Source organism: Oncorhynchus masou, chromosome 5, assembly GCF_036934945.1.
Source record: "Oncorhynchus masou masou isolate Uvic2021 chromosome 5, UVic_Omas_1.1, whole genome shotgun sequence".
NCBI classification, from domain to species: Eukaryota; Metazoa; Chordata; class Actinopteri; order Salmoniformes; family Salmonidae; genus Oncorhynchus; species Oncorhynchus masou.
The window spans coordinates 57,700,824-57,823,327 of NC_088216.1; the positions used below are offsets into that span (position 1 = coordinate 57,700,824).

General features: G+C 43.6%; 2 protein-coding genes and 1 long non-coding RNA gene across 6 annotated transcripts; all 3 read left to right on the forward strand.

Annotated features, from left to right (window-relative positions):
* Positions 1 to 3,178: 3,178 nt before the first annotated feature.
* LOC135539942 (RNA-binding protein 5-like) lies at positions 3,179 to 15,741 on the forward strand. Of its 3 annotated transcripts, none has more exons than XM_064966210.1 (25): positions 3,179 to 3,615; positions 3,940 to 3,990; positions 6,629 to 6,797; positions 6,961 to 7,113; positions 7,306 to 7,375; positions 8,631 to 8,704; positions 9,685 to 9,768; positions 9,943 to 10,003; positions 10,180 to 10,251; positions 10,339 to 10,499; positions 10,609 to 10,706; positions 10,858 to 10,945; positions 11,052 to 11,120; positions 11,271 to 11,346; positions 11,465 to 11,568; positions 11,694 to 11,829; positions 11,933 to 12,024; positions 12,919 to 13,119; positions 13,223 to 13,375; positions 13,711 to 13,791; positions 14,004 to 14,198; positions 14,442 to 14,516; positions 14,631 to 14,734; positions 14,898 to 15,027; positions 15,257 to 15,741. In XM_064966210.1, exons 2-25 carry the CDS (start codon positions 3,974 to 3,976, stop codon positions 15,380 to 15,382), a joined length of 2,589 nt encoding a protein of 862 aa, XP_064822282.1. In that variant the 5' UTR covers positions 3,179 to 3,615; positions 3,940 to 3,973; the 3' UTR covers positions 15,383 to 15,741. The 3 variants fall into 3 exon arrangements, with proteins under 3 accessions (XP_064822282.1, XP_064822284.1, XP_064822285.1); XM_064966212.1 differs by lacking the exon at positions 3,179 to 3,615 and adding an exon at positions 6,232 to 6,347 and having other exon boundaries at positions 3,971 to 3,990; XM_064966213.1 differs by lacking the exons at positions 3,179 to 3,615; positions 3,940 to 3,990; positions 6,629 to 6,797; positions 6,961 to 7,113; positions 8,631 to 8,704 and having other exon boundaries at positions 7,357 to 7,375.
* A 16,853-nt stretch (positions 15,742 to 32,594) lies between these two features.
* LOC135527481 (uncharacterized) lies at positions 32,595 to 55,430 on the forward strand. Its single transcript, XR_010453437.1, has 2 exons — positions 32,595 to 32,868; positions 55,303 to 55,430. It is a non-coding gene; the product is annotated as an uncharacterized LOC135527481 (long non-coding RNA).
* A 132-nt stretch (positions 55,431 to 55,562) lies between these two features.
* LOC135539943 (sodium-coupled neutral amino acid transporter 3-like) lies at positions 55,563 to 109,509 on the forward strand. 2 transcript variants are annotated; one of them, XM_064966214.1, is made up of 16 exons: positions 55,563 to 55,737; positions 56,516 to 56,548; positions 56,780 to 56,864; positions 57,019 to 57,134; positions 70,197 to 70,270; positions 70,555 to 70,647; positions 74,839 to 74,920; positions 82,247 to 82,329; positions 83,471 to 83,529; positions 84,002 to 84,139; positions 95,539 to 95,618; positions 96,008 to 96,108; positions 96,600 to 96,724; positions 96,959 to 97,103; positions 97,896 to 97,999; positions 106,037 to 109,509. In XM_064966214.1, exons 1-16 carry the CDS (start codon positions 55,649 to 55,651, stop codon positions 106,139 to 106,141), a joined length of 1,512 nt encoding a protein of 503 aa, XP_064822286.1. In that variant the 5' UTR covers positions 55,563 to 55,648; the 3' UTR covers positions 106,142 to 109,509. The 2 variants fall into 2 exon arrangements, with proteins under 2 accessions (XP_064822286.1, XP_064822287.1); XM_064966215.1 differs by lacking the exon at positions 56,516 to 56,548.
* Positions 109,510 to 122,504: the final 12,995 nt, after the last annotated feature.

The window sequence follows — 122,504 nt, forward strand, 5'->3', positions numbered from 1 at the left end:
CTGAGTAAAGGGTCTGAATACTTATGCTAAGTTTTGTGTTTTTTTTTATACATTTCAAAAACTTGTTTTTGCTTTAAATTTCAAAAACTTGTTTTTGCTTTGTCATTATGGGTGTGCGTAATTTTTTAAATTTTAGAATAAGGCTGTAACAAAATGTGTAAAGGGGTCTGAATACTTCCTGAATGCACTACATCAGATAAGACAAGCTGATCATGGCCCCTAGGCAAATAAATACTATTGGAGCATAAACACTGGAGACTGGGACAGGGGGAGCGAGAGAATGTGGCCCCATCCAACGCCACCGGAGTGCAACAAGCCAGGGACTGGGTCCCCATAATAGTCAGTGGTATGGAATCCCAGTTGAGAGTGGGAATTAGCATCCTGTCCAGGAGTACAGGCTACTTGTACTTCAAGCTGCCTTATGTGACAGAAACAGGAGATTGGCTTCTGCCCATATGGGCCATTCATGGTCAGACAAGGATTATTAGTCCAATGCTTGGCTACGTAACGTTACTTTAATTTACAAGACTGAAACCAAGTCTGATTCTTCCACATAAAAGAGGAGCTCTGTAGGAGACAGCCCTGTAGCCATCTGTTTTCTTAAATATTGGGGAAACAAGGAGTCCTGCATCTAGTGGTTCTCTTCTGTTGTCCCTTTCTAACACATAACTCAAAGAAAGAAAATGAAACTCATTTTATCCTCTATCTTTTACACCACGATATACATTTGCTCTTATTCCAGAAAGCACACCACATATACCCTGACATAATGTGGCTAAGTGATGAGGAGAAATGTGACGTTTTTTTGTCCATTGTGTATTTCCGTTTGTGGAAAATTTAGTTAAAGACTGGAATATCTATTTTTTATTTATTTAGCTTCTATGTGGTAAATGGCATGTGTGTACATAAACTAAGCAAAAAAAGAAACGTCCTCACTGTCAACTGTGTTTATTTTCAGCAAACTTAACATCTGTAAATATTTGTATGAACATAAGATTCAACAACTGAGACATAAACTGAACAAGTTCCACAGACATGTAACTAACAGAAGTGGAATAATGTGTCCCTGAACAAAGGGGGGCCAACATCAAAAGTATCAGTCGGTATCTGGTGTGGCCACCAGCTGCAATAAGTACTGCAGTGCATCTCCCCCTCATGAACCGCACCAGATTTGCCAGTTCTTGCTGTGAGATGTTACCCCACTCTTCCACCAAGGCACTTGCAAGTTCCTGGACATTTCTGGGGGGGAATGGCCCTCGCCCTCACCCTCCGATCTATCAGGTCCCAGACGCGCTCAATGGGATTGAGATCCGGGCTCTTCGCTGGCTATGGCAGAACACTGACATTCCTGTCTTGCAGGAAATCACCCACAGAATGAGCAGTATGGCTGGTGGCATTGTCATGCTGGAAGGTCATGTCAGGATGAAGGGTACCACATGCAGGAAGGTACCACATGAGGGAGGAGGATGTCTTCCCTGTAACGCAGTGTTGAGATTGACTGCAATGACAACAAGATCAGTCCGATCATGCTGTGACACACCGCCCCAGACCATGACGGACCCTCCACCTCCAAATCGATCCCGCTCCAGCATACAGGCCTCGGCATAACGCTCATTCCTTCGACGATAAACAAGAATCCGACCATCATCCCTGGTGAGACAAAACCGTGACTCGTCAGTGAAGAGCACTTTTTGCCAGTCCTGTCTGGTCCAGCGACGAAGGGTTTGTGCCCATAGGCGACGTTGTTGCCTGTGATGTCTGGTGAGGAACTGCCTTACAACAGGCCTACAATCCCTCAGTCCAGCCTCTCTCAGCCTATTGCGGACAGTCTGAGCACTGATGGAGGGATTGTGCGTTCCCGGTGTAACTTGGGCAGTTGTTGTTGCCATCCTGTATCTGTAACGCAGGTGTGATGTTCGGATGTACCGATCCTGTGCAGGTGTTGTTACACGTGGTCTGCCACTGCGAGGACGATCAGCTGTCCATCCTGTCTCCCTGTAGCGCTGTCTTAGGCATCTCACAGTACGGACATTGCAATTTATTGCCCTGGCCACATCTGTAGTCCTCATGCCTCCTTGCAGCATGCCTAAGGCACGTTCACGTAGATGAGCAGGGACCCTGGGCATCTTTCTTTTGGTGTTTTTCAGTCAATAGAAATGCCTCTTTAGTGTCCTAAGTTTTCATAACTGTGACCTTAATTGCCCGTCTGTAAGTTGTTAGTGTCTTAACGACCGTTCCACAGGTGCATGTTCATTGTTTATGGTTAATTGAACAAACATGGGAAACCCTTTACAATGAACATCTGTGAAGTTATTTGATTTTTACTAATTATCTTTGAAAGACAGGGTCCTGAAAAATTGACATTTCATATTTTGATGAGTTTAGGATTGTGTATAGGCTTGTCTCCCATATGAATCTTCTCTTTGTGCCAGACTGGGTTCGATTGCCTTCTGTTTCTTTTTTTCAGTATTTATTTTTTATGTTGTATGTATGTGTATATACACTGTATGTATATTATTTTACTGCTCCAGTGATATAATTATTGTTTGGATAACCTTATTTACTATTGTGTATTGATTTTTACCTTCATTTTTTTCACTCTTTATGCGATGCGCAATGCAGAGAATACCGTAAGAATAATTATCATTTCATTACCATCGTTAATTATTGTAATGTTTGTGTCAATTAATCCCAAAAGGAATGGGTTGCCAATTGACGATTTGACACGAAAATAACATTTCATTCATACACTTCTCAAACTCTCACCTTCTCTTATCTCTCCTTTCCTGACAGGCATTCCCTCCTCCCAATATCAGTCAATCATAATCATCTTCATTGTGCATCGTTGTAAACATTAGATTAATTACCGTTTGTTTCCCTCTTATCACTCGCATGTTTATCCTTGCCCTTGTCTCGTGGCTTTATAAATACATTTGATTTGACAGGCGTTGGGTTCCATCATAGGGAACATACTCGAGTTCCCAGTGCACATTTTTTTCACGATGCGAGATTTTATAAATTAAACAAATTGGAATAGTAGTTAATCTCTATAGCCGGATAATCTAAAATCGATTAATAACACACACGTATGCCTACTTCACTAACGTTAGCTAGCTATCTAACGCGTTAGTCAACGCAAAGGCGTTAGTTAGCTAGTTTACTAATGACCAAGATTAATATCTCTCCTTGATTAAATTCGAACTCTACATTCTGTCCAGACGCTTTATACTTTTTGTTTACAACCAATGTGTTCCTTTTCTCCTGTTTATAAATATGATACTATTCCTGATTTCAGGCAACGCAACTCTAGCTACATCGCGCGAGTCGAGCAGATGGTACTATGACGTCACTATGACAAATTCGATATCCTTTCTAGCCATGACCGAATGAACGTAGTAGGTTAGGATAATTCGTTTAGATGAGGAAAAGGATTTTTGACAAACTGTATCCCATCTAACCATTACCCATTCCTTTGGATTTACAACAGTAGCTAGCTAGCTAACGTTAGCTGTATGCTGGCACAAAACTAAAGAAGGAATCAGAGGGAAATACATTTTTCTTTGTAATGTTATAAAACAGGCCACGAAAGCCAGGCCTTGATACTTTATTTAACTGGTAAGTATTCAATTTACCATTTTTACATTGCTATCAACTGCTAGCAAATCTGTTCTAGCAAGATAATCCTTGACTGTTCAATCATCTCACCTAGCTAACGTTTATTTTAATCTGTGTACTTGGCAAAGGCCTAGCTAGCTAAAATAGCAGTTAGTTAGGTAAGTACTAGCCGAGACTTGTGTCACTTGCTACATCCTTAGATAGCTAGCTAGTAGCTAGCATTGTTTTTAAGCAATAACGTTAAAGTAAATTAGTGTTTAACTATTTGTTTTGCATTTCAACAAGTTTAGTAATTGATGCAACATTCATTTTGCATCCCTACAGTTCATTTGTAAACCTGGCTGTTCAGCAGTGAAACATGGGGGCTGACAAGAGGTGAGAATTTCTCCGACCTTTATGCCTGACTCAGGAGTAAAGATTGCCAGAAGATAGACACTACCATTGCGTTTGTTTACACTGAGCTGCACTGGGGTCGGAACGCAGTCATAGTTACATTAAGGCACAGGGCGAGATATGGATCGAAAACGTACCTCAATGCCGGGATTGGATATGATACTGTACTCGGTTGTACCTTTATCCACACTGCTCCATTGAGAAGATTGAAATACTGCCAGTTTTAACTGTACAATTAGGAGTACTGTGGCATGTTCCGTCCCTGCATTGAGGTAAATTTTCCGACCCATATCTCACGGCGGCTCCATAGTTTCTTAATGTAATTATAGCTCATGGTTACATGCACACAATCATGTGATTATTGTGGATAGTCAGGTTAATACACTGAACTGCAACATGTAAAGTGTTGGTTTCATGAGTTGAAACAAAAGATCCCATTTCTCCTTTGCCAAGATTATCCATCCACCGGACAGGTGTGCCATATCAAGAAGCTGATTAAACAACATGATCATTACACAGGTGTGCCTTGTGCTGGGGACAATAAAAGGCCACTCTAAAATGTGCAGTTTTGTCACACAACACTATGCCACAACACAGTGCCACCGATATCTCAAGTTTTGAGGGAGCATGCAATTGGCAATTTAATGTTAATTTCTCTACCATAAGTTGCCTCCAATGTTGTTTCGGAGAATTTGGCAGTATGTTCAACCGGCCTCACAACCCGCAGACCACGTCTATGGCATAGTGTGGGCGAGCGGTTTGCTGATGTTAACGATGTTAACGGAGTGCCCCGTGGTGGTGGGGTTATGGTATGGGCAGGCAGGCGTAGGCTACGGACAGCAAACACAATTGCATTTTATCAATGGCAATTTGAATGTACAGAAATACTGTGATGAGATCCAGAGGCCCCTTTTTTGTTTTTTTGTTATCTTTGACCAACAGATTCATATCTCTATTCAGTCATGTAAAATTCATAGATTAGGACCTAATGAATTTATTTCTATTGACTGATTTCTTCATATGAACTGTAGCATGTTGCATTTATATTTTTGTTCAGTATATCATTTGTCATTTAAAACATTTACATACAGTGCCAGAAGAATGATTTCCCTAATAATCCTGTTTACATGGACACATCTGAAGTCAGGCTACTGATGGGACTTTTGATAAATGCAGAAAATCCGCAAACAAAATACATTTTCTACTATGGTGACTGTTATTTTTGCAAAGACAATTTGATTCTGAGTTCGGACATATAAAGTTTGTATGTGTAAACTATATATAAGATGCATATTTAACTCTCGCATAAGAGTGAGGCTTGCGCTACCCGGTGCTGGCACGTGCTTAGATCAAATACACCGCTTGAACACCGATTTAAGCTGTTTACATTTCCTAATAATTTGAAAGATTGCTCAGAAAACCAGGTGTTTTAATCAGCGTATTCTTACTTTGATTATGATCTTACGCCGATTTAAGATAAACAAAGTACAGTGTTTACGTGAATAATGCCATACTCTGTAGTGTGCATGTAAACGTGCGCTATGATTGTGTTCCGGCCCCAGTGCAGCTCATTGTAAACAAGTGTATAGGTAGGGTTGTTATCTCTGAATGCAATGCACTCTTCTGACAAACATGGTATTTACTAGGAATGCCCCATTCATAGATGCAAAGTACCTTTAGCGCCTATTGACAATAGTGTCTTCTGTCCGGGGGTGATTTGTTAAAGGTGCAATATGCAGAAAGGCTCTGCCATTTTCTGGTTGCTAAAATTAGATTAGTTTGCCTAATTTCAGTTTGTGACAAAACAAGCAATGTATAATAATTGTACAATCTAAACCGCTGTGAAATATCTTTAAAATAACCAAAAATATTGTATTTTCAGCTGGTGTACAAAACCGAAAGTAAAAGATGCAAAAACTAAACATAAGAACCGGAAGCATAGAAATAGCGCTCACAGAACATATCTATCGCTTCTTAGACTTGCTTTCAATGAGAATGACATATCTATAACTCATTGTGAATTTGGTCGGGTCGCCCTAAATGTTACATATTGCAGCTTTAAGAGGCCTGACGCTAGTTCTGTACATTAAAACGAATCGCTTGCAGTATGGTTTTGGAAACATAAGGAAAGTATCTTTCATATCAGCAAGAAATCAAAGATTAAATTGCCACATACATTTTATAGGGTGAGGGTTCCCACACGGCCATATTTCCATGTTACAGGGCTTGTAAACGGATGGAAGACAGAGGCGCACCTGTGCTAATTAGCTATCTGCGTCTACGAACACCTGTTTGTCACTGGAAAAATAGCGTCTGCAATTGTATTAAAACAGTGAACAGTAAGTGAATATTTAGCATTTGTCAAATTATTTTGATATGAAAGTACAGGGCTTTATGTTGCTAGAACTGTACTGCAATTGAGAATCGATTCACGTTTAGTTGGATTATTTGGCTGTTTTGGCTTCCAGAGCCAATTCACCTCTAAACAGAACATGTAAAGTCCTTGGACTATAAGGAGTAACGTTTGGCTCCTTTAGTCCATTATTGAGCAACCATTGGAGGAATGTATTAGCTGAATATGTCATGTGAATAATGTTACCTTGTGTGCTTATGTTCTGAGGTTTGGCCGAAGTGAGCGTAGTGGGAGGTATGCGTCAGACCGGGGGCGAGATGATCCAGAGTGGCGTGAAAGACGGGACAGAGAGCAAGATAGGGATTATGACCAGCGCTGGAGTGACGAGAGACACACTGACCGTTTTGATGAGCGCAGAGACCGAGACGGCCCTGAGGTGAGACTCGAGGAATCAAGTTACGGTCATGGGGATCTCATTGACCTTGGACATGTATTAATCAAAAACATGTTCTGTGCTGGGCTGTTTGCCATGAAGAGCTGTTGTTCTCAGATGTAATGTTGCTTGCCCTCTTCAGTTAACAAATGTTTTCTTCTTGCAGAGAAGGCGAAAGCGCCACAACAGTGACAGGTCTGAAGATGGCTATCAGTCTGATGGCGATTATCAAGAGCAGGATTATAAGATGGAGCTGGGCCAGGAGGAGAGCAAGACCATCATGCTCCGGGGCCTGTCCCTCTATGTCACAGAGGAAGCTGTAGGTCCTCTTTATTCCTAACCGCACGTTGATATAACTACTGATAATATATGCTTCACAGAGCTGCCGTATAGAGGCTAGCATGCCATATGCAGTATTGATGTGTATAATAGGAAACATACATTGTGGATTGTGACCTCTCTTGAATATAGTGAACCGTGGCCCACTGAATGTTCCCCTCCTGTGTTTCAGATCCAGGCTGCTCTTGAGCAGCTGCAGGGACCCCAGCCTGTGGACATCCGGCTGATGAAGAAGAGGACAGGTGAGAGTTGTTGTCTGGAGCCTCAGGTTGATTTGGCTCCACACACACTACCACCCCACACACGCCACCTTGCCTCCAATATCAATCATATTTGCCATAGCAAAGGAACCTTCACCACACCTACACCAGTGGGTCTTTTCTTTTGTGGATTGTTTTTATTTGTAGATGAGATTGAGACCATAAGGGTATCCTACGAAGCAAGCTAGATGTACTCAGGGTTTTTATAAAGCTGACCAGTCTCAGTTTGCTTCACATTCCAGCTCAGTCTTTGTCCGTACTACAACAGTGGATATTGCTTGTCCGTCTGATGCTAACTCTAGCAGGCTTGTAACTGTGTGTGCATGTCGCACATGGCTACAAACTTTTCATTGAGACAATGCTGAAACATCAATCCATGGGTGAGTCAGTGCCACATTTTCATTTGTGCCGAACTCAAAATGAAAAAAGTTATCTTGCAAATTCAGCAGGCTATGGTGTAAAATATACTTTTAGAAGTGCCATCTTTATTTTATTACTTATTATTAATGCTGTCTTTGGTGTGCTTATCAATGCACAAGCACCCTTTTTCCTCACTCATATTGATATTTTTTATTTATTAAGTCATACAAATGTTTTACATTGCATGAAGTTTAAAATGCATTCTGTCATTAAAAAAAACGTGTAATGTGATATTTTAACACAAAAAAAACTCCGTCGTCTTCCTAATGAAGGGGATGATGAATCAATCTTTGCAAGAGGGAATCTGATTTCACTGGTCCTCAACTCTCTGCTCTGTCATTTCATTCAGGGTAAGTGGAGTTAGCCCTGCGTTAGCCTGCCCTGGAGCAGGTTAGTTCTGAAGGATTCGTTGCCATAGTAATTTACCTGTCTAAAAGGTGAGCCATTTTCGTGTGACTGGTTATCCCAAGTTGAACTCTGAGTTGACCAAAGTTACCTCGCTAACTCCTCAAATGTGCTTCGTAGGATACCCCTTTGGTAAGTGGGTGTACTTGTCTCTTTTTTTTCCTCTTTTTTTTTAAACACTTCACATTTTATCGTATCATCTTTGCGTGGCAATCAGTCAAGTGTGGTCCAAGCACTGTCATCTGAAGGCTTTCATGCTATGGCAAAGGTTACCCCTCCCTTACCCTCTTCAAAGTAAATCCCACTGTTTCACTTGTAATGGGTTGTGAAGCAGACTGTGACAGAGTTTGAATGTTGTGCCAAAGCACTCTGACTAACACAACTCCCGTCTATATTTGAATGCTGTCTCTAGGTATAAGCAGAGGTTTCGCCTTCGTGGAGTTTTATCACTTGCAAGATGCTACCCGATGGATGGAGACCAATCAGGTTGCTTCAACAATCGCCAAGTCTAGATTTTGTCTTGGAGATCCGAGCCCAAAATAACAAACAGATGTCTTGAGAGACTGACCTTTGAGAAATTTGCTGTATAAGTGACCATTTGCTGAGAGCTGAGGGTCCTACATAGACAAAGGACAGCACCAACGCTTTTGTTATATGAATCTGATTTCTTTCTTTAAGTTGTCTTTATAATATCATGAACTAGATGGATTATTCTAACATAGATTCTAGTTTAAACAGGTTAGACAGAAAAAAATTGTCTATACAATAAAAATGTGCAAGATTAGCATTGGACCCTCTGAAGCTCACCATACAAAGTGTCAACTTATACATTTTTAACATTTGGAATGAAGACTGGATTTAAGCAATCAAAAGAGGAGGTAGCTCATTTTGTGTGTGCTGTTGTATAGCTAAATAAGTGTGTATTTTAAGAAAATAAGGATTTTACTTTGAGAGTTTAGGCACTCTTTGGTTCTGGGTGTCTCACATAACCATGTTTTGATATGGCTGCCCCAAGGGCAGGGTTCCACATAGCACACTTTGCTCCAGCTCAGTCTCTTGGCCCATTACACATCCTCCACCTTTCAAACCGAAGAAGAGGGAATGGGCCAAGGACGGGCTGGTAGCACTCCGGTCCGACACACTGCTAGAATCCTACCCAGCACATGCACTCCCCTTTCTCTATCTATCTATCTATCTCTCTCACTCTCTCTCTCTCTCTAGCTCTCTATCTCTACATCCCCTTGTAGCTATCTCGTAGCTCTCTCTGTCTCTCTCTCTCTGTGTCTCTGTCTGATCTACTCACCCCTGTGTTCTCTGAGGGGTTGTACCTAAGCGAGTGTGAACCTAGCAACTCTTTCCCTTCCCGGCTGTGCTCGCTCATGGGGTGTGATAGTATGAGAATCTCACCTGACTGTGTGGCTAGGAGTTGAGGAAGCAAAAATAACTGGTGGCTTTTGATCTTACAGAATAAGCTGATGATCCAGGGAAAGTGTGTGGCTATGCACTACAGCAACCGGAGACACACATTTGAAAACTGGCTCTGCAATGCTGTAAGTATCCCCTCTTCTCCACCTCCATGTTTCCTACTCCACAGACCAAATCCCTTCTCTGTTTTGTGTTGCCAAATGGTTTCACTCATAGTTTCATCAATGTTTCTAGATACACTATTTTGTCGTTAAAGTTTAATTAAACTGAGTGAAAACAATGTAACTGGTTGCTTGCAGTGCGGTCTGTACAATTTCCGGAAGAGACTGAGGTGCTTCAGATGTGGAGCAGTCAAAGTAGGTAAGTAGCCCGGTGTTAATACATACCCAATGTAGATGGCTCAGCAAAAGAGACCAGTGATTATCAAGTATCACATTCTAGACCCTTGATGTGAAAGTCCAGTGGCCAATCCCAGGTGATATCATAGTTGCTGGGTGGGCCTTGATAGAACTACTTTGCTATTGTGTTTTAAACAGAGGGGTCAGAGTCTGCTGGCCCCAGTGACTGGAACTTAGAGCCTAAGCAAGCTGGAGACTACTGTGGTGACAGTGAGTACCATCTTCTAACCATTCTGTGTGCCTTTGTGTGTGGTTATTGATAGGAAGAGTAGGAACATTCTCTGATTTTCTTGACAGCGATCATCTTGAGAAACATCGCTCCCCTCTCCAGCGTTGAGGCCATCATGACGACCCTGGCTCCCTACGCCATCCTGTCTCCGGGCAACATCCGTCTGATCAAGGACAAACAGACAGGACAGAACAGAGGCTTCGCCTTTGTACAGCTCTCCTCTCCACTGGTATGCGTGTTGTCATCAGAATGATGCACATTGTCATTGTAATATGATTGGCTAAGTTAGGTCTCATGTTGACAGTATGTCTGCAATCCTTATTCTTATTCCTGTGTAGGAGGCTTCCCAGCTCCTGACAATCCTCCAGGGCCTGCAGCCTCCTCTGAAGCTGGATGGGAAGACTATTGGGGTGGATTATGCGAAGAGTGCCAGGAAGTGAGTCATGACTCTGTCTCCCTTTACCAAACAACACACCACATACTCACTCCGTACACATCTATAGGAAAGCACCATAGGAACAAGAAGATTAAACATGCATCCTCCCACACCAAAATCCAGATCTCATTTCTTTGTGTTTCCCCAACAGAGACCTGCTGATGCCAGATGGAAACAGAGTCAGTGCCTTCTCCGTTGCCAGCACAGCCATTGCTGCTGCTCAGTGGTCCTCCAGCCAGGTATCACTATGACTACTCCCTCTGCACCTCATGTCACTTTATCTAAATCATGTAGTTGTGGTCCCACCACTCTGTTCTCATGCCTTGGTCTCTTTCCGTCTTTCAGCCAAAGCAGGCCCTGGGTGCTACCACAGACTATGGTTCCCTGCAGGAGGGCTGTGCACAGCACACACAGGTCAGTACTCTTTGGAGGCCAACTCAACTCATCGTTCCACACCAAGTGGGGGATGCTCTTTAAACCTGAAGCTGTGCATCAGGGACAGATAGCCAGTAAATTGAACTTTAAAGATAGTTTTAAGCAACATGTATAATATTTGTCTTTCAGTATGGGCAGGATTATCTGTCGTGGCCTCAGCAGCCTGCTGTGTTGGATCCTGCTCCTGGAGACGGAATATTAGGAGGTGAGAATCCAAATAGACAGACGTCTACTTCACAGTGCGTCTTAACACTACAACTAGTGACTCAGACTGTCTGGTTTATGTTATGACTTTAATCATGGTTCATGTATTTTAATGGCAGCTGCACCAGTAGTGAAGGCCCTGGTCCCTACAGCAGCAGGTGTGGTTGTTTCCCAGACCACACAGATCTACCAACATCACCTCCTCAGCCAGCCTACCATACAGGTAGCGCTTAAGGGCTCACATCAACATTTATGATGCTTGTTACACACATGCTGCTCCATCGGGTGTTGTCAATACGGATGAGTGCAGCAGTTGAACATGTGGTGCTGTTGTTTTCCCACCCACAGGCGCACCAACTAGTTGGGCAGATTGATGTGCAACCACAGGCTACCAGTTCCAGAGTTGCCACCTCTTCACTGAGAACAGCAGCAGCTGCTTTGGCAGCCTCCCCTGGAGCTGCCACTTTCTCTGACAGCACATCTGGTAAGAAGGGATTTCCATTCTTCATTTAGTTTGAATGTAATTGCCATAGATTGAATACCTGAAGGTCATTCAATACAATGCATCTGCTGTTTCTTTTAACCAGTTGTTCCTGACACCTCTGCTTACCAATATGATGAGTCATCTGGGTACTACTACGATCCACAGACTGGTCTGTACTACGACCCTAACAGCCAGGTATGTATAGTGCCTTCGGAAAGTATTCATATCTTTTGACTTATTCCACATTTCGTGTTACAGCCTGAATTCAAAATGGATTTAAAAAAATATACAAATGCTCAACCATCAACAAACAATACCCCGTAATGTCCAAGTGAAAACAACATGATTTTAGAAAGGTTTTCAAATGTAAATACAGAAAGTATTCACAACCCTGAGGCAATACATGTTAGAATCACCTTTAGCAGCGATCTTTCTGGGTAAGTCTCAAAGAGCTTTTTCATGGTGAAATCCCTGGGATGGTTTCTTTACTCTCAGGCAACTGACTTAAGAAGGACTTCTGTATCTTTGTAGTGATGGGTGTATTTATAGTGTAATAAAAAAATATAATTATAGTGTAATTAATCATTTCACTATGCTCGAAAGGACATTCAATGTCTGCTTTTTTAAACGTTTAGCCATCTACCAATAGGTGCCCTTTGCGAGGCATTGGAAAACCTTCCTGGTCTTTGTGGTTGAATCTGTGTTTGAATTTCACTACTCAACTGAGGGACTTTACAGATAATTGTATGTGTCGGGTACATAGATGAGGTAGTCGTTCAAAAATCATGTTAAACGCTATTATTGCACACAGAGTGAGTCCATGCAACTTATTATGTGACTTATTAAGTACATTTTTACTTCTGAACTTATTTAGGCTTGCCATAATAAAGGGGTTGAATACTTATTGACTGAAGACATATCAGCTTTTCATTTCTTTTGAATTTGTAAACATTTCTGAAAACTTAATTCCACTTTGAATACTTTCTGAAGACTGTGTAACTACTCTCTCACCCCTATAGACTTCCTCCTTATCAGGGAAATGATCATGATTGATGTCATTATTATTATGTATTTTAAATCTCTGTGTAGTACTACTTCAACTCCCAGACCCAGCAGTACCTGTACTGGAACAGTGAGACACAGACCTACATCCCTGCACCAGCAGCAGCAGAAACAATAACAGCAGCAGCAGACTCAAGCTCCGAACAGGCTTCCGCCTCCTCAACAGCCTCATCCAGCACAGAGTCCAAGGAGAAGAAGGACAAGCCCAAAAGCAAGTCTGCCCAGCAGGTAACAGGCAGACAAGCACCTCTTGCAAGCATGGGAAGTCTCATACTGAAGCACTAATACATGTTGTGAGATATGTTAGTAACTCTGTTGTCTCCCATTTCAGATAGCCAAAGACATGGAGCGATGGGCCAAGAGCCTAAACAAGCAGAAGGAGAGCATCAAGAGCAGCTTGCAGGGCCTGGGGCAGGGCAGGGATGAGGACCGGAGAGAGGCTGCCGCTGCCGATGCAGGCTTCTCTACCCTTTTTGAGAAAAAGGTACTCATGATTATAACCCTCTGAGTCAATATACTGTAGCTGGCTCTTAAATCATGTCACAGCTGTGGTACTGGGAAACTTATCTCAGTTAAAGGATTATGAACTGTTTGGTGTCATGTCAATGGGTGGCAGGTAGCCTAGCGGTTAGAGTGTAGGGCCAGTAACCCAAAAGGTCGCTGGTTCGAATCCCTGAGCCGACAAGGTGAAAAATCTTTCAGTGCCTTTGAGCAAGGAACTTAACCCTAATTACTCCTGTAAATCACTCGGAATAAGAGTGTCTGCTAAATGACTAAAATGTAAATGCAAGTGTCTGATTTTGTATTTTGCTCCTCCAGCATGGTGCAGGGTTTGAGACCCAGCCGTTGGTGATGAATGAGCTGCTAAAGAATGGAGAACCAGAAACCCCAGTAGCCAAGGTAAGGATGTAGCTGAGATGGCACTGTGAAACACTACTGTTAGACTACAGAGAAAGATAATAGCAGCTTGGATTATTAGTGGTTTTGGGCCATCTGGTGGTGAGATGTGAAATCACTTTATCTATCCCTATTGGAAAGCCCAGTCCTCACTTCTCCAGTGGCTTGTGGGGCATGGTTCTCACTTCATAGTTAAAGGTTTGTGTGTGTTGCAGAGTGGCCTGGTGGCAGCCTACATTGGTGGGGACAGTGACTCAGAGGAGGCAGCCAACCCAGAGAGTGGAGGTGTGGGTGATGAGGGGTCAGACAAGCTGACAGACTGGAAGAAGATGGCCTGCTTGCTCTGTCTCAGGCAGTTCCCCGGCAAAGATGCCTTGCTGCGTCACCAGCAGCTCTCAGACCTGCACAAGGTAGGATGGCAAGCAGCAGAATGGCACTTTAATCTCTTAGTCTGGGTGGAGGGAAATATTTTGGGATATTTTTGGCCCTGCCATCTGCTGAGGGTGTGCAGTTGCTTTTTAGCATAAACAAGGTGAGAACACACATTCTTTTGAACTGTCATACCAAGACTAGTCGTGGTATTTAAATGTGTGAATTGCATAGTTCCCGGGGAGTATTAACCCCTTCTTTTTTTTGTTGCTTTATTGTCTTAGCAAAACTTGGAAATTCACAGAAGATCCAAACTATCTGAGGCCCAGCTGGAAGAGTTGGAGAGAAAAGAGATGGAGGTAGGCTTTACTCTTTGAAGATTTTTGACATTCACAGGAACATTTTTAGAAAGCCGAGATCATCAATGACACCAATGATTATAATTAGTGTTATGTTGACCTGATTCTGTGTAGCTGAAGTACAGAGACAGAGCTGCTGAAAGAAGGGATAAGTATGGTGTTCCTGAACCACCAGCACCCAAGAAGAAGAAATTCTATCAGCCTCCTGCCCCCACAGTGTAAGGGCTTCAACCAATCCTATCTCAAAAGCAGGGGGTCTCACGTTACGAGACTTTTATTGTCCAACTACATCCTTGATCAATTCAAGTAACCAGAAATAAATGAATTACATTTTATTAATACTGTTTGATTAATTCACCTCTCATCAACCACCTGACACAGGAATTACGAGCAGCCCACCAAAGACGGTCTGACCAGTGACAACATTGGGAACAAGATGCTGCAGGCCATGGGCTGGCAGGAGGGCAAGGGCCTGGGCCGCAACCAGCAGGGCATCACTGCACCCATCTCTGTGAGTTATGCAGCCAAAATGAGAAATTAGAGGCCTTTTTCATCTGCAGTGAGTTAGTGCTTAAATGGCCTGTAATTTCTTGTCACTGGGCTATTTTCTGACAGGTCAGGTTGGTGCATGGCAGTGTGTTGAGTTTGTATATGTTTGGCCAATTAGCAGGTGTACCTAAGGGGGTACCTGAGCCCAATCTGTCTGTTTTGATAAGCGTCTTCTTGCCCTCTCCCCACAGGCCTCATTACGAACCAAGGGCACAGGCCTGGGCATCAAGGGAAGCAACTACGAACTCTCCGCATCAGACACCTACAAGGACGCCGTGCGCAAAGCCATGTTTGCACGCTTCACTGAGATTGAGTGAACAAATACTACAGCCATCCACTCCATCCTCAATCCCTGTTACCTGCCTATTATCCTCACCACTGTGAAAATGACAAGAACAAGAGGAACAATGTGTTATTTATGACCTCTGTGGCCTTGTACAACAGCTATAAATAATGAAGATATTGGGCATTTCACAGGCCAAGCTAGTTCTATTTAATGTATTTTTTTATTTAGTCAAAAAAGCTTTCTTTATTGCCTTTTTCTTCCATATAAAATGCTGTCAATAGCATTCTGTACAGTTTGTAATTTTGTATGGAATACAAATGTGGCTGTGCTAAGCTCCTCTGTGGTTGTTTGTCTGAGAGAGAGATCAGAATTAAACTTGACTTTTGTGTTTACGTGCCTCCATCTGCTTTTTTTCAATTTTAGAATACTTTTACATGGACAAGGATTCACAGAATCAGATCATGTGCTTCAAGTTACAGTATTGTTGCCATAGTCTCAATCCTTTGCATATGTGCTGAAGTTTTCAATTGTTCACTCAGTGTAGCCACAGAGGCACTTTGATTTGATAAGGAAGTTTTTGTTTTTAGGAGTATTGTGATGAGGGCTGCCCCTCCCCACAGCCTGTCTAACTCACTGGACATTGCTGAACTGCTCCTCCTGGGACAGTTCGCTGGATCCTTGAACCCCAATGCTTCCCTTCAATACTACTTCTCGCCTGGCTTGAGTGTATCCACCAGAACAGGTATGATTCCAGCATCAACTCTATTGGGTTTTGACAAATTGTGCTTTATGGTAATGTTTTGACTAAAGGTAAACTCTTGCAAGGAATATTTGATATTACTGTAACCAGTTTAGAGTTAGAAGTATCTGATTTTGTGGTTTTGGACTACCAGATATAGAGGTACCATTGAACAGGTGTGGAATGCACATGATTATGAAGTCTATGGAGAGTAGTGGAAGAGCAACGCTGGTCCTTAAGCATACAATTTAGCCCTTTTTCCAACAGGCTCCCGATGTCAGAGGAGACAGATGTTCTATATATATATACGTATGTTTGTGATCTCACATGGCTTCCTCTTGATAGATTAACAGCATTCTATCCAAATGAAATGGATCGTCTCAGACGTATCTGTGTTATGCACCAGGTTGATCATGGATTTAACCATCACAGAGTAACAGATCAGTGTAATGAAGTTATCTCATTAGATAAATAGCCGAAGTGGCTGGAATGTGTGGTGAATCCAATAGAGACTTCTGTCCTGTCAACTTAAGCCAAGTCATGAGACCTTAATGACGGCTAACTTGATTAAGGAGACAAGCTGTGATGTGACTGTTGTCTGTTTTGCATCAAGCCATCCCTTGATTTGGTCTTTCTAAGGGAGTTTCGGAGGACTTATGGTCGATTTTATTCACTGATTGTCCTGTTATTACTTTGATCCATATGGGTCTGAGCTGGACGCAATGCTGGAAAGAGGAGTTCAAGGAGGAGTTTTCCCTGACCAAACTCCACCTTTCGCTCTCTAGATCGGAGCTCCTGCTGCAGCCACAGGTATTTATGGATGGACAGACAGATGTCAGTCATGCTGATCTACTGAGATTAATTTTCACTGACACGGAACCACCAGGCTCCTCTTTTTGCAGGCTTGGGGATTCTGAGCTTGTCCAAGGGCAACAGGTGTAGTCTTTGTATTTCAAATTAGACTCCTGACTCTGTCCTCTTGTCCCTATCTCCCAAAGTGGGGCATAGCCCCTTGGGTCTGTTTGCTGTACAGGGTCTTCATGTTGCTCTACACCCTGATTTGGTGTATGTACTCTGGCCTGCTGTTCTCCAATCTCAAGTGGCTTCTTCAGCCACCTGACCTACTGCCTGATGGTCATCTACCACCTGGTTGCTTCCTGTAACCTGGCCTGTGCCACAGTCCTAGTCAGGTGCCACTGCAAGGACCAAAGAAAGACCTGCTCTGGAGGTAGGATGCTCACAGACAGAAATGTGATGACTCCCCATGCTGCTTTTTGTTTTAAGTTAAAGTTGAATTTCTTGATTGAATTGGTCTTTATCGAAACTAATGAATTGACTGATATCTGCTCTTCATTCTTAGGGGACCAAACTAGAGAGCGTGGAATCAGAGCAGAGCCCTTGGGTCCTTTCCCTCTCCCCTCTCTCCTCTTCATCTCCCCGAGACTGCAGTGGTTCCTCCACAGCCTGATGTGTGCCTTCTGCCTCGCTGTGTCCTTCCCCTACTGGAGCCTTGACTACCCCATGGAGCACCACCCTCTGTCCCCATTCAACCTCAACATGCACGTGGGAAATTTTGCCCAGGCCCTGCTGGACCTTCTCCTATCAGCAATGCCCATCTACCTGGCCCACTACCTATATCAGCTCCTCATTGGCTGCCTTTACATCCTGTTTGCTGTGGTCTACTGGCTGGCAGGCCAAACCAACCTCAGTGGAAAGCCTTACATTTACAAGGTACTGGACTTTGGAGGGTGCCCCTTGGTGGCCACTCTGTGTGTGCTTTGCTTTGTTCTGGTCTGCTTTCCCCTCTGTCACTTCCTGGTGTGGAATGTGCAACTGCTGAAGAGGCAGCTGGCGGGAAGGTTAAGGGGAGAGAGGCTGGGACTGTGCAGAGAGGCTTGGTGGTGGGGGGAGCGGGCGGCCCGTGCCGGTCTCCCTCTTGGACCCATTCTCCTCAGTGTTAACCCCCAGGAGAAGGGGAGAGGTCTGCGGTGATGGGGCCACTCAGTCCCTACTCTCATCCACCACCAGTCATTTATACAGTGCTGTCACTGTCTACCTCTGAGGTCCAGTCTGAACTAACATAGAGCTTGATGCCATGTTGTTTTACATGTTCTGCATAATGTCATCCATCTGTGTTGTCCGGTCCCTGTCAGGCCAAACAATACGATGCTTAACAGATCTTCACTTTGTAGTGTGTGGTGTTATAGTTGCCTGATCCAAGAGGTAACATCACAGTGGCCAAACTATGTTAGTCTTTGTATCACCAGGGGGCAGTAACAGTATTCGTTGCTTTGATCACCGTGTTCAGCCTTGGTCATTTCACATAGTGGGTCAATAAATTAGCCAGCTTACATGATTAACACTGAGATTCTAGAGTAGGCTCAAGTTGGGAGTGGGACTAACAAATTAGTAATAACATGCTGGTTTTAGGGTTGTTGTTTTTCTGAATATTGTACAAGTTTGTTAAATTGCATATTTTATCGAAACTACAAAACTGTGGATGGATCCTACTTGCAGAATACACAGGCCACTGTTGTCCTGTCCATCCTCACACAAAGCAAATAACACAGCTGCACATGAAGTCTAAAATATGAATGAGGCTTATGTGAGCAGACTGGTGTGCCAATAAGAGCAATGAAGAAAATATATGGTAATTTGACGTTAAGAAAATTGTGGGACTTGCTCTACCTGTTTAAAATAATTGTTGTGGTAGTTGAAGAAGTTCTTAAAGTTTTTTACTTAAACAAAACAAACAAAGCAGTTAAAATATAGTGAAAGTTAAATGTAAAATAATTGGTCTGATTACTTTGATATACTACTATATCAACCTTATTACTTTGGATAGAGGGGAAAGTTAGATCACACTTTTCATCAGAAATAACTACACTCGGACTACTACATTTTTTATACTCTCCTACTAAAATACCACAGTATATGACAACGTAATAATAGAGCACAGAAGACAATGAGGCATTGTTGAAGTTTTAAACAAGTCAAATATTTTATTTTTTACAACTTATTTTGATGACAGGGCGATCAGTGGGAAGAGGGCCGGAGAGGGGGAACCCCTTCCCTCAGAGCATCTCTGCTTCCAGGGGGGACAATCAAATTAACTGAGCATAGCATATAAAGGGTCCGTTGTAGTTTTTTGTCATTTTCTCCGTTTCTCCAGGTTTTGTTTTTTCCCAGGTTTTTTCAGGTTCTCTCTCAAAACGACACTTTTAATAGAAAAACAACAATACTTAAACTACATCAGGAGACCACTTTTGAGGTCTGGAAATGTTTTATTAAATGTAGATTTTTGGGTGTAGTTACCCTGGGTGCAGCTGAGCACCAGCAAGAGACCATTGTTTAGCGATGTTTCTGTAGCGCTCATGTGATTGCAGAGTTTGCTAAACAATTGGCCACTGTATTGATGCAAATAATCATGATATTATTCTGCTAGGTAGGCATGGTCTACTTTGTAGTTAACATTTAATTGAGGAGGTTTTGGGAAAGCCTTTCCATCTACCAGAAGAAGGTTTTCGTTAGCATCATCGCCAACGGCGACATAAAGTGTAGACGTACAGTACGCGCGCGCGCGCACACACACAAGTTCAGTACATTTAGTATTGGAAATGAGTTGCGCTATGAAGACAACTCCCTCCAAGGCATGTGTTGCTAGGCAACCCCCCTGCAATTACCTGGGCAGTCCTGCTCCCTCGATGGCTAAAACCAGTGTGAGAAACGTGCTAATTTAGCAGACACTCTTATCCAGGGTTAAGTGCCTTGCTCAAGGGGCACATCAACAGATTTTTCACCTAGTTGGCTCAGAGATTCAAATCGGTCACATTTCAGTTAGTGGCCGAAAGCTCTTAACCGCTAAGCTACCTGCTGCCTAACAAACGTTTGTGGTAGTGTTGTTAGACAAAGCAAAGAAAGTGAACTTCAAAACATGATGTAGTTTTATTGGAATCTGCAGCTGTTGTTGGTAACTAATGAATCTACTAGCTTCTGACATGACTTACTGCATCTTTAATGACAGCAGTTGATAGATTACTACAACGGCTCTACCTCTTGAATAGTAGAAGCTATTCCTCTTCTGAGAATTAAAGGACGATTCCATGCGTTCAAAGTTTTTGGTAAAGTGGTCAAAGTAGCTGATTTGTGTCAAAAGTTACATTGTTTACAGTAAATAGAATATAATGTTGGGAGTCATGTCGTCACAATGGACCTTTAGAATTCAAAGGAATCCCATGAAAGTCGATGGAGGACAAAAATAAGTTTAAAAAAAGCTTAATAGTTTTTTTTTAAGTATAAAAGATATCAAAACGTTGTATACAAGCATACTATTTCAGAACAATCTGCACGTTTTAAAGTTTGAATGACGTTTCTAGCTTAAACAGTGTAGGAGGAGTAGTGTTCCAAAGAAAAATAATATGAAGTATGATGAAGATTTAGAATGGGACATTTGCTTCGCAAGTCCCATTAATTACAGGCAACCACCCCCCAATTCCTTATCCGTTTGTCACATAAAGTACTGACACATTACATTATAGCCAAAATGTACCATACTCATATTAGTATACCATCAGTTGGAGGTAAGAGCACTACAACACACCTTTCTATCCCCCAGCACTTGGGGACTGGTAGTACTGGTAGTAGCCCAGTCTCCCCCCTGAATTGGGTGGATTAGTGTAAAGTGGTGGCAAGTCATGACATCCCAAGTTCTTCACTGTAACTCGGCTTTTAAGGGGCAGCACAAATAATGTTTTTTTCGAGCCGGTTTCATTTACTTATCAAAGATGAGGATAATTAGCTCAGGGAAATTCCTGCTGCTTTCATACAATCACATCAGGTGGTGTGTGACCGGATTGGCCTGCAGCCCAAGCTGGCCCCAAGTCTCCTCTCTGATTGACAGCGTGACAGCCAGGCCTCAGCAGATTAAGTGACATTAAGGCAGTACAGTGACAGCCAGCTTTCATCTCCTTGTTGATTAACACCACAGCGACAAAATGAGAGAGGTCTATTCCATCTGCAGACGGTAAATGGGAACATTTTGGCAGTTGTCATCTTAGTACAACTGATTGGGGACTTGCTGGAATGCATCATATCACTTTTCAAGGAGTTTTATTTAACACAATAGCCACAGATGCACAGTCATGGGTGTAGATTTGAAGTCTGAAGAAAGGGTTAAATGTGATGCTATCTTTACTGGCATTTTGCCTTAGTACATATTCCTCGATTTTTCCCAGATTTCCAGATCATGATCTGTGATCTCTCCCGACAGAGGGTTTTGACCATTATAAATGGAGGTCTATCTTATTCTGCCACCAGACTGGAGAAACAGCAACTTCCACACAACTGTCACCTCGTGTCAGGGTCCGGTCACACTCCACAAGCTCAAGCGCCCGTCATCCCAGCTGTCCCACTGAATACCATGCTGTGTAGTAGGTGAGTCGTGACTTGCATATTGTAGTGGGCCAGGCTATGAATGGACATATTTCAGTCACCCTGCTGTATTTCCATAACAACCACTACAAGGGGCCAGAGTGTTTTAGAGGGGATTACATAGACAAATTTCTAATGGCCATTTTTCTAATGACTTCTGATCCTATAGCAGATTTGTACTATAGTGAAGGTTGTCAAGGCAGATAGCAACCATTGGCAGTGTCTCTCAGAAAAGCACTCCTTGACTAATATACAGTATGCATTTATACAGTTTAGTTCCTAAACACTGAGCCAACTATCTTGAATAAAACTCATTCTCTGTCATTCAAATTTACATTCAAAGTTCTGCATGAAAGGATTTCTCCAGTTGGCTATTCTTGGATCTGTAATTGTAATGTGGGGATGTGCACTAGAAGAGTGAAAGCGTAGGTTTGTTTTAGGGCATGAGGGTCTGCATTAAAATCACATCAGTGTTACAGTTTAAATTAAGGTTAGCACAAAGAACGTCACCTTGTGATACTAAATCAACCTTCCAGACTACCCATGACTCCATTCCCGCAACATGAACATGTAAGAAGCGTATTTGATACAGTTCACCTGCAGTAATAACCTTCCAGTCATGTCACCTAATTAACCCTTAGTAATTGCAAGGACTTCTTGATTTGTTGAGAATGTTGACAAATCAGACAGGCGTTATCCCGTGTCCTCTGGCGACCCTGCTGAGTGTCTTGGTGAGACTCCTCTGGGTCCTCTGGCCCTGTTTCCACTTGGACAACATGAGGCCCAGCTATGGAGGGGCTCTGGGATTTGTGGTAAAGGGCAGGGTGCCACTGCTGGTCAGTGGAACTTTCCCATCTTTGTCTTATGGTCAATATAACTGTGTCGTCTTTCAGCAGCTTGATAGAGAATAGTTTTTCCTCAATATTTTAGAGAAATGTGTCATTTCTCCCCAGTATTTACTTCCTCTATTACTATTCCTCTATTAAGACATATTTTCCACAATGCCGATTACCAATTACAAGCTGGTCTTTTGTGAACATTTTACCATTTAAATATGTATTCTGGCTAGTACAGTACCATCAGTGTCATATATCAGAAGTAAAGTAACGGCAAAGTAAATACATGAACAAGATGTCCTTCTCTGATTGTGGTAAACCTGTTAAGTAAAGTTCACCTTTCAGGATATACTGTAGTTCTCGTCCTCATTTTACTGGAGACATTTTGAAACCCATTTTCTTCCCTCCCAACAAAAAGCCATGGCATTTTCTCAACTTCGTATCTGAGATTACTTTAATGATCTCTAAGACAACTAAGACCACATTTCAGTTAGAATTACAGTTGACTCCTGTGAGGTGATCATTGGATAAGTGCAAAGATAAATGAGAAAAAAACTCAATGTAATTAGATTAGTCTTTAATGCTTCCCACAGTATATCACTTTATCACTGAAATAGCCATGCATGATTCAGCGGGTGAGCCTTTAATAAGTGTAATTGAGAGATTATGTGAGGCATGTTCTCATTACACTACTATTTATTATCAAATTATACCCTATTATGAATCGTAATAAAACTGGACTTTTTGTGATTAAATGAGAGTGCCATGGGCTACTCTACTGCAGCATGTTATGTACTGATTGGCCTATGTTGACTGTAACAGTCTTCATAGCCACTATTGTTCCTTTTAACATCAGCGCACTATTTCCACTATTGTCTCTGATTGTTTACGAACAACAGTCCCATTAACGGTGGCGGTCCACACCAAACTAAATCAAAGACTCTCTTTGTGCAATGACAGATCCATTTCCAAGCCATTACAGTATGTGGACTGAATGACCAGGTTTACAGTTAAAATGAGTTTGACGTAGTTGGAGATTGCAGCTTGTGTGTCTGTCATTCATGGCCAGCCCGAGGATTGCGCTGTGTCCCGTAGTTTCCCAGCAGTCCCGCTGCTGCCCCCGTCGGTTGTGTTTGGCAAGGATGAGATGAGCATGCAGTCTGCAGAAATTCTAATATGGTGTAATTGCAGACTGCAGTTCTGGGCGTTTCTTGATGTGGGTGTTCCCTGGTATCAGGAAATGGCCAATGATGCATGACATTGGTCAGTTCCAGTGTTAGGAAACGGATTGTTTCTCGACACAGATGATTTGTTTCCATAGTAGATTACCAGGATGACATGCCTGAGAGGGAATTTTAAATCCATGGGGCACACTAGCATTGCTTTAGATCCCAAATAAAACAAAGTAGATTGGTCCTACTACTGTTCAGATGTACAAAAATGTATCTGAAATGTAGCCGTACACATCAACAACTGTCGTTTTATAGAATAACACAGGAAAGATATGCACCCCACCATGACATACAAGTGTATTCGAAATGCATCCGTAGCTGCCGTAGGCCGACGCAGAATTTGTACCTATCAACACGCATGAATCAGCTTGGCAGAATGAGCACCACTAGGCTATCAAAGATTCTTACAGGCTTCATCGCTTTAACTTCAATCCTTTGAACTGTAGGCTACATTGCTTTCGAATTTGTGACACTACGCAATGAGTGTAACCAAGCCGCCACTTTCTGTGTGGCACACACACACACACACACACACACACACACACACACACACACACACACACACACACACACACACACACACACACACACACACACACACACACACACACACTATCGCAAGTATGACTTTTACAGTAGCAACTAATGTGTATGTCAAATAACAGAGTGAACGTTTGTCTACTTCTTTTAGTAGGTTACACATGGTATTGGTCCTACTACTGCGACATTCAAAATGTAAAAAAATCTAGGCCTTTCTGAAGTGAAGCTATATACACAACAAATGTAATTTTGCACACAAGAAAGCACACGGTGTTGAAGAGAAGCCCCACAAAGACTGGTAGCCCAAGATGCGCTCATTAAAATAGCACATACCATAACCATTGATTCAGGACCATGCACAGAAGGCTACCACCAGTCAGCATGATGAAAGGGTAATGTTAAATGCTCTGTCAATTTCAGCACCACCAAAGTGGACAGCCAGGACAACAGGAGCACTGTGCCAATAAGCTACATTGGTCATTGGTCCCTGTACCCATCAAATAACACATCTGTATATCTATCAATTGCAATTAGACCCGCAAAAGCAAGTAATGACATTAAGAATCACAGATCAATATTAAAGATGCATTGAAGTAAAAAGCAAAGGCCTAAACTTTACATGACATAAATAATTTAGCCAAACAACCAGTAGGCTCCCAGGAGGGAAAACCAATGAATTAATCATTTTGGAACAACGGCGAGTGCTATAAAGGTTGTGGCTTGAAATTTAGAAGAGTTGCAGCCTCCTTGATGCTGTGTTGAAGTTTCTGATTCCCTTCCTTTTCCTGGCGAAATGTACTTGTCAGGTCCCTCTCAAATACCAGCTGGAAAAGTTGGGTTTTTCGTTGTAACATAGTCTTTGTTCAGAGTTTATGTTCACTGAATATGTTCTTCATGGTGGAGAACACATTTTTGCACATTGCTGTAGATGCCCCAAGTTTTTGTTGCATGTTTCAGTTCCAATAGCATAGTCGGCATTACTGACAACGGCTGTATCTTTGAAGAACACTGAGTGAGGATCATTTGTTGTTGATATGGTTGCGATTTCACTTCCCAAGAATATGCGAGCCACAATAAACTCTGCTTCCACTGGTTCAGTTTTGGTTAGATTCAACCAGTTGTCAGGTGCTAGTGGCTGAGGTAACGGAGGTGCAGGTGCTTGTTGTGATGTTACTCTCCTGCTGCTGGTCCTAGGCCCCGGCTCTTCTCCATCTTGTTGGTCAGAAGGTGGCGTGGGGGATGGGCTGGTATTACATTTGATGATAGGCTACTCAACCTTGGGGATTTGGCCTGCAGGCTGGTCGGTGAGCTTGGCATCACTCTCAACATGGTGCTCCTCAGTTTTTTGTCTCTTGGCAGTGCCCAGACATGTTTGGATATCAATGCTGATTAAAGCGTAGCCAACTAGCTATATTTATTCAGCGTGCTGCTACCAAAACTTAACAAAGCTACTAGCTAGACTGTTATTAGCTGTAGGCCTAGCTGTCTGTAAAAGTGAAACACATTTTCCACTCTCTGTGAGAGACAAAAAACGGCTCTGGGATCCAATGAGCTTCCTAGGCAAGGTAATGAAGGCGGTACCTTATTACATTGCATGGCTAGGTGCCCAATTAGAATGGATTTTTGGATTTGAACTACTATATATTACATTATTACATCCCCCTCTTCCTCACCCTTCCTCTGATCATGAGCGCACACACGGCATATAGCCTCTGTCCTGGTCTGTGCTACTGGCAGGCCCGGAAGTGCTACATTGGCAAAACCGGGCAGGGTAATTCATAAGCCATTTGTATGTTTATGGGGAATCAAAAGAGCCGGCCCTGCAGGTTAGGATAATTACCGTGCAAGGTGAATTAGCGTCGCAAGTTAGGAGACTAAGGTTAAGTAAACGGTTAGTGTCAGGCTTAGCTACAATACTACAGTTGAAACAACTGTTGTCCCCGACAGGAAAGAAACGGCCAGGGACCAATGGTGAGCTTCAATTGGTGTAATTTGACATAAAGAAACACCGATATCACAAAATGCCCCTAATTACGGTCTGCAATTACCCTTCTCAAAAATTCCACTCGTATGGCCCACACTGCACAAAAAAAGTTGACCTTACCAAGATATCTCTTCCCATTAGAATGCATTGACTTGACGTCTTACCAAGATCAATTATCACTGGCAGATAATTTTGCTCTCTTTAACATAAAGGAGGCTTGAAACAAGTCAGAATCCCTTAAAACAATACAAATGATCTTGATGCATTTTCTGGGTGATCGAGATCAACTCAAAACAAATAAATGTAACAAATAAATATAACTTCATTGTCTCAATACCATCCTTAAAATTGTAGGTAAGATTCACATATTTTGCAGTGCACTGTGCTCCAACCCGTTCATCAGAATGTGAGGAACTCACTGAGAGAAGCTCCAGCATAGTGGGATCAGTGAAGGCTTACCATAGGGAGGTCAGTGAGTTCTGCAGTCCACTTGTCTAGGGACAGATCCCTGCATTTGCTAGTACAAGATAGATAGCTTGAGGTCTTCATCATATACTTCAGAAGACTTCTACTGCATCAACACAAACATACTTCAGATGACCATCCTGAACAGGATATAAGATTCTTCACATCAAAGCCTGATCTAATAGAAATATCTTGAGGATTTGTGAGATTGTGGTGTCTGGTATGTCTTTGAGCCTTGATCTCTTTCAAACATCGATGTTTAATTTCAGTTCCACCCCACCTTCCTCTCTCTTGGAGCCTCATCCCTCTGTGTCTGGGGCTCTCATGGAGAGGCACCTGGTGTCTCCCTTCGCGGAATTCCTCCTGCAGAGAGGAACAATGCTCAGGGGTTCTTTGTTGCCAGCAGAGCGTCTGTGCACCACGGCACAGGTTCTCTAATGGGGGGGGGGCTGGTGTGTGGTTATGTGTGTGTGTTTGTGTGCGAGAGGGGGTGCTCTGTGAAGTTGTCCTGTGAACTTTCGCTGTCGCTTGAAGTCTTGAGGAAATAACAAACAACACTTCAGTGGTATGACAGATGTCTCCTGTTGATGAACACTTCAGAGACTCGCTGATTACACCGGCTGGCTGTACAGCAGCATTATGTAACAGCCACAAATGCTGCATGTCAATTTAAACTGCTGCTGTCTATTGGTGCCACTCCAATAGATCTCCTGGATGATTCAGTTGCCCATGCTAGTATAACAGTTATTTTACCAGAAATGAGCCCAGCTGACTTTTTGGCTGAGATCTCAGACACTGTAGTGAATCAGGTAGTTGGGGGTTTTGAGGGCATCTGACTAAACTAAAATCTCCCAGTAATCACTGCCTGTGTGTGTCTCTGTGTTTGTGTTTGATTGTCACCGCCACAGAGTTCGAAAGTTCACACCATATCAACCTCTGGATGATGACACAGCCTTCACTGATCTCGCACTGATGATGTCAGTCATGCCACTGCTGCAAATACACACAGGCAATATGTGTGTTTGTTTGTGAGAAGACATGCACGAAGCACAGTGAACATTTGAGGACACTTGCTCTAAAGTGGTCCTCCAAAATACAAAACCACCATTCACAGTCGGCAACATAGTGCTGTGGAAACACCCTGTGGATATTCTTGAAATGCACAACTATTACAGCTGTGCTCCAGTTTTATTCTTGATGACTCAGATGACTTTACATTCCCACACTGATTGCTCAATTGTCGGGCATGAAAATGATGTGAGATCTTATCTCGACATGCTTCGTTTTAATCTCTATTCCTAGAACAAATCAAAGTGCTAGTCAGGAGGGAGTTTACCTAGAGCAACTCATGTTAGATGTTCTACATACTGCAGTCTCACTGAGCTCCTTTGAGACCAAATTTGGCTTGATTATTAAAATCACTAAGACGATGGAAATTAAATGGGAATCCAGCCAGTGCTGCAATGGAATTTAGTGAGGGATTTACGCAAGGCTGCCTCACTTGAGGAAAACAGGAGACCTTGACGAGCAGATCAGAACCAGATGGGGCCTCCGATACAGTAGACTCTTCATGGTGTATGCTTCTATGCCAACTGGGAATATCAGAAGCTTTAGAGTGGTTTGTCAATCATATTTATAGTTGATAGTGGTCATATACTGTCCATCATAAATGTACTTTGCCTCTTAGGGTCACCATATTACACCCCCCATGCCACCAGATTAAGAGAGATCACTAACTGGTCTTCATGGACCAACAGGGCAACCAACCACAGTGGGTCATTGACAGTTAAGGGATGACTGAGTCTGTAAAGGCACCATCGCGGAGATGTAATCACAGAATGTCATGAAACAGAATAAACACAAAGGTTTGACTTTCATCATTTGATTTCTAAGTAGAAAAGATTTTTGATTATTCCATGTAATGACCCTGGCCAACAGAGTCAGCATTCGAGGTACTTTCTTCAGACACCTATATGACTCACATCCTCATTCCCGCAGGCAGTGTGTCAAGTGTCATCAGTGTTAGCGCCTCTGATATCCAGCACCTGTCACAAGCCTTTGGTGATTCACTGGAACAACTGCTGACTCTTTATAGCATTACACATTTTTCTTATATCATGATCTACTCCCTCATTTCAGTAAAGAAATACATTTGCACACTCATTTCTAAAATATTCCCTCTGTTATTTGTGAGGTGCCTACTAAACAGGAAGAAGTGCTGATGTTTCACTGTGTAGTGACATCAAACATTACTCACAATATGGGGAGTCTCTCTCATTCATATGGCCTGTTGTTTATGAAAACAAAGTGAATGGCAATCATCCCCCGACAGACAAAACCAGGGGGGCCTGAAACATTGACCTTAATTGGGTTTGATCGTAACATTTCCCAACATAACTCAGCCAATTGATTGGGTGTAGTGATCTGTGAGGGCATCCTTTTCTTTCTCTGGCCCCATTATGTGCTGAAGGTAGAGGGTTTCTAGGCCCTGTGTTCATGTCCATCTCCATAGGCCACAGACACACAGGCTTGACTGGACATGCAGACGCAGCCCAAACAGACTAAGGGCCGTTTTGACGTTGTCATTGCACAAGACAGCCTGCCAAAGGTCTCTTCTTGAGGTATTTGCCCATTCAAATCCTAAACAATGGACCGTCGCTGTCATATGAGCTTTTCAGTAAAGAGTGCTATCATGGGAACATCTGATATGCAATTGAGCTACTCTAATTAGGTAAACAGGAATAGTATACCTCGTTTGGCCAAATTGGCTATCATTTAAAATGTCACTATCTGGTACAATTATTTTGTAAACATTAGACTTGGACCAATCCAGTTAGGGAAATTCAATGGTGGTTCAATGGTGGTTTGAATATGGTTTGAATAATCTCATCCACCAGCTAGCTAAATTAACCCAGCACATCCAATAGCTCTCGGTCTCTCTCTGTCTCTCTCTGTCTATCTGTCTAGTAGCGATTGAGCCTCGGGATGAGGTTATGGCTTGGAAAGCGATTAATACATTGGCCATGGATATAGTAGCCCCTCAAAATGGTATACATCAGGGATTTTTCATAATGATGTAAACCCTATCTTTTGTGCTTTTAGAGTCTCTCTGCAGTAGTATCACCTTGTGAAGGAGACAGCTGTGAAGTCACGCACAGCAGGAGAAACCAGGAGAGCAGGCACGTACGCATGTACACACACACTTGGATGATTCTGCTGGAAGGAAATACAGTGCCTTGCGAAAGTATTCGGCCCCCTTGAACTTTGCAACCTTTTGCCACATTTCAGGCTTCAAACATAAAGATATAAAACTGTATTTTTTGTGAAGAATCAACAACAAGTGGGACACAATCATAAAGTGGAATGACATTTATTGGATATTTCAAACTTTTTTAACAAATCAAAAACTGAAAAATTGGGCGTGCAAAATTATTCAGCCCCTTTACTTTCAGTGCAGCAAACTCTCTCCAGAAGTTCAGTGAGGATCTCTGAATGATCCAATGTTGACCTAAATGACTAATGATGATAAATACAATCCACCTGTGTGCAATCAAGTCTCCGTATAAATGCACCTGCACTGTGATAGTCTCAGAGGTCCGTTAAAAGCACAGAGAGCATCATGAAGAACAAGGAACACACCAGGCAGGTCCGAGATACTGTTGTGAAGACGTTTAAAGCCGGATTTGGATACAAAAAGATTTCCCAAGCTTTAAACATCCCAAGGAGCACTGTGCAAGCGATAATATTGAAATGGAAGGAGTATCAGACCACTGCAAATGTACCAAGACCTGGCCGTCCCTCTAAACTTTCAGCTCATGCAAGGAGAATACTGATCAGAGATGCAGCCAAGAGGCCCATGATCACTCTGGATGAACTGCAGAGATCTACAGCTGAGGTGGGAGACTGTCCATAGGACAACAATCGGTCGTATATTGCACAAATCTGGCCTTTATGGAAGAGTGGCAAGAAGAAAGCCATTTCTTAAAGATATCCATAAAAAGTTGTTTAAAGTTTGGCACAAGCCACCTGGGAGACACACCAAACATGTGGAAGAAGGTGCTCTGGTCAGATGAAACCAAAATTGAACTTTTTGGCAACAATGCAAAACATTATGTTTGGCGTAAAAGCAACACAGCTCATCACCGTGAACACACCATCCCCACTGTCAAACATGGTGGTGGCAGCATCATGGTTTGGGCCTGCTTTTCTTCAGCAGGGACAGGGAAGATGGTTAAAATTGATGGGAAGATGGATGGAGCCAAATACAGGACCATTCTGGAAGAACCTGATGGAGTCTGCAAAAGACCTGAGACTGGGACGGAGATTTGTCTTCCAACAAGACAATGATCCAAAACATAAAGCAAAATCTACAATGGAATGGTTCAAAAATAAACATATCCAGGTGTTAGAATGGCCAAGTCAAAGTCCAGACCTGAATCCAATCGAGAATCTGTGGAAAGAACTGAAAACTGCTGTTCACAAATGCTCTCCATCCAACCTCACTGAGCTCGAGCTGTTTTGCAAGGAGGAATGGGAAAACATTTCAGTCTCTTGATGTGCAAAACTGATAGACATACCCCAAGCGACTTACAGCTGTAATCGCAGCAAAAGGTGGCGCTACAAAGTATTAACGTAAGGGGGCTGAATAATTTTGCACGCCCAATTTTTCAGTTTTTGATTTGTTAAAAAAGTTTGAAATATCCAATAAATGTCGTTCCACTTCATGATTGTGTCCCACTTGTTGTTGATCCTTCACAAAAAACTACAGTTTTACATCTTTATGTTTGAAGCCTGAAATGTGGCAAAAGGTCGCAAAGTTCAAGGGGGCCGAATACTTTCGCAAGGCACTGTATCCACACCTTCAAGGACCAGTTACCAGGTGTCCCCTTCATTGTTCCTGTCTGATTTATCTTTCTTCATTTCCTGATAAGACAATTAAAAGTGACAACCAGTGTATCTATTGTGTGAGTATGTTTCAAGTGTCCAAATGTAGGCTAAAGGTCGAACAGTTCCCAATGGATACAACATCTCTCTAATGAGAGACAGAACTGTGTCACAGTGTACATCTGCTCTGGTTCTCCGCTGACCTTTGAGCTGTGCATGCTGCCTGCGCCTCCATGGCCCTTCCTCACTAGGTAATCAATCCCCACCGGGCCCCCTTGGAACAGCTGCTAGGCTTCTAGATTCCAGAGGTGAAATGTCTCCTGCACTCCACACTAGGCCTGCAGTCCTCTGATGACTTCAAAGGTGATGGAGTGGCCCATCCATATAGAAGAGACACCACAGGAATAAAGCTTGTTTGAGCAGGGTATTTGTAGGCTATGTGTAGTGCACGAGCGAGGAAAATATCGCATCTGTAATTCTGGTGTCCATAGAGTCATGTGTCCCTACTCCAATTAATCATTCACACACTGAATGTATCCTGTACCCGCAATGATGAGTCTGTGAACCTTTGTAGATAAATGCCAGATCATCACAATCCTCATCCTGTTCATGAGCTGACAGTCAATGACTCAGAAATGGTGTGTGTGTAAAAAAAAAAAGAGAAACTTGAAACCTGCTTCTGCATGGCATCACTGTGGAAGCTGCTTCAAAGCAGGTCACTGCAAGTGGCGACTCATTTCGCCTTGAACTGGAATGAAAGGGCCAAATAAACGACAATACTTTAAAGAAAACGCTGTCTATTTTGTGTGATATGCTCCCTTCCATATTATTGGGTAAATTGTCTATGCTCTATGATAGTTATTTAATCATGCATATTTTGTCTTAAGTCTACACGTTGAGAAAATATAAATGTTTGTTTAATACCAAACAAGCATAAATAATATGGTTCTACATGCAACAGGCAATCATGGATATAATGATTTCTGCATAGTTTATTCAACGTAAAATTAAAGTGAAGAACGAAGAAATGTAAGCTGCAATGTAACAGACTAGTACATGTAATTTTGTTGCGCTCCAAGAGAGCGCGTGCCGCGTGAAAAAACGCTCCACGCGCGCTCTGGAACCGCACAATAGAACCAATTGATTGGAGGTTGCATGCAGTAGGCGGAACCTGGACACGCTCAACATCCCACATTCAATAGATTATGAGCTACATTTTTATAGTGAACACATTACATTTACACAGCAATTGAGAAGGAGCGCACACGGATCTCATAATATATTGTTTGCCGTATAACAGGTAACGGAGTGAAGAGCCACAAGACAGAAAAAACAGCAAAGAAGCAGATGCAAGATTCGTGTGGAGATATTCGGACTGAGTTCACATTGGCACACTAGTTATTTCTGGTAAGAGCATTATTTACCGTCAATATTCAGTGCAATGTCTTTACATAGTCGGCTATTCATCCCTTCATTCCCTTTGTGGTCGACTGAAACCATATCCAATATGGCTATCAGACAGTTTTATAGAATAGTGTTGCCATCAAGAGTCATGGCATGCATTGTAGCTCGAATAAAAATAAGACTGTGAATTTATTTCGGAAATTTAAGACAGCCTATCTTCTCGAGTTAATTTCTCATAAAGAATACTGTTACATTATAGTTACGTTGTTACATTATTGTTAAATTGGTGTTATATATGACTGAAGTAACGGGTCTCAGTGAGCGCTGATCCAGTTGATAACTTGAACCGCACTCTGGTCTGGTCATACCATGGTCATCTACAATTTCACAAAGTAATTTAAGTAAAAAAATGTTACTGGTCCTCTAGAGTAGGCTAGACTATACTCACCGTCAGTTTGTTACTATCCAGCATGCGGTGTATTTGCCACAGTTCTTCAACATCTCTATAGATTCTCGGGCATTCTTATTAATATGTTATCCTCCTTTTCGCTTAACACTTAAACGTGGCATATATACTACACTGAACAAAAATATAAACATAACATGTAAAGTGTTGGTCCCATGTTTCGTGAGCTGAAATAAAATATCCCAGAAATGTTTCATGTGCACAAAAAGCGTATTTCTCTCACATTTTCTGCACAAATTTGTTTTCATCCCTGTTTGTGAGCATTTCTTCTTTGCCAAGATAATCCACCCACCTGACAAGTGTGGCATATCAGAAGCTGATTAAACAGCATGATCAGTACACAGGTGCACCTTGTTCTGGGGTTAATAACATTGTGCAGTTTTGTCACACAACACAATGCACAGATCAAGTTTTGAGGGATTGTGCAATTGGCATGCTGACTGCAGGAATGCCCACCAGAGCTGTTGTCAGATAAATTTATGTTAATTTCTCTACCATAAGCTGACTCCAATGTTGTTTTAGGCATTTGGCAGTACGTCCAACTGGCCTCACAACCGCAAATCTTGTGTATGGCATTGTGTGGGTGAGTGGTTTGCTGATGTCAACGTTGTAAACAGTCTGCCCCATGGTGGAGGTGGGGTTATGGTATGGGCAGGCATAAGCAATGGACAACGAACACAATTGCATTTTATTGAAGGCAATTTAAATGCACAGAGATACACTGACGAGATCCTGAGCCCCATTGTTGTGCCGTTCATCTGCCGTAATCACCTCATGTTTCAGTATGATCATATCATGCACAACCCCATGTCGCAAGGATCTGTACACAACTCCTGAAAGCTGAACATTTCTATAGTCCTTCATGGCCTGCATACTCACCAGACATGTCACCCATTGAGCCTGTTTGGGATGCTCTGGATCGACGTGTACGACAGTGTGTTCCAGTTCCCACTAAAATATCCAGCAACTTCGCACAGCCATTGAAGATGAGTGGGACAACATTCCACAGGCCCAACAGCCTGATCAACTGAATGTGAAGGAGATGTGTCGCGCTGCATGAGGCAAATGGTGGTCACACCAGATACTGACTGGTTTTCTGATCCAATAGATGCATATTTGCATTCCCAGTCATGTGAAATCCATATATTAGGGCCTAATGAATTTATTTCAATTGACACATTTCCTTATATGAACTGTAACTCAGTAAAATCTTTGAAATTGTTGCATATTGCGTTTATATTTTTGTTCAGTAAATCATAGGCCTAACTGTATTATCATATAGGCTCGTCCAATACTGTTTTCATTTGCCCTTTGAAAATCAGGCCCCTTTAGTTCCAAATGCCTCAAGTGACAAAGGCTATAGTGCATTTAGAAGCAAGTTTTTATCTAGTATGTTGAGTTGTTGTATGTAGGCCTACACCCCCACGCACTAACTCTGTGTCACTCTGCACTAGACAGGTAACAAGCATTCCTAGAGACACCTGGGTTGCTGAGAATCTGCAGAGTGCAGAGCCCCTTCTGTGGGCTATTTGTAGGGAGGGCAGCAGTTGAGACTATTATGTCTGCTGGAGCTGACAGGAGGGAGCAGGTGAGATTTCCTGTTCTGTCAGCCTGTCAGGACTGTACTGTTGATATATTGAATGAGCGCTGGCCTGTCAGTGAGTCGTGCTCTGGCTCACTCTCTCCCTTCAAGCCTCCACCCCCACTCCAGAGCACTGGTTCACAGTTAGATTGGACTGATGCTCCAGCCGGAGCTGTGTGCTCTGAACTGCAGAATCACACAAGTGTGTTTTATGGAAGGTATTTTTTGAGTGAGTGTAACTTAGCATATATTTTTATCGTAGACTTATGGGTTGAGGTTTGATTTATCCTTTGAGTGTCTTGTCTGACTGAACATGACTCTGTGTATCTCAGCAATACAGGCAGCAGTCAGTGGGTTTGTTCAGAGCTAGTGAGAGAGATATAAGTGTAATCGTTTTCTCATTGAGCCATTATCCATGTGAAATTACTCTTGGCCGACGAGTTCTTTTCATCTTATTTGATATACAGTATCAGGCAAAAGTTTGGATACACCTACTCATTCCAGAGTTTTTATTTATTTCTACTATTTTCTGCATTCTACATCAAAACCATGAAATAACACAACCAAAAAGTGTTAAACAAATCAAAAAATATTTTATATTTGAGATTCTTCAAAGTAGCCACCCTTTGCCTTGATGACAACTTTGCACACTCTTGGCATTCTCTCAGCCACCTTCATGAGGTAGTCACCTGGAATACATTTCAATTAACAGGTGTGCCTTGTTAATTTGTGGAATTGTTTTCCTTAATGCAATTGAACCAATCAGTTGTGTTGTGACAAGGTAGGGGTGGTCTACAGTCGATAGCCCTATTTGGTCAGTCAATGTGGACAATTAAGAACTTTGAAAGATTCTTCAAGTGCAGTCGCAAACAAACATCAAGCGCTATGATGAAACTTGCTCTCATGAGGAACACCACAGGAAAGGAAGACCCAGAGTTACCTCTGCTGCAGAGGATAAGTTCATTAGATTTAACTGCACCTCAGAAATTGTAACCCAAATAAATGCTTCACAGACTTCAAGTAACAGACATCTCAACATCATCTGTTCAGAGAAGACAGCGTGACTCAGGCCTTCATGGTTGAATTGCTGAAAACAAACTACTAAAGGATATCAATAAAAAGAGACTTGGTTGGTCCAAGAAAAACGAGCAATGGACATTAGACCGGTGGTCTGATGAGTCCAAATGAGATATTTGGTTCCAACCACCGTGTCTTTGTGAGACGCAGAGTAGGTGAACGGGTGATCTCTGCATGTGTGGTTCCCACCGTGAAGTATAGTGGTGGTGTGATGGTGCTTTGCTGGTGACACTGATTTATTTAGAATTCAAGGAACACTTAACCAGCATGGCTACCACAGCATTCTGCAGCAATACACCATCCCATCTGGTTTGTGCTTAGTGGGACTATCATGTTTTTCAAACAGGACAATGACCCAACACTAAGGGCTATTTGAACAAGGAGAGTGACGGAGTGCTGCATCAGATGACATGGCCTCCACAATTCCCCAACCCAATTGAGATGGTTTGGGATGAGATGGACGGCAGTGTGAAGGAAAAGCAGCCGAGTGCTCAGCATATGTGGGAACTCCTTCAAGACTGTTGGAAAAGCATTCCAGGTGAAGCTGGTTAAGAGAATGCCAAGTGTACAAAGCTTTCATTAAGGTTAAGTGTGACTACTTTGAAGAATCCCAAATATATTTTGATTTGTTTAACACTTTTTTTGGTTACTACATGAGTCCATGTGTTATTTCATAGTTTTGATGTATTCACAACTATTCTACAATGTAGAAAATAGTAAAACAAAAATAAGAAAAACTCTGGAATGAGTAAGTGTCCAAAAGTTTGACTGGTACTGTATGTGAAAACATTAAAAAAAATTACATTTTAAAAACAGTGATTTTCAAAAAGATTCGCAGTGACATGGCAAGCAAGAAAATACCCTCCCCATGGCTAGAAACATGATGCAAGTTAAAAATCACAGTTTCTTACTTTTAATCCTACCCTGTGATGTCAGAAGGATTTATTTAGTACCCTTATGTTTAATAAGATAGAAACACACTGTTTTCACATGTAAACACTGGTATGGTGCTGGAGATAATGAATTAGAAGTTGAAAAGTGGCATAATTGCCCTGTAGAAAAGGAGGACTGTATTAAGGAGGGTTTGACTATTTCAGAGTTTGAAGTGCCACATTGGCGCAGCGAGAAGAATGCAGATGAAAGGAGATGAAGCAGGAATCCAAATAGTAGAGTTTTATTGCACACAAACACAGAAGCACATGGGGAAAGGTGGTTAGATGTGGTTTAGGAGGGAAATACAAGTGGGAGATAAACACATGTTAACACACACGCATGACTGACATGCAAAAGGGATAAATAAATTAATTCCACATGCTGGACTGACAGGAAATTGTACTAAGTAATTTGGCAGCGGAATATAAACGTTAACATCAACTAAAAATGATCTGAATGTTAACAGTTATACATATTCTTTAATAATGAAAGGTACTCACTTCTCAGTCATGAGCACACACACACAACATAGAAAAGAAAACAAGCTGGCTGCCCCATGTATCCATCAACAGGAATAAGAACGACTGGAGGGAGGAACTGCTGCTTAAATGGTCAAGGGTGTTAATGAGCAGAGTGGAGTCAGGTGAGATGAGTGGCAAAGGAGGTGCATGGCCAGAGTAGAGTTAAAACCTGGTTTCTGTCTTGAGCCTTTGTAACATGCCCTTTAAGTCCATTTGGTTTGTGCTGTTCATGTAATCATGTAATCCGATCATTTAGTAATACGTTAAAACGTATATAGTTAAACATTTGACATTAACTTACAATATTAGGAGCAGTCTCAAAGTACTGAGCGACTGTATTGTGCATATCGATTTGCATAACTTCCAAAGTTCCAATGCATTCCCATAGCATAGCCAACTGGTACTATTTTATTTTCTTTACAAAAAACGAATCTGATTTCAGTCACATTTTCTTTTCCACTTCTATAATGGTAATCTTGACAGTTCAATGCAGGAGGGTGGGAGGATAGCTCGCTTTAAGGGGTGAATTGGAACAAAAACACAGACCTAAGGCACATTTCGGGGGTAAAAGGAGCCTCGATGGGCACTACATTAGCCTCTTGAAAGCTCCTTGTATAATCTTCTCTATGGTGTGTGAGAGTCAATGGCCTGGTAAGTAGGTAGAGGGGTTCATTTTATTCCTACATTATTGGATCAAAGAATATTATCCATTTGTAATATATAACCCTCCTGCCTACAGGTATTGCTTTACCTCGGCTGGAATGACAAGTCAACGTGAAGTGAATTAGATTTTACATTTTTGAACTCACAATGCAGTGAGGGAAGACTAAGCTCCCCTGCAGAGATTTGAGCCCCAGAGACTTTTTGATGCTGTGATTTGCTGTCACTCTGAAATAATGAAATTATGGGACATCAACTTCAACAACTTGTTTACTTGTAGCTAAGTCAGAAATGTGTGTTTGAAATTACATTGAACAGCTTTACGATTGATGTGGTTATTACATGTCTTGTAACATTATTCACTTTTGTTTCCCCACATAGCTGAATCCAGCCACTGCTTACTATGTGCTCCTGTTCAACATAATTTCATAGTATATCAGAATGATAAGGAACACCTCAGGGCAATAACCTAGTATGTATGATCAGACACAGTAGTCCAGATGAATTGGAGAAATCCTCAGGCATGAAAGCCAAACTGTTTTTGAAGTACTGTTTGTACATCGAAGTACTTTGTAAAACCGTAGACTGGGAGGGAAAAATGACCTGTAGTCTCTTAAATTGTCTAAACTACCAAGGCTAATGAGTTAGGAAGGCAGTTGGAAAATACTTTTTGGCTGACCAGTTTGAAGCAGGTGAACTGATCTTTTTTTCTGGAAATGTTCATGACATCCGTGTGGATTTGTAAGAGCATAGACTCAAAGATCTTTGGCCATCTTTGAACAGTTTTAAAACAGGGCTTAAAACTCATTATTTCACTAAGTCTTAGAATACCCGGCACTCACACACTTTTAGATTGGCTGGAGAGAAAGTGATGAAAAGTGAGAATGCCTCCAGGTCCACCACAAAATTCCATAATTTCTATTTCATAAAATTATTTAATATTCTTCTGTTGGACTTCTACACCACTGCATCGGTAAAGCTCATGTGTCTGTCTCATGTGTCTGTCACAAGTTAAGTCACAATTTAACATCCATGAGCTCAGTGTTTGCGGGCTCGTGGAAGATATCTCAGAGGAAGTGCTTAAGGGAGAGCATTGATGGAGGACACCCAGAGTCACGCTCCATAACTCAGCATTGATCAGGGTGTCATTAGGCACGGGATGCAGGGCTATAACTAGAAGTAGGCCAGACTCCGAGACATGCCCTTACCCCTCTACTATCTCAATGGCTTCACTGTGACATCAGCAGCAGGGGTGAGGAGAGGTACTAATCTATTTAGAACAGCTGCTTGGGAACACAGCCCTCACATTGGACAGGATTCACTTCCTGGAATGTCAGGAATCAGGATGTGACTTTAAACGTTTTGAATGTGTTACCCTCAGCAGAGCCATATCCCTCTATTTCTGTTTCCAAATAGAAAGGTCTGAGCCGAGCCAGAGCTTTGTTTTGGGTTTTAAGTTAGAGGTATGGCACACATCTCTCATTTTGTGAAGTCCTGGTAGTTATCTCAGCTGTTTTGTGGAACTATAAATGATTTTGAAATAATTGAACCTAAAACCATTGGCAACATGTGCTCACAAGTTCTATGACAGCGGGGTTAGCCTAGCCCTAGACCCATTTGGTACGATGGCATGTGATGTAGTCGGGTCCTCGTCGCTGAACCATGGTGGAGGCCCATCGCTGGGAGTTGTATTTCCAGCTGGATGGTTTCCCCAGTGATGATCTCTCTCCTCATCCATGTGATGAAGAGAAGAGAGAGGGAGAGAAGAGAAGATAGGGCTGGGGAGCCAGGAGAGGATGCTGTCTTTGTCTGGGACCACATGTCTATGATTTGGATGGCTGGACAATTTTTAGGCTTTAGCAATTTTTAGGGCCTTCCTCTGACACCGCCTGGTATAAAGGTCCTGGATGGCAGGGAGCTTCTGTCTCAGTGATGTACTGGGCCATACACACTACCCTCTGTAGCGCCTTGTGGACGGATTCCAAAGCAAAATGTCGACACCTGCTCGTCAAACATCTCATTCCAAAATCATGGGCATTAATATATTGGTCCTCCAGTTGCTGCTATAACAGCCTCCACTCTTCTGGGAAGGCTTTCCACTAGATGTTGGAACATTGCTGCATGGATTTGCTTCTATTCAGCCACAAGCATTAGTGAGGTCGGGCGCTGATGTTCGGCGATTAGGCCTGGCTCGCAGTCAACATTCCATTTCATCCCAAAGGTGTTCAATCAAATTAAATCAAATCAAATTTATTTATATAGCCCTTCGTTCATCAGCTGATATCTCAAAGTGCTGTACAGAAACCCAGCCTAAAACCCCAAACAGCAAGCAATGCAGGTATAGAAGCACGGTGGTTAGGAAAAACTCCCTAGAAAGGCCAAAACCTAGGAAGAAACCTAGAGAGGAACCAGGCTATGTGGGGTGGCCAGTCCTCTTCTGGCTGTGCCAGGTAGAGATTATAACAGAACATGGCCAAGATGTTCAAATGTTCATAAATGACCAGCATGGTCGAATAATAATAAGGCAGAACAGTTGAAACTGGAGCAGCAGCACGGCCAGGTGGACTGGGGACAGCAAGGAGTCATCATGTCAGGTAGTCCTGGGGCATGGTCCTAGGGCTCAGGTCCTCCGAGAGAGAGAAAGAAAGAGAATTAGAGAGAGCATATGTGGGTTGGCCAGTCCTCTTCCGGCTGTGCCGGGTGGAGATTATAACAGAACATGGCCAAGATGTTCAAATGTTCATAAATGACCAGCATGGTCGAATAATAATAAGGTAGAACAGTTGAAACTGGAGCAGCAGCACGGCCAGGTGGACTGGGGACAGCAAGGAGTCATCATGTCAGGTAGTCCTGGGGCATGGTCCTAGGGCTCAGGTCCTCCGAGAGAGAGAAGGAGAGAATTAGAGAATGCACACTTAGATTCACACAGGACACCGAATTGGACAGGAGAAGTACTCCAGATATAACAAACTGACCCCAGCCCCCGACACATAAACTACTGCAGCATAAATACTGGAGGCTGAGACAGGAGGGGTCAGGAGACACTGTGGCCCCATCCGAGGACACCCCCGGACAGGGCCAAACAGGAAGGATATAACCCCACCCACTTTGCCAAAGCACAGCCCCCACACCACTAGAGGGATATCTTCAACCACCAACTTACCATCCTGAGACAAAGCTGAGTATAGCCCGCAAAGATCTCCGCCATGGCACAACCCAAGGGGGGGTGCCAACCCAGACATGATGACCACATCAGTGAATCAACCCACTCAGGTGACGCACCCCGTCCAGGAACGGCATGAGAGAGCCCCAGTAAGCCAGTGACTCAGCCCCTGTAATAGGGTTAGAGGCAGAGAATCCCAGTGGAAAGAGGGGAACCGGCCAGGCAGAGACAGCAAGGGTGGTTCGTTGCTCCAGAGCCTTTCCGTTCACCTTCCCACTCCTGGGCCAGACTACACTCAATCATTTGACCCACTGAAGAGATGAGTCTTCAGTAAAAACTTAAAGGTTGAGACCGAGTTTGCGTCTCTGACATGGGTAGGCAGACCGTTCCATAAAAATGGAGCTCTATAGGAGAAAGCCCTGCCTCCAGCTGTTTGCTTAGAAATTCTAGGGACAATTAGGAGGCCTGCGTCTTGTGACCGTAGCGTACGTGTAGGTATGTACGGCAGGACCAAATCAGAGAGATAGGTAGGAGCAAGCCCATGTAATGCTTTGTAGGTTAGCAGTAAAACCTTGAAGTCAGCCCTTGCTTTGACAGGAAGCCAGTGTAGGGAGGCTAGCACTGGAGTAATATGATCAAATTTTTTGGTTCTAGTCAGGATTCTAGCAGCCGTATTTAGCACTAACTGAAGTTTATTTAGTGCTTTATCCGGGTAGCCGGAAAGTAGAGCTTTGCAGTAGTCTAACCTAGAAGTGACAAAAGCATGGATTAATTTTTCTGCATCATTTCTGGACAGAAAGTTTCTGATTTTTGCAATGTTACGTAGATGGAAAAAAGCTGTCCTTGAAATGGTCTTGATATGTTCTTCAAAAGAGAGATCAGTGTCCAGAGTAACGCCAAGGTCCTTCACAGTTTTATTTGAGACGACTGTACAACCATTAAGATTAATTGTCAGATTCAACAGAAGATCTCTTTGTTTCTTGGGACCTAGAACAAGCATCTCTGTTTTGTCCGAGTTTAAAAGTAGAAAGTTTGCAGCCATCCACTTCCTTATGTCTGAAACACATGCTTCTAGAAAGGGCAATTTTGGGGCTTCACCATGTTTCATTGAAATGTACAGCTGTGTGTCATCCGCATAGCAGTGAAAGTTAACATTATGTTTTCGAATAACATCCCCAAGAGGTAAAATATATAGTGAAAACAATAGTGGTCCTAAAACGGAACCTTGAGGAACGCCGAAATTTACAGTTGATTTGTCAGAGGACAAACCATTCACAGAGACGAACTGATATCTTTCCGACAGATAAGATCTAAACCAGGCCAGAACTTGTCCGTGTAGACCAATTTGGGTTTCCAATCTCTCCAAAAGAATGTGGTGATCGATGGTATCAAAAGCAGCACTAAGGTCTAGGAGCACGAGGACAGATGCAGAGCCTCGGTCCGATGCCATTAAAATGTCATTTACCACCTTCACAAGTGCCGTCTCAGTGCTATGATGGGGTCTAAAACCAGACTGAAGCATTTCGTATACATTGTTTGTCTTCAGGAAGGCAGTGAGTTGCTGCGCAACAGCCTTTTCTAAGATTTTTGAGAGGAATGGAAGATTCGATATAGGCCGATAGTTTTTTATATTTTCTGGGTCAAGGTTTGGCTTTTTCAAGAGAGGCTTTATTACTGCCACTTTTAGTGAGTTTGGTACACATCCGGTGGATAGAGAGCCGTTTATTATGTTCAACATAGGAGGGCCAAGCACAGGAAGCAGCTCTTTCAGTAGTTTAGTTGGAATAGGGTCCAGTATGCAGCTTGAAGGTTTAGAGGCCATGATTATTTTCATCATTGTGTCAAGAGATATAGTACTAAAACACTTGAGCGTCTCTCTTGATCCTAGGTCCAGGCAGAGTTGTGCAGACTCAGGACAACTGAGCTTTGAAGGAATACGCAGATTTAAAGAGGAGTCTGTAATTTGCTTTCAAATAATCATATTTTTTTCCTCAAAGAAGTTCATGAATTTATCACTGCTAAAGTGAAAGTCATCCTCTCTTGGGGAATGCTGCTGTTTAGTTAGCTTTGCGACAGTATCAAAAAGGAATTTCGGATTGTTCTTATTTTCCTCAATTAAGTTAGAAAAATAGGATGATCGAGCAGCAGTAAGGGCTCTTCGGTATTGCACGGTACTGTCTTTCCAAGCTAGACGGAAGACTTCCAGTTTGGTGTGGCGCCATTTCCGTTCCAATTTTCTGGAAGCTTGCTTCAGAGCTCGGGTATTTTCTGTGTACCAAGGAGCTAGTTTCTTATGAGAAATGTTTTTAGTTTTTAGGGGTGCAACTGCATCTAGGGTATTGCGCAAGGTTAAATTGGGTTCCTCAGTTAGGTGGTTAACTGATTTTTGTTCTCTGGTGTCATTGGGTAGACAGAGGGAATCTGGAAGGACATCAAGGAATCTTTGTGTTGTCTGTGAATTTATAGCACGACTTTTGATGTTCCTTGGTTGGGGTCTGAGCAGATTATTTGTTGCAATTGCAAACGTAATAAAATGGTGGTCCGATAGTCCAGGATTATGAGGAAAAACATTAAGATCCACAACATGGGGTCCTCAATGGGGTTGAGGGTCCTCAATCCTCAATGGGGTTGAGGTTAGGGCTCTGTGCAGGCCAGTCAAGTTCTTCCACATCGATCTCGACAAACCATTTCTTTATGGACCTTGCTTTGTGCACGGGGACATTGTCATGCTGGAACAAGAAAGGGCCTTCCCCAAACTGTTGCCACAAATTGGAAGCACATAATCGTCTAGAATGTCATTGTATGCTGTAGTGTTGCGATTTCCCTTCACTGGGTCAGCCTGAACCATGAAAAACAGCCCCAGACCATTATTCCTCCTCCACCAAATTTTACAGTTGGCACTATGCATTCGGGCAGGTAGCGTTCTCCTGAAATCGTTTGAAACCCAGATTCGTCCTTCGGACTGCCAGATGGTGAAGCATTTCCACTGCTCCAGAGTCCAATGGCGGCAAGCTTTTTACACCACTCCAGCCGACGTTTAGCATTGTGCATGGTGATCTTAGGCATAAGTGCGGCTGATCTGCCATGGAAACCCATTTCATGAAGCTCCCGAAGAACAGTTATTGTGCTGACGTTGCTTCCAGAGGCAGTTTGGAACTCTGTAGTGAGTGCTGCAACCGAAGACACATGATTTTTACACGTTACGTGCTCCAGCACTGGATGGTCCTGTTTTGTGAACTTGTGTGGCCTACCACTTCGCGGCTGAGCCATTGCTGCTCCGAGACTTTTCCACTTCACAATAACAGTACTTAGACTTGACCGGAGCAGCTCTAGCAGGGCAGAAATTTGATGAACTGATTTATTGGAAAGGTGGCATCCTTTGCAGGTGCCACGTTGAAATTCACTGAGATCTTCAGTAAGGCCATTTTACTGCCAATGTTTGTCTATGGAGATTGCATGGCAGTGTGCTAGATTTTATACACCTGTCAGCAACTGGTGTGGCTGAAATAGCCAAATCCACTAATAGTTTACCAAGCGATGAAGAAGCCAGTCAAGATGCATACAATGGTATAACTGTATAACTTTTTGAGGATCTGAAGGCCCATGCCTAATCTTTTTAGCCTCCTGAGGGAGAAGAGGCATTGTCATGCCTTCTTCACGATTGTGTTGGTGTGCGTGGACCATGTTATTTAGTGATGTGGCACAAAGGAATTTGAAGCTCTCGACCTGCTCAATTACAGCCCCATCGATATGGATCCGTTTCCTGTAGTCCGCGATCAGCTCCTTTGTCTTGCTGATGGGTGAAATCCTTGAAATGGTCCAGCGTCTCCTTCTCCCCACACAGAGGGTTAAATATACAACAAATAATGAGGGAAATGGAAACCAGGTTTGTAGGAAAACAAGACCAGACAAATGGAAAATGAAAAGTGGATCGACAATGCCTAGAAGACCGGTGACGCCGACCGCCGAAAGCCACCTGAACAAGGAGAGGAAACGACTTCGGTGGAAGTCGTGACACATGTTCTCAGAATATATGATATTAATGTTCTAGACATGTTTCATGGGAACTTTGCAAAAACAATGACGTATAAAACATGACGTATAAAACATAGAATGTTCTGTCATGGTCCCCTGGAGTTTTTTGTGTAGTTCCCAGCTTGTTCCGGGGACGTCCCTTAAAACATTTTTAGGGCGTTGCCTGATGGTCTCAAAGAAACATTCTCCCCACCCCTCAAAAAAACATGTTACTTTACAAACCACCACTTGTTACTGTTGCAGAGCCCATCAAGGTCCTGATTGGTGAACTACTAATATATTTACAGCTTTTTGTCTGTTGGCAGGAATAGGGACACCAACACACACACAGTGCTTTTAATGTACAACATTTCAACTTAAATATTTGCCACACATGATTACATTGTGCATATATATTTATACAGTAAATACTATTCAACATGTCCTCACTTGGGATTTGAATTCACAGCCTCTTGGTTAACAGCATTCGATCATCCTGCTACACCACTATGCCTGTGTCCATTATCAGTTAATCTGACTATTCTCTCATCATTAATTTGATTTACTTGTTTCAACCATTTGAGGGTTTACTGTCTGGCTGTCTAATGTTGGTGGGGGCATATTACTTAGTTTTAATGTTACTCCTTAATCACTATGATAGAGTGAGTGTGATTTTAACAGAGCCGAGATGTACTTTGAAGTGCAAAGTGTAGCAATGCAGGTGAAATCAGTCATTGACACAGACTGGTGTAATGGGAAGATTGGAATGCCATGAACCAAGAGTTTGTGAGTTCAAATCCCAGGTGAGGACATGTTGAGTAATAATGACTGAATAAATGAATAATGTAATCATATGTGTAAATTGAAAGCTTTGTTTGTGTGAGTGTTTCTAACCATACCAACAGGGAAAGTACTTCATTGGCTTGGCAACAGTAACAATGTGTGATGAAGCAAGTTTTTTTGGACCATCAGGCGACGCCCTAACAACATCTTTAGTAACGTCCAAGGAACAAGACGGGAAGTAGACAACAATCTCAAAGGGACCATGACAGAATGTCTTATGTTTTAAACGTTATTGGGCACAGGTAACCTTGTTTTGTGTATGTTGGGTGTGACGTTGATGGAATATTCTCCTAACCATCAGAAAACGGGACACATGAATGTTCTTGCAATGTTGCCATAAACTGTGTCTAGAACATTAATATCTTATAGTCTGAGAACATGGTAACCATGTTCTGGGTAAGTTCTGTTTGACATTAAGGGAATGTTCTCCGAACTATAACGCCAAAACATGCTAAATAAGTTCTCAGGAAGTTTTTGCTAACATACATAGAATGTTCCTGTAACTAACAGAAAACTGGACCCTCAAATGGCAAAGGTTCTCTTTCCCTAGAATTGTTAGCTGGGAAGTGCCTTGCTCAAGGGCACATTGACACCTTGCCAGCTCAGGCATTAGAACGACCAACATTTCAGTTACTGGCCCAACACGCTAACTGCTAGGCTACCTGCCACCCATCTTGGGAGCAAGAGAGAGAAGAGGGTAGGAGTGTGAGGAAGAAGGGATAGAGTGAATTAGAGCAGGGGAGGGCAGTGAGTTCTTGGGGAATTGGCGATGAAAAAGAGTTCCGCCTGGGCATCAGAACAGATGTGTCTGACTTTGAGGCTCTCTCTGATAGTGTCTCAGCAACCTCACTTGCCATTCAATTAATTGGTCTGTGACTGACTGGAACTACTTGAAACAAAGAGAAATCAACGGCACGTAGATATAAAGTAGAGCTGAAGGGTCCCATGTGTTGATTGATTCAGTTGTTTAAGCACTTAATTTAGCAGTCCAGTCAATGTTATGCTGCTGAAAGAACGCCAAGTAGTATGCTGAATGGAAGCTGATAGTTATAGCTGGTGCCAGTGCATCCCCCTCACACTGAAGTATTTGTGGAATGAAATGAAAATAGCAATGTGGATAAATGTGAAGCACACCCTTGTCTGATTGCTGTGTGTGTAGAACCAGAATAGATAGATGACAGTTCAGCCCATCCATAATGTTTACTAAGACTAGTGTTTCACAACTTTACCAGGCAGGTTTATTTCAGGTGTCCACTGCATCCATCCGTCCATCCATCCATCCATCCATCCATCCATCCATCCATCCATCTGTCCATCCATATTCACACGTGCTGGTGCCAACACGCCTCTGTTTGTGACATGAGGCTATTTTTAGCAGCATAGTGAGTTTGTGTGTGTGTGACACACATGGGAGGTTAAATCCCGATTTCCCACCTGAGTGAGAGTGGCTCTAGTATAATCCAGTCATCCTAGGGAAAGACAGAGACAGGCTGTCAGAAGCACCCAGACTCTCTTCTCCACTGTTTGCTCTTAAACACAGGGAGACACACGTCTATTTTTAGCTCATCAGAGAAATTATGTGGAAAAGTGTAATCTCTTAATCTGTTGGAAATCTCTCCACACTGAACGTTCAGCCCACTAGAGAGAGATGAGATGTTTTCTTGTCAGACAGTTGTCACTCAGAGCCCTGGGGATTTCAATTTGACAGCCAGCAAGACAGAAAAAAACGAAATACCTCAGTGGCACATCATGAGATTTTCTCATGGTAGCCGAATTGCGTTTCTATTTGACTGTAATGCTTAAACCCTCATCTTGCTGAGGTAAGGTCTACCACAGATCATTTTCCCAGTATCTATTCTAGTGGTTAATCAAAATACAATACAGATTGGTGGGTTGTAAGGAAAACATGTATATGGAATCAAACCTCTGTAGCCACAGGGGTTTGGGAAAGTCAAAGGGCTTTGCTGATTGGATATGGAGCAGAGGCACTTTTTCTCTGCCTGAGGAGAGTACCAAAACTGCATAAAAAATCCCTTATTATTTAATGATAGTCCAAAGCCTCTTCAACAGATTAAGCTCAAATGAAATTACAGTGGACTAATGAAGCACAGAGCCTTGACAGTGTTGAAGGAGGGGTGCCCGATAATTCCTCGAGCAGACTACTCACACACACACCCACCTACAGACACTCACACCCACACCCACGGGCAATATAAGTAATCAGTGTTGGTAGATGTGGTGTGCGGGTCAGGGTCCTGCTTTGGAGTTGTTCTGGGTTCGCGGTAAACACTAATCTTTTGGTCCACACACACACACACACACACACACACACACACACACACACACACACACACACACACACACACACACACACACACACACACACACACACACACACACACACACACACACACACACACACACACACACGGGGGCAATATAAGTAATCAGTGTTGGTAGATGTGGTGTGCTGGTCAGGCTCCTGCTTTGGAGTGGTTCTGGGTTCGCGGTAAACACTTCTCTACTGGTCCTCATACATCTTCCTCCGGGATGACGTCTCTTAGCCATGTTGCCTACGTCAGAGTAGCCTAGCCCCAGCAGCACAGACTGAGGGTGAGAATTTGCGGAGGGTTTTTTGAGATCAGGGCTCTTCAAGGCTTGGATAAACAAGCAAGCCTCTGACAGATTAGACAGGGAAGGAGGACATTGATTTTCTCCCACACAAAGCCTAACAATGTGACATTTGCTCTTGCGTAATTATGCCCCTATTTCCATCCCTCCACCCCCCACCCCCACCCTTACCGAACAAGCTCCTTTCCTCTGGGGACATGGCCTTCTGTCTACACAAAGCAGACACCCAACAACAACACCCATGAAACCCTGCAAGAACAGAACACAACAGTGGTTTATAAAATCACTGCATCCACAACATCCACTGTCTTAGGGAGCAATATAGGGATCATTGCCAATAGTCATTCTGTCAGCCTTTCCATGTGTATCTTAATGCTGCATGCAGAGCAGTAGCAGATAAACCCCATCTATTAATAGTTGTTTATAGAGAGACCTTTAAAAATAACAGCATGTTGAAAATAATTAAACTCTCGATGTAATTACCTGACGCCACATGTGCACCTCCCTCGAGGTGGTGAGTAAGCTTGCATGACGTTCTCCCAACAAACTACTTCCTGTCAAACTACACACACACACACACACACACACACACACACACACACACACACACACACACACACACACACACACACACACACACACACACACACACACACACACACACACACACACACACACACACACACACACACACACACTTTTAGGTAGCTAATCTGGGAAAGTGAGGTGTTTGAGATTTAAGTGATGATGGCTGGGCAGGCAGGCAGGCTTTGTTAATTGTGTATGAAGGATATGTGATGATGGTGGCATCATGCTGTACAAATCATTGGCGATTGGTGCCGATTAAGATGAGGGAGGACTGTTTTTTGGTTTAATGAGCATGGTCTTATTTCTATTACAGCATATTGGATGACTCATTCATATTCCATTCACCCAGCTCAAACATTAATTAACGTTTGGGCTACTACATGATGCTCTAATTTCCCTATATCCATCATGAGGTTGCTACAACGTAGCCTATGAATGAAAGTTTACAACGTAGGTGCACAGGTCAAGATCTTTTTGTTGACAGACCGTAGCACATTCAATACCACCTTGCACACTCTTTCTTGCTTGCATCTAGCTGATCTAGATTGTAATAATTAGTCCAACAGTTGCAAACTATATTTTCTGTTGTACAAATGCAGGTATGTTTATCTCCATTTCGTTCCGTTTGCTTCCGTTTAAGAAAACCTTTTCAACAGAATTCGCTGAATGAATACACCCTGATCAAACGCAAACACAGAACTAGCAGCCACATACAAACAACATGATCACACTCTCTCCTCCTCTCACATTTTCCCTTTTCAGTGAACAATACAACAGCTGTCTGTGACCAGGTGACAAAACCTTTCCAAACCAGACCTTCATATCATATATTAATTTGTATTTATTTCACCTTTATTTACCCAGGTAGGCCAGTTGACAACAAGTTCTCATTTACAACTGCAACCTGGCCAAGATAAAGCAAAGCAGTGCAACAAAAACAACAACACAGAGTTACACATGGAGAAAAACAAACATACAGTCAATAATACAGTTGAAAAATAAGTCTGTATACAATGTGAGCAAATGAGGTGAGATAAGGGAGGTAAATGCAAAAAAAGGCCATGGTGGCGAAGTAAATACAATATAGCAAGTAAAACACTGGAATGGTAGATTTGCAGTGGAAGAATGTGCAAAGTAGAAATAGAAATAATGGGGTGCAAAGGAGCAAAATAAATAAATACAGTAGGGGAAGAGGTAGTTGTTTTGGCTAAATTATAGATGGGCTATGTACCGGTGCAGTAATCTGTGAGCTGCTCTGACAGCTGGTGCTTAAAGCTAGTGAGGGAGATAGGTGTTTTGTAGTTCGTTCCAGTCATTGGCAGCAAAGAACTGGAAGGAGAGGTCGGCCAAAGGAAGAATTGGCTTTGGGGTTGGCCAGAGAGATATACCTGCTGGAGCGCGTGCTACAGGTGGGTGCTGCTATGGTGACCAGCGAGCTGAGATAAGGGGGACTTTTCCTAGCAGTGTCTTGTAGATGACCTGGAGCAGGTGGGTTTGGCGACGAGTTTGAAGCGAGGGCCAGCCAACGAGAGCATACAGGTCACAGTGGTGGGTAGTATGTATGGCTTTGGTGACAAATCGGATGGCACTGTGATAGACTGCATCCAATTTATTGAGTAGGGTATTGGAGGCTATTTTGTAAATGACATCGCCGAAGTCGAGGATCGGTAGGATGGTCAGTTTTACGAGGGTAAGTTTGGCAGCATGAGTGAAGGAGGCTTTGTTATCATAACCACTAACCGCTACACACAGCCTACATCGTTGTCACCATATTAGCTAAAGTAAAAGTAGCTACTAGAACTAACGCATTACTAAACCCACTGCAATCATGCAGTACAGTGGACAGCAAGCAGTTTAGCAGTTACGCTGGCTGGCCCCAGTGGCAATACATGAATAAAACCAAAAGCTTACCATGACTTGGAAGAATTCCAGTGTTGAATAGCTATAGCCAGCTAGCTAACATAGCATCACTCTCTGTTTGAGCTGGGTGTTTGATTAGGCTAAACTCCCTAGTTGCATTCGCTAGCTAAGTAAGTGAAAGTTTAACTTCTTAAGGTATAGGGGGCAGCATTTTCACTTTTGGATAAATAGCTTGCCCAATTTCAACTTCCTGCTACTCATGCCAAGAATATAAGATAGGAATATTGTTAGTATATTTGGATAGAAAACACTCTGAAGTTTCTAAAACGGTTTGAATCATGTCTGTGAGTATAACAGAACTTATGTAACAGGCAAAACCCCGAGGACTAACCGTTCAAAATTTTATTTTTGAGATCTCTGTCTGTTCACTGATTTCTCATCGGCAAACGATATTTCTTAGGAACTTGTTTTCAGTTCCCAGTGCTTCCACTGGATGTCACCAGTCTTTGGAATTTGGTTGAGGTTATTCCTTTGTGCAATGAAGAAGTAGGCCAACTAGGAACTGCGTAACACTGTTGAGAGTTGCGCAAGACTTGAAAAGTAGCTTGGTTTGTTGTCTTCCTGTATTGAACACAGATAGACCCGTCTTCAATTTGATCGATTATTAATGTTTAAAAATACCTAAAGTTGTATTACAAAAGTAGTTTGAAATATTTTGGCAAAGTTTATAGGCAACTTTTGAAATATTTTGTAGTGACGTTGCGCATTTTGGAAGCTGTTTTTTCTGGATGAAATGCGCCAAATTAATTGACATTTTGGATATATATGGACGGAATTAATCGAACAAAAGGACCAATTGTGAAGTTTATGGGACATTTTGGAGTGCCAACAAAAGAAGCTCGTCAAAGTTAAGGCATGTTTTATATTTTATTTCTGCGTTTTGTGTAGCGCCTGTAGGGTTGAAATATGCTACCCTCTTTGTTTACTGTTGTGCTATCATCAGATAACAGCTTCTTATGCCTTCGCCGAAAAGCCTTTTTAAAAATCTGACATGTTGGCTAGATTCACAACGAGTGTAGCTTTAATTGAGTATCTTACATGTGTGATTTAATGAAAGTTAGATTTTTACATCAATTTATTTGATTTTGCCGCACTGCATTTTCCCTGGTTTTATACCATAAGAAGTTAAACAAATTCCAAAAATATAGCTCTCTCTCTCTTTTGCTTCTCCTTCATTTTTAAAGAAATTAATTTGTTCAAAACTGTTCAACTATTCAACTTTCTCTGTCTTTCAGTCAACTACTCTGTCTTTCAGTCAACTAGAACACATTTGATGCACTGCAGCACTAGCTAGCTCTAGTTTATGCTTTAAGTACTAGATTTATTCTCTGATCCTTTGATTGAGTGGACAACATGTCAGTTCATGCTGTAAGAGCTCTGATAGGTTGGAGGACGTCCCCCGGAAGATGTCATAATTACTGTGTAAGTCGATGGAAGTTGGTGAGAACCATGAGCATCCTAGGTTTTAAACAATTTTTCTTTTTATGAATTTCACTGAGGAGGATGGTCCTCCCCTTTTTCTTCTGAGGAGCCTCCGCTAGTACAAAGATGCTATCTTAATTTAACCAGTTTCTCTCAGCGTGAAAATGATCATGTAGCAACAGAAAATGTGAATTATTATGTGCATGATAATTAATGGTCATTTTTGTAGGAGTTGATAAAAAAAATGTTAGGATAAATCAAGTCTGACATTTTAAACCGGAAATGACAAACTTTATAAGCCTTTTTAAACCTCGAATTCACTACAATTTGCATTTCCTACGGCGCAGGAAACTTCTCTGTGACAAAAGAGTGATCAAATTGAGATAGAACATCTGTATGTTATTCAGGATGTGATCTCATCGCTACTGTGATTTGACCTAGATAGACCTCTTCTCATCAACACACAACCTCCTTTTCTCTTATGTTTCATACTGTAATATACTGTATGTAAACTGTAGGTGTAGTATTCTGGTTTTGTTCTATGTGTGATATCCTGGTGAGATGTCTCCAAGTCCTTAACATGGAGATCTGTGTGTCCTTGCTGCTTACACCGCACAGTGACTGTCCTACATTTGTCATTGTAAATGTTATCTTCTTCATCGCCACACATTCTCTTTCATCTTCAGTGACTCACTCTCTCAGGGGCTTAGTGGAACAATAAATTAAGTCTTCAAACATACTGTATTCATACCGTATTCCCTGTGTCTGTGACTAGAGATCTGCCAGGCATTCTGGCTGAATGAAAACACATTGGGTTTGTGTTTTCACACCCAGCTAGCTGAAGGAAGTCACATGTTGCTTTAGTTAATTGATCCAATGGTTATTGAAGATGTGATTCTGCCCAATCAGCTTTGACGTGGAGAAGCTCCACCCTGTGAGTTCATCCCAGAGATCCCCCTGTGGTTCAGCCAGCCAATCACACATCCTTTCCACTTCAGATCCTCCTCTGAGCGTTCTCTCCAGACTGTCTAAGATTCGTGAGCTCTTTGAGTGACAGAGAGACTCCTCACTGGCGATGGGCTCCAAGTGTGTGTGGCACCGCCTACCGCCCTTCCCCTGCCACACATGTGCGTGAGCGCGGGACACCGGTAGCTGCGGAATTCAAGGTGGCGTCTTTTCAATTAGGGCACAATGAATTACCTTTTCAGCCCCTCGAGTGGCCTGGCAAGCTGCAGCAAAGGGGGCCCCGGCAGTATAATGATGCTTGGCACAATAGCATCACTGTTCTCCGGCCCGTTCCCAGGAAACCACACAACATGCGCCATTGTGTGCCGTGTTTTGCTGGCTGACCACGTTGCCCGGCTTTAGCCAGAGAGACAGAGGAGCCTGGCTGTGCAATAAGGCTCACATCACAACGTGGTTGGTGGAGGCCAGTAACACAGTGACACAGGCCATGAGGGGCTGCTGCTCGATGGAGACTAATATTTATTCACCTCCCTCAGTCTTTGACGTGCTAAAATCATTTTACAAAAAGCTACATTTAAAAGGCGGGCAGGGGAGGGGAGGTGGTGGTTGTAGGGGTGGTGGGAAGCAGGAACAGGGGGCTGCTGAGGGGACCAGGCCCAATGAAGGGGGCTGAAGCACTGAGAGAGAGCACTGTCACTACGCTAAGCTCTTCCTAATTAAATTTAAAAAATGGCGAGCTAAAACAAAAAAATTGGGAACAAGGATGCCCAAAACTGGTTCTAAGCTAGTCGTAGCTGGTTCTACTGCCTTTCATCTCCTTCTTCTGTGGGTCCCGCTATGTGTGTGCCACCTTCTCTAACACCCCTTCGCCCCCAACTCTCTATACCCCCCTACTCCATCCGCACTTTACCCCTGTTTACGCTGCATAGCTAATGGAGAAATTAGTGGTGGTGGCTTTCAGCGACAGCCAGAGAGGGAACCGAGGTAGACAGGAACCAGGAGATGTATGTCACAGGAGTCTTTCAGGGGCCTTCCAGGGTCCCGCACACCAGCAGCTCTGCTTAGACACCACTGCAGGGGACCTAGGACACATGGGCCCCGAATAGAGGGGCCCAAACCATCCCTCACAAAGCCTAGAGTGTCACAGCTAACTGGGACCTTTTCTCTTCCGAGGAAAGAGAGAGGAAAATACCTGTCAGCTGACAACTAAATAATGCCAGAGATTCTCCCCGGAATCAAAGGTTGTTTATCAACTTAGCTTTCCGACTTCAGTGGTGGTGGCTGGTGTTTTTATCTTATGTGCGACAAACTGAAAATAGAAAGTGTTTGTGTTGTCTGCTCCTCTAGCGTTCTTAGAAAGCACTTTATAACTCAGGCACGTTTAACAGGGGCCTACCAGGAAGACACAGACAGACTCATTATATCTGCCAAGAGCAGGCCTCTTTCAACATGCCTCTTATAGTCGCCAGCAACTCATTTGTACTCAAGTTGTACAATTTGTATCCCAATTCTGGATCTAGATGGCTGTGTAAGATGTGTAAGATATGAGAGCTTATCTGCATTTAAATAACTGTCTGTAATATTCCAGTGATTGTGAACATAATTAAATCATCAGCTGTAGTCTAACTGCCGCTTGTCTATTATTTCCTAGACTCCTGAAGGAAAAGAAGAAAAGAAAAGAGGACATCAGACACACACACACACACACACACACACACACACACACACACACACACACACACACACACACACACACACACACACACACACACACACACACACACACACACACACACACACATCCATCAGCACAAAGACAGTGACACATCCATCAGCACAAAGATGAGTGACCTGATAAACCATCTCCAGCACCAGCAGCAGCACCTGCTCCACCATCTCCAGCACCAGCAGCAGCACCAGCACCAGCAGCAGCACCAGCTCCAGCACCAGCAGCAACACCAGCTCCAGCACCAGCGGCAGCACCGGCGCCAGCAGAGATGAACTCTATTCCCAATGGGAAAGGCCATGAGCCTGGGGAGGAAACCACAGCGGCAGCCAAAATACCACCAGGAGACACCACAGTGCAGTAAGTTTACGCTCAGGTACATGATAGCAGACTACAAACATACGAAAGTATAAACAGGCTTTTCATTTGAAAAAGTAGAGTATACATAGATAGAAGATAACCTCATCCCCAGGCTTATTCGCTACTGCATATGGTGTTCGACAGAGAGAGACTCGGCTGGTGGACAAGATTAAGATACAAGATAGCAGACAAGGGGAACCTTTTCATCAAAAAAAGTAGACCCTCTGGTATTTAGGCAACATATTACATTGGCTGAGTATTAAACTATTAGTGCTGAGTGTGATGTGCTCCCTCACTGAGCTTTGTTTTGTCAGAGTGTTGAGGTGAGCTCTGCGATTGGCTGCCTTGTCCTGTGGGCAGGCTGCGCGTGTGACCTACTGTACTACCCTCTGAGAGTGTCACATGTCTCCCTTCACACACCCCACAACAACAACACGGCTCTTTGTTAACTACTCCGGATATGTGTGTGGAAATGTGTGTCATGCGTACCTAGTACTGCCTAGCATCAGAGACTGCATTCCTTTGCTCTACTAATCATGAGGTCACCTCCATCAGCATGCAACAGACCTGCCCCTCAGTCACAGGAAATTACATGAACTGTTTAACATACAACGTACAGTGTCTCCTCATATCCTCTTTAGTGCTTGAATGCATTAGTTTACACAGACTGTGTCACTCTCTCCATCATGGCTGCATTACTGAAGGTGTGTTTATGTTGTTTTTCCTCTTTGTGCTTTCATTGGATGATGGATCGTCTCTCTCTACGCTACTTTTTTAGGGAAATTGTTCCTAATAGTGTCCAAAATGTCAGGTATGTAACATTGACAAGGAAGGGATATGTTTCGGTGTACTGTTTGTCTCACTTATGACAATCACGAGTTGTGATAAGGACAGAACAGTACCATCCAGCCCCAGCCTCCTATAGCAGTAGAATGTTATCCTCTATGATTACACAGTTCTCTCAGAGAGTGTGTCCTTGAGTTGAGGTTGCATAACATTTTTTGTTGTTTAATGTGCTTATGAATGTGCTTTATTCTCACAGAAGTGAGGATCCAGAGGCGAACCTTGCAGAGAGCCAGGAGTTCCTGTCTAGCATGGAGGACAAGAAGACCACAGGCTTCACAGACGTAAGCCAAACCAATAGGATGCTATGGCCCCAGTGGATGTTTCAGATGAATATGTAACGCGTGTTCATTCTCTCCTTCTGTGAAGCAAGTTTGATTGTTTTAAGCATTGTGCTAACAAGCTTGTTCTCCTCTTTGTCTTTATCCATGGAATCAGTTTGAGGGGAAGACCTCTTTCGGAATGTCAGTATTCAACTTGGGCAACGCCATCATGGGAAGTGGAATTCTGGGATTGTCGTACGCCATGGCCAACACAGGGGTCGTCCTATTCCTGTGAGCCAACATGGATGGATGGATGGATAAGCGGATGAATGAGTTCATGATTGTAATGAACATACAGTAGCTTACATACAGTTCTACAGAGATGTGGATTCAAGTCACGTGACTTGAGACTTGACTTGGCAAAAACACTTGACACTCGCCTTCGACTTGAGCAGCTATGACTCTGGACTTAACTTGGACTTGAGCTGTAACACTCAAGAGACTCGAGAGACTTGGATTTTCCCCTCTCAAACGAGCAGCACCACCTTCCTCTCCTTTTAATTTCTGCATTACACCATGAGCATACATTCGTGGCAATTCTGTTGCTCAAAGCGGAGAGTCACATTGGGCTATATGGTAAATAACTGTTAAATTCAGTTCTGCCCTGTGCCTCCAGATACGGAAAGGCATGGGGGAAAATAGAGCATTGTTCTATATTTTGACCGCTTCTCGCTAAAAAATATGTGCTCTGAGCAAGAGTTTCCATAAATGTTTATTTTTAGCCAACCACAGACCATGTTGTGCGCTGGGTATAAACAATACTACTTTATTCTAATTGGAGATTTCACAATGTCAGTCAAACTGTAGCTGTACTATCACCACTAACGGTATATCATAATTTGGATGGCTTTTCTATTATTAATGATGATTCAAAAAACATTTATTTCATGATTTGTGAAATGTATTATGTAGGCCTATATACTGTATTAGTAGGCGTAAAGTATGGAAAACAAAATTAAGGACGTGTGACTTGACCTGAGCTTTGGAACGTGGGACTTGAGAGTTGCCACTTATTACTTGGGAATTGACTCGACACTCGAAGGTTAAGACTTTGGACTTGCTTAGGACTTGCTCAATTGTGACCTGGTTCCCATCTCTGCAGTTCTATATGGTGAATGCTAAGATCAATGAGTAGGTGCATGTACACAGATGTAAACCCAGAGCATAACCCAGTCATAACCCACTCACAGTAGCCACAGATGTTCCTCTGATTCAATTACACTCCGTTTAGTCCCTCTAAACTGAGCACTTCCATGGACAGAAATAGCCCTGTAATTATTTAAAGGCAATTAACCAGGTGGTAGACTGTATGTGACAGGACTAATTGAACAGTCACTAGATTAAAGCTAAAGAGTAAATACATCATTACTGTGTAATAGGTATCATAACAACAGCTGTGACACACTGGCAGGTGCGTAACACCTTGTGTTTCATGTGATACATGTGCATTGAGATGAATAGGGGCTTCTAAACATGTGTGGACTAATGAAAGGTAATGTAATGGGGCCGGGGTGGAGAGCCTTCATTACTATGCCAATAGCAGTGTTGTGCTGCTGTGTTAAACCGATGCAATTACAGTGATGGATGCTGGAAATAACCTCAATGTGCTTGCATCTGCGTGTCCTATCTTTTGCTGTGATTGAATATGTGAATACTGAATATACATGAATGCATTCTCAGGAGTCTGCCATGCCAGCTAGGAAGAATAATCTGGGCTGTGGTGGCGTCTGCTGTCAGGACGAGTCACAGAGGGTTTAGCTTCACAGGTGTCAGATTGGTTATGTAGGGGTTATGTAATGTGTTTGTGGGTTTAGCACCGAACCTGGCCCATTATATTCTGTGCTGATTATGAGTGTTGCTGCGTGTCTCTGCGTGACCCTACTGTCCATCTCTGGTTTCCAGTTGATAATCTCACCCATAAATCAATGACATACCATAACATCCACACTCCCTTGTCTTCCTCTATTTACCATCAAACCTCCTCACCCCAGTAGCGAGGGTACAAGGTGGCAGCAGCCATGGGATCTAGGTTGCTAAGTCTTGTTCCACGAAAAGCTGTATGTGCTGTAAACTCTCATAATGCTGCTTTTATTAGAAAACTCTCCTAGCCCAGGGGATTTGTTTACCAAGCGACCTTGGATAGGATTACAATACAATAGCGCTCTACCTAGAGGTAAAGGGTAAAGCAATGTTTGGGATGTGTGGAGTAATGCCAAATCTATTGACTGTTTACTAGCAGGGTCTAAAGTCGATGGAATTGTAGGCAGGATGACTAACAAAATCTTCCAAACTAGAAGTAAACATGCTCCCTCTTGTTCGGAAGAGAAGAGAGTTTTGCAGACTCCGACCGCAAAACCTGACTCAATAGGGGAGGGTCCGAGTGGGCATTTACCATCTGGGGAGGTTCCGGTGCGGGACGAAGTACCCACTCCGCTCGCATATCCGATGTCTTACTCCATGGTGGCTCTGGTGCGGGAATCGTTGCAGGAGGAACCGGATCGTGTGTCGTCACTGGAGGCACCGGACCGTGGATCGTCGCCGGAGGAACCGGAACATAGATCATCGCAGGAGGCTCTGCACTGAGAACCCCTGCTGTTGGCTCCGGACTGAGAACCCCTGCTGTTGGCTCCGGACTGAGAACCCCTGCTGTTGGCTCCGGACTGAGAACCCCTGCTGTTGGCTCCGGACTGAGAACCCCTGCTGTTGGCTCCAGACCGTCGCTGGAGGTTCCGGACCGCAGACCGTCTCAGGAGGTTCCGGACCACAGACCGTCTCAGGAGGTTCCGGACCGCAGACCGTCGTTGGCGGTTCCGGACAGCGGACCGTCATTGGATGTTTCAAACCGTGGACCGTCGCCGGAAGCTCTGGACTGGGAACTGTCGCCGGAAGCTCTGGACTGGGAACTGTCGCCGGAAGCTCTGGACTGTGGAGGCGCACTGGAGGCCTGATGCGTGGTGCCGGCACTGGTGGTACCGGGCTGGTGACGCGCACCTCAGGGCAAGTGCGGGGAGGAGGCACAGGACGTACTGGACTGTGGAGGCCCACTAGAGACCTGATGCGTGGGACCGGTATAGGTGGCACCGGGCTGATTACATGCACCTCAGGGCGAGTACGGGAAGGAGGCAGAGGACGTACTGAACTGTGGAGACACACTGGAGGCCTGATGCGTGGGACCGGTATAGGTGGCACCGGGCTGATTACATGCACCTCAGGGCGAGTACGGGAAGGAGGCAGAGGACGTATTGGACTGTGGAGGCCCACTAGAGACCTGATGCGTGGGACCGGTACAGGTGGCACCGGGCTGATGACACGCACCTCAGGGCGAGTGCGGGAAGGAGGCACAGGACGTACTGGACTGTGGAGACGCACTGGAGGCCTGATGCGTTGGACCGGTACAGGTGGCACCGGGCTGATGACACGCGGTTAAGAGGAACAGGACAGACCTGACTGGGGACACGCACTTGAGGGAGAGTGCGAGGAGTTGGCACAGGACGCACTGGGTTGTGAAGGTACACTGGAGACTTTGTGTGTATAGCCGGCATCAATTGTTCCAGAACTTTAACACACGTTTCAAGACGGGTACGGGGAGCCGACTCAGGTGTCACCAAACTGACAACACCTTCCTTTATTCTAAATCCGTGCGTCCTCCACCAACTCAACTACTCCCCCATTTCTCTCTCCTCCGAATTCTCCATCTTCTCCCAGACTGGCTCTGGTTCACTCCTCTGCTCCGCCGACTGCTCCATGTGCCCCTCCCCCCAAAGATTATTGGGGTTTCTGTGGCCTACCTCCCCGAATTCGTCGCTGTCCCTCCTTCACTACTTCCACCTGCCTCCATGGCAGTCTCCCCTCCCCTGCTATAATGTTGTCCCAAGTCCAGGATGTTCTCTCCCTAATCTCCTCTATCGACCAGGATGCCATTATCTCCCGGGCACGCTGCTTGGTCCGTTGTTGGTGGGATCTTCTGTCAAGCTCCATTACGTACTGAAGAGCTTGACAGAAGATCCCACCAACAACGGACCAAGCAGCGTGCCCGGGAGATAATGGCATCCTGGTCGATAGAGGAGATTAGGGAGAGAACATCCTGGACTTGGGACAACATTATAGCAGGGGAGGGGAGACTGCCATGGAGGCAGGTGGAAGTAGTGAGTAGACCAAGGCGCAGCGTGAGTAGAGTCCCACATATTTTTAATAAACCGAAACTCAGCAAAACAAAACAAACAAGCACAAATGAAACGTGAAGCTACTGGAGTGCACTCAGGCAACTAAATGTAGACAAGATCCCACAACTAACAATGGGGAAAATGGCTACCTAAATATGATCCCCAATCAGAGACAACAATAAACAGCTGTCTCTGATTGGGAACCATATCAGGCCAACATAGACATACAAAAAACCTAGATGACCCACCCTAGTCACTATCACGCCCCAACCAACATAGAGAATAAACAGCTTACTATGGTCAGGGCGTGACAGTCTTACTGGCAGCATAACTGCATTTCTCACCGAATGTGACTAAATAAGCGTTGTTACTATTGTAGACAACCATCACAGACACAAATATTATTCATAGACTGTATCCAAGCATTATGCCTTGAGTCATGTCTAGAGGATTTTTTTTACACAGTGAGAATTTTGAGCTAGGTGGTTTGTCTGGTCTGGACCAGCTGAACTCTGGGTTATTAAACTGCACTGTCTCACGACACTATCTGTCTGTCTGTCTGTCTGCCTGCCTGCCTGCCTGCCTGCCTGCCTGCCTGCCTGCCTGCCTGCCTGCCTGCCTGCCTGCCTGCCTGCCTGCCTGCCTGTCTGTCTGTCTGTCTGTCTGTCTGTCTGTCTGTCTGTCTGTCTGTCTGTCTGTCTGTCTCGGCCACCTGGCTTGCTGTATACAGCTCATCTGCTCCTGTGCAACATAAAACTAAGCATGTCTCACTCACTGTTCATGTGGAAAGTAATAGAGCCATGTGTGAAACATAGTACAGTACATGTATGTATTTATGTATCTACTATAAATCACATAAATCCACATGCCTCAAATAATTATGCTCTCCAGCAGCCATGTTGAGTCGACTAATATCCCAGATAGAGAAAGAGGGAAAGAAACATATAGGGGGAGGGGGACAGCCAGTAAAGCAGCTTTTCAGTTGACCACTATGTGCTGTGCTCAAGCCTCCAGAGTACAAGTCCTCTCCTCTCCTCTCCTCTCCTCTCCTCTCCTCTCCTCTCCTCTCCTCTCCTCTCTTTTTATTTTTATTATTTTCTTCTCCCAAATTTCGTGGTATCCAATTGTTAGTAGTTACTGTCTTGTCTCATCGCTACAACTCCCATATGGGCTCGGGAGAGACGAAGGTCGAGAGCCATGCGTCCTTCGAAACACAACCCAATCAAGCTGCACTGCTTCTTAACACAGTGTGCATCCAACCCGGAAGCCAGCCGCATCAATGTGTCGGAGGAAACACCGTACACCTAGCGACCTGGTCAGCGCGCACTGTGCCCGGCCTGCCACAGGAGTCGCTAGTGCGTGATGAGACAAGGATATCCCTACCGGCCAAACCCTCCCTAACCCGGACCTCCCGGTCGCGGCCTGCTGCGACAGAGCCTGGGCTCGAAGCCAGAGTCTCTGGTGGCACAGCTAGCACTGCGACGCAGTGCCTTAGACCACTGTGCCACCCAGGACGCCCCTTCTCCTCCTCTTTGTATTTTTTTCTGCCAGAGTACCATGTCAGTCTGAATCAATGGGAAAACTCAACAACACACCCAACTAACATCACAACAATACAGTGGCATCTCATCCCTCCAGTGTTATCTCTTACCCTTTCCTTTGACCTCACCTAAAACCTACTCTGTACATTGGAGTCATAGAGCACTGATAATCATTCTAGTCATCCACTATTGGTATGGCTTGCAGTCTGCTCTAAGGCATGGTGCATCAGACCACACATCTGACACCATTCTTGCCTGTGTATGAGTGTAGGTCCAGGTGGGCCCTGGGACCTGTAGCCTATAGCCTCCATCGTGACCAGTGACTGACTGGTAGGATTGCTGTCAGCAGATTACCCAGCTAGCACATTTGGTTCCTTGGAAGTTGTTGGAACATGTGTTTTTGGTTTCACATTGGTGTGGGAACAAAGCCATACGTTTCCTGACTGGTAATACGGAACGTTTTTTAAACATTCTGAGAACAGAAGTGAACATTTGCATGTTCTGGGAACATTTATTTTTAGGTTGCAGTGAGGTTCTGAGAATGTTTTACTCTGGTTCCTTAAAGTTTTGCTGGGAGGTTATATTAACACTCTGAGAATGGAAAATATAAGTTATTTAAAAGGTTTTTGAATAACTTCCTTAAAACCTTCTCTGAATGTTTCAATAAGACTTTCAGTATTTGGACCCCAGGAAGAGTAGATGTGCAGCGGCTAATGGGGACCCTAATAAATACCAAATAACACTGCTAGCTTATTTTGCTAGCTTTTTTTATTACTCCAAGCACAAACAGGACACATGGACATTCATTTCCTTAGTCATTAATCATGCAAAACACATTTATTTTTTATTGTGACACAGCATCAGTGATATTCAAACCTATAATGTTCTGTTCTTTATCCATGGAATTAGGCCACTGCGCTACCAGGATGGAGCTAGCATGCAATATTTTTTACGCATAAAAAGCTGTTCATTTTCATCTATTCACAAGACCCCATTTCAAAGGAAGCAAGCACTTATTAAGATCATGTGTGGCCAATTAGTGGGCACGGCCAACACACCTGAACACACTTAGAGAGAGGTTTGATGATGCTGAGAACGGAATGTATATGTTTTTAAATAACATTCTTAGATTGTTCTCTGAACGTTGTTGAAGGTGTCTTGTGGTTTTTATGGAACGTTTTCTGAATGATCTCGGAACAATTTGAGAAAATGACTTTAATTTGAACCATGAGGAAACATGTAGGAAACATTATGCTGAAATTCCCACAGAAGAATGTTGTTTCTTAATGTTCTCTGAACTATTTGATTCCTAATGTCAAACCAGTTGGAGAACGCTCGCAGAACATTAACAAAATTGATATTAAATGTAACCGTGTTTGAACTTTTAGGAAATGTTCTGTTAAAGCAATGCAATACCAAGAACAAATTCAGAAGATCCTTAAATGAGCTGTGAATGTTTCAAAGCCAAGCAACTATCCTGCACCATTCCCAGAAAGTTGTGGGAAGGTTGTATGCAAAATATCCATAAGACAACCACGCTCTTACCAAGCTCTAAGAAACATATGGTTCTCAGAATGTTATGTGCTAGCTGGATTGTGTGTTTCCTCAAAGGAAAGGGTCTGGAGCAGAGGCAGGCAGAGGGCTACTGACTGTGTGTAACACCTCTGGGCCTGACTGTTGTGTCATGTGAGCTTTAGCTGAACAAAGAGGGTGTTCAGTGGCTGTATGGAGGGAGGTGGCTGTGCACTGGCCCTTATTTTCACCCCAATCACATCCCATTCACATTTCAAACCCCATTAAACCAGCAATGCGCATGCCCCACCGACCTGAGGATCTGTCTTTTTCAGCCATCTATTTCCTGTGTTTGAGGTGTGCAAAATCCACTTGTCACTTAAATATGTCTGGCTGGATTGATTTAATTTTACTCCCGTGACTCTTTCATCCTTTTGCTTGAGCCGGTTGTTTTATCCCATTAATGTTACGACCACGTAAATGTTTGTGATGACCTTTCAAACACCCCGGTAATGGCTGAAATGTGCTCAATGAGATACAAATATACAGAATTGTGAAAGACAAGCCATAGGCTGTTCACTGTGCTACCGCATGGCAAGTGGTACCGATGCACGAATCTGGAACAAACGGAACCCTTGAACAGCTTCTACCCTCAAGCCATAAGACTGCTAAATATTTAGTTAAACAGTTACAGTGCATTCAGAAAGTTTTCACACCCCCTTGATGTTTTCCAGATTTTGTATTGTTACAGGCTAAATTTAAAATTGATAAAGAACATTTTTGGTCACAGGCCTACACATAAAACCCCGTAATTGCAAAGTGGAATTATGTTTTTCAACATTTTTACAAATTCATAAAAATGAAAAGCTGAAATGTCTTTAGTCAGTAAGTATTCAACCCCTTTTTTACAGCAAGCCTAAATAAGTTCAGGAGTAAAAATGTGCTTAATAAGTCACATAATAAGTTGCATGGACTTACTCTGTGTGCAGTAATAGTGTTTGACATAATTTTTTAATGACTACCTCATCTCTGTACCCCACACATACAATTATCTGTAAGGTCTCTCGGTATAGCAGTGGATTTCAAACACAGATTCAATCACAAAGACCAAGGAGATTTTCCTATGCCTCACAAAGAAAGACTGTTGGTAGATGGGTAAAGAATGTAAAAGCAGACATGGAATATCCCTTTGAGCATGGTGAAGTTATTAAATATTCTTTGGATGGTGTATCAAAAACGACTTTAAAACTGTTACAGTGTTTAATGGCTGTGATAGGAGAAAACTGAGGATGGATCAACAACATTGTAGTTACTCCGCAATACTAACCTAATTGACAGAGTGAAAAGAAGGAAGCCTGTACAGAATCAAAATATTCCAAAACATGCATCCTGTTTGCAACAAGGCACAAAAGTCATACTGCAAAAAATGTGGCAAAGCAATTAACTTGATATCCTGAATACAAAGATGTTATGTTTGGGGCAAATCCAATACAACACATTACTGAGTACCACTCATATTTTCAAGCATAGCTGCATCATGTTATGGGTATGCTTTGTAATCGTCGAACTGGGGTGTTTTTTGGGATAACAAAGAAACAGAATTGTTTTACTTTATTAAACCTTTATTTAAATAGGCAAGTATTTAAAATGACAGCCTACCAAAAGGCAAAAGGCCTCCTGTAGGTACGGGGGCTGGGATTTTAAAAATATATATAAAAAAATATAGGACAAAACACACATCACAACAAGAGAGACACCACAACACTACATAAAGAGAGACGTGTGACAACAATATAGCATGGTAGCAACACAACATGACTAGAACATGGTAGCGACACAACATGGCAGCAGCACAACATGGTAGCAACACAAAACATGGTACAAACATTATTGGGTACAGACAAGAGCAAGAAGGTAGAGACGACAATACATCATTACAGCCGATCTATAAATTACTTCTCCGTAGTCTAGCATGGCTAGGATGTTCATCTGAATCAGGGTTAATTTGGCAGCTGGGGTAAAAGAGGAGCAATTACGATAGAGGAAATCAAGTCTAGATTGAACCTTAGCATGCAGCTTTGATATGTGCTGAGAGAAGGACAGTGTACCATCTAGCTATACTCCCAAGTACTTGTATGAGTTTACTACCTCAAGCTCTAAACCCTCAGAGGTAGTAATCACACCAGTGGGGAGTGGGGAATTCTTCTTACCAAACCCCATGCCCTTTTTTTGGAGGTGTTCAGAACAAGGTTAAGGGCAGACAAAGCTTATTGGACACTAAGAAAGCTTTTTGGAGAGTGTTTAACACAAAATCCGGGAAGGGGCCAGCTGACTATAAGTCTGCATATCATCTGCATATAAATGAATGAGAGAGCTTCTTACGGCTTGAGATATGTTGTTGATGTAAGTTGAGAGCGTGGGGCCTAGGATTGAGCCTTGGGGTACTCCCTTGGTGACAGGCAGTGGCTGAGACAGCAGATGGAGCTAAACACAGGCAAAATCCTGGTGGAAAACCTGGTTAAGTCTGCTTTCCACTCAACACTGGGAGATGAATTCACCTTTCATCAGGACAATAACCTAAAACACAAGTCCAAATCTACACTGGAGTTGCTTACTAAGAAAACAGTGAATGTTCCTAAGTGGCCGGGTTACAGTTTTGATGTAAATCTGCTTGAAAATCTATGGCAAGACTTGAAAGGCTGTCTAGCAATGATCAACATTTGGCAGAGCTTGAAGAATTTTGAAAAGAATAATGGGCAAATGTTGCACAATCCAGGTGTGGAAAGCTCTTAGAGGCTCACTGTAATCGCTGCCAAAGGTGGTTCCAGCATGTATCGATTGACTCAGGGGGTTGAATATTATCAAATCAAGATATATTAGAGTTTTATTTATTTATTTACTAATGTTAGAATTTTTCTTTCACTTTCACTTAGATCGTGGACAAAACAAAAAAAAATGTTTATTCCCACTTTGTAACACAACACATTGTGTAAAATGTCAAGGGGTGTAAATACTTTCCGAAGGCACAGAAACCAAATAGCTACCCAGACTATTTGCACTGACCCTTTTTGCACAAACTTTCTTGACTCATCACATATGCTGCAGCTACTGTTTATCTATCCTATTGCCGAGTCCCTTTATTCCTAGTTATATGTACATGTCTACCTCATTGTGTATTTATCATTAATTGAATTATTATGTGATATTACCTTTCTCTAATTTCTATATTTTCTTTCTACATTGTTGGGAAGGGCCCATAAGTAAGCTTTTCACTGTCAGTCTTCACCTGTTCTCTACATGACAAATAACATTTGATTTTATACATTGGCTCTTCGTTGAGTCTATAAGAACGCTAAAGCTTCATCAGGGATTTAACGTACCGTCTTGACACTTACATCGCAATAAAGAGAAAAAAGACTTCTTAATTTTGATGTGTGTTCATTTTTTGTGGAATTTAAAAAAGTACTAATTTAATACAGTTTACAAATTAGATGCGCTGAAATGAAAGCCAGTTCCAAAAATCTACACTCAGATTATAGTGATAGTATGTCTGATCTCGCAAACACTGTAACGTATGTATAGATAGGTGTAGTCTATAGCCAAGCATGTAGATTTTTTATTCACGGGTATCCTGCTATTGACACACTTGTTGAATTATGCAAGAGACTGTGATAACAACAGTAATTCATTAGGGATTCTATACAACGCAGGTGAGTGCAGGTAGAGCAAGTGTTTGGTGGTTGCAGCCCTGCTCCTCCCATTTACGTTAATTTATTCATATATGCAAATACAGCACATGTATTTATGCAAATCAGGCACCTGTTTTATGGACTCGGGAGAGGCGAATGTCGAGAGCCATGCGTCCTCCAAAACACGACCCTGCCAAGCCGCACTGCTTCTTGACACACTGCTCGCTTAACCCGGAAGTTAGTGTGCATACTCTTGGCCTGGCACAAGGAGTCGCTACAGTGCGATGGAAGAAGGACATCCCGGCCGGCCACACCCTCCCCTAACCAGGATGATGCTGGGCCAATTGTGTGCCGCCTCATGTGTCTCCTGGTCGCAACGCAAATTGGGATCAAACCCGGGTCTGTAGGGACGCCTCAATCACTGCGATGGAGTGCCTTAGACCGCTGCGCAACTCGAGAGGCCCTATACTTTTCTTTATTTTAACACAAAATATATATATTACATTTAAAATATATATTTTTTCAACCTTTTAACAATTTTGATGACCTTTGCTAATTAAACCTTAAACCGGCATGGTGAGCCGGAGACAGTAGTGTTTTTATACTCTTTGAACGTTACTGTTTTCTTGTGTTTTTTAATGGAAAGTTTTCATAAATAAAACCATGAAGAAACTTGCAGAAAACATTATGCTGAAGTAGTGAAATTCCTGCAGCACAACATTGTTTCTTAATGTCCTCTGAACGTTCTGAGAACATGACCTTAAATAGAATCATGAGGAAACCTGTAGGAAATGTTACGCTGATGCATTGACGTTCCCACAGAAGTACGTTGTTTCTTAACGTTCTGTGAACAATTTCAGAACGTTACTTTAAAAAGAACCATGAAGAAACCTGTAGGAAACGTTATGCTGAAGTATTGAATTTCCCACCGGAGAACTATTTTGTCAAGTTCCTTAAATGTGCTGAGAATGTTCCAAAGCCAAGCAACTATCCCACATCATTCCCAGAATGTTGTGGGAAGGTTGCATGCAAAATAACCATAAGACAACCACGCTCTCACCAAGCTCTAAGAAACATATGGTTCTCAGAACATTACGTGCTAGCTGAGTATACATTAACTGAATGTTTTACAGTGAGGACAGGGGTAAGGTTAGGACACATGGCAGTAGTACCTCATCATGAGAGCTATATCATTAATAAGGTGGCATTGCAGAGCTACCTCGCCACCCACAGTCAGACACATCACATGCCAGAGCTATACCACAACTTGCATTGGCGCTTTCTGGACCCGTAGTAGTGGTCTAACATTTCAGATCATAGTTGGAACACACAGAAGTCTCAGCCGAGCGCTGGCATGGGCTCTGGCACTGGCCCTTCCAGGAATGCAGTGGGGGAGAGTTGAGTTGAGCTGAACAGCACACAGAGCGTCTGTCTGTCTGTCTGTCTGCCTGTCTGCCTGCCTGCCTGTCTGTCCGCCCGTCCGTCCGTCCGTCCGTCCGTCTGTCTGTCTGTCTGCCTTCCTGCCTAACTGTCTATCTGCTTGCCTGCCTGTCGGTCCCACTGTTCCCACCACTGCACCGGGTGACTTCTCCTCCACCACAAATCAGCCTGTACTGCATTCTTACACCACCACGCCCCAGACACAGAACCATGTGAAACGGCGCAGAGTTGATGTCGAGGTGAAAGACGTGCTTGGCCACTCCGAAGCAAGCTCAACTCCAGTTGCCAAGAGTAACAATTCGAGAGAAATTCGATAGAGAGTAAACAATTTGGAGGAGGAGATGCTCTGGGAAGTGAACAGAAAGATCAGATTTCTGTGTTCCGTCCGTCCAGATTGGTCTGTTTGACCAGATGTTGGCCGCTGGGGTCTGGAGCAGTATTTTGGGAGATCTTGGAACAGAGAATATTGTACTTTTTGTTAACTCTGTGGTTTCTCTTCAGCTCGCCAATGTCAACATTATCTTGTAAATATTTTCCCCTTTAAATAGCGCCCTTAATGTCCTTGTGGTTATTTCTAGTGGTGGGGGAATGGGGGAGATATTTGTAGATAATGCTTTGTTAGGCTGAAGCTCTGTATGAGGCTAACCCTGGGTGAACCTAAGTCAGTCGGTTGCTTATTATGAATGCCCTCCATAACCCAAGACCCCATAACCCAACACCCAGCTGTACATCCAGCTGAATCAATGGTTTACATGGAGGAATGTCATCTATATTGCCATGGATTAGACAGCTGTTACTGTCATACTGCACCAGAACGTACTGCAGGCTGGTCATCAAGTTCAATAAGGATGTGGATGATGATGATGAAGATAATGATGATTATTATGACAATGATGGTGTTGATGATGAAGATGGCGATGATGATGCTCTCTCCTCTCTCCTCTGCAGGGTGCTCCTGACGGTAGTGGCTGTCCTCTCATCTTACTCCATCCACTTGCTACTCAAGTCCTCTGGCATTGTGGGTATGTAATCTTCAGACCATGAGCAAAACATTATTAGAGACCATACAGAGCATACAGTCAACCCCTGCAGGCCATGTCAGGAAGACTAATGTCATGATAAAATCCCACAGCCTTACAGGTTGCCTCTTCTCTTTAGCATGTTTTTAATTACACTAATCACTTTGAATTCAAAGCCCCCTCTCGAGTGCCCTACATTCTACAATGCTTTAATAGCATGGCTTTTCTGCATGCTCTATACGGCAGTACAGTACTCTATGTTAATGTGCTTGGTGACTGTGACTTAGGTATCCGGGCGTATGAGCAGCTGGGCCAAAGGGCATTTGGAACGCCAGGCAAGATGGCCGCCGGCATCGCCATCACACTGCAAAACATCGGAGGTAAGGGCTCAGACACACACACATACAGACAGTTGAAGTTGGAAGTTTACATACACCTTAGCCAAAGACATTGAAACTCAGTTTTTCACAATTCCTGACATTTAATCCTAGCAACAATTCCCTGTTTTAGGTCAGTTAGGATCACCACTTTATTTTAAGAATGAGAAATGTCAGAATAATAGTAGAGAGAATTATTTATTTCAGCATTTTTTTCTTTCATTACATTCCCAGGGGGTCAGAAGTTTACATACACTCAATTAGTATTTGGTAGCATTGCCTTTAAATTGTTTAACTTGGGTCAAACGTTTCGGGTAGCCTTCCACAAGCTTCCCACAATAAGTTGGGTGAATATTGGCCCATTCCTCCTGACAGAGCTGGTTTAACTGAGTCAGGTTTGTAGGCCTCCTTGCTCGCACATGCTTTTTCAGTTCTGCCCACACATTTTCTATGGGATTAAGGCCAGGGCTTTGTGATGGCCACTCCAATACCTTGACTTTGTTGTCCTTAAGCCATTTTGCCACAACTTTGGAAGTATGCTTGGAGTCATTGTCCATTTGGAAGACCCATTTGCGACCAAGCTTTAACTTCCTGACTGACGTCTTGAGATGTTGCTTAATTTTCCATCCTCATGATGACATCTATTTTGTGGAGTGCACCAGTCCCTCCTGCAGCAAAGCACCCCCACAACATGATGCTGCCACCCTGTGCTTCATGGTTGGGATAGTGTTCTTCGGGCTTGCAAGCCTCCCCCTTTTTCCTCCAAACATAACGATGGTCATTATGGCCAAACAGTTCTATTTTTGTTTCATCAGACCAGAGGACATTTCTCCAAAAAGTATGATCTTTGTCCCCTTGTGCAGTTGCAAACCGAAGTCTGGCTTTTTATGCTGGTTTGGCTTCTTCCTTGCTGAGCGGCCTTTCAGGTTATGTCGATATAAGACACGTTTTTCGGTGGATATAGATACTTTTGTACCTGTTTCCTCCAGTATCTTCACAAGGTCCTTTGCTGTTGTTCTGGGATTGATTTGCACTTTTTACACCAAAGTACATCATCTCTAGGAGACAGAATGCGTCTCCTTCCTGAGCGGTATGATGGCTGTATGGTTCCATGGTGTTTATACTTGCGTACTATTGTTTGTACAGATGAATGTGGTACCTTCAGGCATTTGGAAATTGCTCCCAAGTATGAACCAGACTTGTGGAGGTCTATAATTTTTTTTGTTCTCAGCTGATTTATCTTGATTTTCCCATGATGTCAAGCAAATAAGTACTGAGTTTGAAGGTAGGCCTTGAAATACATCCACAGGTACACTTCCAATTGACTCAGATGATGTCAATTAGCCTATCAGAAGCTTCTAAAGCCATGACATTGTTTTCTGGAATTTTCCAAGCTGTTTAAAGACACAGTCAACTTAGTGTATGCAAACTTCTGACCCACTGGAATTGTTATATAGTGAATTTAAAGTGAAATCATCTGTCTGTAAACAATTATTGGAAAAATTACTTGTGTCATGCACAAAGTAGATGTCCTAACCGACTTGCCAAAACTAGTTTGTTAACAAGAACTTTGTGGAGTGGTTGAAAAATGAATTTTAATGACTCCAACCTAAGTGTTTGTAAACGTCTGACTTCAACTGTACACACACACACACACACACACACACACACACACACACACACACACACACACACACACACACACACACACACACACACACACACACACACACACACACACACACAGCCAGCCAGCATAGTACTTGCACAGAAACACGTCATCGGGTCTAATGGTCGTGTCGCTCTGAACTGCGCATGTGCATGCCGTCAAATTAAAAATGAAAATGTGTCAGTTTGTCACTTTCATCTCGGTTTTGTCTTTACAATTAGAGAAAATAACAGGATGAATTTTTCACTTCTCTCATTGATTTGTCAAACCCCAAACCCGGTCTGGTCTGTCAAGTCTGCTTCCCAGAAGTATTGCGATGTTGCGCCTTTGGGGTTGATGTTGCGCCTTTGGGGTTGAAAACTGTGATATGTCTTTGCCAATGGATACCCTGAGAGCAGCCTGGCTCTATGGCCAATTAGCATTGCTCCTTTCTCTTCCTAGTGCCTATATACTGTATCTCTATTCTTCTGTTTTCTCTCCCTGATGTGTATATGTGGAAGATGAGGGGATTATGAGTCTGTATGAGAGGATGCAGGCAAGACCAGGCACACTGCAAATTGGCCACTGTTGCCAAGCCTTGATTTTTCAGTATTTCTAGTGTTGATTAACTCTCTAAGAGTGAAATTAACACTCAGTGGTGTAAAAGAGCCCCATTGTTGGTGTTCATAACCAGTGTTGTGTGTGAGATTGTGATTGTGTAAGTTTTACTCTGTGGAAAGTACAACATTCCCATCAAAACTAGACCCATCATATTTCCCAGCATTTTTTATTTTTAACTTTTATTTAATTAGGCAAGTCAGTTAAGAATAAATTATTATTTTCAATGATGGCCTAGGAACAGTGTGTTAACTGCCTTGTTCAGGGGCAGAACGGCAGATTTTCTACCTTGTCAGCTCTGGGATTCGATCTTGCTACCTTTTGTTTACTAGTTTACTAGTTTGCTAGTCCAATGCTCTAGCCACTAGGCCCCTGCTCTACTGATTTAATATCTGCTTTTTTTCATGTCCATTGATTGATTACATACATTTTTCTTAATTTATCCAATCAGATAGTCAGATGTATTGCTCCTGTTACTGAAATGGTTGTTCCAGTTTAAATGGTTTAGGTAGTCTCCTTTATCAATGCTCCTAACCCTGACAGTCATTGTGAATGCAGGTTGCGGGTGAATAAAATGTTAATCTGTTGGATGTCCTTACTGTGGTTGGATTCCAATAGGAATTCCACATAATTTTGCCATCCAGCATAATGTGACTTGCAGGCCTGATGTGGCCTGTAAACCAGTAGGTTCCTAACACCGTTCCTAACAACACTTGGCTGTCAAAGTAAGGCCTTATGATATACTGTATGTCAAGTATTGTCATAAACAGTTTAATTTTAATAATAACATTTACCTACAGTAAGAACTCACTTGGTGTAGTCCACAGGACTGAAAATGAATGAATTCAACAACCATGTCTCTGCCACTAACAAATGCAGTCATGCGTGGTAACTACAAGGCACACAGAGGGAAGACATGTCATAAAGAGGACACGGCCAGCCAGCCTATAACGTAAACTCCGACAGTAATATCTTCAAATGTATAAATTTGAGTATAACCAAATTGTGTGCACTCATGACTACTGGTTTCAATGACATTTTCAGCCAACCTACAAGCAAATACTTTTACTGTTACAAACCAGCCTACTCTTAGCACTGCATTAGTCAACTTGTAGCTATCAACACTTAGCTGCCTAATTTACAGCTTTAATAGTGAATTGAGCCACATTAAAGTAAACTAAAGGAATTACATAACACCATCTAACCAGTTAGCAGAATGACACCCGGGGCTCATATAATGGTAAAAGAGTAGATGCTGAGTTAATAAAGTGAAAGCCAGGGAGAGAGGTGCTTCAGGGGGAGAGGCCATAGCTATAGCTAGCTGGCGAGCAAGCAGGGGGAAGCGGGAGCACCGGGCCGAAGGAGATTCAATAGTGATATTGCGAGGGAAATCCAAAATAGATTCCAGAGTTAATAATCCAGAAGCAGCAGATGGTACAGAGGACGAATGGAACAGTCAACAAACCAGCGATCAGAATAAGGCTCCAGGCAGGTAGAGTTGAATACACAGCAGCACAATTCAGACTCAGAGTTGCAAAACTTTACTTCACAGAGAAGAGAGAACAGAGAACCTACTTCACAGAGAGGCCGAAAAGTTGACCAAACAACACTGCCAATACTTGAACATGAACTAGCTAGCGAGCTAGACATCCAAAAATAAGTTAATAAATATAAAATAAAAACATAACTATTTTTGGAGTTATAGGTAACTAGATCGCGACTCCAACTAAGGTTGGAGTATGTGTCTGTGTGTGTGTGTGTGTGTGTGTGTGTGTGTGTGTGCGCGTGCCTGCATGCTTGTATGTATGTATGCTGTGTGTGTATACTGCGTGTGTATAAGTGTGAGTGTGTGCGTGTCCATGTATGTATACAGTGTATGTGTGTGATCCTATTACTAAAAGCTGTGTCTTTGTGTGTCCCTCCCACAGCCATGTCCAGTTACCTGTACATTGTGAAGTATGAGTTCCCTCTGGTCATCCAGGCCTTCCTGGGGGTTGACAATCCATCAGGGTGAGTAACATACTGCATGTTATTTACTTATAACACATATTTCAAAAGTAACATACACTCCATTAGCAAGGGTTTTCCACTAGATGTTGGAACATTGCTGCGGGGACTTGCTTCCATTCAGCCACAAGAGCGTTAGTGAGGTCAGGCACCGATGTTGGGCGATTAGGCCTGGCATGCAGTCGGTGATCCAATTCATCCTGAAAGTCTTCGATGAGGTTGAGGTCAGGGCTCTGTGCAGGCCAGTCAAGTTCTTCCACACCGATCTCGACAAACCATTTCTGTATGGATCTTGTTTTGTGCACGGGGGTATTGTCATGCTGAAACAGGAAAGGACCTTCCCCAAACTGTTGCCACAAAGTTGGAAGCACAGAATCGTCTAGAATGTCATTGTATGCTGTAGCGTTAAGATTTCCCTTCACTGGAACAAAGAGGCCTAGACCGGACCTGAACCATGAAAACAGCCCAAAACCATTATTCCTCCTCCACCAAACTATATAGTTGGCGCTATGCATTCAGGAAGATAAAGTTTTCCTGGCATCCGCAAAACCCAGATTCGTCCGTCAGACTGACAGATGGTGAAGCATGATTCATCACTCCAGAGAACGCATTTCCATTGCTCCGGAGTTCAATTGCGTATGGTGATCTTAGGCTTGTGTGTGGCTGCTCGGCCATGGAAATGTAGGGGGTGCGTACTGGCGGCAGAGAAGTCAGGCGCAGGAGAGCAAAAACTGATTTACAACGGCACACAAAACCACCTTAAATAGAACAGCATAACGTGCACCAGCACTACAATAAACAATAAACAATTCCGGACAAGGACATGGACATGGACATGGGGGGAACAGAGGGTTAAATACACAACATGTAATGATGGAATTGAAACCAGGTGTATGGGAAGGCGAGACAAAACAACTGGAAAATGAAAGGTGCACAGGGCGGGGTCGAGTTGTTCCCACATACTTCAAGAGGGCCACCATTGTTCCTGTTCCCAAGAAAGCTAAGGTAACTGAGCTAAACGACTACCGCCCCGTAGCACTCACTTCCGTCATCATGAAGTGCTTTGAGAGACTAGTCAAGGACCATATCACCTCCACCCTACCTGACACCCTAGACCCACTCCAATTTGCTTACCGCCCAAATAGGTCCACAGACGACGCAATCTCAACCACACTGCACACTGCCCTAACCCATCTGGACAAGAGGAATACCTATGTGAGAATGCTGTTCATCGACTACAGCTCGGCATTTAACAAGGACAACAACCACCCGAGCCACTGCCTGTTCACCCCGCTATCATCCAGAAGGCGAGGTCAGTACAGGTGCATCAAAGCTGGGACCGAGAGACTGAAAAACAGCTTCTATCTCAAGGCCATCAGACTGTTAAACAGCAACCACTAACATTGAGTGACTGCTGCCAACACACTGACTCAACTCCAGCCACTTTAATAATGGGAAATGATGTAAAATATATCACTAGCCACTTTAAACAATGCTACCTAATATAATGTTTACATACCCTACATTATTCATCTCATATGTATACGTATATACTGTACTCTATATCATCTACTGCATCTTTATGTAATACATGTATCACTAGCCACTTTAACTATGCCACTTTGTTTACATACTCATCTCATATGTATATACTGTACTCGATACCATCTACTGTATCTTGCCTATGCTGCTCTGTACCATCACTCATTCACATATCTTTATGTACATATTCTTTATCCCCTCACACTTGTGTGTATAAGACAGTAGTTTTGGAATTGTTAGTTAGATTACTTGTTGGTTATTACTGCATTGTCGGAACTAGAAGCACAAGCATTTCGCTACACTCGCATTAACATCTGCTAACCATGTGTATGTGACAAATAAAATTTGATTTGATTTGATTTGGATCGGCGATGGCTAGAAGACCGGTGATGTCGACCGCCGAACGACGCACGAACAAGGAGAGGGACCGACTTTGGCGGAAGTTGTGACAGTACCCCCCCCCTTTGACGCCCTCCAGCAGCTCGCCGACACCGGCCTCTGGGAAGACCCGAAGGATGAGGTGCAGGGCGATCCAGACGAAGACGGTGGAACTCCTGCAGCATTGAAGGGTCCAACGCGTCCTCGACCGGAACCCGGCACCTTTCCTCCAGAGCGTACCCCTTCCACTCCATGAGATACTGAAGGCCCCTCGCCCGACGCCTCGAATCCAGTATGGAGTGAATGGAGTATGCCGGGGCCCCCTCGATATCTAGAGGGGGCGGAGGAACCTCCCGCACCTCAGACTCCTGGAGCGGGCCAGCCACCACCGGCCTGAGGAGAGACACATGGAACGAGGGGTTAATACGGTAATCTGGAGGAAGCTCTAACCTATAACAAACCTCGTTCACTCTCCTCAGGACTTTAAATGGCCCCACAAACTACGGACCCAGCTTCCGGCACAGCAGGTGGAGGGGCAGGTGGAGGGTCGAGAGCCAGAAAGGTGACGGTCTGCGTTCTCTTTCTGGTGCAGCATGCTGAAGGTGAACACGGGCAGCTTCCCATGTCTCCTCCGCACGCATGAACCATTCGTCCACCACATCCTGATTTACCAGCTCACCTGGGGTGACACCAGAGCGCCCCGCCTGCTGCCTAGATTCCCAGAGGACCCCACCCGGCAGTGTGACCTCTGCGGTCACAGATGGTGCACGAGCTGGAGCCCCCTCCGGTCTCCCTGTGCACCGCTCCTCCCAGCTCCATGGGTTTCGGAGAGGGAAACCCATTTCATGAAGCTCCAGATGAACAATTATTGTGCTGACGTTGCTTCCAGAGACAGTCTGGAACTTGGTAGCGAGTGGACAGAACAGACGATTTTTACGAGCTACGCGCTTCAGCACTCAGTGGTCCTGTTCTGTTAGCTTGTGTGGCATGCCACTTCCCGGCTCAGCCATTGTTGTTCCTAGACGTTTCCACTTCACAATGACAGCACTTAAAGTTGACCAGGGCAGCTCTAGCAGGGCAGAAATTTGACTAACTGACTTGTTGGAAAGGTGCCACGTTGAAAGTCACTGAGCTCTTTAGTAAGGCCATTCTACTGCCAATGTTTGTCTATGGAGATTGCATGGCTGTGTGCTAAATTTGATACATCTGTCAGCAATGGGTGTGGCTGCAATAGCCTAATCCGCTAATTTGAATGGGTTTCCACATACTTTTGTATATATAATGTGGATTTGAAGGCCACTGTTTTGAAACAGTTCTGAATGTATCCGGCAGGCAGTGAGAGGTGCCTAACTGTGTTTTCATCCAGTTGGATGGAAGGACATTAAAGTTCAGCAGAAGGAGATATGAACCAACAGCATGTGAATTCTTCCAGTGATCCTGAGTCAGTGTTAAACCACCAAAGAAGAATAAACCTCCTCTCATGTTGAGCCAATCTAATTATGTGGTGCCAACTGGCACTGGGAGGCCTGCAGCCATTCGTGTCACCATGCCAAGCAGCTGGCCTGAGAACAGCTGTTTGTGAGAATGACCCTGGGAGAAGAGGGCAGCGCGGCCACGCTGATACAGACACACATCATTACAGAGCCGTGCGCCACGGATGAAATGTAAACCAGAGGATAACACTATGTAGACTAGAGCAGGTGGCCTGATAGTACAGAGACAGTGGATATTGCGCTGGAAGAGGCTGGGGAGCATTTTGCTGTTTGGTATTTGATGCCTGCCTGGCTTGTTAAGGCCAGCTGTCAGTGTGTTTATGATGCCGACTGAACTGAATGATGTCCAGGAGGTGTTTTAAAGCTACACAGAACATCTTATCTTCTCTGTCTGAACGACATAGTGTGAGTTGTCCAGAGAACGCTCCATAGATAAATCACCACCCAAGGGGTGGTTTCGTATGTGTGTGTGTGTGTGCATGTGTGTATTAACAGCCAGGCTATCAGATATCTGCTGTTTGTCTGGAGTGTTGATTTGTGGATTGAGGGTTTGTTTGTGTGAGTATGTTGTTGTTGATATTTGTGTCTGAATCTGTGTGGTGTGTTTGCGCATGCGTGAGTGTGTGTTGTGTCCTCTGTGGTTCGGAAGGTCAGCCGCTCTCTATGATGATGTGTGACTGTGTCACAGGGCCAGATGGTTGGCTGGGGTGTAGGTGGGGCAGCTCTAGTGGGCACACTGAAGAAACAATAAATGGACAACTCTCACAGGTTACAACTCTAGAATACAGATGCTGTATTTCTCTGTCATAGAGAACACATAAATTGAACCTCCAAAAATCTAAATTCCTCAGACCCCTTGACTTGTTCCACATTTTGTTACTTTACAGCCTTATTCTAAAATGGATTCAAATGTTTTTTCCCTCATCAATCTACACACAATACCCCATAATGACAATAACAGGTTTTTTAGAGATTTTTGCAAATGTATTTTAAAAACAAAACTAAAATATCACATTTACATAACTATTCAGACCCTTCACTCAGTACTTTGTTGAAGCATCTTTGGCAGCGATTACAGCCTTGAGTCTTAGGTATGATGCTACAAGCTTGATACACCTGTATTTGGGGAGTTTCTCCCATTCTTCTCTGCAGCTTCTCTCAAGCTCTGTCAGTTTGGATGGGGTGCGTCACTGCACAGCTATTTTCAGGTCTCGATCGGGTTCGATCGGGTTCAAGCCTGGACTCTGGAGTGCTCTGGAGCAGGATTTCATCAAGGATCTCTCTTTACTTTTCTCTGTTCATCTTTCCCTCGATCCTGACTAGTCTTCCAGTCCCTGCCGCTGGAAAACATCCCCACAGCATGATACTGCCACCACCATGATTTAACATAGGGATGGTATTGGCCAGGTGATGAGAGGTCCCTGGTTTCCTCCAGTCGTGACGCTGGGCATTCAGGCCAAAGAGTTCAATCTTGGTTTCATCAGACCAGAGAATATTTTCTCTCACTCTCTGACAGTCCTTTAGTCCTTTGCAGTCCTCAGTCCTTTGGCAATCTCCAAGCGGGTTGTCATGTGCCTTTTACTGAGGAGTGGCTTCTGTCTGGTCACTCTACCAGAGATGGTTGTCCGTCTGGAATGTTCTCCCATCTCCACAGAGGAACTCTGGAGCTCTGTCAGAGTGACCATCAGGTTCTTGATCACCTCCCTGACCAAGGCCCTTCTTCCCCGATTGCTCAGTTTGGCCGGGCGTTTCAGAATGACGAAGGCCACTGTGTTCTTGGGGATCTTCAATGTTGCATAAATGTTTTGGTACCCTTCCCCAGATCTGTGCCTCAACACTATCCTTTTTTGGAGCTCTATGGACCATTCCTTCAACCTCATGGTTTGGTTTTTGTTCTGACATGCACTGTCTACTGTGGGACCTTATAAAGACACGTGTGTGCCTTTCCAAATCACGTCCAATCAATTGAATTTACCACAGGTGGACTCCAATCAAGTTGTAGAATCATCAATGGAAACAGGATGAACCTGAATTCAATTTAGAGTCTCATAACAAATGGTCTAAATACTTATGAAAATAAGGTATTTCTGGTTTTGTTTTTAATACATTTGCTAACATTTCTAAAAACCTGTTGTCGCTTTGTCATTATAGTGTATTGTGTGTAGATTGATGAGGAAAAAAAGTTATTTAATCGATTTTAGAATAAGGCTTTAACGTAATAAAATATGTAAAAGGTGAAGGGGTCTGAATGGGGTCTGACAGTGAAATGCTTACTTATGGGTTCATTTCCAACAATGCAGAGTCAAAGACAAAAAAAAAATAGTTTGTGATATTAGTAATGCAGTGGACTCAATATATCATACATTGGCTTATTTCACGTGTTTATCACAGTTGCTATGCACCTACACCTTGTCGTAGACTATATGAGTGGTCTGTCCCAGTACGCTTAGGACATGGTGTGTCCCCACCCTAGTTACTTCCCAGACCCTGCAGCCTCAGGCGGAGCCTTGACCCCATGTTCTCACCCTCCAGACCGTTCAGTGGTCACTAGAGACCTAAGGGAGGCGGAAGAAAAGAGGACTGGTGAGGAAGAATATCACTGCAGCCCACTTGGCCTAGCTCACTTTGTTTTGCTGTCTCTTTCTCTTTCTCTGTCTCAAACACACTCAGGTATGCACGCAAACTCTCCCTTTTTCTCTCTCCCTCTCAGAAACTCTCTTGTTAATGTGGAGCATGGTAATGTTTAAGTGTGACAGATTTGACAGAGCCTGTTGTTGAGTGTGCTGTCTGTGTGCCTTTAAACTGATTGCTTGTAGAGCTCCATTTGCTGTGGATCTTTGTAGAACGAGGAGTACAAGGCAGGCTTATTAAGAGCTTTAACACAGTGCTGCCCCTCTCATACCAGCACCACCTGGGTTAAATGTTTAATTTACATTTACATTTAAGTCATTTAGCAGACGCTCTTATCCAGAGCGACTTACAAATTGGTGAATTCACCTTCTGACATCCAGTGGAACAGCCACTTTACAATAGTGCATCTAAATCATTAAGGGGGGGGGTGGTGAGAAGGATTACTTATCTTATCCTAGGTATTCCTTGAAGAGGTGGGGTTTCAGGAGTCTCCGGAAGGTGGTGATTGACTCCGCTGTCCTGGCGTCGTGAGGGAGTTTGTTCCACCATTGGGGGGCCAGAGCAGCGAACAGTTTTGACTGGGCTGAGCGGGAACTGTACTTCCTCAATGGTAGGGAGGCGAGCAGGCCAGAGGTGGATGAACGCAGTGCCCTTGCTTGGGTGTAGGGCCTGATCAGAGCCTGGAGGTACTGCGGTGCCGTTCCCCTCACAGCTCCGTAGGCAAGCACCATGGTCTTGTAGCGGATGCGAGCTTCAACTGGAAGCCAGTGGAGAGAGCGGAGGAGCGGGGTGACGTGAGAGAACTTGGGAAGGTTGAACACCAGACGGGCTGCGGCGTTCTGGATCTGGAAAGACGTGTAGATGTGTGTCATTGATGCGAGCTTCAACTGGAAGCCAGTGGAGAGAGCGGAGGAGCGGGGTGACGTGAGAGAACTTGGGAAGGTTGAACACCAGACGGGCTGCGGCGTTCTGGATCTGGAAAGACGTGTAGATGTGTGTCATTGAGGGAACACTCCCAGTTCCTCAGGTGGTAAGTCAGTCAGTCCTACTGCTGGCTGTCAAGAGGTGATGAGTTGATGGATGATGATGAGTTGATGGGATGATGGGTCCTCATCATCCCTGGCGTCTTGCTTTACAGTTAAGAGTTTTTCCTCTTGTCATTGAATAAAACAGAGACATTGAACATTTCCCTTACAAATAAGGACTAAAGATGTAATAAATGAGTTACATAAATGTCATACATCCTTCTCTCCTCCCCCTTTCTCTTCTCCATTTCTCTCTCCAGTGAGTGGTACCTGAATGGGAACTACCTGGTCATCATGGTGTCCATCAGTGTCATCCTGCCTCTGGCTTTGATGAAGCAGCTAGGTGAGTTTCTGTTAACTGTCTTAATTAAAACCTTAATAAGAGTATACTTATTTAATAATCTATCATACGTTAAATGTTTTGTTATGTTTTGTAAGTTAAGGTTCTCCGAATGTTTTTTTGTCTTGCACATGAAAAATGACAGATTTCTACTCTGATGAGGTTTTCAAGAGGGAAAAAAATCCCGCTTGAACAGTCATTTCATCATTGTGTTTGCCAATAACCCTTCCAGAGAAAGAAATGATTAGAACCAGTGACCTTCCTCTGTCTCATTTTTCCTCTACCCCCTCCCCTTCTCTTCCACCTACTCTTTCCCAATCCCCCTCTCTTCCTCCCTCTCCTTTCTCTCTCTCTCGTGTTGTGGCAAACAGTCCCCCACTGTTTTAGGATGGACTTTAGTAAATAGCCGTGTCATGTGAGATAATGTTACTGTCAGAAGTCCCATGAAAATATAAAAATACCCAGCGCAGAATACCCTGGCTTCAGCTCCATTTAATGAGCTCTCTTGTTTAACAAAGTGAAATGGCCACAAAGCTTTCATCAAGTGAGTGTCTCCCTCTCTGTTGTCTCTGTGTTTTTCTCCTATACGCTCTGTGAGAGACCCAGCTTCATGCATGCACCGTTCACTGGGATAGCAGTTTCAAAAACGGCTCATATTCAATTACATGAGAGGTAGAATGAAAGAGAGAGAGGGAGAGGAAGACAGAGTAGAGAGAGGGAGAGAGATGCAGAGAGAGGGGTGGAGGGGCTGGGAGAAAAGTCTTGACCTCTTATTAAGCGTTTCTCTCCTGCAGAGAATTGAGCCGAGAGAAGAGAGAGCAAGAGAAAAAGGGAGAGAGAGAGAAAGGAAAGAGAGAGAATCCATGCTACCGGAGCCCAGTAATGAGCTGCAGCTCTCAGTACTCCAGTCCTATTTAGTCTATTTCTCTAGGCACTCTAAGAACAAACACGCTTATGATCTCAAGCCCAAACACATTGTCTTGAAACAGGCAAATGTTTGTATGTGTTCCCTGTAATTAGCAGTGGGAGAAAATATTAAACATGACGGAAATAAGAGAGTCATTCTAACCTCCCACGCCCCATCCCCATTTGTCAGAGGATGTGAGAGTGTGATGTCTGATGAAGTGTCTCTGTGTTGTTTCAGGGTACTTGGGCTACACCAGTGGCTTCTCCCTCACCTGCATGGTCTTCTTCCTCATCTCGGTATGCACTGTTATACACAGCTACAGTATAGGCCTCCATGTGTTGCAGTGCTCTCATAATGGTCCAAATCCTGACTAATGGATTTCCATTGACTTGAATTGATGGTTTTTGCACATGTCAGAGTTCTATGCACAGATCTCAGGTCATAAGTTCTATTTTTCAAATCTGCAGTAATCTTCATGTTTTTGCACTCTTGCAGAAAAAGCAAATCAATCACTACACCCAGTTTAGTCTACTATCAGTCAGAGATCTGAGGTTCAACCTCTTTAATTTTCCCCTCTCTCAGATTTCTGTGGACAAGTTTTGTACCCTGCAGTTTCGGACCACGTTGGTCTGTGTCTGTGTGTGTGTGTGCGTGTGTGTGTGTTTGTCTGACCTAGTTTTGATTTTGTGTACTGTGCTGTTATGTATGCAGGCCCATGTCCTTCAGACTACTCATCTCATCCAGCCAACTACTCTTTCCTCTCTGCAGGTCATCTATAAGAAGTTCCATACCCCCTGTCCCTTTATAGACTTTGCCTTTAACAGCACAGCCAGTGTGATTGCTGTTACCAACGACACGGGTTACAACCAAGCCTGTGTTCCCAAAATGGTCAACCTCAACTCACAGGTGGGTTCCTGTATAGTTAACTCCATCAGCCCATCCTTTCCATCACAGGTATTCAAGAAAATATTTAGCATGTTGCTAATGACAATGGAAAAAACAGAGGACCCACTAGCCTGTTTGCACTATGAACAATCCCACTCTGTTGAATCACAATGTATTAATCAGCCCTGTGTGCTCCAGAAAGAGTAATAGGTCTGAATAGGAGGTAATGGGAGCATCCATCATGTGAAGGTTAGGGCTCAGCCTCCCAATGGTCTCCCAGTATTCCCAGACTGAGATGTCAGCTCCTGTCTGACTGGAGAGTAGAACCACTCGGGGGCTCACGTCATTCTCTGGCACAGTATCACAGACTGTAACAGTTCTCTCTCTGTGGGCCAACTCTGGGGAAATGGCCCTGATGAGGAAGGCCTGGCATTTCTGGGGCTCAGTCTTTCTCATGTCTTACTATGACAATGTCTTCAGCGAGTACTCTGCAGCTACACTGTAAAAACAATCCTGTTGTTTTGACGGTACCTTGCTGGCAGCCAGTTACGTAAATTACAAATAAACATTGGGTTAACAGTACATTACTGTAAACTTTACAGTAATGTACTGCTAAAGTTTTGTTGGAATTTACGATAACATACTGTACATTGTTTTATGGTAACATACACACTATTAGAAAAAAAGGGGCTGAGTATAACCATACAGTGTTCTTTGGATTGTCCTCATAGGGGAACCCTTTTTGTTACTGGGTATAACCCTCCATGTATGTAAGGTTCTTCAAAGAACCCCATCTATATGGTTGTACCTAGAACCCTCTATCAAAACCAATTTTATCATCTAAAGATTCTTCCTAGTGTCACGGCTTTCGTTGTGGGAAGAAGGAGCGGACCAAAATGCAGCGTAGTTGTGATTCATTTTATTTAATACGGAAACTATACACGATAAACTAACAAAATAACAAACGTACGAAAACCGAAAACAGCCCTATCTGGTGCAAAACACAGAGACAGGAACAATCACCCACAAACACACAGTGAAACCCAGGCTACTTAAATATGGTTCCCAATCAGAGACAATGACTAACACCTGCCCCTGATTGAGAACCATATCAGGCCAAACACAGAAATAGACAAACAAGACATCCAACATAGAATGCCCACTCAGATCACACCCTGACCAACCAAAACATAGAAACATACAAAGTAAACTATGGCCAGGGCGTGACAGTACCCCCCCCCCCCAAGGTGCGGACTCCGACCGCAAAACCTGAACCTATCGGGGAGGGTCTGGGTGGGCATCTGTACGCGGTGGCGGCTCTGGTGCTGGACGTGGCCCCACTTCACCGCAGTTCTCCTCCACCTTGTCCGCTTCCGTGACCTCCCAGCCACGGCAACCCTACTTAACAACACGGGACAGAGGGGCAGCTCGGGACAGAGGGGCAGCTCGGGACAGAGGGGCTCTTCGGACTCCGGCAGCAGCGCCGGACAGGCGGGAGACTCCGGCAGCAGCGCCGGACAGGCGGGAGACTCCGGCAGCAGCGCCGGACAGGCGGGAGACTCCGGCAGCAGCGCCGGACAGGCGAGAGACCCGGACAGGCGGGAGACCCCGGCAGCAGCGCCGGACAGGCGGGAGGCCCCGGCAGCAGCGCCGGACAGGCGGGAGAACCCGGCAGCAGCGCCGGACAGGCGGGAGACCCCGGCAGCAGCGCCGGACAGGCGGGAGACCCCGGCAGCAGCGCCGGACAGGCGGGAGACCCCGGCAGCAGCGCCGGACAGGCGGGAGACTCCGGCAGCGCAGGAGAGGAGAAAGGCTCTGGCAGATCCTGGCTGACTGGCGGATCTGGAAGAATCTGGCTGATAGGCGGATCTGGAAGAGTCTGGCAGACTGACGGTTCCGGCAGATCCTGGCAGACTGGCGGATCTGGAAGAGTCAGGCTGACTGGCGGATCTGGAAGAGTCTGGCTGACTGGCGGATCTGGAAGAGTCTGGCTGACTGGCGGATCTGGAAGAGTCTGGCTGACTGGCGGATCTGGAAGAGTCTGGCTGACTGGCAGATCTGGAAGAGTCTGGTTGACTGGCGGATCTGGAAGGGTCTGTCGGATCTGGAAGAGTCTGGTTGACTGGCGGATCTGGAAGAGTCTGGTTGACTGGCGGATCTGGAAGAGTCTGGTTGACTGGCAGATCTGGAAGAGTCTGGCTGACTGGCAGATCTGGAAGAGACTGGCTGACTGGCAGATCTGGAAGAGTCTGGCTGACTGGCAGATCTGGAAGAGTCTGGTTGACTGGCGGATCTGAAAGAGTCTGGTGGATCTGGAAGTCTGGTTGACTGGCGGATCTGGAAGAGTCTGGTTGACTGGCAGATCAGGAAGAGTCTGGCTGACTGGCAGATCTGGAAGAGTCTGGCTGACTGGCAGATCTGGAAGAGTCTGGCTGACTGGCAGATCTGGAAGAGTCTGGCTGACTGGCAGATCTGGAAGAGTCTGGCTGACTGGCAGATCTGGAAGAGTCTGGCTGACTGGCAGATCTGGAAGAGTCTGGTTGACTGGCAGATCTGGAAGAGTCTGGTTGACTGCCAGATCTGGAAGAGTCTGGCTGACTGGTAGATCTAGAAGAGTCTGGTTGACTGGCGGGTCTGGAAGAGTCTGGCTGACTGGCGGATCTGGAAGAGTCTGGCTGACTGGCGGATCCTGACAGACTGACGGCTCTGGCTGCTCCATGCTGACTGGCAGCTCTGGCTGCTCCATACAGATTGGCAGCTCTGGCTGCTTCTTGCATACTGGCAGCTCTGGCTGCTCCATGCAGACTGGCAGCTCTGGCAGCTCCGTGCAGACTGGCAGCTCCTTGCAGACTGGCAGCTCCTTGCAGACTGACAGCTCCTTGCAGAATGGCAGCTCCTTGCAGAATGGCAGCTCCTTGCAGACTGACAGCAGCTTGCAGACTGGCAGCTTCTTGCAGACTGGCAGCTCCTTGCAGACTGGCAGCTCCGGCTGCTCCATGCAGACTGGCAGCTCTGGCTGTTCCATGAAGACTGGCAGCTCTGGCTGCTTCATGCAGACTGGCAGCTCTGGCTGCTCCATGCAGGCTGGCAGCTCTGGCTGCGCTAAACAGGCAGGAGACTCCGGCAACGCTGTAGAGGCGGAAAGCTCTGGCAGCGCTAAACAGGCGGGAGACTCCAGCAGCGCAGGAGAGGAGGAAGGCTCCGGCAGCGCTGGAGAGTCGAGGCGCACTGTAGACCTGATGCGTGGTCTTGGCACTGGTGGTACTGGGCCGAGGACACGCACAGGAAGCCTGGTGCGGGGAGCTGCCATCGGAGGGTTGGTGTGTGAAGGTGGCACAGGATGGGATAGACCGTGAAGGCGTACTGGAGATCTTGAGAGCAGTGCTGGCACAGGACATGCAAGGCTAGGGAGGTGCATAGGAGGCCTGGTGCGTGAGGCTGGCACCAACTTCAACAGCCGACTAGCATGCACCTCAGGACGAGTATGGAGCGCTGACCCAGGTGCCATCAAATCCCCGACACGCTCCGTTGGGCGAATTCCATATTTAAAGCACCAACACAGCAACTCCCTCATTACTCTCTCCTCCAATTTCCCCATTAACTCCTTCACAGTCTCTGTTTCTCTCACCTCCAACACCGGCTCTGGTTCTGGTCTCCTCCTTGGCTCCTCATGATAAACAGGGAGAGTGGGCTCAGGTCTGACTCCTGACTCTGCCACACTCTTCCTGAGCCGCCCCCCTAAGAAATTTTAGGGGCTGACTCTCGCGCTTCCATCCGCTTAGCCGTGCTGCCTCCTCATACCGGCTCCTCTCCGCCTCCAATTCTTTCTTGGGACGGCGATATTCTCCATGCTGAGCCCAGGGTCCTTCTCCATCTAATTCATCCTCCCATGTCCATTCCTTCTTTTGTTGCTCCTGCTGTTGCTTTTGCCTGTAACCACGCCGCTTGGTCCTGTTGTGGTGGGTGATTCTGTCACGGCTTTCGTTGTGGGAAGGAGGAGTGGACCAAAATGCAGCGTAGTTGTGATTCATTTTATTTAATACGGAAACTATACACGATAAACTAACAAAATAACAAACATACGAAAACCGAAAACAGCCCCATCTTTTTAAAATATTTTTTTAATAAAAAATAATTTATTACCTTCAATACCATTCATTCTTTACAACTCATAATTTTCATACATACTCCAATAATGGTATTTTAATTTTAACAAAACAAAAACCCCAAACAAAACCTCAGGGGAGCATCTTCCCTCCCCGTCACCCTACAAAATACCTTTCCCTATCTCTCCGCCCCTAATCTATCCGATTACAAATCTAAATGACACCCAGCCCTAAACCCCCCTTCCACCTCTCCCGAGCAGCATGCTGCCCCCACTTCCTCTCCTCCCTCTTCATCCTGCCCCTCAAATCTCCTTCCACCCTCCTCACTATCCCTTCCACCCCCCAATCTCTCCCTGTCTTCACCATGTTCTGCCTGGCTTCCCACAGCCCCCTTTTAAAGAGACTCATGAGAAGCCAGAGCAGAAACCTGTCCCTATCCGTCCCTATCGCTCTCCCTACACCTCTCTCTAACCTGGCCCACGTCAATACAAAATCCTCCCTTTAACAAACCTAACAACACCCGTTCCCTAGCCTATACTACTCCGGCAAAGGCACAGTCCCAAAAGACATGGCGCACAGTCTCCTCCCTGCCACAAGAGGATCTTGGACAGGTGGGGGATTGCACCAAACTATACCGGTACATGATGGAACGTACCGGCAAGCACTTATGGAGGCTCAACCAATTCAGATCCTTGAGCCTGTTGTCCAGACCCCGCGCCTGCACTCCCTCCCAAACCACTTCCGAGATGCCCACTACAGGCGCCGGACTCCCTGCCTTTCTGACCTCCTCGTACAGGTGCCTGTGATCTAAACCTACTCGGGCAACTTCAACCTCAGGGTGCGCACGCAGCCACTTGGCCGCATGACCAAAGTGCCACGGCAGCTGTTCCGCCCGAGGACCCGTGTTAGACCACACCATTACGCTTCTTGCCTGATATGAGAAGAACACCCGCAGGAGGTAACCGGACGGGTGTATCACTGGATGAGCAAGCTCCATTAACAAGAAAGAAACAAAAATTGCGTCCAGCTTGAGGGGGAAATGTGGTACCCCTCTACCTCCCTCCCCGATGGGACAGAGCATGCGTGCCCTGGCGACCCACTCGCACCTGCCACTCCACATGAACTGAAACACAAAAGGCCTCCTCAGACAAGCCGGCAATGGGTAGATGTACGCCAAAAACAAAAGAGACGGCAACACATCCACCTTTAGGACCAGGACTTTGCCCATAAAAGACAAATACCTAGCCTTCCACATTGCTAGCTTCCTCTGTACCACTGCGATACGCATGTTCCAGTTTAGCGTCGCTGAGCCGGAGGTCTCAAAATGGACCCCGAGAATCCTCAGGGCCCCCTCACAGAGAGAGAACCCCCCAGGCACATCCGTTCTACCGCGCCATCTTCCGAAAAACTTGACGGAAGACTTTGCTTGGTTCAGAACTGCTCCCGACGCTCGGGTGAAATCCCCAAAGATGGCAAGGGACCTTGTCAGGCACGAGTCCTTACACAGCAGCAAGGAAGTGTCGTCGGCGTACTGCGTGTTAAGATGGCGCCCACCACTTCCAGGGATCAACAAGCCTTCCACCCCTGTGTCTGCCCTAATGGCAGCCCCCAGAAGCTCCATGTACAGAACAAAGAGGAGAGCCGAGAGTGGGCACCCCTGCCTGACCCCAGACGAGAGGTCAAAAACGTCACCCAAGTGACTATTTACACTAACTCGGCACCCCGCTCCGACATATAATGTACGAATCCATCCTATGAACTTCTCCCCAAATCCTAATCGACCTAACACTCTGAATAAAAAGGATCTATTCACACGATCAAAAGCTTTCGCCTGATCTAGCGCTGCTACCATTAAAGGCAGTCCTCTATCTTCAACCCAAGCGATGGAGTCCCTGATTAACTGTAGGTTCCATCTAATAGAGCGGCCCTCTACCCCGCACGTCTGATCCTCATGGACGACGAAGGGAAGGGCTGTGCGCAACCGGTCTGCTAAAACCTTTGCAAGTAGCTTGTAATCTACACACAGCATGGTCAACGGCCGCCAGTTGCCAAGGTCTGTTACTTCCCCCTTCTTATATAAAAGTGACAGCACACCAACAGCCATTGATCCCCCCGGGACCCCCGTCTCAAGGATGGCCTTCAAGACTTCGAGGACCACTGGTCCAAGTATACCCCAAAACTTGAGATAAAACTCAGCCGGCAGCCCATGCATCCCAGGCACCTTCCCTTTTCCCATCCTCCTAAGAGCGCTCTCAACCTCTTCTAGTGAAATCTGGGCCTCCATCACTTCTCTAATGTCCTCCGGCAACCGCCTGGACAAGTGTTCTAAAAACACATTTCCCTGCTCTACATCTATTTCCCTTTCCTTAAATAAACCTTGGAAATGATCAGTTGTCACCCTGACCATATCCTCTGGTTCTCTAACTATACTACCATTTTCTTCCCTAACGCCATGCATTACCTTCCTACTCTGTCTGGCCCTAACCGACTTAAAGAACATAGCAGAACAAGTCTCATTATGTTCTAGAAAGCCACTATGCGCACGCTCCAGGAAAGCTCGAGCCTTCCGCTCCTGCAACTCCCTGAGCTGCGCCTTTAGGGTTGCGGATCTCTCCCAGTCAAACGACCCGCCGAGGTTGCCTGCCTCGTATTCGAGTTCAATTAACCTTTGGATACGATCCACCTCCCTCCTCTCCTCCCTTTTTTTCCTCTTGCAATACCCTATTATAAAAGCCCTAATCCTCACCTTAACTAATTTCCACCACTCTAACACCCCCTCGCACATGGACCGGAGGCCTTCAAGCCTCCAAAAGAAACCAAAAAACCCGTCAACAAAAGCCTGCTCCTCCAGCACATCCCGATCTAACTTCCAGTACCCCCTACCAAAGAGGCAGACTGGCGAACCCACCTGCAGGAGCACCCCGTCGTGATCCGAAAAGAAAACAGGCAACAGCCGCCCAGACAACTTACCCAAAGACCTGGGTACAAAAATATAGTCGAGCCTCCGCACAACCCCCTTGGAGTTGCGCCATGTAGGACCGGCCATTTTCGGAGTAGTGTGCAGGCCACCATCAACCAGACCATGGCAAGCCATTAGCCCGGTGATGGCGCCTGCACTGCTATTCCCCCCCTATTCCTAAATCTGTATTAAAGTCCCCCCTATCACTAATTTCCTATTTGTGACATACAGGGGCGCCAGACAGTCCACCATCTCCCTCCTGTCTGCCACCACCTGTGGCTGTGGCCCATACACCACCACTAATCTAAATTTACAATCCCTTATCGTAACATCCACCCCTATAACCCTCCCCTGCATCACCACAAAAGAACCCTCCACTTTTACCTCCCTGTGCCCACACAAAATCCCTACCCCCGATGAGTGCACCCCCCCAATACCCCAAACCGACTCCCTCTTGTCCCACTCCCTCTTAAACCTACTAACATCCCCTCCATCCCTCAGGTGAACCTTCTGTAAAAAAACAAAAATCAAACCCCACATCCTCCAGATAACTTAAAACCGCCCTCCTCTTAACAAAATCCCTTAAACCCCTTACATTTAAACTAGCAAAAGTAAAATTAGACCCCATGAAAGAATAAAATAAAAACATGTAATACACTCAAATATTAAACCCAGACAGAAAAAAACAAAACCAGGAGACTCACCCGATGCTCCCCTGCTCCATATCTACCGGTGAGAACACCATCCGTACTCCCGACATCCCCCCCTCTTCCTCCATCTCACCAACCCAGGATGCAGGAATAGTGTTTGGCTCCGGGGTGCCCTGCACCCTGGGTCTACCCCCACAATCCTCCCCCTCCCCAGTGCTGCAGCTGGATTGGAAAAAAAATCGGGGAGGCTGAGTCCCCAAACAAAAAAACTCCCCACCTCCTCCTGTACCCAGTCCTGAGTCTTGTTAGGTGTGTCCCCACCCAACAGAAGTTGAGGGCCTGGGGAAACCAGCAGCAACCCAGAAGTTTCTCCCACCCCCATCACTCTCTTGGCCATTCCCTCCCTCTCACTGTCGGCCAATCGCACCCTCCTCTTCATTCTCTTCTTTGGTGATGGCGGCAGTGGAGAGATACCACCCTCCCCCCCCGCCAGCTCCTCCACCATACCCCTCATCTCTTCGACCAGGGCACTTTCCCCCCAGTCCACTTGCTCTTCCACCGTCTCCTTCTCCATCACTCCTCCCTCGCTTTCTTCTCTCTCATGCTCCTCCACTCGGTTGCCTTCTTCCGCCACTTTTCCTGTTTCTCCTACTCCCGTGCCTTCCGTTTCCTTCTCTCTTCCATCCGCCGCTTCTTGCTCCTCCTCCCTCCTTGCGGCCTTCCCCTCTGGACCTGTACTCTGGTCATGAGGCGTGCTTCCTTCCCCTCTTCTTCTTCCCCCATCCCCCGCTCCTGCTCCCCCCCAGCCGCAGACGCATATGACCTCTGATGAGCCGGGTACCCCCGCCACAGGTGTGCTGACGAGCCACACCCGTGGCACGCCTTAGGCTTGTCACAATCCCTCGCCTCGTGTTCCTCAGATCCACAAAATCTGCATTGTCTCGTGCTGCACGAGGCGAAAATGTGGCCGTAGGCCATACAGCGTCTGCAAAATGGGGGCTGACGTGCATAAAACAACGTCCCCCTGTCAGCCCCTAGGGAGAACATAGCAGGAGGATGGAGGTAGCCACCATGTCCCTTTGGGTCCTCCCTGAGGAGGGCCTGGATGCCTCTCCTCCCATTCCAAAACCCAAGGGAGTCTTTGAGGTGCCTTGCTGAGGAGACGTTATCCATGTATCTCCCCAGAAAGGCCCTCACCTCTTCGTCCTTAATGTATGGGTTGTAAATGTTGACAGTTACAACCCTAAATTTGTTCTTCGCCAGGCTTGTTATTTCATAATGGCTCATCGGCCTCTCACCTCCCACTGCTCTTGCCCTTCTCAGGATATCAGCGTGTTTCTCCTCTGTATTTAGTGCCACGTCGTATGCTCCCTCCAACGAGTTGAAACAAAACACGTCCTTCACCGTCAGCTTTAGAATCCCCATCAATATTATCCTTCCAAAAGTTTCCCGTCCTAAAGGCTCCAACTCCTTCTCCTTCCAAGCAAACCGAATCGTGTTGGCCAGCCCAATCCCAGGGACCGACCGTGTTGATGGATTTTGTACCATCTCCGCAAGGAGAATGGCGCTCGTTCTCTTCTCTTCCAAAACAAGGAAAAAAGAAAAACCAAAGTGACTGAGCCTATACTGGTGCAAAGTAACACAGAGACAGGAACAATCACCCACAAACACACAGTGAAACCCAGGCTACCTAAATATGGTTCCCAATCAGAGACAATGACTAACACCTGCCCCTGATTGAGAACCATATCAGGCCAAACACAGAAATAGACAAACAAGACATCCAACATAGAATGCCCACTCAGATCACACCCTGACCAATAGAAACATAGGAACATACAAAGTAAACTATGGCCAGGGCGTGACACCTAGAACCATCTATGAAGGGTTTCACCAGCCTTATTAGCCTTTAAAATTACATTCTAAACTATTTAATGACTTCCGAGTTAAATTAAAAAAGATATTTATGACAATACATATAATTTGGCCTTTCTTTGAGGGCTTAGTTACACCCTAACACAGTGGTGTTAGGAATCTCCTGATTTACAGGCCACATCATGCCTGAAAGTCACATTATGCTGGTTGGCAAAGTGATGTGTAATTCATATTGGAATCCAGCCAGTTTGGACATCCAACAAGTCGAATTGTTAATTAGCTGCAGTCTCCATTTAGACTGCCAGGGTAGGTACATTTGAACACCGAGACTACCTCAATCATCTAAACTGGAGAAACCATCTCAGTAATGGGTGCAGTAAATCAAATTATTAACAGAATGGATTAGTTTAGAAATCTGTATGTTTATTTATCTTTGTGTAGTATAATATTAATCAACCAATCAATGTACATGCAAAAACACAGGTATTATAGTAAAACAAATCATTCTGTAAATCTCCCTGCAATAGAGCATGCTGGGAGATATTATATATGGTTCTATGTAGAACCCTTCTTGCCTTTCAGAGAATCATTCTTGCCTTCCAAAGAATCATCAAAGAACCCTTTCTTCCAAAAACAGTTCTTAGGATGGTACATGGAACCCTTGTATTCCAAAACGTTTTTTTTCTGATAAAAACAGATTTTGGTAGAACCCTATCCCTCCGCAAAGACCCGTTTTGGAACCCTATTTTTTAAGAGTGCAGATAAGTTACAGTGTACTTAAATCAGTCACCTAACCAAACCTACATGTACATTTGATCTCAATCAATCAATCCAACTGTCACGTTGGTATGACGGATCGGGACACAGACGCAGGAATGTGTAATCGTTTTTTTTTTAAGCCCAAATGATGGTGTGCCGTGTAAAGACGCGGGGAACGAAGACCAAAGAAACGCGTAACAAAACACAGGGTAGAAACCCAAAACAAAAGAGCGAGGAGTACCTCAAATAAATAACACGCGCACAACGATTAACACACGGGATGAGACCCGTAATCATCTGCACAATCCACAAGGGCACGAAAGCCCAAAACACACAGCACAGGTACTCTCACGCACCAACGGACATTGTAACAATAATCAACCACCCAATGGAAACCAAAAGGCACACATATACAACTACTAATCAGTGGGAAATGGGGACAGGTGTGTGTAATGAAAGATCCGGACACCAACTACCTCGTACCCCAGTACACTGACTCGGTACCGGTACTCCTTGTATATAGCCTCGTTATTGTTCATTTATTGTGTTATTTTATTGTGTTACTGTTTTCTTTTAATCTATTTGTTAATTTTCTTACTTTTTAACTGCATTGTTGGGGAAGGGCTCGTAAGTAAGCATTTCACTGTAAAGTCTACATTTGTTGCATTCGGCATGTGACAAATACAATTGTATTTGATATTCATATTATGCAGTACTATTAGTAACAGTACAGTTGTAGTCTTGTGTAGTCAGTCATACACTGGGGAATTAGCAGTAGATTATTGACTAGTGTATACAAACCCATAATCAGCATCCCCTAAAGATGCACTAGATTTCCCAAGTTGCCCCGGGTAGTTCGATCAGTCCCTCCTGCTGATATACTTATGGCCCATCCCTAAGCAGGCTAAACGTTGGTCAGTAGCCAGGTCCAAGTTAATCACAGGAAATCATTTGCTCTGTGTGATGTGTGCTTCAAGGCCCTAATGGCCAGTAAAACACTAGGTTGGTGGTAAGAGGGTTGGGGCTGGCGCCACCGTATCCATGGTGACTTCACAGTTAATTGTTTTCCAGACTGCCTACACCATCCCCATCCTGGCGTTTGCCTTTGTATGCCATCCTGAGGTCCTGCCCATCTACACCGAGCTCAAAAAGTAGGTGCCCCACTTTTCCAGGATGCAACATTGTTGCTGTAATTCAGTTCAGTCATCCTGCAGATAGGAAAATCATTATGTCAACTTTGTGCTTGGCTACTCATATGCCAGTGTCATATAGCACACTGCTTTGCATTCTCACTAATATGTAAATACGCATGGCTAGCCTGGTGATAATCTGAATAATCATCCTACTTTAGATCAATCTGACATGTGTTCAGCCACAATATAATATTCCTTTGTAAGATTCTTGGATCTTATGTAACCCTCAAACAAATCAAAAATGCCCTAAAGCTCAAACTGGCCTTTTTTGGGGGGCATATTGGTGTGTGTGTGGTGTGTGTGTACGCGTGTGTGACATCACATCATCCAATATTCTCTGATTTCAGCCCAACCAAGCAAAGGATGCAGCATGTGTCCAACATCTCCATTGTAGTCATGTACACCATGTACTTCCTGGCTGCTCTGTTTGGATACCTGACCTTCTATGGTGAGGCCCACTCACCTCCATGTCATTATAATGCTCCCCCCAGGCCCATTTTACATGAGCTTCAGGCTAGTTCAGTTCGCTAACACAAAGCCACTTCTCACGTTTGCCATTCATTTGCATGGACAAAGCTCTTTTAGGCTTCAGAGGCTGTTTTTAAAGTGGTAGAGAATCGTTATGAAGTAACTGCTCCTCCTGGTGGCCGTAGCTCATATCAGACCAATTTGTAATATGCCAGTGATTCTACTCTATGACATTGTTATAAGCACAATCATAGCAGTATATTACTGTTGTATATTTCAATATAAGGCTCCAAGCACAAAGAGGAGCAGCATGTAACATATAAGCCAGACTTACTTTTGCCTTCTGATGGAAAAACATTAATGTGACGATGATATGTTGCATATCGTTTGTAATACATTTTCTGCTCTTTCTGGAGTTGGTGGTTATTGATGCTTCGCTAAGCCCTTCTCCTGTGTGTCTGCCCCCTACAGGTGAGGTGGAGTCAGAGCTGCTGCACACCTACAGCCGTCTGGACCCGTACGACACCCTGATCCTCTGTGTCCGTCTGGCCGTGCTCACCGCTGTCACACTCACCGTCCCCATAGTGCTCTTCCCTGTGAGTATTACCTCTTATCACAAACTATGTGTCTGGCTCAATGAAACTGTGTATGTCTAGAAGTAAAGATGTATACTATGTATACTTAGCATGTATGTCACTGTCACTTTGGACAAACGCAGCTGTTAAAACAGCATATTACTATATTAAAGCAGTGAGTTTCTTTGATGAAAGTGTGTGTCTGTGAATAAGAATAGTGTCGTAACTGTGCTTTTCTCCCTGTGGTCTTCTCAGGTAAGGAGAGCCATCCAGCAGTTGTTTTTCCCCAACAAGACATTCTACTGGCCCCGCCACATTGCCATTGCTGTCACCCTGCTCACCCTCATCAACATGCTGGTCATCTTCGCCCCTAACATCCTGGGCATCTTCGGCATCATCGGTAGGAATTCAAAAAATGCACATCTGTAGAACGTATGCCTCCAGACACAAGGCTACCTGGAATTGTACCTCATTGAACACAAAAGGGCACACCTGCCTGTAAGTAAAAGCTCAGGAATTTAGGTGAGAATTTAACCTTTATGTAATAAAGCAGTCTAACTTTCTGCACTGTCATTGTGACTTTGCTAAGAGGAAATATCATTGTCCAGACAGATGGAGGTCTAGTTGCCCTCGGCTACCTTACAATAAACTGGGGGGGGGGGTCCTCGCAGAGTGATGATCATAGCCTCTTACATTTCACCCTAGACCATTTGATCCCCTATGCATTAACCCCTCAGCCGTAATAATGTACTTACAGTGACAGATTTGGAGACATTTTCGGGGAAAGCTCTTAAATCACCTCAGGAATGATAAAGTCTTATGATCGAAGAAACTGAAATGTTCGATCCTTTCATCAAGGATTATAATGCATTTTACATGTATGCTGTAGTTTTAGCACCTTATTGTCCAAACTCTGTGTAGTTTCATGAGTATTGTTGGGTGAATAGTAATCTGTTGTGTTTAATGCTAACTTCAACACTTTCTATCCCAATAAAGCCTTTAGAATGGAATCTCTTGTTTCTGCTGGTGTCATTCTGGCAGTGAGGGAGACAAAGGATACTTTTTGGTGACTTTCCTGACATCGCTAGGCTACTTCCTCGCTGTTCATTTGGGCTCTTGTTATTCTACGGTTCTGTAGATCTTGTTGTTTGACACTATGGCTACAGAGTGTTTTTATCCTCTCCTCCCTCAGGTGCCACATCTGCCCCCTGCCTCATCTTCATCTTCCCTGCTGTCTTCTACATCCGCATTGTACCCGAAGAGGAGGAGCCCATGCGCTCTACCCCCAAAATCCTGGTGAGTGATGTCTCCTAGCGCCCCCCTACATCCTACAGCCATAGAGACTCCTGTCATGTCTTACTAGAACTCTGCAGATTACTGTTAACTATTGGTTTTTAACCCATAAGAGTCTTAGCCTTGTCACAGTGGAGGTTACTCGGAGGAGGAAGTGGAGGACCATCCTCTTCAGTGAATTTAATAAAAATAAAAATTGTAAAACCTTAAAAAAGTTATCCTATTTTTATAAAACTAAACTAAATATAATCAAGACACCAAATAACTGATTAAAACACAATATTTTACAAAGGAGGTTTAGAGTAGCCTCAACAGCACTCCATAGGGTAGCATCATGGTGTAGCCAGAGGAAAGCTAGCTTCCGTCCTCCTCTGCATACATTGACTTCAATACGAAACCTAGGAGGCTCATGGTTCTCAGGTCCTTCCAAAGACTTATACAGTAATTATGACAACATCCGAAGGACGTCCTCCAGCCTATCAGAGCTCTTGCAGCGTGAATGACATTTCTCCACCCAATCAAAGCATCAGAGAATTAATCGAGTAACTGAGATCATAAGCTACAGCTAGCTAGCACTGCAGTGTAAAATGTGGTGAATAGTTGGCTCAAAGAGAGAAAGACAATAGTTGAACAGTTTTGAACAAATTAATTTCTTCCAAAATGAAGGAGAAACAAGAGAGAAATAGAGAGAGAGAGAGTTTGTCATTCTTTTCACTTTCAGTTTCACTTACTTCAAATCAAAACATTAACGTGCTGAATACAACAAGTGTAGACCTTACCCTGAAATGCTTAAAACCAACAGTGCAATTCAAGAAGAGTTCAGAAAATGTTTACCAAAATAAAAAGTAATAAAAGGTAACACAATAACATAACAATAACGAGGCAATACACACAGGGTACCGGTACCGAGTCAGTGTGCGGGGGTACAGGTTAGTTGTGGTAATTTGTACATGTAGGTAGGGATGAAGTGACTGTGCATAGATAATAAACACTGAGTAGCAGCAGTGTACAAAACAAATGGAGGGGGGGGTCTTGGGTGACTGGAGTCTCTGACAATTTTATGGGCTTTCCTCTGACACTGCCTATTATATAGGTCCTGGATTGCAGGAAGCTTGGCCCCAGTGATGTAGTAGGCTGTACGCGCTACCCTCTTTAGTGCCTTACGGTCAGATGCTGAGCTGTTGCCATACAAGGCAGTGATGCAACCGGTCAGAATGCTATTGATGGTGCAGCTGTAGAACTTTTTGAGGATTTGGGGACCCATGCCAAATCTTTTCAGTCTCCTGAGGGGGAAAAGGGATTGTCGTGCCCTCTTCACGACTGTCTTGATGTGTTTGGACCATGATAGTTCGTTGGTGATGTGGACACCAAGGAACTTGAAACTCTTGACCCGCTCCACTACAGCCCCATTGATGTTAATGGGGGCCTGTTCGGCCCGCCTTTTCCTGTAGTCCACGATCAGCTCCTTTGCTCACATTGAGGGAGAGGTTGTTGTCCTGGCACCACACTGCAGTTCTCTGACCTCTTCCCTATAGGCTGTCTCATCGTGATCAGGCCTAATACTGTTGTGTCGCCAGCAAATTTGATGGTGTTGGAGTCGTGTTTGGCCACGCAGTCGTGGGTGAACAGGGAGTACAGGAGAGGACTAAGTACACACCCCTGACAGGCCCCAGTGTTGAGGATCAGTGTGGCAGACGTGTTGTTGCCTACCCTTACCACCTGGGGGTGCTCCGTCAGGAAGTCCAGGATCCAGTTGCAGAGGGAGGTGTTTAGTTCCAGGGTCCTTAGCTTAGTGAAGAGCTTTGAGGGCACAATGGTGTAGAATGCTGAGCTGTAGTCAATCTCACATATTGTAGGTGTTCCTTTTGTCCAGGTGGGAAAGGGCAGTGTGGAGTGCGTAGACCGTGTTTCAGTATGATATGTTGAATAAAGACAGACAACAATGCCAAGTTCAATAGCCTTGTTCATGCATTGTACAAATCCCGGGGAACAGTCAGGCTAGTCGATTACCTATCAACTAGACTCCTTAACTGTCATGCCCTGACCTTAGAAAGCCGTTTTATTTTTCTATTTTGTTAGGTCAGGGTGTGATGTGGGGTGGGCATTCTATGTTTTGTTTTCTATGTTTCTTTATTTCTATGTTTTGGCCGGGTATGGTTCTCAATCAGGGAAAGTTGTCTATCGTTGTCTCTGATTGGGAATCATACTTAGGTAGCAATTTTCCCTCCTTCAGTGTGGGTAGTTAACTTTGTTTGTAGCACTTAGCCCTGTAAGCTTCACAGTTGTTTCTTGAATTTTTGTTTTTGTTGGCGACATTTTAAAATAAATGTAAATTGTACGCTCACCATGTTGCACTTTGGTCCACTTCTTTCAACGGTCATGACAGAACTACCCACCACCAAAGGACCAAGCAACGTGGTTAGGAGGAGAGGACATGACGGAAACCTGCGAGGCAGGGGGGGGGGGGCAGATGACGTGGGCGCTCTCGAGGCAAAAGAAATGGGCTGGCTTTCCTGCATAAGGCAGCATCCAAGTCCCCATTGGCTGGAGTCGCTCTGGATTGTGACAGGCTTCGTGACGTTGTTGTAGCACAACACTGGCATGGATGAAGCCAGAGATATCAACTCCTGCACTACGGCCTCGTGCTTGGGTAGCCAGTGCCATGGTGTGTCTTTGTCCAGCAACAGACTGGTTTGGCATGTCGAAGATTGCTCGGACCTGTCTGGGTTCGGCTTCAGGCCTTTTGCCGAGAGAGTGTGGCCATGGAAGTGGACGTCTTTCACCTTGAACTGCAGCTTCTTCAGGCTAAGACAAAGCTTAACTGATCGGCAGCACTCCATCAGTGCCAGGAGCTTCACATCGTGGTCCCGTTCTGCTTCTTCGTCTGTGTCACCACAGCCTACGATCAGGACATCATCGGCGATGGGTTCAATGCCCTTGAGCCCAACCAGTAACTCGTGCTGCTTACGTTGGTATATCTCAGGCGCCACTGAGACACCAAACGGGAGCTTGAGCCAGCGTTTCCGACCCCAGGGGGTCCAGAACGTAGTCATGAAGCTGCTTTCTTCATCCAGCTTGCACTGAAGGAATGCATCTCGGGCATCCACCAAGGTGAAATCCTGGCCTTGGGAAGTTTGTAGAGAACATCCTCTAGTGTCGGCCTGATGTAGTGGGATCGTTTCAGTGCTTGGTTCAGATGCTTTGGGTTGATACAGACCCTCAGGTTCTCTATTTTTTTCACTATGACCATATTGCTGATCCAGTCAGTTGGTTCAGTCACAGATGTTATGTGGCCATCGGCCTCATACTTGTCCAGCTGGGCCTTCACAGCCACTTTCATTGCAATGGGCACATTACGAGGAGCACACTGGACTGGAGTGATGCTCTCATCCACTTCAAAGTGTACCTCTGCAGGCACTGATTCAACGGGCATGTTGAATACATAGTCATATATGCTGAGTAGTTGTTCTTTGGACAGGGGTCCATGCTGGACATGATCCACAATGTGCAGGTCATTTGGTACAGTGAACTGCATCAGTCCCAGGCGGTCGCATGTAGAGCCTGAGAGGAGAGGATGTTGACTGGTTTTCACAATCTCAAACTCCTGCTTGTGTTTGCGTCCCCAAATAACACATTCGGTCCCAAAGGTGCCAATAGAGCTCATTAGCTCTCCTGAGTACAGCTTTAGTCTAGTATCGCTGGGCAAAATATGTGTGTCAGGTGCCAGATTGATTTTGTCATGCATGTAAATTTCACTTTCACTGTTCAGCTCTGAACATTGAGTGACATCATCAACACAGTGAATCTTGCCCTCACTCTCCCTTCTTTTGTGACACACTTTTGCAAAGTGATTATTAGTTCCACAAGCTCTGCGTGGTTTTCCGTAGGCAGGGCAGTGCTCTTTGCCACGTGTGTGTATTCCCACAGTATTTACATGCTACGTGGCTCTGTGTTCACCGTTCGTGGTGAATTACTCTGCCTCAATTGGTTTTGTCTGAATGTCTGCCCAGCAACAGCGTGAACAGTATCAACGTTGGAGCGTGGGGTTTCGATTTCCATTGCTCTCATTCTCATGTCAGTGACTTCAGCAGTGCGGCACATTTCAATGGCAGTTACTAATGTTAAGCCTCTCTCTCTCATTTGCAATTCCCAGTACTATTTTGTCACAAAACAATTCATCTTTCAATCCCCCGTTTTCACAAGTGCCGGATTTTTCTCTCAAACGGGTTACAAAGTTGTGTATTGACTCACCCTCTTCCTGTTTGCAGCTTGTAAACGAACCGCTTGTAAATTAAGTTTCTGGCGTGATTGAAGGAATTATCCAATGCATCCAATATAGCCTTTGCATCACACTGTTGCCGTTTTGTGAGGGTGAGATTGTGCCGGTAGATATGCCTGCATTCGTTGCCCATTAAACTCCTCAGAGTTGCCGCTTGTACCTCGTTGGGTTTCTCATGTAGACCGGTTGCCAGCGCATAGTCCTCAAGTTCATCCCTGAAGTTGTCCCAATTATCATGTAGTAGCCTAAACCTATCGCTGTTACATTGAACTGGGTGAATGGAAAATGAATGAGAGTCATCCATTATGCTATAATAGAAATAAGGCTATGCTCATGAAAAACAATCGGCCTCCCTCATGTTAAACGGCACTGACCACCATGGTCTAAGATGGGGAGGGGGTGGATTCTTCTAAGCTAACATATGTAATTGTTTTAAGAAGAACATACAAAGATTAATTTAGCTATTTCATTTAGAATGTAAGACCCCTTGTAGTATCCCACTAAAATAAAAAAGATAAATAATTTGATGAAAAAATGTTTTGGGCCTTACTGCTATTAGCCCATCCAAATGCATTGAATAACAGACTCACTACATGGAACAGAGAGCCCCCCCCCCCAAAAAAAAATGTAAAGGAAGTTTGTTTTGAAGTGTCTCCACTACATCTGAGTTATTTAACCCCTTATTTTCGGCAGTAAACAGTCTCCATATTTACTTCCATATATACATTTTCTCAGCTGGTCCCGGGGGACCTTCAGACCAGTCTGGTGAGACCTGTGAGGCCTTTCCATAGAGGGGTCATAATAGTTCTTAGGCCAAACCGTTCGGAAGTTACAGAAGGTTTTGTAAGAAGAACGATTTTCGGGATGCCTCATGGTCTGACAAACTCTAGCTCTGTCGCCTTTTATCGTAGATGTGGAAGTGCATCATAAGTGGATGCGGTGGATTGAGACGTATCCAATGCAATAAAACGATATCTGTAGCTTAAACGGACAGATTTTTATGGGGATATTTTTATTACCTTAATTAGATTTCCACCGGGCGCAGACGTTGACCTGAGGGGGTTAAAGATAATACATTTTTTACACACATGACATGTATCTTTTATATCTGTTAAGTATGGGCATGTGGACAATTAAGCATAAGTGCACATAATAGAAGGAATTTGGGTAACACTTTATAATAACTCAATGTAATAAAGCATTTATAATGGATTAGTAAATAGTTAATTCATCATTTAGTAATCATTACTCCCACATTTGTAAATGTTAGTAAACTAATCACAGATTTCTAAACACCTTTTATAGTGTTTAAAAAAAAATATTTTTACCTTTATTTAACCAGGCAAGTCAGTTAAGAACAAATTCTTATTTTCAATGACGGCCTAGGAACAGTGGGTTAACTGCCTGTTCAGGGGCAGAACGACAGAACGACCTTGTCAGCTCGGGGGTTTGAACTTGCAACCTTCCGGTCACTAGTCCAACGCTCTAACCATTACGCTACCGCCCCAGGATAAACAATTCATAAGATCATTCATCTCGGACAAGGTGACTTTTATCAATATATTTGGCTCTATTTACTCTCAGATTTGAAAATGATAACTAGCATCAAAGTATACATCATGCAATACTACACATCCCTGCAAGCTCCGGCAATTTATCTCTCACTGACACCTTTGCTAACAGGTACTGTGTCAATTTAAAACTTGCACAAGAAAACTCACAGAATTGTGAATTTAAAGAAATATTCCCAATTTTTTTCATTACTGCATTTAGCTAATATTAGATAGTTAAACCAGAGATTCTTACTCGATACGGCAGTCTTGTCCAGATGATCATGGCATTTGTAGTTCTTTATGATAGCCACATTAGCAGCTAATTAGCATTTCATTTTTTTGGAGCAAATACAGGCAAATATATTGAACAAGTCACCTTGTCCAAGAGATAATTACACGGTTATCAATACGTCATGCCAGGGTAAGCCTACACGAATCACAGCCATTATTTTTTTTTAAATGTTTCCTAAAGACAGCTAGGTTTTATGGGTGTAACGACTCATACTGTGGTACTCTATCTCAGTTAACCCAGAAATAAAATGTTGCATAATTTGTTCAGCTGTGCCTGCGTGATTAAATTCTGGGTCCATACGTGTGTAGAAATTGGGAGTTCCGGTTTGCAAAGTCTCAACCCTTGTGTGGCACATGGAGAAGTGTGACATTTACACCATAGCCTTAAGTGTCCTTGTTTGTGCTGCTCAATTGGTGTGTTTTGAGTGGTGTGACCGGTAGAGACGCTTGAGAGAGGAGGGTCACGTGTGTTTGTAAAGCAGAGGTTCCTGGTTCGAGCTCGGTATGCGCCAAAATCAGGAGTAAGTGGTACTAAGCAGCGTGACATCCTTTACAGAGGTGAATAGTGATTTGAATTTACAGTTGCCCTCAGCTCAACACCAGGGTCATGGCGTTGAATGTAGCACATGGAGAGGTGTGAAATGTCCACGTTTGCAATGCTCTATTGCTAGCTTTTGAGTGGTGCGACCGGTAGAGACGGTAAAATGTGTTTGTGAATCAGATGTCCATATAATCCACTGACGAAAACCCAAATACCCAAACTACTGCTGCTCTTTATCCTACGCATTCCATCCCGTCTTGAACGATTCTTCGGTTTACAAGCAGAATCTGTCCAAGAGAGATTAAGAGCAGACTGCTTATGAGGTAAGGAAATAAATAATTTTGCCATTACGTTTAAAGAGTTACTACCTTCAGAGGCCCAAAATAGTCTGCGGTTAAAAGACTGAAGCACAGGAAGTGTTTAAATGTTATACATGTAACATTTCTACCTGCAAATCAGACATGTAAAATCTCCACCTAAATCACATTTAAGTAGTAGGAATAAAGGAATAAAAATCCACTCAAGAAAAAATGGCCGTTCTGGACAGCTGTTGTGTGTAACTACATCTCCATGTTTAATGATTAGTTTGTGTTCTCCAGGTTGACAACATTAGCAAAACTTTCACATTAGAACTTTTCCTTAAGCCCTTGCAACAGTTGTTTCACAACAGGTTTTGTGAATTAAATGTTCAACATGTTTCCTTTAACATCCTGTGTTGTGTGCTTATTCTTTGACCATTGATTTGTTCTGGGCTATTTTGAGCATTGGGTACTGCTGAAACGTCTACCAATGACATGTCCATCTTTTTGTGAGAAATTCCACTGGTCACTCAAAACATTTATAAAGTATAAATAGCACACATTTCAGACGAGGCCACTCATAAAAATACGTAACTAATGATTAGTAAATGGTTTATAAGGACCTATATTAATGAACGGAGTAAAGATTAATAAATGATAAATAAACTATTTACTAATCCATTATAAATGCTTTATTATGTGGAGTTATTAAAAAGTGCTACCAGAATTTGACTCTGAGCTTTCAATTGGATTAGAATATCTACAGAGAGAGTGCCTGAAGATTATGTGCTGAAACAATGTTTGAAGTGCTAAATATAGATGATGCAGATTAAATGTATTCACTCATCCATTCAGTATTAATTTGAAATATGTGCTGAGTGAGTAATGCAGTTTTAATGTCATGCCACACTAATATCATAATTCACATAAAGAAATTGGTACACAGGACCCAGACTACAATAATGGTGGTTTAATCACTTTGAGTGCATGAAGGCTGTAACTTAGTGACAGAGTTATCAACTGTGCGCATTACCTCTCTCTCACTCTCCCTCTCCTCTGCCTCCCTCTCTCTCGCAGGCTGCCTGCTTCGCTGGAATAGGCTTCCTGTTTATGGTAATGAGCCTCAGCTTTATCCTCATTGATTGGACGTCGGGGAGTAGCAAAGCCAGCAGCGGTCATTAGGCTCCTTCTATAAGTCTTCTGTTTTTATATTGTAAATCTAGACCTGTGTTGTATTTTCTCTGTGTTGTCATGGATCATATTTAGTAGAAGATGCACTATCTCTTCCTCCAGAATGAGTGGGCCATAGTGTCTAGAGATGGGGAATTCAATCTTCTGGAGGTTTCTGCTCCCCGTTGGACTGCTTCTCACTCAAAGTCCATGGAATTGTAGCCCCAGCCAAACTGTGTATAGAGGGAAAGGCCAACATACTTTCCTGGGGAAGACGATAGTGCATTAGAAAGAAATGGAAAGTCATGCTGGCTTGCTGAATCTGCCACCACCTTCCATTCCAGGCCAGCCCTGCCCTCCAGACCAGACCCATAATCTATTACCCTATAAACGTGTAATCTGTCAATCACAGCAAGAATTTAACTGCCACACTCTAGTCTAGATAACCACATAGCTTTCAGTAGGGGAGAAGAAGACACAACAGATTGTTGGAGGCTGGGCAGTTCTTTCATATTTGTAGGCCAAGTCTACTGTGTTAAGTTATTGATGTAGTTAGGTCATGGCAATATTCGGTACAATAGCTGAGGGAATGTGGCATTAAAAGCTATTGGACAGAGGCAGAGCGGTGGTTACTGTGGCAACGTCCAGTGACCCGTGCTGGTGTTGTCACCCCGATGGCCAGATGCCATCCTTCATCTACACGCTCGGCTTCATTCCTCACAGATATCAGAGGATGGAACCATGCAACTGATATGCAACTCTACAGTGTGTGCAGTCTTATGACTCTACCATTACAATACAGTATGATATATATACAGTATCAGTCAAAAGTTTGGACACACCTACTCATTCAAGGGTTTTACTTCATTTTTACTATTTTCTACATTGTAGAATAATAGTGAAGACATCAAAACGATGAAATAACACATATGGAATCATGTAGTAGACGAAATCGTGTTAAACAAATCAAAATATATTTGAGATTCTTCAAAGTAGCCACCCTTTGCCTTGATGACAGCTTTGCACATTCTCTCAACCAGCTTCACCTGGAATGCTTTTCCAACAGGAGTTCCAACATATGCTGAGCACTTGTTGGCTACTTTTCCTTCACTCTTCACAAACTCATCCCAAACCATCTCAATTGGTTTGAGGTCAGGTGATTGTGGAGGCCAGATCATCTGATGCAGCACTCCATCACTCTTCTTCTTGGTCAAATAGCCCTTACAGCCTGGAGGTGTGGTGGGTCATCGGGTGGCAGGTAGCCTAATGGTTAGAGAGTTGGACTTGTAACCGAAAGGTTGCACAATCGAATCCCTGAGCTGACAAGGTAAAAATATGTCGTTCTCAAGGCAGTTAACCCACTGTTCCTAGGCCGTCATTGAAAATAAGAATTTGGTCTTAAAACCTGTTACGGCTAGACGTTCCGTTAGCGGAAATTGCAGAGCGCGAAATTCAAAATAAATTATTAGAAATATTTCACTTTCATAAAATCACAAGTGTAATACACCAAATTAAAGCTTAACGTCTTGTTAATCCAGCCACCATGACATATTTCAAAAAGGCTTTACCGCGAAAGCAAACCATGCGATTATCTGAGGACAGCACCCCATCATACAAACACGTAAAATCATATTTCAACCAAGCATGTGCGACACAAAATTCAGAAATAACGATATAATTCATGCCTTACCTTTGAAGATCTTCTTCTGTTGGCACTCCAATATGTCCCAGAAACATCACAAATGGTCCTTTTGTTCGATAAACTCCGTCTTCATATCCCCAAAATGTCCATTTATTTGGCACGTTTGATTCAGAAATACACTGGTTCCAACTCGCACAACATGACTACAAATTATCTAATAAGTTACCTGTAAACTTGGTCGAAACATTAAACAACTTTCGTAATCCAACTTTAGGTATACTAAAACGTAAATAATTGATCAAATTTAAGATGGAATATACTGTGTTCAATAGCGGATAAAATCAATGTGGAGCACGCAACAAACAAAAGAGTACACTTGGCTTGACACACAGAAAGGAAAGGGCTACTTCTTGATTTCTCTAAGGAAAAATATCACCCAATTACTAAAGACTGTTGACATCTAGTGGAAGCCATAGGAACTGCAACCAGGTGGCTCATAAATCTAGTTCCCCATAGAAAACTAATAGAAAACACAGTCACCTCAAAAAAAATTCCTGGGTGGTTTGCCCTCGGGGTTTCGCCTGCCAAATAAGTTCTGCTATACTCACAGACATAATTGTAACCGTGTTTGAAACTTTAGAGTGTTTTCCATCCAAATATACCAATTATATGCATATCCTAGCTTCTGGGCCTGAGTAGCAGGCAGTTTACATTGGGCACGCTTTACATCCGTAAGTGAAAATACTGCCCCCTATCCCAAATAGGTTTTAACTGACTTGCCTAGTTAAATAAAGGGAATGAAAAATGTTGCCCTGTTGATAAATGATAGTCAAACTAAGTGCAAACCAGATGTGATGGTGTATCACTGCAGAATGCTGTGGTAGCCATGCTGGTTAAGTGTCCCTTGAATTCTAAATAAATCACAGATAGTGTCACCATGCTTCATGTGGGAACCACATATGCGTTCATCTACTCAGTGTCTCACAAAGACACGGCAGTTGGAACCAAAAGTCTCAAATTTGGACTCATCAGACAGATTTCCACTGGTCCATTGCTCGTGTTTCTTGGCCCAAGCAAGTTTTTTATTTTTATTGGTGTCCTTTAGTAGTTTTTTTTGCAGCAATTCGACCATGAAGGTCTGATTCACGTAGTCTCCTTTGAACAGTTGATGTTGAGATGTGTCTGTTACTTGAACTCTGTGAAGCATTTATTTGGGCTGCAATCTGAGGTGCAGTTAACTCTAATGAACTTATCCGCTGCAGCAGAGGTAACTCTGGGTCTTCCTCTCCTGTGGTGGTCCTCATGAGAGACAGTTTCATCATAGCGCTTGTTGGTTTTTGTGACTGCACTTGAAGAAACTTTCAAAGTTCTTGACCTTTTCGGCATTGACTGACCTTCATGTCTTAAAGTAATGATGGACTGTTGTTTCTCTTTGCTTTTTTGAGCGGTTCTTGTCATAATATGGACTTGGTCTTTAACCAAATATTGCTATCTTCTGTATACCACCCCTACCTTGTCACAACACAACTGATTGGCTCAAACGCAGTAAGAAGGAAAGAAATTCCACAAATTAACTTTTAACAAGGCGCACCTGTTAATTGAGAGAATGCCAAGAGTGTGAAAAGCTGTCATCAAGGCAAAGGGTGGCAACTTTGAAGAATTTCAAATCTCCAATAGGTGTGTCCAAACTTTTGACTGGTACTGTATATACAGATATATATATATATATATATATATATATATATATATATATATATATATATATATATATATATATATATATATATATATATATATATATATTTTCATTAGTTTTTTGATAAAGAAAGATTGGGCATGGACTTTCAGTCTATCCTCAGCAGCAGTATTAAGGCTAGCATTTCACATTGGTGTGTCTCTTCGATATGTGCACTGAATGATATCAGAATAGCTTTTTCATGGTTCGAGGAGCAGCTCTGATGTCTAAAATGGAAGGAAAGCCTGGCTATGAGCTGCCTCCTCAGCCTGGCTATGAGCTGCCTCCTCAGTATGAGAGTCTGTTATCGAGGTGTTGGAGGTGGAGGGTACTGTTAACCTCATCCGGGATCAGTGGGGGTGTATGTCTCTGCATCGTCATGTTTTGATATTGAGATGGCTCACTGATCTAGGACCAGTGTTCTAAGTGTAAGAGGAGGCTCTCTACCCAGGTTTGTTGTTATGCTGTTTCTGAACATTTACTACGAGTAATCAGAGATAAACAAAACAATTAAAAACTCACAGGGTCAATTCATTACGTGGAGAATCAAGGATGGCGTGTGTAAATATAGTTATTTCCAGGACAAGCCCGTTTTTGAGCTTGGTCCCTAACTAAAGATTAGTCTAGTGACATGTTGCCATGAAGAGAACACAATGTGGTGTCAATGTCTCTCTAACATCCCTGCAAAGTAGGTGGTTAGTTATAGCACTGTCAGCTGATGAGCACAACTTTTTCCAATAGCCAATTATCAATTTACATGCAAACAATTTATTTGTAAGATACTCATACATTTTATAGATATGATTTTAACGGACTACCCTTTGTAATAACCATCTATGAACATGTGTCTAAATCCTAAGTAAGTTATATAATCCTGTGTATGTTACATTACAAAAATATATGTATTTACGGTCTAACATGGTACAAGGATGTTTCCTCCAACTACTTGAAGCTCTTTCTCTCCTGTTCGGTGTCTGCATAGTGCTCAGCAGTCCTGCAATGATTTAAGTGTGAACATGGTGTGTGAACATGGTGTGTGAACATGGTGTGTGAACATGGTGTGTGAACATGGTGTATGTCTGTTCATCTGATTCAATATGGAAAGAACACAACTGTGTACAGTGGATGTACTGTGAGGATTGTAAGTGTGTCCATGTTGTTGAAATGAAGCATGGATGTATTGTATTTGAATTGTGGTACTTATACACTATATTGTATTGTGAAACAATCAAGGGATTCATTAACCATAAGTGTAACTGAAGTGTTGATCTCTTATCATTATGCAGTATTTAATGAGCATGTAAGATTTAAAAGCCTGACTGAACCTTTCATAATTTCAGACTAGAGTGTTGTCAAGTATGAGTGGCATATTATTTCTGGTCAGTTTTTTAAACATCCTTGTCTGCCAACTCCTTGTGTTGAGCAGGTTTGATAGATCAGGTGAAATGTCCCTTGTCTCTCTCTGTTGTTTCGCTTGTGATGAAGTTGCAGATTCAACATTACATACAGTGAGTGCTGTAATATTGTACACGAGTATTGTATCATTGTTCTGTCAAACCTAGTTGTGAGGGCAAAAAAAGTCCTCTCTCAATCAATCATTGATCAACTCTTCCTCAGAGAATGATGACCATTCTGCATGTTCCAGTATAGAGAGAGACTGGTCAGTATCAGCCAGCTCAGCTCTGCTCTCTCTGTCTATTACTCATTTATGTCATAGCTTAACAGATGATTCTGTTTCCATTTAGATAAAGATCAATGTTTAAAGTCAGATATTTTAACAACATGTTTGTGTTATTCTGATGCCATATACAACTGTTACTGGTATATTATTCTGGGGCGGCAGGTAGTCTAGTGGTTATAACGTTGGACTAGTAACCGAAAGGTTGTAAGATCGAATCTCCGAGCTGACAAGGTAAAAATCTGTCATTCTGCCCCTGAAAAGGGCAGTTAACCCACTGTTCCTAGGCTGTCATTGAAAATAAGAATTTGTTCTTAACTGACTTGCCTAGTTAAATAAAAAAATTAAAATACAGGATCAGCCCTTAAAAATATAATTTACCAGCACCAGGGGCGACATTGTAAAAGTGGCTGATCTGATACCTTGACTAGTCTGGTAACTTGCCCATACAGTATCAAACTCTCATTTCCTTGTGTGATTTAATGAAATTGGTATATGAGTTTATAACAACTTTAATGAAATATTGACTTCGGCCAGCATTTATAAATAATGTATTTTCATTCAATATGCATATCTCGTTTGCATAATGTAAATAGCAGGTATAGTTTTAGTTTGATAATTAAAAAGATAAATGTAATCATTTTTAAAGTGCTTTTAAACCTATTTGCCCTTCCTTTTATGTCTTTATTTTCTTGTATATCAATATATTTGAATACATTGCTGGCAGTAATTGTACTGTAAACAATGTTGCAATAAAAATAATAAAATAACATTATACTTTTGGATATTTCATCATCATGATTTTGGAACTTCTAAATAGGTCCTATTGTACCAAATACAGTGGGGCAAAAATGTATTTAGTCAGCCACCAATTGTGCAAGGTCTCCCACTTAACAAGATGCGAGAGGCTTGTAATTTTCATCGTAGGTACACTTACACTATGACAGACCAAATGAGAAAAAAATCCTGAAAATCACATTGTAGGATTTTTAATGAATTTATTTGCAAATTATGGTGAAAAATAAGTATTTGGTCACCTACAAACAAGCAAGATTTCTGGCTCTCACAGACCTGTAACTTCTTCTTTAAGAGGCTCCTCTGTCCTCCACTCGTTACCTGTATTAATGGCACCTGTTTGAACTTGTTATCAGTATAAAAGACACCTGTCCACAACCTCAAACAGTCACACTCCAAACTCCACTATGGCCAAGACCAAAGAGCTGTCAAAGGACACCAGAAACAAAATTGTAGACCTGCACCAGGCTGGGAAGACTGAATCTGCAATAGATAAGCAGCTTGGTTTGAATAAATCAACTGTGGGAGCAATTATTAGGAAATGGAAGACATACAAGACCACTGATAATCTCCTTCGATCCTGGGCTCCATGCAAGATCTCACCCCGTGGGGTCAAAATGATCACAAGAACAGTGAGCAAAAATCCCAGAACCACACGGGGGGACCAAGTGAATGACCTGCAGAGAGCTGGGACCAAAGTAACAAAGCCTACCATCAGTAACACACTACGCCGCCAGGGACTCAAATCCTGCAGTGCCAGACGTGTCCCCCTATTTAAGCCAGTACATGTCCAGGCCCGTCTGAAGTTTGCTAGAAAGCATTTGGATGATCCAGAAGAAGATTGGGAGAATGTTATATGGTCAGATGAAACCAAAATATAACTTTTTGGTGAAAACTCAATTTGTCGTGTTTGGAGGACAAAGAATGCTGAGTTGCATCCAAAGAACACCATACATACTGTGATGTATGGGGGTGGAAACATCATGCTTTGGGGCTGTTTTTCTGCAAAGGGACCAGGACGACTGATCCATGTAAAGGAAAGAATGAATGGGGCCATGTATCGTGAGATTTTGAGTGAAAACCTCCTTCCATCAACAAGGGCATCGAAGATGAAACGTGGCTGGGTCTTTCAGCATGACAATGATCCCAAACACACCGCCCGGGCAACGAAGAAGTGGCTTTGTAAGAAGCATTTCAAGGTCCTGGAGTGGCCTCGCCAGTCTCCAGATCTCAACCCCATAGAAAATCTTTGGAGGGAGTTGAAAGTCCGTGTTGCCCAGCAACAGCCCCAAAACATCACTGCTCTAGAGGAGATCTGCATGGAGGAATGGGCCAAAATACCAGCAACAGTGTGTGAAAATCTTGTGAAGACTTACAGAAAACGTTTGACCTCTGTCATTGCCAACAAAGGGTATATAACAAAGTATTGAGATAAACTTTTGTTATTGACCAAATACTTATTTTCCACCATAATTTGCAAATAAATTCATTGAAAATCCTACAATGTTATTTTCTGGATTTTTTTGTTCATTTTGTCTGTCATGGTTGAAGTGTACCTATGATGAAAATTACAGGCCTCTCTCATCGTTTTAAGTGGGAGAACTTGTACAATTGGTGACTGACTAAATACTTTTTTTGCCCCACTGTATGTCCCTTTCGATGGCACTATGTACTAAATAAACCTATAATAAACATATTTCTTCATACTGTGGAAGAAAATAATTTAACAGTTGATGTTCATCAAACAGACACACAAATCACACACATTCTGTCCCATCGCCTCTATTTTAAGCAGTGCTGTTTACTTCTCTCAGGCAGATTGCTCACTGAAGTATGATGATGATGCGTTTATGTTCATGTGAAAATGCACGCTGGTCTTAACTGACACAGTATAGTTGCCAATGGTGACAATGAATCACTAGGTTTCAACAGATCACTAACTTGTCAAAACCCCTCGATCAATCAACAAACACTTATTTTATACTTCAATATTGGAACAGAATATCGGAACATTGTATTGGTGTTGAGAAGCTATACGAATTCATGGATTTGAAAACAAGATTAGTCTATCCAGGCTGTGTCACATTAGGCTGTGATTGGGTGTCCAATTGGCAGCGCACAATTGGCCCAGTGTCGTCCGGGTTTGGCCGGGGTAGGCCGCCATTGTAAGTAAGAATTTTTTCTTAACTTACTTGCAGAGTTAAATAAAGCTTAAATAAAAAAAATATACATATATCATTTTGATATATAGACTCAATGTATTCTTTGGCATGCACTGTAATAGGTTTTGTTCCATTCAGATGGCATTTTACAAAGAGAGTATCATTTTGAACGACACTTTTTGTTTTAAGATTGGCTTGGCAGGGAAACAATTAAAGTACATTTCGACAAAGCAAAAAATAGCCCTGTTGTAATGAGCCATCATCAGACAGTGAAAGATCATTCTGCCCAAGATGTGGACACATTCGATACAAGTGTGTTTCTTTTATACTGTATATTATGAATAAGTTCATTTCATTACTCCTCCAGCAATTGTCAATACCGAAATGTAATTAACTTTGAAAAGGGGCCTTGGGGATTAATGAGTGTAGGCTGCTGTGCTTAAGCTGAAGTGGCATGTCTTCTGTGCTGACAACAAGCTAACACAGCTACTCTGCTCAGGAGAGCTCATCAACTGGAATATTTTTCAGTCAAATATGGTTCACTAACATTCAGATAGAGTCCCTGCCATATCAGTTGGCTGTGAGGAAATGACCAGTAGGCATACTACCACATAGAGTATACAGTCTAATTGATCTGATCTTAATAGCTGACATTTGGTGTTTTGAGCTCTGATTCAATGATTAAGATAAATAATGCATCCCGAGTCAATTAATGAAAAGGGTTAGTATTTGGAATTTATGTTTTCATTCTGATCATAGAGACTTGTGTGCACACCCAAAACCACAAGGGGACACCCAAGAGCCATAAGTGAGATGCTTACAAACTATGCATACCGTAAAACATCAATTAAATGTAGTCGTCCGTCCCTTTAAATAGCCAGCCATTGGCACATATTTCCACAAATAAACAGCTGTTTCAAATAAACATCAGGTCTAAATAAATTGTTTACGAGTGAACTTCAGTGAGTACCGTACAGATTACGCAAAAGAAGATTGCGGAGAGCAACATCATTGCCATGGATGAGACAGCTGTGTGGTTTGACATGGTCAGCTCAACTAGGTGCTGATACAAGGTGCAACAAGTGAGAGAATGGACCTAATAATTTTTAAACTGGTCACAATAAACAGTGTGGTGGTCTTTTCAACATTTTATTGAGCAGAAGCTGTGTGCATTAAGGAAATAGACACCTGGCTCACATAGAAAAATGTCTATAATAAGCACCGGTTGTGTTTAGTGATTGAAGCAAATAAACACCCCAGCTACTAATTTAAGTTTTATGGCACTGAATTTAGAGCTTTGACTAAACAAATACAGTAGAGTAATTTATTCTGTATCTATTTACAACTGTTAAACAATCAGAGCAATGTTGACAGGTCTCTTAAGATGATGAGTTAGTCTTGTGACAAGCTTAAAATAAATACAAGTAAAAACTCAACAACAAAAAAACTAGATAGACCTAAAAATGTGCATCTAGTTGTAAAGCCTGGAATCACTAGTTTTATATAATTTCCCCTACAACAATGAATTATGTTTTCAAGACGAAATAGAGTCCTGTAAGCAATTTTCACTCTAATGAAATTGATCTTATCCTATTCATTGCAATGAGAAAAATGTAATCGGCAATAACGGATTTTTGCTAAATGAAATTAGATAACGCAAACTTAGAGTTAATGAGATATCAAATGAAAATGCTCTCAGTGTAACGGTTCTCGTCATCTGAGCAAGAGTAGTCAAGGTCGGTCAGAACGTGAGACTCAGTCATGTATTAAATGTTTTGATTTACAGTACCGGTCAAACGTTTGGACACACCTATTCATTCAAGGGTTTTACTTTATTTTTCACAACTTTCTGCATTGTAGAATAATAGTGAAGATATCAAAACTATGAGATAACACATAGGGAATCATGTAGTAACCAAAAAAGTGTTAAACAAATCAAAATATATTTTAGATTTTAGGTTCTTCAAAGAAGCACCCTTTGCCTTGATGACAGCTTTGCTCACTGTCAACCAGCTTCATGAGGAATGATTTTCCAACACTCTTGAAGGAGTTTCCACATATGCTGAGCACTTGTTGGCTGCTTTTCCTTCATTCTGCGGTCCAACTCATCCCAAACCATCTCAATTGGGTTTAAGGTCGGGTGATAGTGGAGACCAGGTTATCTGATGCAGCACTCCATCACCCTACTTCCTGGTCAAATAGCCCTTACACAGCCTGGAGGTGTGTTTTGGGTTATTGTCCTGTTGAATAACAAATGATAGTCCCATTAGGCGCAAACCAGATGGGATGGCATATCGCTGCAGAATGTATCCCTTGAATTCTAAATAAATCACAGACAGTGTCACCAGCAAAGTACCTGCACACCATCACACCTCCTCCTCCAAGCTTCATGTGGGAACCACATATGCGGAGACCATCCATTCATCTACTCAGTGTCTCACAAAGACACGGCGGTTGGAACCAAAAATCTCAAATTTGGACTCATCAGACCAAAGGACAGATTTTCACCGGTCTAATGTCCATTGCTCATGTTTCTTGGCCCAAGCAAGTCTTTTCTACTTATTGGTGTCCTTTAGTAGTGTTTTTTTTTGCAGAAATTTGACCATGAAGGTCTGAACAGTTGATGTTGAGATGTGTGTTACTTGAACTCTGTGAAGCATTTATTTGGGCTGCAATCTGAGTTGCAGTTAACTCTAATGAACTTATCCTCTGCAGCAGAGGTAAATCTGGGTCTTCCTTTCCTGTGGTGGTTGTCATGAGAGCCAGTTTCATCATAGCGCTTGTTGGTTTTTGTGACTGCACTTGAGGAAACTGTCAAAGTTCTTGAAATTTTCAGGATTGACTGAGCTTCATTTCTTAAAGTAATGATGGACTGTCATTTCCCTTTGCTTATTTGAGCTGTTCTTGCCATAATATGGACTTGGTCTTTTACCAAATAGGGCTATCTTCTGTATACCACCCATACTTTGTCACAACACAACTGATTGGCTCAAACGCATTAAGAAGGAATGCATTCCAGGTGACTACCTCATGAAGCTGGTTGAGAGAATGCCAAGAATGTGCAAAGCTGTCATCAAGGCAAAGGGTGGTTACTTTGAAAAATGTCAAATACATTTTGACTTGTTTGACAATTTTTTGGTTACTACATGATTCCATGTGTTATTTCATAGTTTTAATGTCTTCCCTATTAATCTACAATGTAGAAAATAGTACAAAAAAAAAACCTGGAATGAGTAGGTGTTCAAACTTTTGACTGGGACTGTATCTCTCATTGAACATGACAGCAGTATGGCGCTGACAGATGGTCACCTCACTTCGAGTTCTTAGAAAACAATGCAGTATTTTTTAAAAATGTATTATTTCTTGCATTGTTACCGCAGGAAATCTTAAGTCTTATTACATACAGCCGGGAAGAACTATTACATATACAGTGCCTTGCGAAAGTATTCGGCCCCCTTGAACTTTGCGACCTTTTGCCACATTTCCGGCTTCAAACATAAAGCTATAAAACTGTATTTTTTTGTGAAGAATCAACAACAAGTGGGACACAATCATGAAGTGAAACGACATTTATTGGATATTTCAAACTTTTTTAACAAATCAAAAACTGAAAAATTGGGCGTGCAAAATTATTCAGCCCCTTTACTTTCAGTGCAGCAAACTCTCTCCAGAAGTTCAGTGAGGATCTCTGTTGACCTAAATGACTAATGATGATAAATACAATCCACCTGTGTGTAATCAAGTCTCCGTATAAATGCACCTGCACTGTGATAGTCTCAGAGGTCCGTTAAAAGCGCAGAGAGCATCATGAAGAACAAGGAACACACCAGGCAGGTCCGCGATACTGTTGTGAAGAAGTTTAAAGCCGGATTTGGATACAAAAAGATTTCCCAAGCTTTAAACATTCCAAGGAGCACTGTGCAAGCGATAATATTGAAATGGAAGGAGTATCAGACCACTGCAAATCTACCAAGACCTGGCCGTCCCTCTAAACTTTCAGCTCATACAAGGAGAAGACTGATCAGAGATGCAGCCAAGAGGCCCATGATCACTCTGGATGAACTGCAGAGATCTACAGCTGAGGTGGGAGACTCTGTCCATAGGACAACAATCAGTCGTATATTGCACAAATCTGGCCTTTATGGAAGAATGGCAAGAAGAAAGCCATTTCTTAAAGATATCCATAAAACGTGTTGTTTAAAGTTTGCCACAAGCCACCTGGCAGACACACCAAACATGTGGAAGAAGGTGCTCTGGTCAGATGAAACCAAAATTGAACTTTTTGGCAACAATGCAAAACGTTATGTTTGGCGTAAAAGCAACACAGCTCATCACCCTGAACACACCATACCCACTGTCAAATATGGTGGTGGCAGCATCATCGTTTGGGCCTGCTTTTCTTCAGCAGGGACAGGGAAGATGGTTAAAATTGATGGGAAGATGGATGGATTTAAATACAGGACCATTCTGGAAGAAAACGTGACGGAGTCTGCAAAAGACCTGAGACTGGGACGGAGATTTGTCTTCCAACAAGACAATGATCCAAAACATAAAGCAAAATATACAATGATATGGTTCAAAAATAAACATATCCAGGAGTTAGAATGGCCAAGTCAAAGTCCAGACCTGAATCCAATCGAGAATCTGTGGAAAGAACTGAAAACTGCTGTTCACAAATGCTCTCCATCCAACCTCACTGAGCTCGAGCTGTTTTGCAAGGAGGAATGGGAAAGAATTTCAGTCTCTCAATGTGCAAAACTGATAGAGACATACCCCAAGCGACTTACAGCTGTAATCGCAGCAAAAGGTGGCGCTACAAAGTATTAACTTAAGGGGGCTGAATAATTTTGCACGCCCAATTTTTCAGTTTTTGATTTGTTAAAAAAGTTTGAAATATCCAATAAATGTTGTTCCACTTCATGATTGTGTCCCACTTGTTGTTGATTCTTCACAAAAAATACAGTTTTATATCTTTATGTTTGAAGCCTGAAATGTGGCAAAAGGACGCAAAGTTCAAGGGGGGCGAATACTTTCGCAAGGCACTGTAAGAGCAACGTCAACTTACCATCATTACGACCAGGAATATGACTTTCCTGAAACGGATCCTCTGTTCAGTTCACCACCCAGGACAATTGTGCTAATTCTAGTTGGCGATCCAAAACAACGATGCCGCAGAAGGAGCAGACAAAGCGGCCGCCTGGCCAGGCACGTGCACATCGCACACGCTCCCGAGTATTCCACTAGCCAATGTCCAGTCTCTTGACAAGTTAGACAAAATTTGAGCAAGGGTTGCATTCCAGAGAGACATCAGAGATGGTAACATTCTCTGTTTCACGAAACATGGCTCTCTCGGGATATGTTTGGAATCGGATCAGCCACCGGGCTTCTCCATGCATCGCGCCGACTGCGATAAACACCTCTCTGGGAAAAGGAAGGGTGGGGGTGTATGCTTTATGATTAACGACTCATAGTGTAATCATAACAACATACAGAAACTCAAGTCCTTCTGCTCACCTGATCTAGAATTCCTTACAATCAAGTGCTGGCCATTTTACCTACCATGAGAATTCTCATCAGTTATAGTCACAGCTGTGTACATTCCACATCAAGCAGACACCAAGACGGCCATTAAGGAACTTCACTGGACTATATGCAAACTGTAAACCATACATCCTGAGGCTGCATTTATTGTAGCTGGGGATTTTAACAAAGCAAATTTGAGAACAAGTCTACCTAAATTCTTTCAGCATATTGATTGCGCTACGCGCATGCGCAATAGTCTCGACCATTGCTACTCTAACGTCCGCGATGCATACAAAGTTCATCCTCCCGTCAGCAAATCTGCCATGCTTCAAGATTGTTTTGATCACGTAGACTGGAATATGTTCCGGTCATTCACAGAGAACAACATTGACCTTTTCACTGACTCAATGAGTGCATTTATAAAGAAGTGCATTGGAGATGTTGTACCCACTGTGACTATTAAAACCTACCCTAACCAGAAACTGTGGATGGATGGCGGCATTTGCGCAAAACTGAAAATGCGATCCACCGCATTTAACCATGGAAAGTGGTATGGAAATATGTCTGTATATAAACAGTGTAGCTATTCTCTCCACAAGGCAATCAAACTAGGGAAATGCCAGTACAGGGACAAGGTGGAGTCACAATTCAACAACCCAGACACAAGACATATGTGGCAGGGTCTACAGGAAATCACAGACTACAAAAAGAAATCCAGCCACGTCACGGACACCAACGTCAAGCTTTTAGACAAACTAAACACCTTCTTTGCCCGCTTTGAGGATAATACAGTGCCACTGGCACTGCCTGCTAAGGACTGCAACCCTCCGCCTCTCCTTCTGCATGGCTGATGTGAGGAAAAACATTTAAACGTGTAAACCCTCGCAAGGCAGCTGGCCCAGCCGGCATCCCTAGCCGCGCCCTCAGAGCATGCACAGACCAGCTGGCTGTTGTGTTTACGGACATGTTCAATCGCTCCCTATCCCAATCTGTTGTCCCCACATGCTTCAAGATGGCTACCATTGTTCCTGTACCCAAGAAGACAAACATAACTGAACTAAATGACTACCGCCCCATAGCACTCACTTCTGTCATCATGAAGTGCTTCGAGAGACTAGTCAAGGATCAATTCACCTCCACCTTACCGGCCACCCTAGACCCACTTCAGTTTGCATACCGCCCCAACAGGTCCACAGACGACGCAATCGCCATCACACTGCCCTATCCCATCTGGACAAGAGGAATACCTACTGTCATGACGTTGGCCTGGGGGTGGGTTTATGACAGTCATAAATACCTCTTCTCCCCTTTTCCTCTCTATACCCTACTGATGTTACATTTGCAAACCCCTTGGTTAACATAGAGATTCTGGGAACATAAGAAGGTGGGGGGAAATTAACTATATTCTGGTAATCCGACCAATTGAACATATGCGGTGGTACTTAATGAATATGATGTCAGTTCGGTTGTCATCTGAGACATTCTCATCAATGATAAGATGACATAAACTCTACAGTGGAAAGTCTACACATCAGAGTTATCGGATTCACATGGAATTGTTGTTCAATTTAAATGTTTGAATATCAAATGATTGGTGATGGAATGAAATGTGATTTTAGCTTCTAAAATGTGAGAATTGTGTTTTCATAAGGTTAGGGCTCTGCTCAATCAGTGGCCCGCCCCTGTGAAGAGTCATGGGTTATAATACTTTTCAGACACACCCTTCTCGCTCCACTATATAAAGCCTTGACGAAAATGTAACCTCCTGTTCCGATGATGTGAGGACGACGGTCCACTGTCAGAATGGTTCAGATAATAACTACAGAACGAAGCCAACATCAGCGTGAGTTTTGGTTGCGAATGGTATGAACCTTGAACTCATATTCACTACAGAAATGATACCTCCTAGCCGTTGAGTTAGCAACAGCAGCTGCAAACAAGGGTTAGGAAGGAATAGACAGAGTATACCGTCTATCACATAAGGACATTACTACAACGTATCCAATTGACCACCAGAGACATTCTTCAAAGGACTAGGTTTTGCAACACGACCTTCCATCTATCACCAACCTACTGAAGGGCAGCTCAGAGTAAATATTTATTGCATTTTCCTTTTCCAAATGGGCGGTAATTTAGAATTAATAAGATACTGTATTTACGATAGCACTGTTTCTTCCTTTGTTGCTCAGTCATCCCACTCTTTCACTCAAGCCCCTTTTCTTTTGTGTAACAAGCTGTCATATCTGTTCCGCCCGCTAGGGACTTTTTCCTTTATGACGTAATTTGTAATCAAGTTATGATTAATTATGTGTATGTGTAATTCTGTGTGATTAGTTAGGTATTCAGTAAATAAATAATTAAACCCAATTTTGTATTGCTAATTCAACTTGTTAGCCAGGGTTCGTGAAGATAACCAAGAATTTACGACTTTCAGATGAGACTGAATTAAGATGATGATTAATATTGACTGCTATTGATGTAAAATATTACTAGGTCTTTAAGAGTTTATTCAGAAGATAACAGCTTTATAAATATTATTTTGTGGTCCCCCGACACTCTAGTTAATGACATTTACATGATTAGCTCAATCAGGTAATGTTAATTACGGTGAAATTATTTTATAGAATAGCATGTCATATCACTTAATCCGGCATAGCCAAAGACACGACACTATGTAAGAATGCTGTTCATTGACTACAGCTCACCATTCAACACCATAGTACCCTCCAAGCTCATCATCAAGCTGAAGGCCCTGGGTCTCAACCCCTTCCTGTGCAATTGGGTCCTGGACTTTCTGACTGGCCGTCCCCAGGTGGTAAAGGTAGGAAACAACATCTCAA

Excerpts from the sequence above, each read along its gene's own strand:
- LOC135539942 (XM_064966210.1), top strand. Across the intron at positions 11,347-11,464 it reads TGGAGACGGAATATTAGGAG|CTGCACCAGTAGTGAAGGCC; the intron begins GTGAGAATCCAA and ends TTTTAATGGCAG. Across the intron at positions 11,569-11,693 it reads TCAGCCAGCCTACCATACAG|GCGCACCAACTAGTTGGGCA; the intron begins GTAGCGCTTAAG and ends TCCCACCCACAG.
- LOC135539943 (XM_064966214.1), top strand. The coding sequence starts at position 55,649 with ATGAACTCTATTCCCAATGGGAAAGGCCATGAGCCTGGGGAGGAAACC. Across the intron at positions 83,530-84,001 it reads TGGTCTTCTTCCTCATCTCG|GTCATCTATAAGAAGTTCCA; the intron begins GTATGCACTGTT and ends TCCTCTCTGCAG. Across the intron at positions 97,104-97,895 it reads GGGCATCTTCGGCATCATCG|GTGCCACATCTGCCCCCTGC; the intron begins GTAGGAATTCAA and ends CTCCTCCCTCAG.